The 144,179-nt window shown below is 35.4% G+C and overlaps 1 protein-coding gene and 1 pseudogene across 2 annotated transcripts; one reads left to right on the top strand and one right to left on the bottom strand.

Moving 5' to 3' along the window:
- Positions 1 to 79,752: 79,752 nt before the first annotated feature.
- LOC308654020 (high mobility group protein B3-like) lies at positions 79,753 to 80,331 on the bottom strand (annotated as a pseudogene). Its single transcript has one exon. The product of its transcript is annotated as a high mobility group protein B3-like (transcript).
- A 1,998-nt stretch (positions 80,332 to 82,329) lies between these two features.
- On the top strand, positions 82,330 to 116,958 carry WDR36 (WD repeat domain 36). Its single transcript, XM_081290192.1, has 23 exons — positions 82,330 to 82,610; positions 85,091 to 85,118; positions 86,754 to 86,854; positions 87,643 to 87,760; positions 89,415 to 89,547; positions 91,455 to 91,509; positions 92,636 to 92,768; positions 93,014 to 93,189; positions 93,473 to 93,593; positions 93,791 to 93,856; positions 94,715 to 94,801; positions 95,973 to 96,118; positions 98,265 to 98,379; positions 98,586 to 98,751; positions 98,950 to 99,058; positions 101,138 to 101,217; positions 106,421 to 106,528; positions 107,943 to 108,040; positions 108,448 to 108,593; positions 109,825 to 109,944; positions 110,734 to 110,815; positions 112,293 to 112,480; positions 113,493 to 116,958. The coding sequence occupies exons 1-23, from the start codon at positions 82,449 to 82,451 to the stop codon at positions 113,640 to 113,642; spliced, it is 2,688 nt and encodes an 895-aa protein (XP_081146318.1). The 5' UTR covers positions 82,330 to 82,448; the 3' UTR covers positions 113,643 to 116,958.
- The last annotated feature ends 27,221 nt before the right edge of the window (positions 116,959 to 144,179 follow it).

Raw genomic sequence — 144,179 nt, 5'->3', positions numbered from 1 at the left:
TAAAATATGCCAGCTCTTATTCAATTAGTGATTTGGACAAGAAATATATATTCAATTTACAAGAAGATAGAGTCCTAATTTTTGAGAGAACTTTAAATGGTAACATATCCTTAATATACTTCAAGAGAAACAAGAAAATATAACGGACAAGAGCAACAAAATCTGAGAACAGAAAAATAAATTATAGAAAATTAAGCAAGGGTGACTAGAGGTATTCTTATATAACTAGATTATATAATTTCTTTTATTTTTACCTCTCTAAAGACCTTGCTGATGGGAGACAAGGAACAAAGTATTTAAAAGTGCTTAGGCAAACTCCAGAAAATATTAAAGAGAGTAAATTTCCTGGTGTCAAAGAAGAATGCCATTTCCTCAGAGTTCATTCCAGAAGATGGCCCCATTCATTACCAGCTGGCAAGACTCAGGCCCATCCCAGGCAGAATGAGTAGTTGAGAGAGTTGGATTCAGGTTCCTTCCTTGAGCTTCTTCCATTGTACTGTCTCATCATGGCCCTTACTTTTCTGACTCCAGAACCTAGTGACCATATGTTGTATATTTAGAAACAAGGATCTCTCTCTCTCTCCGCACTACGTTTTCTTAAACTGTCTGCACAGGAAGATTCCCCAAGTTGGGATCTTAACATTCCAATTCTTCATTCTTCTAATATCTGACGAGGATTAGCTGTCATATGAGTCAGTTCCTTCAGGGTCTTTTTCTTTCCTCAGTGAAGGGGTAAGAATAAACTCACAACAGTGATGAGTGAGGGGAATTCTTAAACTTGCAACTCATTTCTCTACATAGTCAGCCAACATTCAAATCCCAACTATTCCAATGTTTAGGGATGAGGATAGCATGTTGAAAGAGCCTAGCAGGCAAATAAAATTTGTTCAATTAAAGTACTGCAAAAGATAATTACTCATAAAAATTAGAAAATACAGGGAATAGTGGTCATGCCTATTTGCAGTGACTTTAAAAGTTTTATGCATGATTCTAAAAATTTATTGCATCTATTCTATTTTCAGGATTTTTGACATTCTGATGGATGGATAAAATAGTCAAGTGGGAGAAGTCACTTTAGGAAGGGGAACTAGTACAGAACATGAAAGAACATGGCAGGATCATCCAAGAACAAGTGTTCTTGCACGGTCTGAAGATGAAATGGGAATCCTGGGATAGGGGTATGGTAAAGTAGGCTAAAGCTAATGGAATGCAGTGGGAAACCACAGGAGGTTATTAGCCTAAGTGTTCTAGGAAATTATGAATTTTTATTTATTTAGTAAGAAAATGAACTTGGATACCAGACACACTGTGGAGGATAAATTGGAGGTGGCAGCGACTATGGAAAAGAAAGTAGATGAGAAGATGATTTGAAATGTTGAATTATAGATGATGAAAGCCTGAAACAAGGGAGGCCACAAAAGCATGGAAAAAAATTGAATTTTTAGTGTTGAATTCAGAAAGACCAGTGACTAATTATATATCATGGGTAAGTTTAACATAGGCATGGAACATCTTCAATCTATCTTGAGCAATTGAGTAAAAGTAGCATTTACCCTGTAAAGAATGAATAAAGAACAGATTCAGAAAGAGATAGAGTTTGGTTTGGACCATGCTGAATCTGAGATGCTTAAGAAACGTTCATGTGGAGAGAGCCAGCATGAAACTGGAACTATAGGTCTCAGGAGAAAAGTACAAATGGAGATATCCCCATGGGAATTGATGACTAGGCAGTAGGTAGAACCATGAAACTGGATGATATCACTACAGGAAACAAATCCAGAAGCCCAAGGAAGAATTATGGGGAATACCAATATGTAACAAGAATGGGAGGAGAAGGGTGAATTAATCAAGCATATAAAGGATAAACCAGACAAACAGGAGTGCTCTGGAAGAGTGCATGTTATGGAGTACTAAGGAGAAAAGAATACCAATAAATGGCTATCAAGGTAGTTTTGATATGCTCACAGGCAGATCAAACATGCTATGAAACAAAGTCTTTGAATTTGGCAATTTAAATTTGAAATCTAAAAAAAATCAGTGATAATTATTTATAAGAGATGTTAATAGAAGCCAAGAAATATGGTTCAGAGGCAAGAGTTTAAAAAGTTTTTAAAAATGTGCATTTGCTGTTCAAGTAATTAATGTAGTGGATCAAGAGGAAATTTTTGATGATTCTGAGAATCTAGTTGTGGTCTGAAAAATAAAGGCAAGTTGGAAAGGGAGAGGTTGAAAGAACATACATTTGATGGATTCAGATCTTAAAAGACCCAGAAGAAGATAGCCTTAAGAATTTGTGGGAAAGAAAAGGCATGAGGAGAGAGGCAAAGAAATAATAAGGTTGGAACTGCAAAGCAAGAAAGATATTTACTCAATTCCTATGGAATCTATTTTCTCAATGAAGAAAAAGAAAAGGTTATTTCCTAAGAATGACATGCACAAATGAATGAGACTTCCAAGGTAATTTGGAATATCCATTGAATGAAACAAGGGAGGTGAGCAGGAATAGATCCAGGATTTCCCAAGGCAAGAGAGTTGAAATTCATGAACATGACATGTTGCTCATACAGAGACTACGGGAATTTTTTTTTCCTTCAAGAGCCCTGGGGTTTTGAGCAATAACAGAAAAGTAAATGGCTCTTAGAAGCTAACATGGGTATGACCAAATACTAGGGAGGGAGGAAATGAAGTGTTGCTGAATTCTGTTGAAGTTGTTCATCACAGAATAGATGTCTAGTCTTTTTAAGCTGCTATAACAAAAATGTCATAAACTGGGTGGCTTATAATCAGCACATATGCAAAGTCCAAGATCAAGGTAGATTTGATATCTGGTGAGTGCCTGCTTTCTCACAGATGGTGTCTTCTTGCTGGTCTTCACATAGTGGAAGGGACAAACTAGCCTTGTGTACTCTCTAAGGGCACTGATCCCAGTCATGAGGACTCTATTATGATTTGATTATCTCCCAAAGGCCTCCCCTCTGAATACCATCACTTTGGCAATTCATGAGTTTTGGGGGGATATAAAGCAGTCACATGGGAGGGGCATTGCAAAGAGTAGCCAGGAGGCAATGACTAGCGAAGCCTTGCGGGTAGAACCAGCCTGCTAAACCCAGAAGGTAGAATTGTTGAGGCATGCAACTCCATTTGGGTGAACTACAGGCAGATGGACTCCATCCAAGGAGAACTGGGTTGTGGGATACACCCAGAATGTCATAGGGTGAGGTCTCTGGGAGCCTTAGGGTCCCATCTTCCTCCCCATGTGTCCAGAAGTAGAGATATTCAGTCAAAGCATATTATTCTCAGGCTTTAAGATCTAATGTTTTTTTTGCTCTGTTTGGCTTTGAACTTACTTGGGAACTACTACCCCTTTCTTCTTTCCTCTCTCTCCCTATCTGAATGGGAATGTCTCCCCTGCGCCTGTCTGGCTGTTGCATTTTAGAAGCACATGCATGTTTGATTTCCCAGGTTCACAATGGGAGAGAAATTTGCCTCAAGATGAATTGCACTTCGAATCTCACCCATAAATGACTTAAACAATATTTCATGAGATTCTAGATTTTAGAATGTTAAGATGACCCTGGCTCTAGGGGCCATTCAGATGGAATGAGTGTATTTTCATATGAAAATGACACATGATTTTAGGGGGGGGGGGGGTGTCAGAGGCAAAAGCTATGGTCAAATGTTTAGGCCCCACCAAATTTCACATTAGAAAACTTATTCCTAACATTATTATATTAAGATGCAGGGCTTTGGGGAGGTGGGTAGGTCAGGAGGGCAGAGTCCCCACAACTGGAATCAGTGCCCTTATAAGAGACTAGAGAGAGCTAGCTAGTCCCTTCCACCATATAAGAACACAGCAAGGTGCTACTATGAGAAAGCAGATTCTCATCAGACACTGAATATGACAGAGCCTTGATCTTGGACTTCTTAGTCTACAGAACTGTGAGAAATACACCTGTTTTTTGATGTTTTTTTTTTTTTTTATTATAGCAGCCTGAACAGATTAAAACAACAGGTATTAGCTTGAGTTGAAAATGACCTAAAGTCAAGAAGAGAATGGGTTAGGAAGCTTGACAATTGTAAAATCTCAAGAGTTCAGCCGGTTTTATTCACCCCTTATTACTATTCCTCTTCTACATGCTGAGATCTGTGCCAAGCTCTAGAGAAAGATACAGTCAGTCCTTTTTGAGAGCTAATAGCCCCACAGGAGAAATACATAAAGCTTAGTAACAAGAAAAAATATGTTTGAAATATAATTTGGTACCACAGAATAGAACTCATATGTTTCCAGAGGAAGAGTAAGCAGGAAAGTAGGTTTAGACAAAAAAAAGAGAAGAAATTTAAGAATAGCAGTTATAAAGTACGGTCTCCATAAGGTCCTTAAGGTACATAGCTAGAGACAGAACTTCTAGCAGCCTAGTGGGAGGATTATATGAGGTAGGGATCTTTAATATTGTAAGACTAAGATCTAGCTTAAAGGATCATTTTACTAGCTCATTCATTTTAGTATCTCTCTAACATACCAATAGAAAAGAATGATGGTTAATAACTATTGAGTATTTACTACATAATAGGAAAAATTCAGAGTGCTATAAGTATGTTAACTTGTTTAATATTTATGATAACTCTAGATTATCTTCATTAAAATTCCTATATTATGAATCATAAAACTGAGGGACAGAGAAGTTAAGTAATTTGTCCAAGTTCACAAAGCTGGCACAGCAAATATTCCAACCCAGATAGTTTGGTTCTGAGCCTACCATAAAGCAACTATCTATCAACTCATCATCAGAAAAACTAAAACCAACAACAAAAATATTTCCAGAACAAAAGAAAAAATTCCTTGAACTACAATTTTGGTGGGACTGAATTTAAATTATTCACTGGTAAACTATGATATCTCTCTGTGAAAGCAGGGAGAAAATTCTTTATCACAATCTTCAGTAAGAAGTTGGACTAAGAAATAAAGCTAATTTCCCATTTTCTCTCCAAAAAGGGTGATTTTTGTTCACTTCAATTAATTTCATTTTGTTGAGTGAGGTTTGCAAGTTTAGAATGAATTACAGGAGACTGTGGAATTCTGGGAGAAACTGAGAGCTACCATCTTTAAACTTATTTCTCCCCCCTTTCTCTAGCCATCTCTTAGCCTTTTCTCTAACTAAATACTGGAGGAATGGCTTAACATTATCTGTTTGAGGGGGCATCAAAAAATCAGCCTATCTGGAAGGCATATTGATACGTAAGTATAGTCCCCATAAGTGACCACAGATCATTACTGCATATTGGCCAGCATGGGAACTGAGTGCTTGGCTAACAGAATGAGTTACCGAAAATGTACTTACCATGTTGATCATCTACCCATGCATCAAAACTCTGGGGCTAGGTTCCAGAATAAAGGACAGCACCATCTGGCTAAAGCTGACTGAATGCAGAACTCTGAATCAAAGAATCAAGAACCTGATTGCTATACCAACCTTCTCAACCTTCACCCCTTACTCCACTCCTAGCAGGAGCAAATAACCCTTATCTTCAGCTCTCCATAATCCTGATGAAAATGCCTGCTGTCTAGAAGCAACAAAATTCATAATTATCTGCAGTGTACTTTTCCCCACTCACCTGAAACTTCAAACCAGCTGCATCCACAGAAGAACCAGCAGGATAAAAGACAGCCATTTGTATATTTCTGGCTGTAGAGGAGAGAAAAGAAATCCTCAGAGCCTTAAATTTTCTTGGAGTCTAACCCTTGTTCTCTTTTGTTCATACAGGAGAGAGGACTTGGCATGCACGTATTTGCTCACCCGACCCTCCTGCAGCCTAAGGGTGACAGTTTTCCTCCCCACCCCCCAGGTTTCCTCTGCCAATCATACTGCAGTTGAAAGCAGTACTTTATTAATAGTTTATTTTCTACAGAAGTGGCAGACTCCATAGGCATTATTAATCAACATGTTTTTAAATATTTCCATATGGAGAGCGGTGACTTGAACCCTGGTCTCTGATTTCCCTGTGGCTACATTTGCATTGGGAGCAGACTACGCAAAAGTGCATGTCATGATGCCCCAGACGCCATGTAGCCCAGGGGTGGCTACATGCAAAGGCATGCGGCTCTGTCAGTCCCTTGGACTCAGATGCCAACTACTGGAGGTAGAGAGTTCTGGGTATAACAAGATGACTTCAATGTCTCACAACTTTTGCTGTATCCTTCAGATTATCTGCTTTGCTAAAACTTTCTCACAAATAACCTTCTACTGACAAAACCTGTATAATAAACTTGCTGAGCTAGCTCTGATGTCACTGTTCCGACTTAGGGGACAGTGCCCACCTGGCCCCAGCTTTTTCTCTATGTGTGTTTGTCTGTCTTTATTCCCTCATCGCCCCTCTGGTTCATGAATTAATGGCCAAGCAGGTCACAGCATTTCCCAGTCAATGAAAACTGAAAAATAGGAAAGGGAGGTTGGAAGTAATTCTGAATTACAGGGATTTTATGAAGATCCATAAATGGAACAAATTTATACCCAAAGTTATAACTATTGGCAAAGCTAGCATTATTTGCTCTAGAGTAATTTAGTTTTTAAATTATCATTCCACTTATGATGGTAATTATTTTTATAATTCTCTATAGTCTTCTATAAACCCTCAACTTAAGAGCAATATGTTTGAGCCACACTACAGAAATAGAAATACTACAGGAATTGTAAGACTATCATTTTTATTTGACTTTTAGTTGGAAATTTTAAGGAGTGTATTAGTCTTCAAGGTTTCTTAATTGGTCTAAGAGACTTGGGGAGTTATTGTGGTTATTGTGTTAACAAGTACTTTTTTACTGCTGTGGACTCATGGAAATAACTGAGATGCCTTTCTTTTTTATGAGAAAAAAAAACTGAGAAAAATGTTCAAATTGGCAGACTACTGGCTGTGCACTGTTCAGTGTGCCATGGCAAGAGGCCATGTCTCCTAGCAATGAAACCTGAATAATAATTTAATGACATGTGTGAAAAGGCATTTTTGGTTGCAGTACAACATGGACACTCCCAAACAGCCTAAGAGCATCATTCTGATAAATTATATTGTTTATTTTTATTAGGCTCTGTGAGAGACCACTTGATTTTCTTTGTGCTAAATATAGAGTATAGCCTTTAATTCAGATTTCGGAGACAATATTCTCCCATCCGTTAGACATAGGCCCATGAAATTCTGAAAACTTTTGGAAGAATCCAAAGGAAAAATCATTCTCTTAAATTCACTTTTTTTAACTGAGTTATTTTCAAAATGAGTAATGCCTTTTTGAAATTCTCAAGTTTAAGGACACATACTCTGGAGAAAGGAAAGGACAAAGATCATGATATTAGGAATTTCCCCTGAGTCAGAAAACTTAAAGTATTTTACACAGTTTAAGAGTACCTCAATAGAGAATAACAAATAAAAGTGTATCCTGTTTTAGAACAATTTATTGCAATCTTAGATAGAAAAAAAACTGCATATAAATTTAGCCCTAAGCCATATAAATAGAGAAACTCCCATATAAATAGTAGCCTTGTCCACAGTTCAAGGGTCATATAAGAGCCTAATGAAATTAACCTATCTCTACTCTAAACATTTATTGGGCACATTTACTCTCCTTTTAAGTTGTACACTGAACTAAACTTCCATAAGTTCCACTGAACTAATTTCCATAAGTTGAAGTTCTTAAAGGTCAGGGGATGTGATTTCTTTAATTGTCACAGTATGTAATACTATATATATATATATATATATATATATATATATATATATATATATATATATATATATATAAAATAAGTATTTTATTAAATATATTTATGAGTCTGTGATTCATTAATCTATTCTTACTTCTTTTTAATAAATTCCATATCCAAAATGTTATTATGTGAAGTTAGGATAAATATATGGCAAGACCCACATTCCCATTCTTAATGATGAAATAGTTCTTGATCATCACTGTACTAAATTTAGCAAGTATAAACAACTATGTATCTCCTCATTCATTAAGTCCTGGAGCATCTGGTTTGCTGTCCTTCTCTCACCCCAAGACTTCCCAGCAACCCAGCCAAATCTCAGCATCTGTTTTTTAACTTCCCAATTCCATTATATTAGTAAACTACTTCCATAGGCCAATACTATCCACTCTTGAAACTTGAAAATGAACCTTCCGATTCTCTGAACCAAGACTTCAGACCACTTCAGTGCCATCCCATATATTTTAGCAATAAACCTTTTTAAATCCTATTTTCTACCAGTTCTCCTTTCTCTCTTCATCTTCTTTGTATCCACTTTTGATCGTAATATTCACTCATCTCTCCATCTTCTATCTGGCCAATAGGATCACCTTTCCTGGCCCATTTTTTTTCCTTCTGTCATGTCTGTATCATCCTTAAAGTGAAGGGGAGAGTAAGACATCATCTCCCTGAATGCCCAAAAAACCTAGTCAAGGTAAGGGAACAATGAAAATTCAGATTACATATTATTTTGAAGAACAATGGCTTTATCTTTTGCACCCTGGGAACTAGGGCAAGTTAGTGTTATCTAAGACAAGTACTCTTTGGCATGTTGGTCAAACAAGCAAACTAAGCAGGCTAATAATGCTGATATTACTGCTTCTGGGGCCTAACACACAAAACTCCTCTCTCAGTAGTGGCTGGAGCAAAGCTGAAGGCACTGTGGAAAGGATACGTGTTTCTCAAGTCACCACTAGACAAAACACAGTGAGGGAGAAGAGGAATGCGTGGCAAAGGACCCTGAGGAATGTAGTTATCTGTTCAGCCTGTCACCACTGAACTCTCCTTGGAGCAGTCACTGATCTCTTATAAGTTTTCCCCAATATCATTCGTCATGTATGCTGTCTCCAGGTACTTTCTTTGGTCTTTCAGTGAGCCACCCCACTCCCCTGGCACAACTGGGCTGTGGATGGGACAAGATATCTCTGAAGAAAACAAGTTCATCTGCATCAGAGTTGTAGAGTATTTGTGGTGATGATCATCCAGCATTACATTATGAATTATTGCAACCAAAAGTCATGCTTGTTTGCTTCATCTAGGAATCTCTATAATGGCCAGAAACTTTTTCTCTAGTTTTACCTCTCAATTTTCACAGCATCAGTAACAACAGTAAATTGGGCTTTGTGGCACACACCTGTAATTTCAGCTACTCGGGAGGCTGAGTCAGTAGGACTGAAAGTTAGAGTCCTTTCTTGGTGACTTAGCAAAACCCTTTCCCAAAATAAAAATTAAAAAGGACAAGGGATGAAGTTCAGAGGTAGAGCATCCCTGGGTTCAATTCCTAATACTGCCTCCAAATTATGTTAATATGGTGAGTTTCTTTATTTTGTTTGCCCAAAGTAATATTCTATCTTTTTAATAGGTTCATCTTTGGATAGGAGATGCCACTTTTTTTTCAGATACTACCCAGAGTGAAAAGTCCAGGGTGGGCACCTGTGCCAAACTTCATTGTTGCTGGATTCCTATTCACCCAGGCAGACTTGACCGACATCAGAATGGGAATGTGACTAGAGCCAGGTTAAATATAGTCCTTCCATATAACTTTCAAAAAACTGGAGTTTGAGAAGAAAGAGAAAAGGAAAGAAGAGAAAAAGGAGCAGAAATGCAGCCACAGTAGAAATGTATAAACATAAAACCCACACTAACTTCTGAGGACCAGGAGTCAAAACTAAATTTATCTAGTGCAGAGCCAAGTGGCTGATCACTATGGTAAGAATTTCCACAACTCTTCCTGTATTTCCTACCTACCACCTTCTCCTCTCACTCAGAAGAACACAGAAGTCATAAAATGGGAATTCCTACAAATTCTGGCCACCAAGCCTGCACAGCTTTCTACATCCACACACACCTCTCTTCATCTGTCTTTTGATAGGATGAGAGGAGCCCCCTAGAAAGCTCATCTCCCTCAGTGCTCTGGTTATAGCCCTTCTGATTATTTTTTTCTATCCTATGTCTCAGTCTTGTTCTCATTACTGCTTCTTCCCTATATGCATAAAATCACCCTCAAGTCTTGAAATTCTTAAAACACACCACACACACACACACACACACACACACACACCCCAAAACAATTTTTTTCCAGCACATTTTCTTCCAAGTACTCTCTGTTTTCTTCTCCACATCATAGAGAAATATTGTTTTTTTCCCTTGACCTCAGATGCACGAAACTAGATTAATTATAATTAATGGTTCATGATGATATGTGGTAATCACACCAAGTTTGGTTCAGTTTATTTATTTGATAGATTCCCTGCTTTTAATCCTGTGATAAGCTGCTATGGAAGCACCATCCCAAAGAAAAGTCAGTTCCCTCATATAACCATCCAACATCCCCATTCTAGGCCCCATCCTTTCTCCCTTTCAAGGTGCCCTTCTCTTTGACATGAATCCCATGTCAATCATTCATTGACTTTCTTTTTTAATATAGTTTTATTGCATTTACATTCAGATTTTTTTCAGCTTATGATGAGTTATATCCCAGTGAACTCTGGGTTAAGTTGAAAATATCATAATTCAAAAATACATTTACTACACCCAAACTATCAACCATCATAGTTTAATAACACAGTACACTGTAGACAGTCATGGTCATTTACCTTTATGTTTGCATGGCTGACTAGGGGGCAGCCACTTGCTGCATCTGCCCAGCATGCTAGGAGAATATCATATATAGAGATAGTGTGGGAAATGATCAAGATTCAAAATTTGTTGTGTAAGTTCTACTGACTGTATCAGTTTTGCACCATGGTAAAGTTGAAAATCATTATATTGAACCATTGTTAAGTTGAGGAGCTTCTGTATTCTTAAAAATATGTTATTTCACATTAGTTGTTTTAACTTTATAAAAAAGGATATTATTTAATGTGATAATTTCAAGATGTATCTACCCTTTTAAATGCCCCTATGATTCACTTTTTTGAGTACTATATAGTATGTCATTGCATTACTGTTTATCAGGTTCTTTAACCTGATAATCTTTTAATTTTCAAAGATATTTAAATAATAAATGGGGATTATATAGTATTAGATGTTTTCTCTTTTTTCTTTTACTCTATTAAGGGGTTAACTATATTTTTGGATTTTTTTAATATTGTATTTTGAGATAAACTCAAATTGTCTGTAGATTATACACATTTGCATTTTATTCACATTTTTGCTATTTACTTATACAATAAGTGGAACAGTTTTGTAATTTTCCTTTTTCATGCTTTTTAAATCTTATTTTGATATCTGGGTTATTCAAACTAAACAGAATCATTTTGAAAGTAGTTCCTCTTTGCTGTTGTCTGGAAGAATTTATATAAAATTGGTATCATTGTTCTTTGTTTACTCATTTTGAAAATTAAGACTACGATTTAGAAATGATTTCTTCAGCATGATGTCAAAAGCAGAAGCAATAAAAGTAAAAATAGATAAACCGGATTTCATCAAAGCAAAATTTCTTTGCACCAAAGGATACAAGTAAAAAACAACAACAAAGAGTAGGAGAAAATTTTTGCAAATCATTTGTCTGGTTGTGGAGTCAATGTTCAGAATTCATGAAATTCTCCTATAGCTCTATAGCTTGGCAACAACAACATAAAAGCCCTTCATCCCTAACTTAAAAATAGGACAATGACCTGAATAGACATTTCTCTGAAGAAGATATTCAAATGATAAATAAGTACAGGAAAATATGCTCAACCTCACTAATTTTTAGGGAAATGCAAATCAAGACTGCCATGAGATAACACCAGCATTAGGATGGTTACTATTTTAAGAAAATGTGTTGTCAAGAATATAGAGAAAGTAGAAGACTTGTACTCTGTTGTTAAAAATGTAATCTGGTACAGCAGTTGTGGAAAACAGTATGAAAGTTCCTTTAAAAAAATAAAATAAAACTTAGAATAACAATAATAATTAGGAATTATATTTCTGGGTGTATGTCCAAAATATCGAAAGTAGGGTTCTTGTCAAACAGACATTTTCGTACCATATTCATCACATCATTACCAATAGCATAAAAGGAGAAAGCAACGCATGTATCCATTGATGGATAAACACATAAATAAAATGTGGCATACCCACACAAATGGAATATTATCCAGCCCTTTAAAGGAAAGAAATTCTTACACCTGTCACTACATGGATGAATCTTCAGGACAGTGTACTAAATGAAGTAAAGCATACAAAAATATACACACTACCTGGTTCCACTTACACAAGGTAACTAGAGCACTTCAATTCATAGATACAGAAATTAGATTGGTGCTAGGGACTGAGGGGAGAGGAGAAAGGGAAAATATTGTTTAATGAGCACAAAGTTTCAGATGTACAAAATGAAAAACATTCTAGATATGAATAGTGGTAATGATTGCACAACTGTGTGAATATACCTAGTACAATTGAATTATGCAGTTAAAAAATGATTTAAATGGGAAAATTTAGAATGTGTGTCTTACCACAATTAAAATCATTTATTAAATGAAGAATATCAACATTTCTCTGATGTGGTTTTCCTATTTTCATAAAGAAACTTGGAATTAATTATCTTAGCTTCTGCTGTACTTCCCACCACCATTTATCATGCTTGTGAACTCCCAATATGAACCCTCTGTGACTTCCACTAGTATGACAAGCTCCTCCCTCCCCAAGACAACTTCCAGAACATACTGTGTACTGAAGAACTCTTTTTTTTTTGGTTTATTTTTTTTATTGGTTGTTCACAACATTACAAAGCTCTTGACATATCATATTTCATACATTAGATTGAAGTGGGTTATGAACCCCCAATTTTACCCCAAATGCAGATTGCAGAATCACGTCGGTTACACATCCACAATTTTACATAATGCCCTATTAGTAATTGTTGTATTCTGCTACCAAGAACTCTTTGCTATGCTTAGTCCATCGACTTATCTCCAAACACTCTCTTTCAAAATTGTTAATATTTCTTGTCTATTGATATCTTCTGCTCTCTGATTTATCACTATACAGTTTATTGGAACAGAAAATAGTAAACAGTTTTTCTGCTGCATACTATTAGAGAGTTTCAACCATGAGACTGAGCCTTGTTCTGGTTTGTGCAATTAGCTTAGCTTTAGATAGACAAATAAATGCAGGTTTCACATCCAATTAATTATATATCCCATGTAGTTACAAATGTTCTAGAAATATAGAGCAACTTCTTTAGTTGACAAAATAAATAATCAAGGTGACTAGTTGACGAAGTTGAACTTTTGTGAATAGGTTTTATAAATGAAAAGTCATACTTTTGCTGCCAGCCCACATATATTTCATAAGATCAGTAATTCATGCCCAATTTTGTTGTTTTGGGAGATGGGACAGAATTCCAAATTTTTCCTAGAATCATTATAATGCTTTTCTTTTTTTCCAATTTGTATTTCTTATAATTGTTAAAAGGGCCTAGGGTATAGGGAGAGAAATGCCTGTGCTGGATCAAATATTTTATACCTGTGTCATCTTTATCTTTAATTAGTAACTAACTGAATTGAAGTTACTTATTGGCAATGTGTCTATATTAACTCCCTACCATCTGCTTTAGAGAAAAAAATGGTGTCCAACAAGCTAATGATATGGATTTATTGTATAAACTCTATAGCTGATTTTAAGACCTTTCATTTCTCTCTCTCTCTCTCTCTCTCTCTCTCTCTCTCTCTCTCTCTCTCTCTCTCTCTCTCATCAATTCAGTGATAGGACCAGCTGCATGCCTCTTCTGAAAGCCTAAAGCTAAAATTCTTCTAAGTATGGTAAAACACATGGTGACCATTGGCAGCTCCTCTCCACTGTACCGGAGTAAGCCCAGAATCTAGGTTAAACCTTGGCCAAGCTCCGTGTGATAATGGGATGACCATGTACTTATATATATTTGAACAAATTGAATAAGTATGTGCCTTATTTTGTACAAAAGCATATCAGCTTCTTATTGTTTTCCATGGATAATATAATCTAAATCAACTCTTAATGAACAGTGTTTACTATCTGCAGGCCAAGATTAATCCAGAAATAAAATCTTTGCTTGGTTTTGAGACATGATATTCTTGAGTGAGTGCCTAAAGTAATATGTTTAGACATCCTTTCAAGTATTCTAGATTATCTCTTGCATCAAGCCATAATATCACAGAAAAATAATTATAACATATTGCTTTTGCTTTTGAAGATTTATTTTTTCATAAGTGCAAAACAAAAAATATATAAATTTATCTTTATATATTTTTTATTATAAATTGGCATGGTATTTTGAGAAATATGAAAAGCAACTAGAGGATTATACTTGTTATAGTTTTAGTGGAGAATTTGCCCACCATATCACTTATTAAGAAAGACACATGGTAGAAACATCTTTCAGGTATGACATTGTCTAAAAGCCTAATTAAGGATCAAAGAAAAATTGGCTTCCTTCTCAGTGCATAGATTGTGTTTAGTACATCAAAACTGCAGGTTTCGCTGCTATACTTTTTTCCCTGTGTTTTGTTAAGAACCACTTTTTTTGTTTGTTTCTCAGAACCACTTTTATATCTCCCTTCTTATCAAATACATAGCATCTTTGTGTTATGAACTTTTTGTATCAGCTGTTTGCCTAGAATATCTTAATTTCCTATCCTGAATTTACTTTTACTCATATTTATTCACCTCTGTAGTTTTTAATTCTACTTTATATGTATGTTTGAGCAACTTTCATTCTTTAGGGAAAAATGGATAAAAATAGTATAAGACAAAATGCAAGCAAACTTGTCTCACTGCCCCCTCCAACTGTGTACCTAAAATAGAATGACTTATAAAAATATAAATCTCAAAAAGCATCCTACATTTGTTGAGTCATTTATTCAGGAACTTTCATGATAAGCATACTATGTGCCAGGCTCCATGACAATTGTTAAGCTTACAAAGTGATGGTCCAGGCCCCAAACTTAAAGCATATATATATATATATATATATATATATATATATATATGCAACAGTGTGATAAGTATAATAACTATAATAGAATAAAAGGACCCAGACATTCCTGAAGATATGGAAAGCTGAATGTGCAAGCTAGCTGACCACCCTGTGTTATGTTAGTAGTCTGCCCCTAGAATAGAGGTTGAAATTAACTGGTATACACACAAAATCACACAGTTTATGCTGAAAGAGTTTAAAGTAAGTCACAGACAATATCATACATCTCTGTTACATGACTCAGCAGACAATACTTATTTCTCCATCAAGAAATTCACTTACACAAAGCATTTCTTGCACTTGGTCAGCTTTTGACTGCTTTCCCCTCTTTCCACCTATTCTTTCTATCAGGAAAGAAACACATTCCTCTCCTTTCTCTACTTTGTTGTTTTGGGACATACTCTTTGGGTCTTGTATTTTACTTCCTACCACTTCTTATAGTATAGTAAGTATTATACATTCTTTCCACACAAATCCACTGCTCCTCCTAAGAATCCTCTTGATTCATGTGAACATTTCAATCTAGGTCTATACAACTTTGGATTCTGAGCTTTCAACCATAACATTATACTAGATGACCTGTATTATATCATTTGACACCTAACACAGTATGACTATAAAGCAAGTACAGCAAAACAAGCAACTGCTGATAAGACTTGGATTATTTAGTAAAATGTTGAGTAACAGCTAATAACTCAAGAGCAGCTATCCTACTGGATTTCTGAGGGGAAATGAAATATAAATGAAATAATCTTAGAAAAACCTTTACTTTTTAATTTACATGGGTTGGTTCTAAACATGTATATTTGTAATAGCTTTAGAATAGTTTCAAGCAGCAGGTCAATGAATGAAATTTAAGGAAAGTCCAAGTATTGTTCTTCACTGAGCAAATGAATAATTTGGGATAAGCCTTACTTGCTTCCTCTGGTTAGTCAATGGCCTTTCCTCCTTAATTATTATGAGCACAGAGATTCTATATATCCAGCAAAGGAGCATCATTCATGGTTACTTCAAAACTATATCACATATAAATCAGGGGTTTTCTTTGGAAAGGTAAGATGACTTTAAATTTCATCTGCTTTAATCCTCTCTTTTACCTTTGAAGACTCTTAGAAGCAAATGTCTGCCAAAGAGTAAAGAGAATCAGTGAAAGAACTGGGTTAGAACTCCTCAATTTGCCATGAGGACCCCAATTCAATGTCTGCGTATTTCAGCCTCCTCTTCTTATATTTTAGATACAGAAATGCAGTTTAGATAATATGACCTCATGTTCTGACTTACCTTTTAGCATACATTTGAAAACTAAAACACCCAAAAATGAGGGTCTGTTGACTTCAGAGTTTTAAACATATCTTTACAATGCCCTTGACTTGCCCCTGAATTTTTCTAGCTCCCAATTATCATTCGCATGTCGGCCTAACTATAATCAGAAAGAATAAATGCAAATAGGCCATGCTAGGCTTGCAAAACTAAACCTAAAGGTGGTGACTAATGTCACAGGGTTATTGACTAACTCATTCAACTGAACTTTACTCAACACTATTACAAACTCTTTTCGTTGTTGTTGTTTTGGTTTCCTAATGTCCTTTTTCCTTTTCTAACAGTAATATAATTTCTTTTGGAGGAATTGTTCCTATTCTGTCCATACAACCTGGAGAGACTTTAGTGTCCTTCTGCACCGCCTCCCCACCCCTCCACCCTGAGCATTGAAGAGGCAGGCGTGGGATCTCAGATAAACCATTCAGATACTCTTTTTTTTTTTGTATGATTTCCAGTGAAAAGCCTAGGAGATTGTTCTAAACAGTAAGTTTTCAGAATCTAGAGAAGAAAGTGGAGATCAGTAAAGGATAAGCCTTAAAAGAAGGATGCAAGATGAAATAGCAGAAGGAAAGGGAAATGACTTTTTTTTTTAATTTTGGTACTAGGGATTGATTGAACTCAGGGGCCCTTGACCACTGAGTCACATCCCTAGCCCTAATTTGTATTTTATTTAGAGACGGGGTCTCACTGAGTTGCTTAGCGCCTCACATTTGCTGAGGCTGGCTTTGAACTCATGATTCTCCCGTCTCAACCTCCCCAGACGCTGGGATTACAGGTTTGTGCCACAGCTCCTGGTGGGAAATGACTTTTTAAGGTGAGTGTCAGATAAACCAGGTCTTTGAATTCAAAATAAGATTTCTTGAAGGAGTAGTGAAAAGCAATCTCCAAAAGGATGATAATCTTATTAATAAGACAGAACTAAATTTAATGAATACAAAGAAATATAGAAAGAAAATGATGATCTGCCTTGAGGAGTAGGGTTCTTACAGGATGGCAGGGTGGGGAAAGCCAGCCAAGGAGCCTAAGTTAGAGAGTAGAGAGCAAGGCCATTTGAACATGACTCCAGATAAGTATTTAACTTCCCCATCAGTTTGCTTATCTGTAGAATGAGGGTGCTCATGGTACCACCTCATCAGGCGCTGTGAGGACTCTGCAAGTTATTACATTAGAACACTTCAAAATTGGGGCTGGATTACTGAGCAATAAAGATCTACAGTTTCAAGGCAAGTGTGACCTCAAGTGCTCAAAATTCCAAAAACTTTAAGCCAAATTCAGTACCTGAATTTACTTACTATCTCATCACTAACTCTCAAGAAAGCAGTTGAGACAGAAGTTATAACAACTTAAGGAGGAAGTTTGAGGTGAAAACATGAAATGCCTGGGCCATTTACAAGTTTAACTGTGAAATGAAGCGAGAGAAAATGTGAAGGGCAGGGAGATACAATCACATTTTGAAAGCCTAAGAGAAGGGTGAATAAAGAAGAGGAGGTGAGGGTGGGAATCAGATGAGTCTCAGCCTAAGATTGTGATGGAAGTAAAAAAAAAAAAAAAAAAAAAGTTCCAGAACACAGTGTAGTTTATCTCAGAAAAGGGAATTATTCTTCTGAATCTGGAGGGGAAGAATAAAGTATATTAATAGAGGGAAAAAAGGACGCATTGGAGAATAGAGCAAAGTCCCTCATGAAATTGGAACCAATGGACATGAACTTATCAGAAAAGTTGGAGAAACCAAATGAAGATGATGATGGTGGCACACTGCCAAATGCTAGAAAATGACAAATCTTTGTGTCCCTTATATTTTCTACTACGTTAAGAAATTTTAATATGGAAATTCTAGGAAAATTGGTCTTATATATCAAAAGAGCAAGATAAAATGTATTTTAAATGACCTCACTCAAAGCTGATTCATGGAAAGGACATAATGAGCTCCCCAGTGTTAGCATGGGAGAGGAAAAGAATCCGTAGAGGGTCACAGTGACACAAACTTTTTCTTACAGACTACTCTTTCTCTAAGATTCCAGAGTTTAACACATGCTTCAAGTCTCTTATCACCTAAGATTTAACTTCTGTTTGAATAAACAGTTCTTGTTTTGGATGTTGGAGAAAAAGGCAAAAAATATCCCTTAATTTTATTTGGAGCCTGGCCCCCAATAAACATATGATGAAAGTATTAGAATGTCCTCAAGAAATATGTGTACAAAACATGCGTTCAGTTTCACTGAGTCCTGATGTTCCCTAAACATGCCAGCGATTCAGTCAATAAATGATTGCTACACAGTTGGGAATCTCATAAAATAGGATATCTCCTCCACCCCAAAATGTAGATCCTAAAATTGCTTAACTCAGAAAGGATTTCAAGTGTTGTTCATGCAATGGAGTTCCAAAATTTATATAAATCAGACCATTAAATCTTTTATGATGATAATAATTACAATGATGATTTAAATAATGCAGGTGGCTATTCCACCTATCATTTCATTCTATGAGCTTGCACTAGAAGACGTATACGAGCATAAGATGAGAATTATGAACATATTCTTTCAGCTGGTTCCAGAGTTTTTCTTATAGCATAGAGTTCTTATTTTTCTATGTGGAGCTTGATTTTTCTTTACAAGATTGACAATATTTATTGTTTCTTGGCTTCCTAGTAGTTATCCATCTCCTCTGCCACCCCTCACTAGTATTCTGTTTCCTCTTTTGGTGGAATTTCCCCATGATTAAGTTTCTCATGGGAGAAAAAATTCCTAACTCCTACCTCTCAAGGCTTGTCACATCAAAAAGCCAAGAAAACCAGATTCTTTGTGCCTGGTATAACTGGTTACAGTATCACCATCAAAACTTCTAATCACAAGAAAATGATGCAGAGATGGAATGACTCTTTGAAGTCCTAACCCACTCCCATGCAGCCTTAGGTTTTGCCCATTTTTCAAATCCAGTTGCCTGTCAATTCCCAATAACAGATAATCCCTTGATAATATTCTAGTAAAAAACAATTTGCTTAAAAATGCCAGCAGCAGTTTTTATAACCTAAAACAAAACCAAACAAATCTTATTGGTCCCTGGAGGAAAAACTGACCATGTTGAGCCTTCTGAGAGGCAGAACTTCAGTGTCACAGGGGGAAGCTGCCCGAGAAAATCTCAAATATAGTCTTGATTGTGATATTTTTGCCTTGCAAACTGACTTTAGAACCCACTCTTCACATAATAAGTGATTTTATATTGAAAGCAGCCAAATGCTCTACAATTACAAGAAGTAAAAAGAACAGACTACAGAGAGTATTATGCAATCACTAAAATGATATTACAGGAAGATATAAAATAACACTTAAAATATCCCCAATAGATTATTACCAGAGTTTTGTTAGTATGATTCATATTCTCTCATTATTACCAGTAGAACAATGACTTGAAATGTCATATGCAGTGAGGGTTGATGAGTGTTTTTTTTTTCTCTTTATGCTTTCATCTATGTTTAAATTTCTTACAATTAATATAGACTGTCTTTGAAATTAAACTTTTAATACTCTAGCAATGTTATTGTAAATAAGGGGAAAAATGTCTCTTCTAGTACTTCAGTGCCCAAAGCCTTTTCTCTTTTATGTTTTCCAGATAAATCTTTATTTTTCCATTCTATCCAAAAAGAGTAAAACCCCACACCTTTAAAATTTATAATTCAAGCTATAGAAGATTATAAAATGTCTCTTACAATTTGTCTTATTATTTGATGTAAACAGCTTTCATCAACCTATGGGCTAAATCATTATTATTATTAATTAATTATTATTGCTTTCAGTTTTAGGTTTCAGAAATTAAGACTTGGAAAAAAGTCACATTTGAATAGAAATTCCCCTATTTGATCATTCACTTTTCCCCAGACAGCAACCCAAATGATACATGTCTTAGTAATCAAATACCCACATGTAGAACTCATGTAAAAACTCAATTTGTTATAAAAAATGACACTTAGCCATGACTAGAAATAATTTTGATGGGTCATGTCCTCTGTAGATCTCTCAGACTCTTACTAATTTGTTTTCTTTATTATTGGTGTTTGGGGTATGAGCACTCAACCCAGAAGAATATTCACCTGTAGTTCTTCCATACTAAAATTTGTTATAAAGCAATATTGATACAGGAATCAGGAAAGTTAAGTAAAACAAAATATAGAATCATATAGTATAAACTAGAAAGTATCATTTAAGTCCAAGAATATATAATGGGTTATTTAACATATATATAGATTAACATATATGTCATGATATAGTAAGGTTTTAAAAAATGTCATATTACTATTTTATATTTAAATATAATTTAGGAAAATTAAACATATAAACATTTTAAAATATAAAGAACCACAAAAATGCTAGATCAATATTTAATATTTAATATAGATTAATATTTCCCAAGTACAATACTAAGAAAAAAATCATAAGTTTAAAACATTTGTAATAAAAAACACAATATATAATAATTTTTTAAAAAGGTAAACTGAGTAAAATATAGCAGATTGTTGGTAAAATGTTGCTATTCTTATATATGAAAAATCTATTAAATTATTAAGAAGTAGGAAGGTGAAGCAAATTGATGGCTGAGTAAGATGTCCCCACAGAAACACCCAGCTGAACATCCACCTGTAATCCCAGTGGCTTGGGAGGCTGAGACTGGAGGATCAAAGCCAGCCTCAGCAAATGTGAGACACTAAGCAATTCAGTGAGACCCTGTCTCTAAATAACATATAAAATTGGGCTGGGGATGTGGCTCAGTGGTTGAGTGCCCCTAAATTCAAGCCCCGGTACCCCACCCCCTACAAAAAATCCATCTGTTATGCACCAAATTGCCAGCACAAGGGCTAAGGAATGCAGGTGAGAGAAGCGTAGTGCTTGCTGTTAGTATAATAAAAGGAAAAGAAGCATCCATAAAGGCAGGAGAGAAGGATTTTCCTGTGTTTCCCCTCCCCAACTCCAAGCAACCTGATCCTCCAGCCTGGGAGAGGGAAAGAGAATTTTATACAGGTCTTAGACTTGAACCCCAATACCAGATCTGCCACAGTAAAACCCAGTGTTTAGCAAAACCCTATAACCCCTACTGCCAAGCCTACACCTCCGGAAATCTTTAGGGCAGGCAGTAAATATATCCCTCAACCACCCCTCCCTGCAACCTGTGTGGCACAGTGAGTAGCAGTACTCCATCCCCTGGGGAGCAGGGCATAGTTCAGAGTTTTGTCTCAGAGCTCAGTGACGAGCACCCAGTAGAAAATGAGGACCCTATACACAGATCACAGATCTAAGCCCTGAGCCAGCTCCAGCCTCAGGAGGAGACCTGTGTGCCTGCCTGCAGGACAGACCTGAGTTTCAGTCTTATCAGCTCCTGCTTTAGACGGATCCTAGGAACACCTGCCCTTTGCCAAAGACTGTGCATGGCCTTGTGACTCTGAGACTCTGGTGTGATCCATTTTTGCACCAGCTTTGATGACCAAGGGATTGTCTCCTCTACCCATCTTCCAACCTTGGTTTCCAGGCTGTCTATTTTTTATTTTGATACAGGGTCTTACTCAGTTGCTTGGAGTCTTACTAATTTGCTGAGGCTGGTCTTGTACTTGCAATCCTCCTGCTTCAGCTTGCGGAATCTGGGCTTACTAATGTCCGTCACCACACCTGGTCCTATTACAGAACTTGGGCCATCTAGGAAACTGAGGCATTCCCCCACTTCAAACCCTAATTCTTGCAATCAAGTCAAAAAGATTTTTGAATGTCACTTATAGTAATAGATATTGTTTATGAAGGAAAGGGAAAAAAAAAGTGGGAGGGAGAGAGTGGGTCCTCTCAGAGAGGAGAGGGACAATGTGCCTCTCGTGCATTCCAGTTTATTGGGGAATCCCAGAGAAGTTTCTAGAGAGTCCCACCCAAGTCCACCTCTTGACTTTTGACTGATGACTGCAGAATGACATCAGACTTTCAATTCTTCACTGCCATGACAACTCTGGGTCACTTTGGCCCATGCTGACTGGTTCTAATTAGATTCTCAACCATAAATTTTTAGATTTTAAAATTAGGAGAAATTATCCTCATTTCCCTGTAATAGAAAAGCCAAAAATAATAAGTAAGGAATCTAAACATACCACTAAGTTAATTCATTTAATAATCAAGGAAGACTGTAAGAGACAGATAAAGGGAGGAAGAAACTACAATAAAACCAGATAGTAAGAACTTATCTATCAATAACTACTGTGAATATAAGAAGATTGAATTCTCCAGTTAAAAGACATTAAGTGGGGGGCTGATGTTGTGGTTCAGTGGTAGAGCACTTGCCTTGCATGAAGCACTGGGTTCAATCTTCAGGACCACATAAAAATAAACAAATAAAATAAAGATGTTGTGTCCATCTACAACTAAAAAAATATTTTTTAAAAAAGACATCAAGTGGCTTAGTACAGTGGCAAATACCTGTAATCCCAGCAGCTCAGGAGGCTGAGACAGGAGGTCCCAAATTCAAAGCCAGTATTACCAACTTAGTGAGGCTTTAATCAACTCAGTGAGACCTTGTCTCTAAATAAAATACAAAAAAGGGATGGGGATGTGGCTCAGTGGTCGAGTGCCCCTGAGTTCAATCCCTGGTACCAAAAAAGAAAAAAAGACATGCAGTAAATGAATGGACAAAAAATAAATTAATTAAATTTTAAAACCAAGACATGTTGCATACAAGAAACTCACTTCACATCCAAGGATACACATAGACTGAAAATGAAAGGAGGAAGTAAAATATTTCATGCACATGGAAACTAAGAGAAAGCAGGAATAGACAAATCAATATCAGTTAAAATAGACTTTAAGTCAAAAACAGTTAAAAGAGACGAGTCACTATAAAATAATAAAAGGGTGAATTCAGAAAGATGAAATAACAGTTCTAAATATATATGCACTCAATATCAGAAAATCCAAATATATAAAGCAAGTATTAATAGAAATAAAGGTAAAGTTAAATTCCAATACAATAGTAGTTGGCAACTTTCAGCAATGAACATATATTACAGACAAAAATCCAGAAAGAAACAGCAGTGTTAAATTTCACTCTAGACCAAATGAACCTAAAAGATTTCAACAGAGGAACATTCTACCTAACAACAACCAAATATATATTTTTCTCATTATCACATGAAACATTCTCCAGGATAGAGCACATAATAGCCCACAAAATAATATTCAACAAATTTTTAAAAATTGGAATCATATCAAGTATCTTTTCTGAATTCAACACTGTAAAGCTAGAAATTAATAACAAGAAAAACCCTGGAAACCAAACATCTTACTTTTGAACAACTTTGACCAATGGATCAAGGAAGAAATCAAAGAAGGAAATTTGGAAATTTCTTGAAATAAATGAACAGGAGATACAACATGTCAAAATCTAAGGGAACAGTAGAAGCTAAGTAATAAGATAAACAACTTATTCCTGTATCTCAAAGAACTAGAGAAACAAGAATAAATGAAGTCCAACATTAATAAAAGGAAAGAAAGAATAAAGATCAGAGGAAGAAATAAAGGAGTTTAAGAGTAAACATACAAAAATAAATGAAACAAAAAGATGGTTTTTCAAAAAGGTACACAAAATAGACATATCCAAAATAGTCTAATAAAAGGAGAAAGAAGGTTCAAATAAATATGATGAGATTAAATTGCAACCAAAATCACAGAAATATAAAAGATCATTAGAGATTATTATGAATAATTAATTGTATGTAATTAAATTTGATTATCTAGAAGAAATAGACAAGTTCCTGGAAACAAACACCTCACCAAGAATAAAATTTAAAAAAAAAAAAAAAAAAAACACTTTGGGCTGGGGTTGTGGCTCAGAGGTAGAGCGCTCGCGTAGCATGTGCGAGGCCCTGGGTTCAATCTTCAGCACCATAAAAAAAATAAATAAGTAAATAAGGGTATTGTGTCAACCACAACTAAAAAATATATATTTAAAAAAACCCACCTGAACAGACTAGTAGTAAATAACAAGATTAAATTAGTAATAATATCTCCTCTCAAAGAAAAGCCTAGAGCCAGATGATTTCACTGATGAGTTCTATCAAGCCTTAAAGAAGAACCAATACTAATTACTCTTCTTAAGTTATTCCAAAAAATAGAATAGGAAAGAATTCTTCCAAACAAATTCAATATGACAGTGCATAGGCAAACATTATATGCATTTTGGTATTTTTCCTTAATACAAAAAACAGATTAGAACATAACAACAACAACAAAAGAAAACAATAGGCTACTCTCCTTGATGAACACAGACGCAAAAATTCTCAACAAAATACTAGTACATTTAAAAAATTATTATCCATGATCAAGTGGAATTCATCCCAGGAATGCAAGGATGGTTCAAGATATGCAAATCAATAAATCAAAAGAGTGAAGGACAAAAACCATGTTGTCATCTCAAATGATGCAGGAAGGTTTTTGATAAAATTCAACATTCCTTCATGATAAAAACTGAACAAATTAAAAATATAAGGAATATACTTCAACATAATAAAGAACATTAATAAAAATTTAATAGGTAATATTACATTGATTAGGAAAAAGCTGGAAGTTTTCTCTCTCAGATCTAAAATAAGACATGGATGTCCATTTTCAGCAATTTTTTTCAACACAGTGCTGGAAATTCTAGACAGCAGAATTAGGCAAAAGGAAGAAATAAAATGCATCCAAATTGTCACATTTTCCAAAAGATGCTATCTTATATACAGAAAACACCATAGACTCTACAAAAATTGCTATTAGAACTAATAAATGAATTCAGCAAAATTGAAGAATATAAAATCAACATATAAGAATCAGTAGTGAGGGGCTGGGGGTGTCACTCAAGCAGTAGTGTGCTCGCCTGGCATGCGTGAGGCCCGGGTTCGACCCTCAGCACCACATACAAAGATATTGTGTCTGCCGAAAACTGAAAAATAAATATTAAAATTCTCTCTGTCTCTCTAAAAATAAAAATCAGTAGTGATTATGTCCATGTGTGAATATACCATACAGAATCCCACATATAATTATATCATACTAATTAAAATAACAATTATAGAGCCCCTCATGGTGGTACACACCTGTAATCCCAGTGGCTCAGGAGGCTGAGACAAGATTAGAAATTCAAAGCTAGCCTCAGCAAAAGCAAGGCACTAAGCAACTCAGTGAAACTCTGTCTCTAAATAAAATACAAAATAGGGCTGGGGATGTGGCTCTGTGCCCTGAGTACCAAAAAAGGAAAAGAAAAAACAATTATAAAAGGAAGATCAGCAAAGCAGATCAAGTGGCTCAGGGGAGCAAAGACAAAGGGAAGATATTGAAGAATAAAATTTATCAAATTATGTCATGTTTATGCACAAATATGTCATAATTAATCCCATTATTACACATAATCATACTGCACCAGTAATAAAAGAAGCAACAAAAAAGTCAGCATCATTGTTATATGATAATAATGAAGTGTTTAAAATAGAAATCAAGAAAGTCCTCTCATTTGCAATAGCTACAAAAAACATATACCTATGAACAAATTTAGCCAAAAAGAAAGATCTTTATAATAAAAATTATAAAATATTGATAAGAAGAAATTGAAGAAGACATGAAAAAAATGGAATGGCATCTCATGTTTGTGGATTGGAAGAATTAATATTGTTTAAAATGTTCATATTATCCAAAACAATTTACAGACACAATGCAATTCCTATCAAAATACCAAAAACATTCTTTGCAGAATTAAAAAAAGAAAATTCTAAATTTTATATGCAACCACAAAAAAAATAACTGAATAGTAAAGCCATTTTGAGCAAAAGCAACAAAGCAGGAAAAATTGCACTATCTGACTTCAAAACATACTACAAAAACTATAATAATCAAGACAGCATGGTACTGTCATACAAAATAGACACATAGACTAATGAAACAGAATAGAGATACTAGAATTAACCCACACATCTACATCCAACAGGTCTTTGACAAAAGTGCTAAGACTATATAATGAAGAAAGGACAGTCTTTTAAATAAATGGTGCTGGGAAAATTACATACCCACACAGAGAGAGATGAAATGAGACCCTTAACTCTCATCAGTTACAAAAATCAACTCAAAATAGATTAGAGACTAAAATGCAATACTTGAAACTAAAATTACTAGAAAAATAATAAAATTATTCAGGACATTGGAATGTTTAAGTAGTTTTTGGTTAAAATCCCCAAAGCACAGGAAATAAAACCAAAATTAGACAAATGAGATTATATTAAACTGAAAAATTTCTATGCAGTGAAAGAAATACTCAACAGCGTTATTAGCTGTTGAGTTATTAGGTGTATCCTCATACAGACTGTATTAGGATATACTTGTAAATAGAAATCAAAGAAAGAATCATCAAAATGAAATACAGTAGTAATGGATTCACCAAGAAAACATCATAGAAGAATAATGAGATTAGAAGTTATAAAAAATCAACCTACTTTTAATAAGTATTCCAAAACAAGAGAATGCAGAAAATGACAAAGTAGCAATATTAAAAAATGTAAGTGCTGATGTTACATAAGGATGTAAATATTAACATTAAAATGCATACTAAAAAATCTATCAATAAAAATTGAGCTTCTTCACAAAGCAATAATGTAGAGCAAACATGTCACCAGCAACAAAATATAGAAGGAAATTAGTTATAGATTCAAAGTGGTGAGTTAAAATAGCTCTGAACCTAAAGATTTTTATATGAATATCTATCATTTTCAAGCCAAAGAAAAATAAATACACTTTCATAATCCCATCAGGAGGCTATATCACCCCAAAAACTTTGCTGATTAAATGAATATAAATACTATAATCTCCATTGTAATATTGTCTATGGAGTTGAAAATTAAAGTGAGCTCAAAAGTTTATCAATAGAAAAATAGATTAAGGGGCTGGGGCTGTAGCTCAGTGCCAGAGAGCTTGCCCAGCATGTGTGAAACAGTGGATTCGACCCTTAGCACCACACAAAAAAAGAAATAAATAAAATAAAATAATTTTTAAAAAAGAAAAATAGATTAAGAAATTTTGTTATATTCAATTACAAACATATTGAATATTACATAGTCATGAAATGAATGAACAATGACTATATACAATCATGCTTTTCTTATTGAGTTTTTGGAATGACTACTATAAACTTAGAGAAGAGTTCCTTCAGACCTTAGCAAGGTTATATCCTAAAAAAGCTGTCAATGAAGCAGGCTTTGCTCTGGTCCTGCTATATAGTCTTTGCTTTATCATGTTTGAAGCTCTTCTCCTCTTTTGGGAACTGATTTCTCAACTGGTCTACAAGCTGCAAAACTTTAAGTCGTGTAATTAATTAAAATATACATCAGGCAAAAGAATAAAAAAAAATTGTCCACATTGATCAGTCACATGATTGATTATTAATTTCAAACAACAAGTTGTCTATTTACCAAAATCAAACATACCAGAATCAGAAGCTTAAGCATTACTACCACAGGAGTTATAGATAATAAGTACTGTAGACTCTGAAAGCAAATCTAAGGATAAGTTGGGAAAGTGGAGGGAAGGGCAACATTTGTCTAGCTATGCCTTATGTCTTGGTGGGCAGAAAGATCTAGGAAATAAGAGTCCTGAAAAATGAGGCACAACTCTGAGCTGGGCTAGTGCTTAAGGTCAGATACAGCTGTGAATAACAAAGTCTTAAAAAAAAATGGGCAGGTTTCACCAGACAGCAGCAGAGCTCCCAGGAAGGTCCTGCTCTTCAAGGGAAAGAGCCAAGGGTAGTGAACAGGAGAGGTACCCAGAAGTAAAATGTGCAGTAAAACACATTTTACTGTTCTTCTTGGAGGCTTTTCAATCCATATGCAGCAGTCCTGAAGTACCTAAGTAGGTCTCAGCCTTGGTCTTTCCCTCATCTTCTTAGGTTCTGCCATTCCACTTCTCATATACTACCTTTCCACCTCCCTCAGCCCTTGGTTTCTGAAGTCAGAAAATCAGATTTGCCACTTCTGGTCAAAGTAGACACACTCTACACTGTGGAGTCTCATATTCTTTGCAGTGAAATACTTGTAGAACAAACACATCTTTTTTCCTGACACCACTCTCTTTTTGTGACATAGATTCAGGGATAAGCCCCATCAGCCCAAAAGCAAAGGTAGTGAGAGGAACAGAAAACTCCACCCTGAAGCGCTGAGAAAGGACAGGACTTGAGTGGCCAAGAAGACAGACACTTGGATGTTGAAACGGCCATAAGGAAGCCAGGGAATCTCATCAACACCATAGACTAACAAGAAATCAGAGCAGCGCTAAGCAGCAACATAGACTTAAAGGAACTGGGGCAGTTTTGATTAGCTCTTTCCAGGTAAGTGATCTGGAGGATGATATGTTCTTGAAAAGTATGGTTCAGAATACTTGAGATTAACAAAAAAATAAAACATTTGAATTTATCTATAAAAATATTCATTGAGCAAGCATAGTATGCATTATACTTATAATTTCATTCAAAATAAACCAAAATATATACAGATACATATAATTTATTATCTTTCTCCTTTGTTTTTAGATCTTCTTAATTCCTAGTTTATCTTGGACTCAAAAAAAATCATTCCAATCTATCCTTAAATCTGATATTCCAGTAAAAATTGTGTTAATTCATGTACATAACTCTGTAGTAGCAAAACTTCAAGGCTTTAGAGCAATTGTATTACTTTCTCTTATTCATTTTAGAACATTCTGAACTCTTTTTTCAAAAATAAGTTAACACCCACTAGTATGGTTACAATAAAAAGATAATGACAAGTGATGATAAGGATGTGGAGAAACTGGACCCCTCATACACTACCGGTGGGAATATAAAATGGTGCAGCCACTATGGAAGAGACTGGCAATTTCTGCAATAATTAAACCTAAATTACCATACAGCCCAGAAGTTACACTCTTTAGGTACATACACAAAAGAAATGAAAATATATAGAGAGTTAAAAACATCTATATAAATATTTATAGCAGCATTATTCATAATAACCAAAAAAATGGAAACAACTTAACTGTATCAGCTGAGGCATGGATAAATAAAATGTGGTGTATCTGTTTAGTGGAATATATTCAGTCTTAAAAGGAATGAAGTACTGATATATGCTGTAACATGGACGGACTTTGAAAACATTATACTAAGTGCAGGAATCCAGCTCCCCAAGAACCCACATAGAATATAATTCCATTAATAAGAAATGTCTGAAATAAGAAAATCTATAGGGAATCTAAAGGGACAGAAAGCACATCAAGGTTGCTTATGGAAGAAAGAGATGGAGGAGATGGGGAAAGATAATAGCTAAAGGGTATAGGGTTTTGTTTGTTTTTTGAGATGATGAAAATGTTCTAAAATTGATTACAATGATGGTTTCACATGCCTCTGCATACATTAAACATGAATTATGCAATTTAAGTGGATGAACTGTATATTGTATGATTTAATTTCAATAAATCTGTCTAAAAACATAACTAAGTTGCCTTCTTAAAACATAGAATTTTTACTCTTTGAACACACTGATCTTTGCTTTGTTCTTCCTCCTTAAGAAAAAAAATGGATAAAATACTGCATTGACCACTGGAGCATAACTCTGGGATTATGTAAAACCTTAATATGATTTTCCAATCAGAACAAAATATTTCTCTTCTCAAAGGGAGAGATTTCTTGCCTATGCTCTCCCTCCTTGCAAATTCATTTACAAATAGGATTGGGTATTTCTCTACCATTGTTTAACTCATTAAAAATTGACTAATAAATTTTTAATTTATATTCATACTTTGATCTTCCCTTACAATTTATTTAATTAACAGTACCATATAGAATAGGGAGGCCCATAAGTGTGTCTCCAGCCGCTGCCAACATACGGCTATGCTCCCTGACCCCCAAAGAGAATGCCAGCCCACCTCACCTCACATGGAAGACAAAAGAATAAGACTTGCAGAAGCTGCGTAAGGAGCACTGGCTGTGCCTTGGGGGCATTTTGGATCCTCATTTATAGAAGAAAAGAGAAAAGGAAAAAATAGCTCCACCTAAGCCTGCCCCAGAGAGGGAATTATTTACATCAACTTGAGGAATCATCTTTTACTAGTAACTGCAGTCATGTATGCTTTCCCAACTTAATTTATTCTTTGTATATGAAAAGCAAGTCCTTAATTTTAGTGTTTTTAAGTGTACTATACATTGAAGACATGTTCAACTTTAAACTCATGGAAAGTAGTCCTCAATGCCATTAAACACACAAAACACAGCTATGCTTCTGGCAATGGTTGATTTGCTGGTTTTATAACAGCTCAAATACTAAATAATCATTTTCATATTAAGTATTTTTTTTCCATCTCTAACAAAAGGACAAAATCCAAAATAGAACAAAAAGAAAAAGCGTTCCACAGAATGCCTGACTTGTGAGATTGATAATTTTTAAAATATTTTTGGAATTGTTGATAGACCTTTATTTTACTTATTTATTTCTATGTGGTGCTGAGAATCAAACCCAGTGCCTCACACATGCTAGGCAAGTGCTCTACCACTGAGCCACAGCTCCAGCCTTGATATTTTTTTAATTAAGATTGCTGTAATGTAACAGTTTGTCCTTTGCTCCTGGTTCCCTAGATAATAATTTCGCTCTTTTTTTTTTCTAAATCAGATTCAAATTAAGACAATATTTTGTGTATCTCCATTTAAGGAAATACTTGAAAAACAATAGCAAACCCCAAGAGGATTTGCCATCCAGATTTTCAAGCCATGTTCCACAAAGTTGGTCAAATGTCCCATCATGTTTCCCTCTGCTCTATGTCCCTCTTGTCTCCCCATCTCCATTTCCAATTTCCAGGGATAATTCAAAAGTATGGTTACCTAAAATCTCCACAAAGAGTGGTTTGAAATCCAAACAACAATATATTTACTGAGATCTCATTTTATTTTCCACACAATTTTGAAAAATCCTTTAAAGATCAAAAACCCAAATTCACTGGGGTGAAGTTTTAGCACCACTTTGATAAAGAAGACCTTATTTTTGTTTACATTAAAGATCTGTTAAATTGAACAAGATATCTATCATCTTAGGTTTATAGATGTTCCCCATAATAAAAAAAAATCTAATTTTTGCCCTACATATTATTCAAGATTTTTAAATTGCATCGTAGAGAGTTTATGGTTCATATGGTTCACAATTGTATGAGGAAACTGCTCCAGAAAATTATTACCTCAGGAAACCAAGTCACAGGGAATGAAGAACTATGTCACAAGTAATAATAAACACAGTCATTATAGAGTGCTCACCAAATATGTGCCTATTATTTTCTCATTTATCTATTATATGATAGAGATACTACTGTTGCCACATATACACAAGGAAATGAGCTTGTAGAGATAAAACAAGTCTCAACATTGCACAGCCAATAAGCAACAGAGCCAGCATTCAAACCCCAGTTTGTGAACTTCAGTGCCTACATCCTTAACCCAGTGTGATCCTACTGTTCCATGCTGCATCCTCTAATTATCCTCTAAATAATTCCTTTGGAATCAGTCCAACTCACCACTATCACTTAATAATATTTTATGTTAAAATCTTGTGATTTTTGAAATTAGAGATCTTACAGAACCACTGGTTTAAATTCAAATGGTCCAGAGCAGCCTCAATGTCATGATCTGAAATGGACCCAAATTTGTCTATTGTCCTTTGTGCCCTTGGTGGTGAGTGGGTAAATTCTCAAAAGACATCATTTAGATCCTCCCATTAGTGGCTCGTCCTTACAACACATGAAAATCATCAGGGGTGCTTTAAAGAAATACCCATTTCTACAGCCCAGTGTCAGAGCTTTCAATTTAATTGCTGTAGGTTTATGGTAAAGTTCCCTGAGTGATTCTAATTTCTCACCTTATTTCAGAACCATATCTTAGAGCATTTCTCTAGATGGATACGGAGGTGGGGTTGTGAAGATTCTCTCCATCTCTCAGAATCCTGGAGGTTGAATAAACACATTGCCTCTCCCAAGACTCGAAAGTAGCCTGAGACTTGAGAACATTGAGCCCTACCCATTAGGTGATATTTAAAGGATAATCAGTGTCAGTCCCCATTGCTTGTTTGTGTGCACACAAGATTCATGCAGTGAAATCATCACCTCTAAGGTAATGGTGATAGGATACAGGATTTGGGGGGAAATGATAAGATAATCATGGTGGATCTTTGATGAAGGCATCCAGTGTCCTTATAACACAGTGACAAGGGAGCTCATTTACCCCTTCCTTCATGTGAGGAACCAGCAACAAGGTGCCATCTATGAGAAAGTGGGCCCTCATCAGATACCAACCAGACAGCTTCCTAACCCTCCCTCATGGACTTCCAAGACTATCAGAAATAAATTCATACTGTTAATAAGCTACCTAGTCTAAGATATTTTGTTATAGCAGCCAAATGGACTAATACAGGAATAATAGGCACCTGTTTTTCCTTTTTTCATTTTCTATTTCCTGACCATGCTCTCACCCCTTCTTTCTTCATCTTGCTTGTCACACTCTCCCAGCCTACCCCTTAGGTCTACCATTGTCAATCATGGCTTTAGACATTCTAAAGGGAAAACCCAGAAAGCAGAGATTGTTACCCAGGTCTAGAGCTCATGCCCTGGATCAATTGTCACTGACTTAAACTCCTCAAATCTGAACTTGTGCTCAATCAGAAAGAGCAGTACTTAAGAATCACTTTAGCTATAATAGGGTTTGCTAAACATGTGAGGAGTTAAAACATAATGATGGATGGTTTCCGGGTTGCATAAGCTTTAGGAGAACTCACTTTTTGGCAAGATTTTTGTTTTCTGAATTATTTGTCATCTGGCCCTATTTATTATATCAAAATATCAAAAACAGTCCTCTAAAATCTAACATAACAAAAAATTCAGCTATTCTTCCCCTTCCCCTTCCCCACATCTCCCTGCTGTTCACCATTTATTCTGCTCACTTTGCACCATCACAGTAGATCATGACCAGTATTGGAGAGATGGGTGGGTAAAAATGATCCTGTAGTTACATAGGTTTGGAAAATTCTAGTTCAAACAAATAAAAGAGGCATTTTATTGCAAAATTTATCAGACATAAAGTTAGTATGCATCATAATTCTCCAAAAATGAAATATTTTCTAATAAGGAGATATTTTTGCAAATTTCATTGGCTATACAGGGTAAAAAAAAAATTAAAGATTTCCTTGTTAGGCTGATATTCCCCAAAAGGCACTTGAGAAGTGCTGCATATGGTTTTATCATTTGTGATAATAATCATTATGAGTTCCAAAATGTCTCCCAGGAGATCTCACTAGAGAACACAGGGAATGTGTGCAAATTGCCCTTGACTTAAAAAAAATTATTTGTTATTTTCAGTTATACATGACAGTAGAATGCTCTTCACTTGTATTGTCCTACCCTCTTTGTAGCTCTAGGCTTCTTCTAGGGTAAATTGTTTACTTTTTTATCATCAAGAGTCTGGAAGGTAATAGAGACCTTATGTGATCCTGCAGTTTTTGTCTTAAGGAGCTGAATGTTGTTTTAGGTTCCAAGAACCAAGACAGGAAGAAAATTCCAGGAAATAACAGAGATAGGGCTAAGAGAGGATACTTGCAAGGAGGCAGGGGTAAAAAGAGGATAAGTGAAGTGATGCTTTTCTATATACCATTTAAATTTATTCATTTATTTTTGAACAGGTTCATTCTTGCAAGTAGTACCAGATTCAAAATATACAAAGACTATACAGTTAAAAGTAAACTCTTAATTCCCCCTATTTTCTTATTTCCTATTTAGTTTGTAAGCTTTACCTACAGTTACTAGTTTGTTGTGTACCATTCCAGAGAAACTCTGTAATTTAGAAAGTGAATATAAAATTAGATAGTGATAGATGGATTGATAGATCTGGATAGATAATTATTCTGGTTCGTTCAGGATAGTTCCAAGTGATGCCCGTTGTCACAGAGTAACTATTAACAATGCCTTTTTTGATTTTGAAAAAATGTCCTGTTTGTACTGATTTACATATAAATATGCATATTGTTTATTTACACAAGTTACTCACAATATCTAAGATATGAAAATTGTGCAAGTGTCAATGGACACGTGAATGTATAGAAAACATGGTGTAGAAATACAAAAGAAACTTTGAAATATTCTACAACGTGAATGAACTTTGAGGATATTATGCTAAGAAAATAAGCAACTCACAAAATGATAAATACTACAAGATTCCACTTACATAGGGCACTTAGAATGGTCAGATTTATAGAAACAGAAAATAGAGTGGTTGCCAGCAGCTGAGGTGAGAGGGAAATGCAGAGTTGTTGTTTAATGGGTGTGGAGTTTTCTTTTTACATGATAAAAAAGCTCTGAAGATTGCTTTCACAACGTTGTAAATATACAAAAAAAAAATGGTTAAAGTGGTAAATTTTATGTTGTATGCATTTTACTCTAATTAAAAATAAAAATGAAACAATTCTATCAGGTATATATTAAGTTGACAAAAATAAAGACTTGAAGAATGCCCCTTGACATTCTAAATTGTTAGATTACTTCACCTAGATGAAACTGTTTTTTTTTACATAGATAAAGGTGGTGAAGGAAAATACACACTCTCTGTTGACATGAGTATAAATTTCTGCATTCATTTAAGTAGGATAATTTTATAATATCAATCAAAATTATAAATGCATACACCCTTTGCCTTGAAATTCTGCATTTTAGATATTTTGCCTAGAGAAACATAGTAATTCCAATTCCCAATGATATATATGTAAATATATAAATATATATATATGTTTTATTCATTCAGTATTGTTTGTTAGAATCAATTTCTAATCAAAGACTAAGAACAAATTACAAACAAACCAACATATCTATAGTCATCTGATCCTTGACAAAGTTGTCAAAAAAATACATTGGAGAAAAGACAAGCTTTTCAACAAATGATACTGGGAAAACTGGTTATCCAAGTGTAGAAGAATGAGACTAGACCCTTATCTCTCACCTTGCACAAAAAAAAAAAAAAAAAAACTCAAAATGGATCAAAGACCTCAGAAATTATGCAACTCCTAGAAGAAAACACAAAGTCAACACTCCAGCATATAGGTACAGGCAACGACTTTTTCAATAGGACCCCTAAAGCTCAGGAAATAATGCCAAGAGTTAATAAATGAGATCAAGTTAAATGGTTTCTGCACAGCAAAGAAAACAATTAGGAATGTGAAGAGAGAACCTGCACAATAGAAGAAAACCTGTCCTGGCTACTCTTCTGACAGAGGGTTAATATCTAGAATATATAAAGAATTCAAAAAACTTAACACCAAAATTTAAATAACCAATTAACAAATGGGCAAAATAATTAAACTAACCATTCTTGAAAGAAGAAATACAAATGGCTAACATATATATGAAACAATGTTCAACATCATTAATGATTATGGAAAAGCAAATTAAAATTGGGCTGAAGTTTTACCTTACTCCAGTCAGAATAGCAGTCATCAAGAATATAGGCAATAATAAATGCTGGAAATGATGTGGGGAAAAAGGCACACTTTTACACTGTTGGACTATAAATTAGTACAACTACTATGGAAATTCCTCAAAAGATTAGGCATGGAACCATCATATGACCCAGATATACCATTCCTCGGTATTTATCCCAAAGAATTGCAATCATTGTATTACAGCGATACAGGCATATCCATGTTTATAGTACACCATTCACTATAGCCAAACTATGAAACCAGTCTGTGTATCCATCAATGGATGAACAGATTAAGAAAATGCATATTTACACACACACACACACACACACACACACACACACACACACACACAGTTTTATTCAGCCATAAAGAGAATTGAAAGTTTTTTCTTGCAAATTATGTCTATTGCAGGAAAATGAATGGAACTAGAGACCATTATGTTAAGCAAAATAAGCCAGATTCAGAAGAGCAAGGGTCAAATGTTTTCTTTCATATGTGGAAGCTAGAGAGAAAAAAGGTAAAGAAAGATTGGAGAAAGGCAAGGAATCTCATGAAAATCAAAGCAAGATCAGTAGAAGAAAGGGGGATAGACGAGGTGGAGAGTGGAGGTGGGGAGGGAAGGGGAAATTGCTGGTGAGAGTTATTGGTCAAATAATGTTATATTTTGTGCATATGTGAATATTCAACAATAAATCCCATTGTTATGTATAACTATAAAACATCAATAAAATGTGGAAATAAAAAATTAAGTGTAAATATATATATATATATATATATATATATATGAAAAAGAAATACAAATTCACCTAAAAAATGTTGTGTATATATGAGATACATAATATGATGCTATGGGATCCATAGAAGCAATAAAATATCTATTACAATGAAGTAAATGAATATATATATATATATATATATATATATATATATATATATATATATATATCTCCACCATCCCACGCAGTTACCCATGGTTTTGTGGAAAGAGCAGCTAAAGTTTACTTATTTGGTAGAAATCTCTAATATATTTTAAAAATTGTAACTTCCTAACTCTATGTTAGGAAAATAGGGAATAACTCCTAGTACAAAAATGGGTCTGCAGAGACAGAACAATCTTTTTATTCTATGTTAATTTTAACCTAAATACATATTATTAGGCACGTTTGCATTATGAATATTATGTTAGATAATACCATATTAAAATTCCCAGCATAAGGCTGGGGCTGGGGCTCAGTGGCAGAACACTTGCTTGACATTTGTGAGGCACTGGACTCAACTCTCAGCACCGCATATAAATAAATTAAATAAAGGTCTATTAACAACTAAAAAAATAATTCTTTTAAATGCCTAGCATAGCTCTGACACAGGATAGGCGCCCAATAATACATTTTGGACTTTATCAAATGCTGCCTGTTTTATGTACATATAAGCCGGCCTTTGGCAAACATTACAAAAAAAACTTGGTTACTTGATTTTGTTTTGCAAAACTTGGTATTTCTTGTTGTGTCCCCTACTGAATTTAACATCTCAGACTTCCCAATGGGAGCAGGGGAAGGATCATGTATACATTCTAAAATTATTCTAAAATCAAGGCACTGATAAAATAAACTTAGTGCATCTATGCAATGACTCACTATGCAGTCACTAAAAATATTTATATAGACCTATGTACTGAAGTCAAGAAAAAGGTTCAAGATATATTTCTAAGGGAAAAAGTAAAGTTGTTGGAGAGTGTTTAGTAGAGTTCCACGTGTTTTCAATTTAGATCCTATCCCTGAACACTCATTTATGTAGACATTTTTCTGAAAAGTATACACAAAAACGTTTATGGGGAATAGGAGAAGAGACATGAATTAGACTAAGTAAAAGAAGAGACACTGGTTTTTTGTATCTTTGTGTCCTGTTTCAATTTTTTACCATAAGATGAATGATTTTATAACTTTTAAAAAAGTTAATTTAAAGTAAAACTTAATCTTTTAAAGTAGATAGCTATACTATAGCTCACAAATTAGAAGACAATATGATAATTAGCAAATCCTAGAGCAAGCAGAAGACAACACAGGGTGTTTCAAAGGCTAGGCCTGGAGATGAAAACAGAATTTTTACTTACTTTATGCTAGTTACATGAACTAGTTTCATGGCTTCTCTTAATGCAAGGGAGTTGGGAAATATAGTCTAGTCCTCTGCAAGAAAGGAGAGGACAGAAATAGGAGAGAAAACACGAACCAGCATTTGCCACATATGACAGGATTCTGAAGCTTCACCGGAGTCTCAGATTGATGAAAATGTAATCATATTTAACCTCTTCTGCAATGATATAATACAGCCTAGAAGAAAAGGGTATCAATTTATTTGAGTCCTTTTCTTTACCTGTATGTTCTTCTTGGGTCCTGTCCAAGCTTTACTGGTGCTTAGCCTTTAACTAGTGAAAAGATGAAGAAAAATAAACAAGTGTTCATTTCCCATCATACTTAAGGAGATTGTAGTGGAAGAACCACAGTAATACTTTGTGTAAGTTGTAGATATCTGTGAAGGCAACATGACAATATGTATAAAAATTGTGAATGCGGAACTGGGGTTGTGGCTCAGGGGTAGAGTGCTTGCCTAGCATGTGTGAGGCACTGGGTTCGATTCTCAGCACCACATAAAAACAAATAAAGGGGGGCTGGGGATGTGGCTCAGGTGGTAGCGCACTCGCCTGGCATGCGTGCGGCCCGGGTTCGATCCTCAGCACCACATACAAACAGAGATGTTGTGTCCGCCGAGAGCTAAAAGATAAATATTGAAAATTCTCTCTCTCTCTCTCTCCTCTCTCACTCTCTCTTATTAAAAAAAAAATATAAAATAAAGGTTCACCAACAACTAATAAAAAACAATTTGAAAAACAAAAGAATTGTGAATGCATATACTTACTGACCAGAGATTCCACTTGTAGACATCTCTTCTAACAGTACTTCAAGTAAAAGCACCCTTATGTATTGCTTACCATGTGTCAGGAGGAACAAAGGTGCGTTTGTTTTCCACAGAGTAATGATTTGCAGAGATGGGATTTAAGCCCATGTAATTCATCTCCAGAGCCTCTGCTCTTAACCATATGTTGTCTTTTTTGTACACATAGGCATGTTCAGCAAAGGACTGAAAACAATCTAAATGTCCATCAGTAGAAGAATGACTAAGTAAGTATCTTAATATCTAAACATCCAACAGAACAATACAAAGCTACCAAAAATAATAAAGCAAGATATATATATGAAACACTCCCCAAGGTATATGGTTTATCAAAGACTTGAATGCAAAACAATGTTTACTGTAAGCTATCATTGTATAAATAATTTTGAAGTAGAAAAGAGCACATAAAGTTGTAAGATTGATTATGAATTTCTCCTTAAGGGAGAAACTAAGAATTTGGTGAGAAAGTTTCTCCAAATGCCATTTAGTACTATTTGAAATTTTAAACAGGTGCTGATAATGCCCATTTGAAGTAAAAATAATTAGTTCACTAATGTAAAAACATAAAGAGGAGATTGGAATGATGAAAATTCAATATGTATTGGTTTAATCTTTTCTATCCCATAAGCTTTATTTGCCTAATCCAGCTAGAATCGGAATTGATGAACTGATCGTCTTTACCTTTGCCTTCCTCTCATAGCTGTGAAGAAGCAATTCACAGCTAAATTCAATTACAATTATTATATCAGCACGTTACACAGATCTGATCTATTGCTTCAATATATTTATTTTATTTTTACACTGGCCATTTTTGTTATTCTGGTACTATACTGGACCACAGTCCTAGCTGGTTCATTTCAAAGCTCTTCATTCTAGCTTCTGGGATTTCCCTGGGCCTGATTCATATTCTACTTAATTTAAAAAAATATATTTTCTTCCTGTGAGTTCATTATCAGTATAGGTGCAGGCTTTTCCCTGGAGTTAATAGGATATGAATCAGAACTGGGTAAATCCCTCTAGATTAACAGAGTAAGCTTTTTATTTACATGCTTTTGAGTATGTTGTTTTTTAAATTACACAAAATTAGAAAAATAATTTTTACCAGCATTTTCAGGACTGAAGCTTGGTTTTAGTGGGAATAGAGCAAACAGAAGGTCAATGTGAGGGAGAGAAGATTAGGAAGTCTCATAGGATTGACCTATTGAACAAAACCTCATGGCCTCATTTCTCTCATTCAGCAAGTATTCCAGCCTTTGAACTTTCTGAACAACTCTTCAGACTCTTCTCATCACTTCCAACTATCTGATTGCAGAAGCATCATTTATATGTGATAGGATGCATTTCTTTCCCATTTTTTCATATAGTATTATACTGACTTTCCTCACAAGATGAAAATCTCCAGTACTTTATGCTCTAGTCTTTTGAATGCTGTAGCAACACTCATGAATCTTTTTGTGTAATTTTATGTACATTTTGTTGAAATGCAGGTTCTGATTCAATAGACATGGGAATGGGAATGGGTAGGCCTGAGATCCTGCATTTCTAACAAGCAGTGCCAATACTGCTGATCCACAGACTAGACGTTAATTAGAAAGGCCCTAGGCTGATCTCAACGTTAAGGAGCCACAGCAAGCAGTACCATTATGAGTATGTGCAAAGGTGCACATGACCTAGGGAATAAAGGTGTACAGCAATATAATAAAAAGTTGTTTGGAACATCACATACAGAAGTAGAATAGCATTTTGGTTGAAAAGATGAGATCTGGAGACTGAAAACTTTATTTCAAGCTACCGGCACCATCACTCACAATCTCCATAACCTTAAAAAAGTAATCTAACCACACTAAGCTTCTGGTCTTTCAGCAGGTAAGAGTAACAATAATAGGTGATATTGACATTTTTGTGAGTTTAAAGGGGTTAACTATGGGCAATTTTATACAGTTTGACCTAATAATAGCATTTCTAGAATGGTAGTATACATTAAAATGCAAACACGTGTGATAATCATAGCACAGTCCTAGGCACAAAATGAATTCTTGTATTTATTACTTTATTCTAAATCATGTTTGTGTGCACACAAGATACTAATTTTAAGAAAAAACTGTAAGTAAATAGCAGAAAGATCAGTATAGTAGAAGAAGGAAACAGGGGGAAGGAAGTGGAGAGAGAAAGGGGAATACTAGGGCTGAATTAGAGCAAATTATATGCCATGCTTTTATAATAATGTCAAATAAATTTGAATGTTATGTATAACTAAAAAGAACCAATTTTAAAAAAGAGAATGAAAGGTGGGAAGCAAGTTGATATTCTTGTCCTTTACCATCTGGGAAATTTCTTGTATTATTTTCTTTCTTCTTTAATTTCCCCTATCACACAAAAAATGTACCTAAAATCCCTAACCCTAGTGTCAGATTGCTTGAATTCCATCAGTCAGTATGACTTTTGAAAAGCTATTTAGCTTCCCAGTGCCTCTGCTTTGTCATCTTTAAAATGGGGACATAATAGTTTGCCTCATAGGATTGTTGTAATAGTATATGAGCCAGTATTTGTAAAGTAAATGCAGCAGAATCTGGCACAAAATAAATTTTATATGAACAGATAGAGATAAAGGTAGATACATACACACATATTCTAACTGACCACTCTTGCTTGAATAACCTTTTGAAAATAGGCTAGTTCCAATGAAATAATTTTTACTCACTCATGAAACAGTTGGTTGATAATCAATAAAAACAATGAAGGTTTCATGTATTCTCTCTTTTCTCTTGTCCATTTTAACACTGGTGAAAGCAAAAAAAAAAAAAAAAAAAAAAAAAAAAAAAAAAAAAGCTTACAGAAATAAAGAAACTAAAATCTGGGAGAGACCTTAGAGACAATCACTTTGTATCTTTCATTTTATAGCTAAGAAATTTAATACGTGGGAAAATAAAGCTTTTTCAACTACTTGACTTCAAATACATTACATGGGTATGGGAACAGACCAGGAAACTACCCTGACATCCTGAAGCCTATCATTTCTACCTATCACTCTCAGTTTCCTTTCCTAGGAAATCTTCCACTAGGTGTTATCAAGTAATAGAAATTACTAGTCTCAATTTTACTTTTTTCTCTACTTATCACCTTTGGGAAACACAGATTAAACTAGTTGCAGCCTGCAAGATGTATCTACTGTAGTTGTATTTCAGTTGCTCATATGACTTATATCCATGAACCTAAAAGTAGTTCTGAGACTCCAAAAGACCAGCGGAGAACATTAGAACCAATGTGTGTAAGCTTAGGGATAGTCTGGACTGGACCCAGTGTTGAAATTACAAGAGGTGATCCTAGCCATTCAACACAAGCGCCACTTGAGAAATGGGTCAGAACTGTTATCTCTCCCTAAATGTTTTGCAATAGACAATTGGCTTAGAGAAAAGTAATAGAAAACACAATTATAGGAAGGAAAAGTTAAAAGTAAGGAGGTAAGCTATTCAGTATTTGGTTTCCTTGGAGATCTTGAATTGACTGAAATCAAGATAGTAGCATACATGATTCAAATCCATAAAACTTGAGAGAAACAGAGCTTGGATCAATGGTTCTCCAAATAAAACACATCTCATGAAATTGTAACAAAACCTTTCAGTCTTACTCAATACAGAGCTAAAGGGTTTAACCTTTACTTTTACACTGCTTTTGGTAGAATGTTGTTATGTTAATTAAAGTAAACACAGCTGAGGAATCCTCTTCTGGTAATAATTCTACTAATGCTAAGAGAAAAGGTACAGGTTTTGGAAGATAGCTAGCAGTCTCCACTACATCCACAAATAACATTTAATTAAATAATACTCCAGTGAACCATGCTGAGAGCTTAAACATCATCTGAAAGATAAGTTTATTTTAAGATTTATATCTTCTAAGTTTTTTGGAAATTGATTTATGTCAGATTTCATATAATTACTTTGCATCCAGTGAAACTAATTCCTATAATCCTACCATTCTTCAACCATCAAATGTGGTTTTGTTGTTGTTGTTGTTGATGGTGGTAGTAGTACTGGGGATTGAACCCAGAGCACTCTACCACTGAATTATAATCCCAGTCTTTTTGTTTGTTTGTTTTTGAGACAAGGTTTGGCTAAATTTCTGAGGCTACCTGGAACTTGAAATCACCCTACTTCAGTCTCCAGAACCACAGGGATTAATTATAGTCAAGCACTACCACACGCAGCTTTGAAAATGGGTTTCTTAATGAGTAGTTCCAGACCACATTGTTCATTTTTTTCTGTGTCTTATAATATTTATTCATACCAGTATCTCTAGCATGTCACACTATATTTATATCCTGTGCATAATCTGAAATACCATAATCCTCTGAAAGATGCTTTAATGTCAGTAGTACTCAGCACAAAACTTAGAAGGTACTTAATAAGTACGTGCTTTGGAGCAAATGCATCTGAGTCAGAAGCTGTCCGCTATGAAACAGATGGAATAGCTGCTAGCATTCTATTAGATGGAAGGTTAACAATTTACTGCTAATACTGCACATTCCTATGTCACAAAACAGGAGTGGAAGTAAAATGAAGATCAATACTATGTTAGACCACAAAGCAGGAGTTGGTCCAAGAAAGAAGCTAAGTCAAAACAGAAAAGGTAGCAAAAACCAAGAAAAGAAGAAAACAGACACAGAACTGAAATAGCAAATGATAAAGCAGAATGGTTCAACTCGATGTGAATTTTGTGTAACCTGAAACTAATAGTAGCTGAGTCAATCTTAAAGTTAATAAAACTGCAAGAAAACAAATCATATTTCAAGGAGTAGTAGGTTTTGGCTAGATTATTAGTTTGGGTAGTAATTTTCCATGACTGTTCCCTGTCTTTTTGGCAGGAACTAACCCTCAGAATAATCCAGAGAGCAAGAGGGAGATGGAGGGAAGGATGAGTGTAATTTGATCTCCATGGAGACAGTACAGTAAGGCAGATAGACAAAAGGGTGGAGGAAAATGGTTGGGTCACACACATTAAAGCAGTTTGAATCCAAAGTGACAAAGGGCCCAACAATCAAATGCAGCCTGTTCCATTTTTGTCTACATAGTACTAAAGCAATGTCTGCCTATAGCAGAAATGTAGCCAACATTTGAAATGAAATGAAACGGGGGGGGGGGGGGGGGGGACAGCAGAAACTCAATAGTCAGCATTAGGATGAAAACCAAACTGAAGAAAAGAAACTTTTACAACCAAGTAAAGTAAGATAATAACACACAATGAGATAGAATTTGTGATTCCAAATATGGCAAAATAACCAAAGAAAACTTCAATGACAAGCATAATACAATACCTCACCAATGCTTTTGTGAAATAATATTAATGATTACAGAAAAATGTATTCTGTTATCTTCAAGAAAAATATATTTCCATTTTATCTAGTCAGGCTGCCTGGAGATGAGGAAGGATACCTAAATTCTAATTCTAGCTTAGTTATTGAGAATTTTTGGTCAACAATAAGTTGTTTAGTCTTCCATATACATGTATATGTGTGTACGTGTGTGTGTATATACATATATATGTTTTTGAGAAATATGAAATTGAAAAAATCATATTTATTCAAAGTAAAATGTGACACTAAAATTCAACAAATATTGTTTTTTAAAAATTTAGTTGTAGATGGACGCAATATCTTTACTTTAGTTATTTATTTTTGTGTGGTGCTGAGGATCTAACCCAGTGCCTCACACGTGCTAGGCAAGCACTCTACCACTGAACTATAAACCCAGCCCTCAACAAATATTCTAAGTGAAAGAATGATTTTCTATTTGGCTCATCTTAGCAGAAAGCTGAATTGGAAGGAGAAATCATGTTTGTATGATCAAATACATATGATGTATTTCTGAAAATCTTTGTTTAAAAATTTTGAACAGTGTTCTTCCCTTTTTAAATTATATTCTATGAACAGTATCCAATAGCTTCACTTAGTTTGACAGTGACATTTAAAACTTACCACGTTCCAGGAACTGTGCTATGCCCAAGCAACAGCTACCATCTCAGACATCCTGCACAATCATTGTTATTATTTCCATTTCACACAAATTATTATTATTCTCATTTAACAATGAGAACTCTGAGGTTAACAAATTTTAAGTAAATTGACCAAAATCACATAGCTAGGGCAGAGGTGGAATTGGAAAGAAGGTTGTGTTAACTCCAAAGCCTGTTGTCTTTATTGATATTATTCTGGCCCTCAAGAACTTTTATCTGAGTACTGATCAGAGCATGTACATAAGGGTGCTACCAGGAAGATAATCACTCCAAAAGAACAGTGGGAACAAACACCAGTGCTCCCATAAGGCCAGGATTAATATGTGACCAAGGTGGAAAAAAACTCATAATTGGTGGATCATCAGATAGAGTACACGTAAAAATTAACCCTAGACTACTCTGAATCTAACAAAACTTAAATACAAACCTCAACACATGAAAACTTTCCTATTAACTGTCTCCTAGAAAAATATTGATGTGAAATATTTGATTTTGTATCAATCACAAGAATATTGATGCAAAAATACCCAAATCATGACAAGATAAAATCCACAGTCTAACATCCAATCAAAAAGTATCAGGAATGCAAGAAAGAAGAAAAATACCACCCATAATGAGGAGGAAATCAAAGAAATAATCCAGAAATGAAAGAGATGATAAAATTAGTGGAAAGGACATTAGTTGATGTAACTCTATTCCAGATGTTTAATAAGATTAGAGAAAAGAGTAATTCAGGCATGGTGGTGCACACCTGTAATTCCAGTGACTCAAGAGGCTGAGGCAGGAGGATCTCAAGTTCAAGGCCAAATTAGTGAGACCCCCCTTTCAAAATAAAAATTAAGAAAGGCTAGGCTGAGATATAACTCAGCAGTGGAGCATGCCTGTGTTCAATACCCATTATCCCCTGCCCCTGCTTAACAGATACATACAAAAGATAGAGGGGGGGAAAAAAAGATGGATCTTGTTAAATGGAAACAATGGAAGATATAAAAACAGTTGCAAATCAGACTTATAAAAACTAAAACTAAAATATCTGAAATTATAGATACCCTATACAGTATAACTAGAAGGATAAAAATTGAAGATATTCTATATGCTATTAGTAGTGGGAAAAAATGGTACACTTGAGGATATAGCAATAAAAGAAATGCAAAATGAAATATATAAAGAGAAATTTTGAAAAAACACTGCATAAGAAATCAATGAGGGGCTGGGGATGTGGCTCAAGCGGTAGCACGCTCGCCTGGCATGCGTGCGGCCCGGGTTCGATCCTCAGCACCACATACCAACAAAGATGTTGTGTCCGCCGAGAACTAAAAAATAAATATTAAAAATTCTCTCTCTCTCTCTCTCTCTCTCTCTCTCTCTCTCTCTCACTCTCTCTTTAAAAAATAAATAAATTAATTAATTAATTAAATTAAATAAATTTCTATTAAAAAAAAAGAAAAAAAGAAATCAATGAGCTGTGGGAAAACTTCAAGATGCCAAATATGCATTAATTGGCATTCTCAAAGAACGAGGAATAGAAAAAATAGTTGAAGAAATAATGACCAAACATTTTCAAAATCTGATGACAGTTACAAACCCACAGATTAACAAACCATAACACACACACACACACACACACACACACTCACACACTCAAAACATAATAAAAACTGCACTATGGCCCATCATAACAAAATTTTTTAGAAAAGTTTGAAGAAATATATGAAGTGATTTTTAAAATATTAAGAGCAGGAACAAGAAGACACCTTTATACTCTGGTTTGGATAAGTGACACTGAAAGACCCACGTGTTAAAGGTTTGGTTGCCAGGCTGTGACCCCAGAAGAAAGAAGGTAGATCATTTGGGACATCTTGGTGCTTCATATCTGCCATGAGGTGAGCAGCTTCCTTCACCACGTGCTCCTGCTGTGAGGTGCTGCCTCACCTTAGACCCAAAAGCAGCAGGCCAATTGACATGGACTGAAACCCCCCCAAACTGTGAGTCAAAATAAACCTTTTCTCTTTTTAAGTTGGTTATCTCAGTATTTTGTTAGTGATTTAAAACTGACTGACACACCTTATGTACACTCACTCATGCCACTGGACAACAGCAAATTTCTTTTTGGAATAATAGAAGCCACTGAATAGTAGAACAAGATCATTAAAGCACCAAAATAAACTATACCTGGTAAAGGATTTTGAAAATTGAAGGGGGAAAAAATTTTAAAAAAACTTTTTTTCAGACATGCAAAAGTAAAAACAATTGACTACCACCAGACCTGTTCTAATATATATATATATATATATATATATATATATATATATATATATATATTACATATATATGCATATATATGTATATACACACACATATATATGTGTGTATTAAAGAAAACATTAGAAAAATGATTGCTAGATGGGAATATTAATTTATACACAAAACAATGCAGAACACAGAAAATAATGACCACATAGGTAAATATATAATGTAATTTTAATCTTTAAAAAATCTATTTAGAAAATAATTTACTATTTAAACAAAATAATGTATTGTGGAGTTTATAAAATACATAGAAATAAAATATATGACAACAATTGCAGAGAAGCCAGGTAGGAGGAAATAGATGAATATACTTATGCTGCACATTAAGGGGCATAACATTACTTGATCAGAGCCTATGATACCTCAAAGGTAAATATGTACTATCAACTCTAAAGCAGACACACACACACACACACACACACACACACACACACACACACACTTATAGCTAATAAGAAAATAAAGAAATAAAATGGAGTCTTAAAAATACTGAAATAGTTAAAAATAAAAAAGGAAATAAAAGGTGGGAAGAAAAAGAAAAGATGTGAAAATAGAAATAGCAAATGGTAGATTTAAAATCCATTCTTAACAATCACATTAAACAGAAATAATCTAAATACCTCAAAGTTGGGGCTGGAGTTGTGGCTCAGTGGTAGAGCATTCACCTAGCACACATACGGCACTAGGTTTGATCCTCAGCACTACATAAAAATAAAATAAAGGTATTATGTCCACCTACAGCTAAAAATACATGTTTAAAAAAGGGCAAAGGCTGCCAGATTATATAAAAAAGCTAACCTATGAGAAATTAACCTTAAATATAAGGTATACATAAGTGAAAAATAAAAGTATTATTAATTTCAATGTATGATAAGTACCATTTCAAAATGGATTATCAAAAAATTAAGAGGTAACATCTGTTTTAATAAAGAAAGGTAGATGCCTGTCTTATACCTTATCTTAAATTCAAGAAAGATCAAGGATTTAAATATAAAAAGTGAAATATCAATAGTAATAAAGTGAACAAAAATTGCTCTCTTTTTTTGTAAACTTAATGCCTTTTTAACTACAGTACAAAAGAAGCCAGAAGAAAAATACTGATGAATTTTATTAGATTTATTTTTAAATCTTCATAGCAGGAACTATTGTACATAGGCAGGGTCAAAGACAAATCACAAATAAAATATTTGTAATTCATATGAAAAATAAAGTGATATTTCCCTAATTTGCAAAGTCCCTTTCAAATTAGTAAGTAAATCATCAACAACGCTTTGCAACATACATCCAGCAAAGTATTTAAGCAGAAGCTCACTTATAAGTAAATACCAACCATCCTTATGAATAAACATAGTTATTATAGATTTCAAAGCAACTGCAAATGTCAACTCATAATTTTAAAAGTCAAATTAAAATGACACTGAAATATAATTTTCACCTTTTATTTGGCAAAATTTAACTTGTTAGCTTATTTTGTTGACAGGAAACCCAAGCTTTCATACATTACCTGTGTTAGACTATTTTACTGGTATCTCTATAGGTAATGAAGATAGATACATAGACGATAGGTAGGTAGGTAGATAGATAGATAGATAGATAGATAGATAGATAGATAGATAGATAATATCTCACCAAATTGCAAATGAACATACCATTTAACCTAGGCATTTTACTTTTAGAAATTTATCTTACAAATAATTCACATATGGATAAGATGTGCTAAAATTTGAATGCACAAAGTTATTTACTAAAGCATTACTTTGAAGAGCAAAGATTAAAAATAGCTTTATAAAAGTAGAAAACTTTAAATTTTGACTTCATACAAATGGATACTATGAAGCAAATAAAATTCTGAAAAATCTCTTATGAAATAAAATGAAGCAATATCTAAGATATATTGTTATTTGAAGAAAGAGAACTCAGAATAGTATATAGCAATTAACTATTTGTGTGAAAATAGTATATAAATAGATATATGTATATATATATAAAATTTGCTTGTATATATAACATTTATGAGTATGCATACATATATGTACGTAATATATCTGGAAGAGTACATAATGGAAAGAATTTTAAGGTACATTTTCTAAACACATTCGTATAAAAATCACAGAGACATGTGTGGGAATGATAAACATTAAATTTATATCAATAATAACATTTGGAAAGGAATAGGCCATGGAATGATACACAGATGCTTCAACTATATCTATAATTAATTTGTATATAGTTCTTTTTCCTCTTCATACATATAACTTCAAACTTAAAAATAGTTATGGCTTAAACAAAGAACTCCTATATTCCCTTTGCCTATTTTTTGTATCCCCCACACATCCCCCTTTCTCACACACCCCCCTCTTTCTCACACACATATTTTACCCCTAAATAATGATGATGGTATAATGACTAAATCAGAAAAGTTAACATGAATATGATTATCTAATCCATAGTCCATTACATCTTTTTAAAAAATCTGAAGAAAATATGGCCAAATATTTAAAGTATTAGAGTTGGTTAGTAGGGATATAGAAATTTTACTATTCTTTAAAATTTTGGTATCGTTAAAATAGTTCCCATTTCTTAGAAGATCATAAACATAATTTAGGGTAATATAATTATTTAGCATCTAGCCCATGTTTTTTATCAGTTACCAATATATATATCATTGTTTATCTAACATGAAGAAAAATTTTATGATCTCTAGAATCTGGACTCTAGTTTCTACGTAAGGAAATGCTTCTCTCTCTTTTTTCTTTCCTTTCATTTTTTTTAAAGTCATATAACATTAGGATTCATTTTGACATAATTATAAAAGAATGGAGTATAATGTGGTCTGATTCAGTTCCAGTATTGGTGAGATTCACTGTGGTGTATTCATGTACATACACAGGACAGTTAGGCAAGATTCATTCCACTGTTCTTCCCTTACCCATTCCCTTCTCCCTCCCCATCAATCTCCTTCATATAGTCCACCTATTTTTCTCCTATTCTGATGGAATTCCCCCATCTACCCCCCCCAATATTTTGAGAAAATGCTTCTTTTTTTACAGCACATCAGATACATTCAAATGCTATGAATTGAGTACCTGTTTTCCTTTCCTCAAAATGTGTATATTGAAACCTGATTTCCAGTGTGATAATATTTGGGAGTGGGGTCATTGACATGTAGGTTCTTGGGGTGGAGGCTTCCTGATAAGATTAGTACCCCTAAAGGAAGAAATACCAGAGCTAGATGAACTCTCCTTTTTCCATCATTTGAAAATATGGCAAAAATAAGGACATTTTAGTGGAGTTGTGCAGCACCTTGATCTTGAATTTCCCAGCCTTCTGAACTATGAGAAATAAATATCTTCTGCTTAAGGGACCCAGTTTATGGTTTTCCATCATGGCAGCCTGAACTAAACAAGACACTTAGTCTCACTCTGCAACTGAAAAATGATGATCCATAAAATCTGTTACTTCAAGTCCTTTGCAAAAGAAAGTTAAAATGTCCAAGTTTCTGCATAATTACTTAGGACAACTGTTTCTCAGGGGCATTTGTACCACATACTCCTTGAGACATCTTGTGGTGAGCAGTTTCCTCTATCTGCACATGAAGGAAAACTACATACTCAGCTTTTTATGTTTTAATTCATAAAGTGCACAATCAGTCCTCTCCTAAACACTGAAGAGCTTTTCTGTATGCTAACTCTTCTAAATCTTCTCAGTAGGGAAAACAGATGGTCAAAAGTCAGGATAAAAATCTTCTTATCCTATACTAACTACTATTGTTTCATTCACCACTTTGTTTTAATTGTTAGCTCTCATGGTTCTTTTTGTAAAAATCAAGTATTTATAAAACAAAATGACATAGGCTACTGTCTGATTTTTTTATTTCACTATAACTAATAGTTGCTCAAAAAGTATTAAATAGTTTTAGGTTACATAATATGAAGTGTAAACAATGTGCTATGCCCTAAGCAGAATGCAGATATAAATATCAAAATATGATTTCAAATTCCTAAGTCTGAAATTATCATGAAAATTTAAAAACTGTTGTCCTCTATAAGAAAGTCTTTAAAGAAAAGTAACCAATAAGAATGTTCTCAATTCAACACAAGAATACATGAGAAACATAAATGTAATTCATTGTATCAGAGAAATTTAGGGGTTTAAAGAAAAAGTAATTATTCTTTATTAAAATCATAAATTGGTACATAATAGGAATAACACCCACACTGCAACAAATCCTTTCTTTCATACAAGTTAAGCATAGCTCATATTTTCTGAAATTCCTGGTTTTGCAAAATAAAGCATAACATATTTATTTTATAACTGTTTTTAAATGACATATCATGTTTTCAAATGCAGTTTTACAATGAGATTTAAGCCTCTGAAACTTCTAGAAGCACATGAGGAAAGACTTGGGAAAATGAGTATAATTAATGTCATTAGTGGCATTTGATGTGAATTAGGAGTTTATACTACATATGTTGATGTACAATGGCTAATAAAAAGGAGTTAATTCATTTGATTGAATAACTATAGGAATGAAAAATTTAGAGGTTTGGGGTCACAGAACGCTTACATGATGTTAACCTTTTTAAATAAATGATTGTAAACAGTATAGGTGTCAACAGCCAAACTAGACCAGAGTTCTGTAAACTTTTTCCATAAAAGGCCCAATAGTGAGTACTTTAGGCTTTGCTGTCCAGGTGGTTTCTGTCACAACTACACAATTCTGTCTTTGCACTGTGAAAGCAGCCAAAAATTATTTTTAAGAAATAATTCTTAAAAAGGACATAGATGCATGCCAGTAAGTCATTATTTATTAAGACACACAGGTGGGCAGCATTTAGCTTATAGGCCATGGTTTGATAAGCCCCTTCTCCATACTCTCAGCATCTTTTCTGAGGGTGAGACTCCTACCTAGGATAGGCCTCAGGTCAAACTCTTAGACCCCCAGATTCTTTTCTGTCCATTTTTCCTCTTCCCAACTTTCCACATATTCCCCCTTCTTCTGTTTCTTCCTCCCTCTAACTGCATCATCAGTTGGATTTCTTGGCAGCCCTTTCTCAGAAGCATTCATTGACTCCATGGGAAGAGAGCAGACCTTAACGAGGCACATGAAAATGGTCTTTAGGGGAATGTTGCACTTGAGAGAGGAAATTGCTTAACCCAAAGATTATTAGTGATAGTGGGATCTGCATATGGGAGATACTTAGCCTGACACACACCAGAGAAATGAGAAATAAGCCAGTGGCAATCACCTGACTCACGTATTAGTCACTTTTCTTAATATCCTTTTATAAACAAACAAGGAGGACTAAACTATGAAACAAATAACACAGTGTCCCATAGGTATGTAAATTTCTTGTAAATCCTGGCAAATGTTTTTACTAGGAAGAGATGTCATTTGGATAAAAGAGAAAAAAAAAGTGCAGAATTTCTTTATTTAAATGTTTTTATTAGTTCACTCTAGTTATACACAATATTGAGTTTATTTTAACATAATTATACATTTATGGAATATAATTTGCTTCACTTCAGTCCCCAGTACTTCCTCTCTTCCCTGTTCCCTTTTCTCTACTCAACTGGTTTTCCTTCTATTTATTTATAGCTTTTAAATTTGTGCTTTATAGATAAACATAAAGGTAGAATGCACTATGGGATAGTCATATATATACATAGCATAATTTGGTCAATTGCTTTCCACCATTCCTCCCTTATAACTCTCACTTCACAGTTATGATAAAAAAAGCTTTCCTAAAAATTAAAATTTAATTATGTATCCAGAGCCTCTGTTTCCTATGCAAAAGTTACAGATTTATTAAAAGCTACAAGGTAGACATAAGAGATGAGGAAAAGAATGTTAGATGACAACTTCCTGTGATGAAACACTGATTAACTATTATAAGTAGCACTATCAGTCAGGAGAACAAAGAAAAGAATACAGTCTAACTGGATAATTGTAGTGGAATTTAATAAATGGACTATTTTTTACAATGGATATATGAAGTGAAATAAACAATAATCATATAATTTACCATAGAAGTTGTACAACTTTTGAAGGTAAAGGGAAACTTTATTAACAAATTATTTTAGGCCAATGTTCTGACCCAGTGAATATAATTCTTGGAATAATACAGGAGCTGTTATCACCCCCAGACCTAAAATGATAAAGAGAGGGAATTGTTACCAGAATCTGGCATATAGCAAGATGAAAAGGGCAACTAATTGTAACTGTGGTTCTTCATGGAAGAATGCATCCAGTCTACAGTGAGCCACCAGGAGCAAGAGAGTGAACTAAAATCTCGATTTTATTGTCCTCCTTCCCTCTGATCTTTTTCCAGTGTCCCCTGTTAGCTGATCCCAACCAGATAATGGAGGTGAAGACAGCCTGCCCATGCAATCCTTGGGTCAATAAGAGAGTATAAAACAGGACGGGAAAAGAGAGTATAATACAAAGGGGAAAATAGGAGATATCCAGTATAATAAATATCTTCCCAAAATATCCAAAACTGGAACTACCTTTATCTCTGACCTTTTCTACAGCTCCTTTAGGGCATTCTAAATAAGCTCTACTCTTATATTCTTCTTGAACAAACTTCTCACTATTCATGCTATTATATTGTAGGAAAAAGTAAAGTAGGCAAGATCTTCTTTTAACCCCTACTAGCTAAAGAGAAGACTCTTTCTTTTCAGAGAAATTAATGCAAGCTCTGGATTTGCATGAAGAATTATTTAGCCTCCTTCACTCCCTAATTCAAAAAGATCTGCCAACATTTCTCAGCAATAGGTTGATTATGAAGTCATCATCAGTCTTAGAATAAAACAAAATGAAAGAGATGTTTTTCACATTTGTCATAGGAGATTCTCTGACTTTACTTTCTGGTCCACCAATGTCCCTGAAGAATCTAGAAGGAAATATGGGGTTTGTTGAACCAAATCAATAATTCATGTCAACATCAAAGCTTCTTAGATCTAAATGTATAATGCAAAAAAATGAGAAAAATCAACATGCACTGTAGTCATCAAAAACTACACACAGGCCCCTTATCCCTGCACGTTACATAAATACCATGACAAACTATGAACATTTATGGTACACTATTAAGAAGGAAACGATGTTCTCTTTTGTAAAGTGTGGCCAAGTGGTAGAGTGACATATTACTAGTATCCTGGAGTATCTATAACAATACACTTTATTTCCAAGCCCAGAAGACAGATCTGCTGAGAAAAATCCGTTGTTACATTGCCTAAAACATAACCAAACCAAGACTGGTGTCATTGACTTTTCTTACTACGTAGGAGATCTCTCCCATCTCATAGACAACCTGTCTGCTATCCCTTCCATTTCTAAATCCATTAATTCTATGATTTATTAGGGTTCTTTAAAAAGTTCCAAGTTGCTTGGAAACTTGGAGCTACTTCTTTTAACCTAAAATGAGTTTTGCATGAGGAATATACTACTCTAAATATGCAGGAGAATTCAAAAAAGTAAATTTTGTTTTAAAAAGGGGACGGAAAGAATGGAGGAATAATATAAATATGGAAACAATTATTAAAATAAGAAACAAAAATGATAAGAAAGTAAATGAATGATAGATCTTCCTAGGAAAGGTAGGAAAAAGGAGAGTTACATCATGGATCATTTTCATAGGTAAGAGTATTGCCTAAGCTCCCTGAGAAATCAGAGTGCTACAAATATGTCACTTTTATTTCCCAACGTATGAAAGAGAAACCATTCTTAATCAAACCTAGGATTTCCCAAGCTACACATATAGATACTGTTCACACCTTTAGCATTTGAGAAAATAAAATAAATAAAAAACTCTGGGCTGGGGATGTGGCTCAAGCGGTAGCGCGCTCGCCTGGCATGCGTGGGGCGCTGGGTTCATTCCTCAGCACCACATAAAAATAAAATAAAGATGTTGTGTCCACCGAAAACTAAAAAATAAATGTTAAAAAATTCTCTCTCTCTCTCTCTCTCTCTCTCTCTCTCTCTCTCTCTCTCTCTCTCTCTCTCTGTCTCTCAAGAAAAAAAAAAAAAAAAAAAAACTCTTTAGCTCACCAGTAATTTTCACAAAGGTACCTTGGCCTGAAAGTTTGCTCCAAGTGAGGCATAAATGGACTCCAGGAAGATGGTAATAAAGAGATTTAAAAAAAGAAATCTTGGGGCTGGGGATGTGGCTCAAGTGGTAGCTCGCTTGCCTGGCCTGCATGCGGCTCGGGTTGGATCCTCAGCACCACATACAAACAAAGACGTTGCGTCCGCCGAAAACTAAAAAATAAATATTAAAATTCTCTCTCTCTCTCTCTCTTTAAAAAAAATTCTCTCTCTCTCTCTCTTTAAAAAAAATTCTCTCTCTCTCTCTCTCTCTCTCTCTCTCTCTCTCTCTCTTTAAAAAAAAATCAGTCCTAATATGGGCTGAGAAAAAAACTATTAAAAAAAAAAAAGAAATCTTTATAGAGAAGTCCTTTCAATAGGAAAAACTTTTTTGCTTCCTGACAGTAATCTCCATAGGAGATTAATATGCTTTGACCTATCAAGTATATATTACATAGAGCACAAAAGACTGAACCTTGTGGTTATGATGACAACCACAAGCTTACAAAAAATTAGTTTCTCCTAGTGAATTTGTATGCTGTAGACTGTCATAGTCTTCCCTTTGTCATGACTGTGTGAAAGCTCAGAACTCACTTTTGAGCTCAATTGTCTCAACTTTCCAGTTCTTCATACTTTTCTATGGTCTTCCCTGTACCGGATCTTCATCTCCTTCATTCCTTGATTCCATTCTTCTTCTTGTTATCTGTTTTGTTGTGGTTGGTTTGGTTTGGTTTGTTTGCTTTTACCTTATAGCACCTACACATTTATTGCAGGTCACTTCGAATATTTTTGGAAAAAGTAAGTCAATACTGATCAATGATTATAAAATATTTCCTGATTTTAAAGAGCTCACAATCTAATAAAAATAGAAGGTTGGGAAACATTATTGAAATATTACTATGCAGTCTATAGACACTGTAAAGGGAAGCCCAAAATAAATATAGTTTTATGAAGAGTGAAGTCACATTCAGATAAGTGACCACTTTGAGAGAAAATATTAAATGAGATGAGCTTTGAATGACATGAGTCAACATCTGAGGATGTGAAGTTAGGAAGAAGAAAGCTCAAGACATGTTTAGAACACATTACCTCCAGATAACATTTGGCAGAAATGTAAGAAAACGTAGGAGATAATGCTACAAAGACATTGGAACCAGCAGGTGAAGGATGATTGAAAATTTTAAAGCAACTGTGAGTCTGCAAAATGTTTCTGAGCAGAAAATTATAAAATTGACATGATTAAAAGGTCAGAAAACTACATATAAGCAATGCCTTCCAGGGTACCTGAAGAGGAGGCACCTGACTACCATATCTCTACAAAGACCTATATAGATCATGGACACAATTTCTTAAAGGAGAGACAAAATAAGGGAGGCAGCCCAATTATACCTCCAGAAAAATGCAAGTCCAACCTCAGCATGAGCTGCTTTCTGTCTACCCTGCCCCATCAGCAATCAAGAGATGCAGCTGGAGATTCTAGTGGGGACTGACACTCTCTGGTCCTGAGATGAGGGTGGCACAAGCCGTCTCCAGGCCCTTTCCTTTGTTCCTTGGAATATCCCAAATTAGTGAAAAAAATCTGGGTCTCTCACTCTTGTCTGTCTCTTCAGTATCCGGCTGCCACTGCAGGGCAGAATCATCTCTGATGTCACAACAGATGAATCAGGCTTTGGCATCATCTCACAACACTCTGAGAAGTTGGTGATGATGGATAGGGATGGACGATGCATTCCATGCTACCGTGATGTAAGATTAATAACTTGTAGGGTTCCAGTCAGTCTTTGAAACCATCAACGAATCAAAGGCTTTCCAACACTCCTGTCATTGTTACAATCTGTATTACCCAGTTCTAATACCAGTGACTGTGGCCAGGTGTATCTGTATAGCACTTGAACGCCGCCTTCTATTTAAAAAGAAAGGAGTGGGGAGGAGGGAGGGAAGGAGGAAGGGAAAGAAAGAAAGCATTCACCTCCCGCTAGCATTTTCCCGGATTCTGTACTTTTCCTGCATCGTTTGCCATTCCGGGCTCTTGGCTGTTCCCTATGGTCTGTGACATTTGCAGAGACTCACGTGGAGTGGCCAACCTCAGCTGCTCAGGGCGATGACGCCTAGGAACTTCCCATGGACCAGGACGTTGCAAGCTCTGACACGCAAGGGAAGGGGGAGCGAGCTGGCTATCAGGAGGGCCCGGGGCAGCTCAGGCTGAGTGGGGTTCATCTCAAGGGCTGGATCGGTGTCAGCCTTTTCCTCCCTTCAACCCTGTACTGGCGCCTCTCCAACCCAGAGGCTGGCTGATAGATATCTTCTTGGGCGCGCTCTGAGTCACTTGGCTGCGTTTAGGCTCTTTCCTGGATGTCTTTGCGAGTACAAATCCAAGCCCGCCGTCCCGCTGCTTCTCCTGTTCCTAAAACCAGTGCCGAACTCCCGCCGGAGGTGACCAAAATTGTGCTGCTTTGCTAGAGCAAAGTGCCTAAAACGCAGGGAATACGAAAGCTTGCGCCGCCTCTGGGAGAGCTGCGCACTGGACAGCATCTTGGCGATCTTAGGGCTTAGAACCCTGCTGTGTGGTCTGACCTCGCTACTTGTGTGGTATCCACACTCTGGCCGGCCCAGGAATGGAGCTGTGAAGGTGGCTGGGCGTGGAACTTGGTTTCAAAATTTTCTGACGAAGAATATGATCGAAGAGACCCGAGCCCATAAAGCATTCCCAGTCGCCAACTATAAGCGCTTTTTCCCGAAATTGATAAAGAGTTTTTGAAGAGGAGACCCATTATACCTTTCTCCCCATTATTTCAGCCTCCCTCCCGTCGTTCCTGCCCCTAAGATTCTGGTCAGGATTCCACATTTAATGCCTTCAGGTAGAAGCACTATCCGAGCCTGAGGCTGCACCCACTCTCCAAAGCATTCCCCCAAGAAAGCACTTGAGTTTCCCAGTAGCCAAGAAAGAGGAAAACCAGTAATTGAAACTGGCCAAAGGAAATGCTCAGAGGTGTACAGGATTTGTGGACATTGGTATCAAGTCCTTAGAGTGGCTGCTGGTTTCAGAAAGTCTTTTTTCCAAAGAGAAAATGTCAGTCATAAAAACCATCCTGTAAGACAAAGATGAGTATATCAATTTCTTAAAGAACATTCAAGCAAACATCAAGTTAAAAGGAGTAAGGTGAGGGAAATTCCTGATGATTTTACTAATGTTAAAATTCCATAGATTTGGCTAGTACTTTTATTTCACATCATCAATTCAGAATTCTATAAAGGAACAGAATGACATCAAAGAAAATCATTGGCCTAGGAGAAAAGAGCCCGTAGGCGTTTAGGTGTTATATATGTGGAGCCAGAAAGCTCTGGAGCATCAGGGAGACTCCAACTTAAGGCAACAGCATGGGTGAATATGGGCTTCACATGGACGGGGAAAGAGAGGGGAAGACTAGTGACTGAGCACTGGCCCCTAAGTCAGGCCTTGCAGATCTAAGGCAGTTCAGTCTTGATTGGGAGAGTTCAGTGTGACACTGGGGTGGAATTGGGTCTTCAAGTACATTTCCTGATGTATTATTGTTTGTTCTACCAGCTCTTTTTAGGAAAATCTTCATCTTGCATTTGGTAGGGCTGGTGCTAACTTACAACTTCACTAACTGTGACTACAAGAAGATCAGACAGGCATATACGCATATCATTTTCAGTGACCTGAAGGAATATATGAATGGGGTAAGTGAAGAAATAATTTTTAAACAAATATATTCTTATCAGAAGGGTAAGTATACATACATGAAAACTACAACTTAACTTTCAAAGAAAGAAAAATGCTTTAAAAATTATTTCATCAGAATTTTTTGTGAGTGATTTTCAAATATATTGGCATCTAAAATGACTATCTATAAATTGGTGTTTTCTAAGTGTGCAGAGGCTGATGAAGAACAGATACTGATAGATAGGTAACATTATACATCACAAATGCCTTCTGCAGAAGTGCTGCTCTGATTTGCAGTAAAAAAAAAAAAAAAAAAAAAAAAAAGACAATGGATTAGGGCTTGAGAAAGAAGAGTAAAAGAGAGGAAATTCTTGAGATAAGCCTAAGGAGTGAGAATACCAAGGCATTAAGCTGTGCATCAGGGCTTTCTAGTGTTCTAGATGTTTCAGGATCTTATTATGGGACATGATGCACTTTGGGTTTTTTAAGTGTCTGGTAGGAATCATTTTCTTGATAACCCAAGTTTCTGGATAGAGTGCATGTATAAAATACAGGAATGACTACAGGGCAGATGTGGACATCCTAAGAATGATGTTATCATTCAAGCAGATAGTGCTGAGTGCAGATGTGTCTGCATTGGTGTGTGTTTGGTGGGGGAGGTATCTCGGAACCTCTGATTCCAGGACCCTTTGATGTCCCTTTTCAAACACTGACAAGTAGCATCTGAAGACTCAATGTTTGATTGTTTTGTCAATGATATGACAAGCAAGTACCAGATAGAAACTTCTTCCAGAGTACCTTTAAAACCTGGGAACAAGGGACTGGAAAATGATTTTTCCTTTGGGCTTAAAGTTTTGCCCTTTTCTTATTTTTTCTTCTCTTTCTTCCAGATCAAAAGTACCAGCTTCAACCAAATTGAATCCTGTCATAACCAAGTGAGTAGAACCATCAGTGCTTCTGGCTTTCTCCCAGAAAGACTCCAGGCGTTCCAGGGTGGGAGTATCTTGCCGAGTGCAGATCCTCGGGCAGTGGAGGAGCTCCACAGTTAGTCCGCCGGCCAGTAGGGGACAATTTGGGCTATCAAAGGGAGGCTGCGCCCAGCATGGGAATCCACTTCGGTGCCAATTTAGGAGAGGAAGTTTCTTTCCGAGGGAACGGGATTCCGGGAGAGAGTGCTCCTTTTCTCACTGGGAGAAAAAGCACATTGGAAACTGGGACCGGGAAGGAAGTTAGCGACACCTCTGCCTGAGGTCCAGGCGCTTCTGCTCTCAAGTGCTCTTGACAGCGGACTCTAGGGGAAATGGGCGGAGTGAACGTGGGTGACCTTTCCTTCTACTCCAGCGCCTTTTGCTGCGCTCTCAACGTCCCTCCTTCCTGTCGGGTGGTCCCCTTTCCCTCTCCTCAACCATGATCTCTTCCTTCTTATTCAAGACATCTTTGTTGTGTCTTCCGTTCCTCCCCCACCTTCTTCGCAGCCCCTTTCATTCAATTTATACTAACTCTCCCCCCTCCTTTTTTTTTTTTTTCCTTCTTCTTTCTTTCTGGTGTTTTCTCCCTTGTTCCTAACGTCGCGGCCGGCGAGCAGTCAGATTGTCTCATTAAAATCGAGCACCATACCTTCAATCCCACCAGTGACTGCCTGTCACTCTCTGAGTCCCCCTTCGCCTTGAAAACGAATACTACCCTCGTTCTCCATTGCTCAGGCTACTCAGGAATTCAGGTAAGCGTTAGGCGTGGGGCACTAGCCTTTTTAATACCTGGGGACTAACTTTAATTCAACCGGGGCGTTAGTGATTTTCATTCAGGTTTTATCTTTTGAAGAGCAAAGAAGTCAGGTAAAAGTTGTGGGTTGTCAATTAATTTCACACTGACTGGGTTGAATTATGGTTCTAAGCTGTTCCTGGGTGGTTTCAAGGTGTGAGCCTCCTACATCAGAATGTCCTGGCTGCTGTTCAAAATGTCAATTCTCAGCGACACAATCCAGACCTTTAAAAATCAAAATTTCAGCCTTATACCAGGCTCCTTAAGGAGATTCTTGTCCCTTTCAAAGTTTAGCAACCCTGCTTGGGTTTATAACTTGGCAATTGCATGCTTCTTTCTTAAAATGTTACATTATATATTAAATCTCTACCCTATGTTTTGCTTGATTGCTTGCTTGAGTGGGACTGCAGTCTCTTTAACATAATAAATTTTTGCAATACAGTTACATGCATTTGAATGAATGTGTAATTTTAAAGATGGAGACATTATAGTGGAGAGTTAGGAGTAGGAACTCTGGAGTCAGCCTGCCTGACTTTGAATCCTAGCCCTTTAACTTAGCTTTTAACTGTGAAGATCTGGACAAGTTTTTAGCATCTATGTGCCTCAGCAAAATAAGTAATCTGTTCTTAAGTCTTACATAGGCTGTCTGTAAGAACTAAATGAGTCACCATATATAAAAGCACTTGGAAAGATGCCTGGTACATAACAGGTACTCAAAAAATATTTCAGTTGGTGAATAAAGTAGAAAATTTATGTTCTTGAGATAATTTTAAGAAAGACAAAGATAGACAATGTAGATATGCATGATTGATGTTGATTAACCCAGTAGACTTAACAAATCTGCTATCCAAATGTCTAAGTAGCCAAGACTGTCATTTTTTACGTCTCAAGGATTGACTCATAGGTTTCAACCAAGCTAGGAGTTGAAACCACCTGTATTGAGCTTAAGTGAAAAACTCAAGACCAAGCAGTCATATGAGAAATCTGTTTGGCTCTATGTCTTCCTTCAAAGGGAACTCTGACAAGCCTACAAGTCTACAGATGGTCACAATAAAATTCACTCATATAAGAAGAGCACAAAGGACAGACTTGATCAAGTTCTTGAACAGAATATTTTTGAAAAAGGGAGAGTCTGGAGAAAATTATTTCACCCCCACCCTAGCTCAAACAGAAAGTCTGAGACCAATAATAATTAATTAGGATTTAGCAGAATTAGACTGTAAGATTCTTGCTTGGTAACCCAGGATTCTCTATCAATCTGTGTGTGCCTAGGAAGGAGGCTCAGCCTGTCATTACTCAAGGGTTAAGAAATGCACCAAAATCTTGTGCAGAATAAGTCTTCAGGGTGTCTCTGGCACATGTAACGAGTGGTAGGGATGGGGAGCAGGAATAATTTGGTTTCAAATAATAGACTAGTTTTACTGAATTCTAGTAAGACACAGAAGATAAGTCCTATCCTTTGAGAATTTGTGCTCTTGTCAGAGAGATCATGACATCATCAATTTATTTATTCACTTAATCATGCAAAAAGTATCCAGTGTTTCCTATGTATAAGTCACTGTACTCAGTGCTGTGGGGAAATACCAATGATGCAACCATAAGAAGAGTAGGTGAAAGCCAAGTGAAATGACACAGACTCTTAAGTATTAGAAGTTTCAAAAAGAAAGATCTGAGCAATTTGCAGAGGTTTTATGGAGGAGGTGCTGCTTGGCCTTTTAGCAAGAGTATGTGGGTGGAGAGAGAGAGAAGGGCTTTCCTCTGCAGAAAGCGCTCACACTCAAGCAGTTGAGAGGCGGATTTTCTGGGAGAAGATGACATAATCTGCCACTCAAAAGTTGTTAAAGATAGTGAAAATTATTATTTTTTTACTATTGATTCTCCTATTCAACAGAAAAACAATACCCAGGAAATGAAACAAGAAGAAGTCAACAGTAACTGCCTCAACCAAACCTCACAAATACTAGGATGGTGGCGTCGTTTCTCTCGACTTTTAGAAAAATAAAACTATTTTAATTCCTGTCGTATTTTATAGCACCAAAAGAAATAATTTTTATTAAATATATAAAATGTTAACTCTGTGACATTTAAAAGAGCACTAATAGTTATTCTTTAACTACAGAAAGGTTTCTTAACTTATTTTGGGGTCAGTCTGTATTGTTTAATGTGGGTTATTTAATATGGGAAGTATTGATCCTCTAATGTCAGGGGACACTTCTGTAACATTGGTGACTGGCTTCATGACACTAATTCTCATCGGAAACTGTACAAACCCTACTCTAGGGGGAAAAATTTAAGTATAGTAGAAAGAAACTTAAAAAAGAAAAGTGTTGGATTCAATGACAGCATCTAACCCTCTGTTTTAAAAACAGGCATTTATTTTACATGTTATGATTCTTTTCCTATTCTCATACTAAAACTCTATAGAAGAAGAAAAGCAAAGCAAATGAGAATGTACAAATCATGGAAAGTATAACGAAGCAATTTGAAAGAAGTTTCAAGTGAAGTGTTATGAAAGTATTCTAAGCCAAGTTTTAAAAATTATCTAACAGACCAGAGTAGGATATGCAAGTAGATTCTGAAGAAGTACCTTTGTTACAGCTATTATATATATAATAAATCTTAAATTTTATATAATGTATTTTTAATTTATTTTGTGAGCACTTTTGAAAATGTACATGTTGCTTTATAACTGACATTACATATTTCTTAATAAAATAATTTTTGAATTAGTTTTGTATGAATATTCTTTTAAATTTAGTTACAGGCCAATTTTCACACAGTTTTCTAAGAGACACCACTTTTCTTCAGGTCTTTACCTCCCCTCATGCTGAGACCCTATTGATCACACACCCCTTTGTGCTATGCCTGTTGGTCCTGCTTATAAGAGAAAATATCTATAGAGAGGTACCTAAAAGTATTTAGAGACAGATGATTGCAGCACCTCACTTTCCTCAGTTGTGTCATTAATCCTTCCTTCTTTCTCCCATTGAGCTTTTCTCACACCTGGAAGAGACAAAACAAGCAAAAGTTAACTGAAGATGATAAGTTCATTCTTGAATACCTGATGCAAGCTGGGCCATAGACACCCCTTCATTCATCCTCAACTCAGAATCTTCCAACACTGATTGGAGAGATAACCGTAGCCATAGAGTCTAGGCATAATAGAGCACATGGGAATACACTGACTTTTTTCTTTTGAGTAGAAATGTTCCCCTGACCACTGCCCTAGTGTTGGGGCTAAGCCACAATAGAAGAGGGGAAGTTCAATGTCCCTAAATACATCTTTCCCACCAACAAGTTAAGAGGAAGCTCATATTATGTATCCAATCAGCATTTAAGGACACTTGCTGAGGGTCAAGGTTTCAGCTGAATACTCAGAATACGGAAGGAAATAAAACACAGTCCTTGCTAGAGAAGCTCGAAGTGTAGATGAATAGGCAGTTTTCTTCTCTCAGAGGAAAATCGGGACATGCTCATTTCCCAAAAATCTTCCTCCAAATTAGCCTTGGACCAGGACCTTAACTGCTATCAGAAAAGAAACTCCTTAGAGTAATCTTTAATTTTCTGGGCAAAAGGTTGAGAGAGGGATGGCACTTTAAATCTATGAACTCCATCTTAGTAGGGATTCATTGACTCCAATTTTTTTTTAAATGTGAAAAACATTACTGTCACAAATTTTCTCCAATTTTGGGCCTAATTCCTCTAAAAGAAGAGAAGAAAGAAGGATTGAGGAGAAAGAAGATTATTCAAAGTCATTCCATTAAATGCAATTTCTTTGTGTCTTCTGCTTTCTCTTTAAAACTTTTGGTAATTTATGTATTTTATTCTGTTATGTATTCCATAGGTGTTTTAAAATAAAAACAATCATTTGAATTGCTTATATTATTATGTAAATATCATGTAAAATACCATATACCATATTAATCTAGTAAGAACTTTCACAAATGTTGCAAAAAATCTGGATAATACATTCCTATTTTTTGAAATATATTAAGGTCTTCAAGGTAGAAGAGTATATAGTCAATGTTATCAATGTTCTATGGTCATGAAAAGAAAACTGCACATTCTGGAATAACTATAAGTTACACACAGTTGAATATATACCTATTGGGACTGACTTATTAAATATGCTGTTTACATAATTTATGTTTGTACTTTTTTGTCTACTCCACTCAGAGGCTGAGAGAGCTGTGTTAAAGTCTCCTCCTGCCATTATTGTTTCTTATTTACTCATGTCCCTAAAGTTTTGCTTTTTAATTGAGATCACTTTTTATTTCATTCCTGAAAATCCACAAGAGCTGTTTATTGAAAATTGTACTCTCTACCACATAATATTTCCACATTTTGGTGTTTCTGGATCCCTTTGTTGTAGATGTCTCTTGTATTAAAAAAAAATTAGTATGTCTGTGGTGGAGGAAGAGGTTGGGAGGAGAAGGAAGGAGGAAATCCAAATTGAGACATATTTACTTTAGCACTGTCATTGTATTGATATGCCTTCTGTTTTCATATATCTGTACTATTGGCATAATTTTGACCTACAAACAAGTCTTGACACTGAACATTTCTTATGAATTTTGTGCTATCATTTCTACATATTGGGATTCTGAGAATTGAACGTTGAGTCTATTATTTATCATGTAACTCTCTCCTAGTTGTCTATAGCTTAATTTAAGTTATTGAAAAAAAAATTGATCAAGACCCAACTCTGATCACTTCAAAGGAGGTAACTTCATGCGTTGTTAAAGCATTTGTCCTTGCTCTTTGTTTTAAAGTTTTTCTTGAACTTTGCAGAACTCAATTTCCATTTCTTCATTATATCCATATAAAAATAAAGGTCAAGAAAAATTTGTCAAATTATTTCCTGATGTCAAAACATACTAAGCCCATGTTATCCCCCAAATCTATAAATCAAGTGAACTTACCCTCAAAACAAATGTTTATATATCAGTTGTATTCCTCTCTAAATCTTACAAACCAACTCTGAGAATTATACCAGAGAATGACATCGAGTTGATCTGGGTCTTTTTGTGTTTCTTCCTTTCCATTATTCAAAAGTACTAACTTTTCTCACGTTTTATTTCTAGCTATAGTTTTAAGAATATTTTCTGGCTAGTGTTGCAATTTCTAAATGCAGCTGTGCTTTTTGACATCCAGTATTTATAGTATATCAATTAAAATGTTTCATTTATTATTATGTCTAACACAATAGTTTATATATGAAGATAATAAATGCTAATTAGCTTCCTTGAATATCAGGTTCTTCGTGGGTTGTTAAAGAATTTGTCCTTGCTGTTTGTTTTAAAAATTTCCTTGAACTTTGCAGAACCAAATTTCCATTTCCACCTCTAAAATAAAGATGAGGCTTATGGCATTGTAAGTGTTATTATGAGAATAAAATACATAATAAATATAAAACCTCTGGAAAACGGGCAAGAAAAATATTTTAAATTTACCTACTTGAATGTTCATTTCATTATAAAGTTGAAAGATAGGAACTGCACATTATTCAGCTTTCTGTCACTGAGATAACCTACTTAAAGAGGAAAGACTAATTTTTGTCTCATAGTTTCAGATGTTTCAGTCCATAGTGATTGGCATGTTGCTTTTGGGCTGTGGTGAGGCAGAGCATCATGGTGGGAGCATGTGGCCGAGCAAAGCTGTTCATCTCATGGTGGGTGAGAAAGTGAAGAGAGAAGAAGGGCGGGGATCCCACTATTTCCTTAAAGAACACCCTATGACCTAACTTCCTTCTATTAGGCTCTTCCTTCTAAAAGTTCCAACACCTCCCAATAGCCCCACACTCCGGACCTTGGGTAACACTTATCCAAACTATAACAGACTGTTACAGAGCCTCGAAAAAATCTTCTTACTTTTTGGTTTAGGATTGCTTTGCAGCAATGGAAAAAAAGGTTGAAATATTTAAGCACAAAATTGTTGACAGTTTGACAATTTTGAACTCTACCAAATTGGACAGAGTAGCAAAAGAGAGAGGTGCACAGAGAAAGAAAACTGGGACTCTGTAGAGGGCATCTCATGAGGGTTTATTCAGCTGAGTACTTCTCAGAACACACACAGGAGAAAAATACCCAAGAAAGAGGAAACACACACACACACACACACACACACACACACACACACACACACATCAAAACTATTAGAGGGAATGCTGCCCATTGCTCACTCAAGGGCAGGAAGATTGTCTATTCCCTTTTTTTCCTCATTAGGCATCAGGTAGGGCACTCTTAGAAGAGTCTTACCTCAGTAATGGAGAATAATTAATCCAAGACTAATTGCTGCAATGATCCCACCCAACAAATCTTAAAGGCAAGACTTGAAAGGATCAGTTTCCAAGTCACTTAGCTGCATTCCACAACAAATCTCAAGAATATTTGTAGAAATAAAAAATAATTAGGACACAACAAGGAAAAATGCACAATGTGATGTACAATGAAAAGTTATCAGATATGAAACCAGTAGGAAAATATATCCCATGATGGGGGAGAAAATGACACTGACTTATAGCTAACACATGTCAGAATTAACAGGTGAGGACATTAAAATGATTAACAACCGTATTCAAGAGGTTAGAGACATACAAGATATTAAGAAGATTCAAATCTAACTTCTAGAAATGAAATATACAGTGGATGATATTAATGGGAGATTAGATATTTTTAAATATTAGTAAAATAGAAGATATGCCAGGAAAAACTGTCCGAAATAAAACAGAGGGGGAAATAAATCACACAGGACTGTGAAACAAGCAAGTGCCTGATATATGTAAAATAAAAGTACCTTAGGGAATGAAGTAGAGAGGTGCAAGAAAAATGTAGAAACAAACAATAACTTCAGGTTTCCAAATTTGATGAAAGCTCCAAACTCACAGTTCCAAGAAGCTCAATAGAACAAAAGAAATAAAGGAAACTTCAGTAATGCTTATTATATTCTAATTGCTCATAATGAGAAACCTTAAATGCAGCCAATGGGTTATGAATGCCTTCGTGATATCCTTTTCAGGATATCCTCTCCAAAGCACTTTGGTGTTTTTTCTTTGACTCTTTCCCCTATACCATTTATACATTCTTTCATGATAATAGCATTATATCATATATTAAACAATTGAATTTAACATCCGACAGCTTTGCTAATTTCTACCTGTGACCTTGCAAGTAGTATGGTTGCAAGAATCTTTGTTTATATTTTCTGCCATTACTGAAATAAAGGTAAAAGGTTGTCATTAATAAAACTCACATTTGTTGTGTAGCATTGCCATTTAATTTTTTTTTTGTGCTATTTTATTGAATCTTTGCAATGATCCTGTGAGTTAGTTCTGTTCCCATTTTAGGGATACAAGAGAAAGCTCTGTGAGTAGAACATCCAGTTGTACTTAACCAGTAAGTGCAATATCTGACCATTTCAAAATCTGTGCAGTTTTCATTACCCGGGGTTAAAACTTAAGCTGCCAAGTGGCATTTGGGCCCATTGTATAATAGACAATAGTCATAATCTCAATACACTTCACCCCAACTCTCAATTATTCATCCATTTTCCCTCCCCCATAAGGAAGAGGAAAACTTCAGTAATGCTTATTATATTCTAATCACTCATAATGAGAAATCTTAAATGCAGCCAAGAATTGATCCCAGATCCTGCAATGGACCCTGATTAGTTGAAGTTAGTCTGGGCCATCCTAATTTCCTTGCTGGGCAGAATGGAATTCTTGAGCAGGGTAAGCACATAACCACTTTTATTTAAGTGTAAAAAAATTTTTTGAAACTCTGCATTTTTTTTTCACTTCTAAGAAGAGCCCAACAATGACAGGTTTCCCCTCTCGCAGGGTGTGAAAAAAATTTACACAATACCATTTTCCTTAAGTATTGAGATGAAGTTATGAATGTCAGAGAAATAAGAACCTGAGGCTTTAATTTATAATAGAGGGATTAATCTATGTTGAGTCACCCTATCTCTTGATTTTCCATTCTGTAAGCTAGTTAAGCAAAGGGTTGGCTTGCTTGTTGTCTTTCTGTGTATAGTTATTGTTACTTACTGTTGAAAGTTGCAAATCAAGAAAAGGTAAATTAAACTTGATTTAAGGAATAATATAAGGCCAGGCTCTGATTTCATGGAAAACAAGCTTGAAATCATGAACTGGAATGGTGGGGGTGCAAGGGAAGAGAGCATGTGAAGAAGATGTCATTCTGGCCTATTTTTCATTGTTTCCTGTATGGTTTGAATGTGTGCACCCTCCAAAATTCATGTTGGAACCTAATCCATATGGTGGGGTATTAAGAGGTAGGATATTTAGGGGTATTCAGAGTAGGATGTTTGGGGAAAGTTATTAAATTAATGAGGCTCACTTTCATAAATGAAACTGTGCCTTAGAAATAAGGACTGGAAAGAACTAGCCTAGGCTTTTTTGCTCGTTTTCTTGTGCCATGTGAAGACATAACATTTATTCCCTTTTATTTTTTGTCCCTTCTCCCATGGGAGGACACGTACTATCATCTATGAGGAAGAGGGCTTCACCAGACACGGGCACTGCAGGGACCTTGCTCTGGTCTTCTCAGCCTCCAGAACTGTGAGAAATAAAGTTCTGTTGTTTATAAATAAAGCAGTCTCAGGTATTTTGCTTTAACAGTGCAAACAAACTAAGAGTCAGCCTATAAGCAATTCTCATGTCCATAGATTATTGCCTGGGCAATTAGAGCTGAAGCACTCCTTTCAATGATATGCTTATGGATGAACTGCTATTTCCCTTTTACTAGCCAGTCTTATTATGAGGAAGAGATGGCAAAGGATATCTCATTATGTTGATTATGAACTTAGAATCGGTTTGGAGCAGATACTCAGATACAAGGATATATGAAATAATTTGGGGTAAATAGATCAAATGGATATGGAGTTTGAGGATGCTCTGGTGATATCTTGTTTTGCTTATGTGGCACTGGAGATTGAAACCCAAGCTTTGTGCACAGGACAAGTGCTCTACTGCTGAACTACATCCACACCTCTGCTAATATCTTTTGAGTACAGCCCATATTTCATTCTGGTACAATATCTTACACAGAATTAATTCTGGATAAATATGCTGAGAAAATGAATAGATGAATTAAAATCAAATCAAAAGTTAAATACATTTTTCTCTCAAATAAAACTTTTCCTTAAAGGCCTTCTGAGTAAAAAACCAAGTTGGCAGAAGCCACAAACAGATAAACTATCTGATGTTACCTGATTCCCTCTCTCATTATTTCTGTAGATATGCAAAAGGAAAGGAAAATGATTGGGTCCCCAAATAACAAATCAGTGTCATTGCAGTCTGTCACCAGCTTCTTTTCCAACAACCTGCCAACTCCTCCCCTCAAAAAAATTAAATGTATATAGAAAGAATCAAACATACACTGAGACTTTATTTTGTGTTATCTCTGGGCACCCAGATGAGAACGTGAATAATTTGAAAAATCTTAAAATCCTGTGATAGGATATTTATCATTTGTGAACCTTGTAGCCCAGTCCTTACTTTTAGTAATGCAACCCCTACATTTTGTAAGAAAAATTTATTTTTATAATCTTTCACATGGTCCTCCAGAATTCACATATGTTTTAGCTAGATTAGGATGAAATGGCAAGCAACTAGTCAGTCCCATTGGCTTGCGACCACAGGAGTTAATTCTCACTTACATTACAAATTGGCAGCTGCAAGCCAGACCTAGGTCTTTCCTACATACCCTCTTATTCCAGGATCCAGACTAAAGAAGCAGTCATTATCTGGGGTATGCCTTTCTCATGTAACAGAGGCAAAGAATGATGAAGAAGATTGTCAGTAACATGCAATGACTCTGAAAGTTTCTGTTAAGACATGCTACATGTTCGTTCATGTACACTGACCAAGTCAAAGGCATGTCAAAGCCTCCCTATCCCCACCTCACCACAAATTTACTGATAGTATCAGGACAAAGGATAGAAACATGAAATCTTACATGGGAGAGCATAAATAGCGGGGACTCTAAAGTACACAACTCCTCACCCTGGAAGGGAATATGATTAATATAGAAACAGCCCACATTTTTAGCATTTTGTTACTTAAATGTAGCTTTCTTGTTGAATATTTACCAAGTACCTCTTTTGTTCCAGACAGTGTTCTGGTTGCTTGTTGTATGTATCAATGAACAAATAGAAACAACAACAACAACAATAACAAAAACCTCCCCTCATGGAGCTAACCCATATTGAAATAAAATAAACATTGAAATAAAATAAATCTAATAAACAAGTTAATAATGCAGTAAGACATTATTCTCTTTTTAAGTTTGAATAAATGTTTGGAGATACTCAGCATTTTGTTTACTTCTGAAGTACATCCCAAACATGGGTAGAAATGTGCACTGCTATTGAGAAACTCAGGGTAAAAATGAAAGTACAAATGAGTACAACATATCATGGACCCAAACAACAAGCTATCATTCTGTTAGTATCTGCTCTTTAATTATCTTAACATCCCAAGTGTTCAAGACTTTTATGTGCCAAGTGTTATAAAATACATCAAGATTTTCTTGTTCAAGAATGTACGGGTCAGATGTTCAAATTAGCTGACCAGTTACTCTCATTTTGTAATAAAATAATAACATTTTAGAACTGGAAGGAACATAAGAGATTATTTACTTCTGCCTGTGTTTATTAGATGTTGTTGATAACACCCTCTTTTCATCATGGTCAAGTACAAATATGATCACAAACATTAGTCACTTAATCCAAACCTTATTAAGGTACCAGAAAGAATTTTTCATAAATGAAAGGCATATGAAAATAAAATAATAAGAGGTTATTTTATATGTTGAATTTTGCTCCTGGGTTCTAAGGTCACCATACTTTTAGTTCATGTTCAAATGCTCAGAATCTGTAAATCTTCCTTTCATTCGGGCAGCTGGTGGCTAAAGGGTGGAGTCTGATATTCACCACAGCAGAATCAGGCTTCTTCAGTGTTCCAAGGCCCTTAGCACAATCATCTGCCTAGACAACCATTTCCAAGATGACGAGATTTGTCTGCTTTTGATAGCAGACCTCAGGGTATTAACCCAATCCTAGTAAAACTTACCTTAATCATTTTTTCCGGGCATCTGTACTTACTCAAATTACCCAGATAATCACAATCCTAGTAAAACTTACCTTAAGTAAGGCACCTGCACTTATTCAAATTACCCAGATAATCAGTTCTACTTCCCAATGAGTCTAAGAGTATTCTTCTTTGTCACCTGTAAATTCCCATTGAAGTTGTCACCCAAGGAAATCAAACATATGGGCCTCCCCACTATATTATTGAGCTACCTCTATTCAGGTTTTCAAAATCATGATAATAAAATCTGCTCCAAACACATCTGTTGTCTCTGCAGAGAAGCAAGTCATAAGCACCAGTGCCAGAAGAAAACCAGGCCCAGACAGATATAGTGATATCCTGCATCAGATGGTCAACACCTAACTTCAGTATTCTTTCTATTACTCTGTTCTTTCTTTTACTCTCTCTTTCTCATTTGATTAGGATGCTGTCTTATAACCACATCTGTTTGAGGAGGATACCCCATATGACTTGGAATAAGACAAAGTTAGTATGTAGGGTTCTCCTTGGCTGCTGTCATGGAGAATCACCACCTTTCCCACACCTGTGGCACCCAGCTGGGCCACACTGATGTGCTGGTGCAACACACCATATAGGTACAGTCTGCTGTTCTGCCCACTATCAATTTACCTACTTTACTCTAAGGCTGGCATGCTACTTGCAAGAAAGATCATTCTCTGCTTAGTCCTCTGCTCCCTGAGATGTCTGGATCCTGGTATGAGAATCTTTATTCAACATAGGCTATTCCCTAAAAATATTCTATCTCTGTAAGATGGCTAGTAAGAATAACAACTTGACATACTTGTCCACTTTCCTACTAATGCTTCCATTAATTTATGTCAACAAATGCAAGCATAATGCAGACTATTTTACTTCTCACATACTCTCTTTATTACTGAATATGGATAAAACTTCTGGGATTTTTTAAAGTTTGCTTCCACTTGTTTCCTACCTTTGCATACTAATTCAGAACTAGAATCCTCAGTTATATACTCTAGGCCAAGGCAGAATAATATTAAAATGATTATGACACTACATCATCCATTTTCATAATTAGGAAACAAATTCTGATAAAATCAAGACTATTATACTTTATGTAGTAAGTCAAGATAAAAACCATGATAATTTTGTGTTGCACAAAAATAGAAATACATAAAGAGGAACAGCTGAAATTGATAGACTAGAATGGAGTTGACTTAGAGTTTTTTAATATATGCCAAAGAATATATGTAAATATATTAACCTTTCATCTAGGTTTTGAAATTGCCAAGCATTCCATAGCTCATAGTTACATTGTTGGGACATTGGGGTGATTTTCTCTCCTGTTTTTTTTTTCCCCAAGATATCTATTGAAGATCAGAAAACTGATTTCTAGACAGGATCAAACATGTAGATTTAACTCCATATTCAAGCTGACTTTTTGTAAAGATAGTCAATTTAGATAAAATACATCATATGAATGAAAGCCTGCTTCCAAAATTAAATGTGCAATTATGTTTTATTTATTTGTCCTCAGTAAGAAGGAATTCTACATTCATTTACTCTCAACCCTGTCATTTTTCCCTAACATCTTGTTTTTTTTTCTTTTTCTACTCTAACTGCACCTTAATTTTTGCTATAATTTCATATTGTGTGCATCTTCATAAATTTCCTTTAAAATGCTCTGTAATAAATTAGAGTAACGATGTGAATATTCTATGTGGTAAATAAAACAGTAATATACTTATTCCTTTCCTTTTAGGATTAGGAATACTTCCAAGCAGAAGTCACCAACAGAGTTTCCTCGCCATGTGCCTCTCCCACCACTGCCCCCATCAACACCAGTATGTATAAAATAGCATATTAAGCCAACTACAATTTCTAAGATGCAATGTGGTTGCTCATTTGGAAGATGAACCACACAGATGCTGCAGTGATAACATGCTTCTTAGTATTCAAGAGATTTAACGAAATACATAAATACACATGGAACAAGAAAAACTATGACAATTATAGGCCTGAGTGCTCATCTGTAAGATACCTCTATTAATAATATCCTTATTTGTATTTATTATGAACATAAAATATGCTTGAAGTGTTTTGACAACAAAGCATGACAGCACCTGCCCTCTTCTATTAGGAAGATCGAATACAAGGTAAAGAAATATGTAAATTCTCAGGCAAATTTTTCATAAATTCCTTGCTTTTGTCTCACATGCTTAGTCTCTAAGTAGCAGAAAGGCCTGGTAGTGAATGGAGAAGAAAATTCTCTACTGTCATCCATATAACATAGCATAATTTTTTGAATGAAGGTGAAAGAAAGACAGTGAACTTATTGGTACTAATTTCATACCAGATATTCTTCTCAGGGAAAATACCTTGTGGAATATTTACATTAACACATGAGAGACCATGTCCTCCAGAGAACCAACCTTTTACAAATCATTGGGAGCCTAAAGTTTTGGTATCCAAGTCAGAGAAGTTCTCAAGAGCATAGAATGTTAAGGAATATTTCTACTATATTGTCTTCTGACACTATTAGCTCATATGTCCTATTACCCCAGCTTATTTCTGTGGAATGCTCAGCTATGAGTTCCCAGTATGATTAAGAAAAATGTAATTTTTTTAGAACAAATACAATTGTTCAAGCCTTACTACAGAATAGGATAATGTTACATGGGTAGGTGCTATTGAAAAACTATTTCATTTGTTGTTGTCTAATAAGATAAAATTTCTAAAATGGATTTTTTGAAAGGCATCACCATCTATTTCCATGGCAAACTTCCATAAAGGCAGCAACATTGATAATTTTTTTGCACTGTGTCTGCAGCTAGTGTAAAATAGGCAATTAGAGAAGAAGCCAATCTCCCATTGGCCAAAGGCAAAACTGTGAAGTAGTCTGAGTATTTTTTTTAATTAAAACAGATAGTAGTGTTTGGTATATTAAAAAGAGGATTTCTATAAAAAGTTGAAATAAATAGTTTGTTGCTTAAAAAGTTTCTCTATCCTGTGATATTTAAGTAACAATTCTCAAAGAGTTTGGCTAGCACAAGCATTTTCTATAGTTTCCAGATTTGAGATTGAAGTTGCTATTAAGTAAATCTCTCATTTATGCCCTAGATAACAATATTATTGCAAAATGTTTAAGTGGTATTATTGAATCAGTGACAGCCAGATGTTCTCATACATTTTCCACAACCAGAGGGGAAATGGACAGTCAGGAAGAATTGCTTCCAGAAAAATTTAAGACTTAGTCTTGGACCGTCAGTAGGAGAATTTATACGTAGCACCTTCTCTTCCACTAACCAGTTACCGAATTATAGTCCATAGTAGTTTATTCATCAATGAAATGAGGGGGTGGGCTAAAAAATCTTGAAACATCTTTGGATTTCTAATGTAGTCAATCAATACAATGAGAATGAAGTACAAATTTCAAATTTTGTTAGAAAGATAAGCAAAAGAATACTGGGCACATATTAATGTGTAACAAATTACTCTAAAACTTGGTAACTTAAAACAGTGATAAACATTGTCATACAGTTGGACTCAGGTATTCAGGAGTGGTTTAATGGGGTGGTACTGGCTCACATTTCTTTGTGAGGTTACAGTAGATATGAAGCCAAGTCTATAGTCATCTGAAGGCTTGAGCAGGGTTGGAGAATTTGCTTCCAATCACTTTAGGATCACTCACTTGTCTGCAGGGTAGTGTTGGTGGTTGGTGGGAGGCCCTCAGTTTCTTGTTGTGTAAGCCACAACATAGCAGTCGACTTCCTTCAGAGTTAGTAACCCAAGAAGCACCAATAGGCCAGAAGTTTTGATGTGTTTTATGATTCAACCTGGTTACATAGGGACAACCCTTTTCAGTGTGAGAGGAACTTCACAAAGGGATGGAGCTAAGAATTACTAAGGACCAACTTGGTGGTGGCTCATTATCATAATAAACAAAGTGAGTAACAAAAAAGAAATGTTATGCCAGATTCGTGGGACCCCAATAGACCTCCAGGAGCCGAATCCGATGCAGTCACACAAGAGTCTTTATTGTAAGCTCAAGCCTGGACTCACAACCATTCCCGACTAAGCGGTCCCAGGAAGTGAGACCCGGTTCTTTGTTCAGTGAGATTTTATAGGTTTTGGGGGGATACTCTATGCGTCACAACATCATACAGCAAATCATTCCATACTGCAGGAAAATCAAACAATAACTCTTAACGTTGATTAGCTCATTCACTGGTGGGAACAAGTTGGGTAGGGGTGATTGGCTAGTAAAAGAGGGGGGTTCATTTGAACTGATTGGTTTAGGCCACGAGGGGTGTACGTACTAAAATACATGGTTTCCCAACATGATATCAACCACCGTAAACTACTTGGGGGTCATCTGGCATCCCAGGTATTTTTCCTGTCTTATGCTGATTGGAGGTTGCTAGGGGGGATGCTATGGGTCCTCACCTAGCCTAACTGAGTCAGGGACACCTGGCGCCACAGACCTCTCCTGTTATTTACAGACAAATAACTCAGCAGGGTGGGTTTGTACTTAGGAGTGCTCTGTGAGTTTTTCCAAGGACAAGGGTCTGGCCCCCTTCCTTAGGACAGGACTTGAGGTAGAAGCTGCTGTTATTTATTTATTTTTTAAAATGGAGCCACATTAATTTCTCAGAAACTGCCTGTATTATATAAAGGTTTAGAAACAGTCATATATGACTTTTTTAAAAGAAAGTTCAAAATAACATGACATAGCTATTTATTTGCCCGAATATTCTGAAGCACTAATTCATTAAATGGAATTGAAAATGAACATTTGTCAGTTATATAGTACCTCTACCACAGTATCCTAGACCTTTATTCTCACCTTTTCAAATTCTAAATTTGTGATAGTGTCTTTGGGGTTTGTATAAGTAAAAATGATAACAGCTAGTTTCCTTTTTTTTTTTTTTTTATCACACATTCTCATGCCTAGCTGGCAACTTAATAGCAACTAACTAAAGTAACACAAGTGGTGAAATTAACTCTGGCTGAATGCTAAAACTAGAAACCCACAATCAGCCCATAATACCCGTCTTTCAAATTATCATAGTGGAACAGCTAACATGCATATTTACTGCTACCATACTACTAGATTTTCCATTTCAGCTTTGATCCTAAAACTTTTGTTTCACTATCTGTAGGTCAAAAAGCATAGGTGGATCTGTTTGTCAAACCTAAATTCCAACTGTTATACTGAAGCCAGAATTAAATAGGCAGTCAGTATAGACAGGTAAATCAAGTCAGGCCAATTTTGAGTGAGTCCAACAAGTTGGAGACTGTCCAAGGATTGAAATGTTAATTCCTTCAGAGCCCTTCCTCCACCCTTATCAAGAACCTGCTCCTGCTCCATCCTGTTGCCAAGGTAACCTGTCCGAGGAGTTGCCCCTCCCTACAGGGAGCTATAAGGTTGTTAATGTGTCCTTGGCTACTCCATCCTGCCCTTCCCCCTTCAGCCTACAGGTTTCCCACCTTTGGGCTGTCCCACCTAGCATCCCTGGGCCTAGTCCTGAGCCTAGTCAAGTATGCAGGAAGGAGAAAGATGGGGGGGGGGGGGTGTGGGCAGGAGACCAGAGGAAGCCTAGGACATATAAAAAGGGCAGAACATCTGACTTCTTGGGATACCAGGATACCCCCTATGGCCCCCTTCTCCCTCCAGGGAGAAGTCTGTTACTCCTTTTTAAATAAACCCTGCTTTATATTGTTAGACCACGACGAAAGAAAAGACCACTGACTCCAATTAAAATCAAATTAAAGCAAGCTTATTATTTCGACCGGCTGGGCTGCCTCTCCCTCCCAAAACGGTGGGAACAAGACAGCCCCCCACCTTTCCTACAGCCCAGCTTTATAGCCCAGAAAGTTACACAAAAGGGGTGTTACAGATAACAGAACTCTGACAAGCATCACACTAATGGTAGTTTACACATTTTTTTTTTTTTTTTGCTGGCCCCAACATCAGAATTTATGAGGACCATTAGAGCCTCAGAGAGGATGGCCAGGGAAGGCCAATATTTATGAGGTGTCACTAAGTTTCAGAGAGGGCTGCTATCTGGTCAGAGAGCCAGGCATGGGTGAGTTCAAGACACAGGCAGGCATTCCAAGCAGCTTCAGAATTTGCAGTAATTTATAGTAAAGCCGAAATTATCTTTTCATGGCTTTGTGGCAAGATGGCTCCCAATTTTAATAAAAGATCAGGTTGGATCTATCAATATGTTTTCCTGGGCATGCTTCTCTAATGTTCAAATTTAAACATTTGAGGGAGCAGAACTAGTCACTGGTAACTGGCAGTATCAATACTACCATCGTTTAAATGACTTTGGGAAAGTTAGGTAAACTATGGGAACTTCAGGATCTTTATCCAAGGTGAACATACACCCATTACGTGGCCCAGTGTTTGATCTTGAAAATACGTTTGTTGAATGCATATTTCTCCCAAACTCCAACTGCCTTTCAGTGATCTCCCATTCTTCTTTCCTTCTCTAAACCTGTTAGTCAGGCTTTGGACACCATATAATTCTGGAGCTTTGGGGAGTCATCCAATGAACCCATTTCCTCATATACAAAGCAGCAATATAAATTTTGTTCCTTCACAACCTTATTTTGAGCATATGAAAATAATAGACGTCAAGGGCTTTATAAACTCCTGGTTAGGAAACATTTCCAATTCCCCTTCTATCGTGAGGGGGCAAAATTGTGACATATGTAGTCGAGGGGGAGAAATAAAGAATGTCCACGCATTTCTGCCCCTTTTCATGCTTTATTCACTCAAATTACTCAATACAATTTCACATGATAGGTTCTTTTTTTTTTTTAAATGTAATACTGTTTATTTAACTTCAAAAACATTTCAGCATTCTAAACATACAAAAAATAACATAACATTGCAAATTGCATTTAAGTACAGAAGGTTCTTGAACTTTCATTGATGCAGTGGCTCTTTGCTGACAATGAAGAGTTCTACAGTTTGTTTGAAAACAAAGTTTAAAATCTACCGTACTTAACTAAAAAAAATTCAAACACTTCTCATGCCAGCTGACCCCACTTTTTCCACAACTAAGAAAGGCAGCAGAATCCTATATCACTATATACAAAAACAAGACAACCTAAAGCTAAATGGATGCCCACTGCAGTGTCAACAGGTCTAGCCTCACAGTGCAGGCCCTGAGCTACAGCCCCTCCAAAAGGCATCTTCCCCCAACAGCCTCAACGCCAAGCAAGGAGCATCAAGAGTTTGTCTCAGTTGTTTTGTTCTTTTTACAGACTATAGATATGTACAGTTGATAACTGAGGATTTCTAGCCAATAACCATATAGTTAACACCACCTTACAAATTAAAAAAAAAAAAAAAATACCAGTAACATCTTCAAATGCCTTGTCACACCAACAGCAAAGTGCACAGAGTGAGGAGAACACGAGAGTGCCTTTTCATTTTAAAAATGTTTGGAAATCTGTACAACTTTGATACAGTTTTAGAGTGCTCTGGACACCCAGGGCCACTTCATGTAAACCACTGACAATTTCTAGAGCACTTTTTTTTTTTTTAAAGAGAGAGTGAGAGAGAGGGGGACAGAGAGAGAGAATTTTAATATTTATTTATTTTTTCTTAGTTCTTGGCGGACACAACATCTTCATTTTTGTATGTGGTGCTGAGGATCAAACCCGGGCCGCACGCTCGCTAGGCGAGTGCGCTACCACTTGAGCCACATCCCCAGCCCTCTAGAGCACTTTGAAAGACTACAATATGGGGGCTGGGGATGTGGCTCAAGCAGTAGCGCGCTTGCCTGGCATGCGTGCGGCCCAGGTTCGATCCTCAGCACCACATACCAACAAAGATGTTGTGTCCTCCGAGAACTAAAAAATAAATATTAAAAATTCTCTCTCTCTCTCTCTCTCTCCCCCCACTCTCTCTTAAAAAAAAAAAAAAGAAAGACTACAATATGATCGTGATCCAATTCTGAAATTAAACTTAATGAGAGTAACAGACACATCTCAAATAAGATGTGTCAATCATGGCGTTCCCCTACTCTAAGGTATTCACAAGACGGGTAAACAGTTTTTTATTCCTCCTCCTCTTCTTCTTCCTCCTCTTCCTCTTCCACTTTTTTTCCGGGCAACTTTAGCAGGACCCTTTGTGCCATCAAACTTTCCTTTAGTCTTATAGTCAGCAACATCCATCTCGTATTTCTCCTTCAGCTTTGCAGCCTTAGTGATGTATGGCTGCTTTTCACTGTCACTTAAGTTATTCCACATCTCACCCAGCTTTTTTGCCACATCTCCAATGGAGATACCAGGATTTGTGGACTTGATCTTGGGGCGGAATTCTGAACAGAACAAGAAGAATCCAGATGGTGGTCTTTGGGGGCATTCGGGTCCTTTTTCTTCTTGCCTCCCTTAGCTGGTCCATAGTCCTTCATTTTCCGATCATAGCGTACTTCATCTGCCTTTGCCATTTCATCAAATTTAGATTTCTCTTTCTCAGACATTGTCTTCCACCTCTCAGAGCACTTCTTGGAAAATTCTGCAAAATTGACAGGGACTTCTGGATTTTTCTTCTTATGTTCTTCTCTGCAAGTCTGCACAACGAAGGCATAAGCAGACATCTTGCCCCTTGGTTTCCTGGGGTCACATTTAGCCATCCTGACTGTATTGTTCGCTAGTCTGGGCAGCGCAGGGCACAACGCGCGGCTCAGCGCTCCCTAGCCTCCTGCTAGCTGCCTCCACGAGAGCCGACACTATAGGTTCTTTTTTTTTTTTTTTTTAAGAGAGAGAGAGAGAGAGAGAATTTCAATATTTATTTATTAGTTTTCGGCAGACACAACATCTTTGTATGTGGTGCTGAGGATCGAACCCGGGCCGCACGCATGCCAGGCGAGCGCACTACCGCTTGAGCCACATCCCCAGCCCAACACTATAGGTTCTTAATCAAGAAAACGACAATCCTTAAGGCTAGGCACTGCAATGAACATAATTCACAGCAAACAATTCTAGATTAATTAATTCACTGAAAATAATTCTAGATTAATTCTAGGCACTGCAAACACACTTAATCATGACAGGCTAATGACAGACATTCCCTCTGCTTGCTAAGTTCAAAAGTCTTAAGCCTTAGGCTTTATGTCCAGCAGATGCACACTCACTCAGGCCACGGTGATCAGATCTGGAACTAAGGTAGGCTTTTCCTGGTGTGGAGTGGATGACTGGTTGAGGAGAGGGCGGTATGGAGAAGTTATGGCTCTCACCAAGGTCCAGACGAGGCGGTAGAGTTTGAGAGCCATGAGGACCACACAGAGGATCAAGAAATGATGACAAGTGATGAGATGTCAGGTCCTCATTAGGCTCTCCAGCTCCAGTACATCCTTGTTTCAGCTGGTGGAATCCCTTTTCATTAACTCTATTATTTATACTAAATTTTGGGGCTTTTGAACCCCCTTTCAATCCGTATCAGCTTCCACCATATTTCTCCATGACATCATTTACCCTGGGGTCAGAAACATCTGGTCTGGTGGTCTCTACCCTGATCTTTTCCCCTTTCCCTCTTGTCAGGCTAGGACAGCCTGCCAGAGACTTCACTCTGTTTATCAGGGAGAGGGGAAGTAATGTGTTTGTGGCCTTACTGGAGGGATCTGTTGGCTGTGCCTGGTGACACTGCAGGTTTCAAATTGGAGTTTTTTAAATGGAGTTGCTTAGGCTCAGGCCTAAGGCCATCTTCACAGCTTCCCAAGCTCCCAATATATTGAAAAGTATTTATTCTGAGTATAAAAATCAATATTTGGCCCCGCATGGTGGCACATGCTTGTAATCCCAGTGACTTGGGAGGCTGAGGCAGCAGGATCATGAGTTCAAAACCAGCCTCAGCAATTTAGCTAGACCCTGTCTCTAAATAAAATACAAGAAAGGGCTAGGATGTGGCTCCATGATAAGGCACTCCTGGGTTCAATCCCTGGTACTAAAAAAAAAAAAAAAAAAAAAAAAAAAAAAAAAAAAAACATTAAAAAAAGCAATATCTGCCTGCTTTATTCACAACTCAGAAAACTTTAAAAATATACATCTGGTAATGAAAATTATATATATTTCCATGATTAAGTGGTAAAATTAAAAAGCAAAAAATGTTTTCTATTATGGAATAGTTCCATCTTATACCAAAGTATAGCATTATGAAGGCTCCCATTCCCTAGCTTCAACAATTATTAATCTTATTTCATCAAATCCGGCTTCTCATTTACAATTATTTTGGAGTAAATCCTCACACATTTTGTAATCATTTCATCTGTAAATATGTATCTTCAAAACATAGGATCTTTACTACTATCATAGACTTAAAATTTAACTGTAACTTCTGTATATCATCAAATATCCAGTATTCGAATATTCTCGATAGTCTCGGGGGTTTATACTTTTTAAAATTACTATTATCATCATCATCATCATCATCACAAGCTTATCCTTCCAGGGCCGCAGCGATTCCCGCTCCCCAACCGTAAGGTTCCGCCAGCTACAGAGCCAGAGCGCACCGCAGAACAACGTGTGGACACGGAGGCCAGCGGAACCAAAGTCGCCCATCTCCTGCGGGCTGAGGAGGGAGCTCTTTGCATGTTGCACTAAGGGCAGTCCGCACAAACGCCATTGGCAGCAGGTACCGGAAGCGGTCGCAAGTTTCCAGCTCTGGCAAAGGTCCTTCTTGAGACGTGCTGAGGTGCAGCGTGCGTGGTTTCCCTCTGGACCAGAGCCGAAAGGAATTGGGACCGTGGCGGAGATGGAACGCTACGTGGAAGGCCGCACGGCGAGCTCACTGTTCGCTGGATTTCGAGCCCTGGGGCTTTTTAGTAATGATATCCCGCACGTGGTGCGGTTCAGTTCGCTGAAGCGCCGGTTCTACGTTACGACCTGCGTGGGCAAGAGCTTCCACACGTATGACGTGAGTGATTTCTTTGCCGGTTTCCCGAGAACTACCCTCCTCGGCTCCCAGCTCTGTCCTGGGGCATTCCCGTTCTCCCCTCCCACCCAACGAGGATTTCCCTTTCTGCCCTTCTTTTCCGTAACCCCACCCAGTTCTATTTAGCCACCCTCATTGAACCCTTGTGCCGCTGCTTCAGCTCTTGCAGTTCACCTGGGGGCGAGTTTCGGAGGGAACCTGGCTAAGGAATGAATACTTGAGAATGTCTCAGTGTTACAGTATCATATTTGTTTAGTAGATAATTATTGATCCTCCCAGAGGATGCAAACATGAATAAGATAAGCCCTTAGACGACTCGCTAGACACTTATTGTGTAACTGACGACACAAACTGGGTTAGAAATCCAGACTGAAATACATTAGGAGGACTGGGAGGGTGAGTTGATGATTTAAGGGACTCTTCACATTCGATGGCAACTTCCCCTGAGCATCTGTTTTCAACCAACCTTGAATATCTGGCGCCGTTTCACTCTAAGCTTTGCAGCAATTTCTTTGCAAGGTAGTTTTTTTTACTAATTTTGTAGCACCCTTATATAACTTAGGAAAGTAAGTATTAGGAAACTAAAGTTACTTGCCATGACACTCATGCTGCTTATTAATGATGGATTCCCCCCTCCCCAAATTTACCACTAATCGGAATAGTATTTTGTTGTTCTTTCTCTTGTCTTCTCCAAAATAATGTAAGTTGTGTGGAAAGCAGGAATATGATGAAGATGGTAATAGCCAAGGTTATTAAGCACTTTTTCTGGAAAGCATGGTGTAGAGTTGTTTTCCTTGAAGAATTGTGAAAATTGAAGAGGTTATTAACAAGAAGAGTGGGAATCGGGAGCTAGTTGAGTAAATGTAAAAAGAAGGATGGGGTGAGGTGAAGAGAGTTGGGTTTCTGGAAGCCTGGGATGGTGATGGAGAAAGTTGGGTCAGAATGACATAAATCATGTGGGAGTATTTATTGATACCATTCTTTCCACTTCTTTCTTACTTGCCAATTTTTGGTTTTGCTAAAGTTTTCCTCCCTGAAACATAACTTTTGTAATTTTCTAATTTAAAGAAAATTTTTTTCCACCTTTAGAGTAAAAATTTAATGAGCACATTTTTATTTAAATAAATCCTCTAGTAAATAAATGGATAATTTACTGCCTTTATTGTGTAAATGGTTATGTCAAATTTATATTTGTAGCTTGCCAACATTCCTTTTTCCACATCACTGTACCCAGAAAGACTTAAAAGTCTCAAAATTCTATATCTCCTTTTGAAATCATATGTTTGGTACAGTGTCTTTCCTGACATTTTGTTAAGCACAAACACATCCCCCGCCTCTTCCAAAGAAATCCTATCCTTAGGAGAGTAACATCTTTAACATTTTATAAAAAATTTACTATTATTTGCACATTGAAATTTAGTCATAAAAATATGTTTTAAGATGTCCTTTAGATCTTGTGATGCTTTCTTTGGAGGCGGGTGGGGATGATACATTTTTTAAAATTTCTGTAAAATGGCATAAAATGCTTATTACCTGAGGACTCTATGTTTGTTACACCAACCAATTTTCTGGGCTATGATCTCTGAAACTAAAAATAACTTGGGGTAAACACAATGGCACTAATGATCCCAAGTCATTAACTTGTTCCTCAAGGGCTCTCTCCTATGGCCATTGTTGTATTACTGCCCATTGTGAGACATCCTACATATAAGCATTTGTACCTGGACAATAGACAAGGTATAAATAGCTGTTGATGTTGGTAATACCAGCTAACATTGGGCATTTACTACATGACTGCTGTACTCTGTTTTTACATAAATTTATTTGCAATCCCATTGAATTTTCATAATCCCATAAAGTAGGTACATATCTTAATCCATATTTGGAATCCATATAAGGAATTTGAGGCACAGGGAAGAAGAGTAACTTTCCTCAGGTCACACAGATGAATTAGTAACCATATATTGGAATCAGCAAATTAGTCTGTAAGCCAATTCAGTCCACTATTTGTTTCTGCATGAGCCATGAGTTATGAGTAGTTTTGTTATTTTTCTAAAGATTAGAGGGAAAAAATCACATTATTTCAGGATGTGAGAACCAAACAAAAGTACCGACAGATAAAAGTTTATTGAATATACCCACGTATATTTATTATGTCTGCTTTCCTGCAACAGTATAAGAATTGGGTCAGTACAACACAGACTTTATGACTTGCTAATCCTAAAACATTTACTCTTTGGCTCACTACAGAAACCCTTTGCCTACTTCCATCACCACTGTTGGTGAAATAGTTGAAAATATAACTTTCCTGATAATGAAATTTAGGGTCAGTGAGTATCTTTTCTAGGAGGGACAGCATAGCAGATTTACCTATGAGGTTATACCTTAATCTTAAGGTGTTAGGTTATTATAAAATTGTTTTCCTTATGAAAACTTAATCTTTTTTTTTTTTTTTTAAACAGGTTCAGAAACTTAGTCTGGTTGCAGTAAGTAAGTGTGAATTTTATTCTGAATTTATGCTGGCTTAGTATCTTTAAAATTTTTTTGACATAAGTTTAAGGCTTCTGGAATATATAAAGAATCCAGTGTGTGTGTCTAATAAACCTCTATAGGGGGCAAAAAAAAAAAACAAAACTGACACTATCATCACTATCATGTTTTGCTTTCAGTTGTCACATGATTTATTTATTTATTTATTTATTTGGAGTAGTTCTTCAGCATTTCTTTGTATTTTACCACATTGTGATTAATTCTTTTGTAGAATAACCTTCAGTTTGAGTTTTTCTGATACTTCTTTAGAGTTAGATTCAGTATTTTGACAGGAGTAACAAAGAAATGATGCTGAATTCTCAGTGAATTTTATAAGTAGGCACATGCTATTCCTGGCAGTGATAACTTTGATTGTTAAGGTGATATCTGTCAGGATGCTGTGTTTTAAAGTTACTAGTTTGTCCTTTGTAGTTAATAAGTATTTTGTAATATGATGCATTCAGACTCTGTAAATATGCTATTGCTCTTCAAAGTTTTACCTGCTGCATTTAGTCAGCATTTAGTGATGAGACTTGCCTGAATCTCAGTTAGTGATATGATGGTTATTAAATAGTGGTTTTGTTTTTCCATCATTCCTTCTACTGTAAGGAAGAGTCTCATATTTGGATATTTTTTTCAATGGGGGTGGTATATATTTTTCTAAGAACTGTTTAATAGCATAAAAGGCCTGCCAGAGCTAACAGGTACTAGTTTTACCTTAAAATGTGATCCTTGTAAGAGAAATACATTGTGTATGTCTGAAAAACAATTTTTAAAAGATTAGAAGACAGAAGACAGAATAACCTAAATTGAATACAAAAGTGAATGATAAACCTATAGAAATAGTATTATGGAAACTAAATCCCCAAGTGGAATATGCACATAAAAAGTACTTATGATCATCTTCTGTCTACTCATCTCCCTGACCCCAAAAGAGAAAGAAAAAGGAGCACCGTGATTTTATTAGTGAGAAATGAATCAAGAAATCACGTCCCATAAGAAATGGCTAGAGGTAATAAGCATATTTACCTTGGAGACAACTGAGTAGAAACTGTATCGTCTTTAATTATTTTAAGGCTCAACTTAAAGAGTATATATGGAGTTCTTTGGGGTTGGTCCAAAGGGTTGAGTTAGATGTGGATCTAAGTTTTAATTTACTAATAAACTCCATGTTCTTGAAGGTGTTCATAAGTGGGCCAGATACCCATCTGTCAGTTTCATGTATTAAATGATGTTTTTTTTCCCAAATACTTCACAAAGCTTCTTTTTATCTATTTATTTAGCATTATGTTGTTATGTTTGCAGATCTTAATGTTTACAACAGTCAATATTGAGATTAAAATTTTATACTGATTCTCAGCTTTCTTTCTTTCTTTTTTTAAATACCTTTATTTATTTATTTTTATGTGGTCCTGAGGATCGAACCCAGGATCTGGCACATGCTAGGCAAGCACTCTACTACTGAGCCACAACCTCAGCCCTCAGCTTTCTTTTTTATTAAATATATTTTTAATTATTATATCCATTAAAAATATTATATGTATATTGATAGTTTCTATTACAAGATCTTAAAATTGTATTTCTTTTATGTTCTAGGTAACTCTGTTCCACAGGATATCTGCTGTATGGCAGCTGATGGGAGGCTAGTTTTCGCTGCTTATGGGAATATTTTTTCTGCATTTGCCCGTAATAAAGAGGTTTGTATCACTGAACTATTTCAATTTGTACCATTTTTTTTCTTTCTAATGTATGCTCAGTTTTATAGAGGAAGAGAAAATTTGATTTCACCTATATATGTGTATTTATAAATACACATATGTATGTGGTCCATATGGAGACACTTTAATGAAGGAACTCTGCTTACAGGTGTGGGCTGGGTTGGGGGAACAACATAGGGGGAGGAATGCATCAAAGGCTATAAACTTGGGGAAGCTATTACCAATCTTCTGGCCAAAGGGCAGAAGAAGTAGTGTTATCGAAGCCTGGTGAGAGCTGAAACCATGGAGAAGGAAATGTAGTGATGGAGGGATAAGTTACTGTGAGGTCAGTGCCTCTGTGTCAAAGCAGGAAGGTAAAGCAAAGAAGTACTTTATATTCCCCTTTCTCATCTTATCTGGAAGGCAGTTGGTGATGGAATCTTAGAGGTCAGCCTTCTAGAAATACCATTTTTTTTTAGTATAAACGGAATTACAATGGTCGAATCAGCAAGGGATCTACGTATATATGCATACCTTTTTCCTAAACTCAGTAGGGAGGCTAAGCCCTAGAGTTCTCATTTCTGTGTTCTTAGTCCATGCTTTATTTCCTTATTGAACTGGCTAAGCAGGTGAACGTGTCTAACTCCTTAATATTTGTTCATATAATCTTGTATACTAAAAAATTGGACTACATTCTTAACATGAATGTTTTTAGGATTAGAAAGCCTTTTTTGGATAATATTACTTGATGAATGACTACTAATATGAAATTATTTTAAACTTTATAGATAGTACATACCTTTAAGGGTCATAAGGCAGAAATCCATCTTTTGCAACCTTTTGGGGATCACATTATCTCTGTTGATACTGACAGCGTTCTTATTATTTGGCATGTATATTCAGAAGGTAAGAATTAATAATTTATTTGTTTTGTCTTGGGATTGTATGTGTATAGTTAAAAATCTATGTGAACATAACTTCTACACCAGAGGTTTCACATGCAAAACAGTCAAAATAAATAAACAAAATTAAAAAATTAACATGTATAAGAGAAAACATTCTAAATAAGAAGTAAATAAGCAGTTTTTGCCAGTTGGTTAACTACTTACAACTTGTTTAATGTGCTAATTTCAACTAATATATTTTCCATTGCTGTTCTTTAAAATTAGTGACTTGTTTTCTCTGTAGAATGGATTTTGATGTATGTTCATACCTAGTATTTTTATCTTTCAAAAGGAGATGCTAATAGTAAACTTGAAGAATCTGTAAATAAGAAAGAAAATATACATCTTTTTTTAGCTTCTTTACTCTGTTTACATTTTTAACTTATATATGTCTTGATTATCTATTGTTCAATGCAGTATTCTTATTTTTAGTCAACATTTTAGAGGTTGCCTTCTGGGAGTTATTCTGTATTCTCATACAAATTGCTAATGCTTTTCTTTGTTTAATCTTTGCTCAAGTTGGGGTAACAGAATTCCAAAAGTGCTCCCTTCAAGGTTAGATTTTAAAAAGCTTTATAAAGTTATAAGTTCTGGCTCGTAAAGTCTCAGGCACTCTTGATGTTGATGCCTAGATTTTTTGTTGCTTTTAGAACAATACATTGACCTGGAGTTTTCAGGGAGCTATTTGTAGTGAGACAAGGATCTTTTAAAATAGTATTCAAAGTAAAGTCTGTATACTTTTCACCTATATCTGTGCATTCTAACCCGGGGTATACATACTTCTGGGAGTATGTAGTACACCTTCTTCAGCATTCAAATTTATTGGTAAACTTTTGAAAAAAAAATTGTTTCAGTACTGAACAAATCTTGAAGTGAAAAACACAATTTAAACCGTAATCGTAATTTTAATTATAATAAATGTAAGATTTTAAAGAAGTTTCTGATCTTGCAGCAAGTAACTACCTGCTGGGCTACCTTCAAGGGTGGATGTTAAAAAGCTTTATAAAGTTATAAGATCTAGCTCATAAAGTCTCAGGCACTCTTTTGATGCTGATGCCTAGATTTTTTGTTGCTGTTAGAACAACACATTGACCTGGGTTTTTAAGTTCCCAGAGTTTTAAGTTCTTTTCATCTCCTGAGTTAGAGTCTTCTGAGGAAATGTGTGAGAAGCACTGTTTTTGGTTTCACTAAACTTCACCTCTTTTCACATCTTCTAAGTGGCTCGTTGAACTTCCCAGATATTTGGCTCTTCACTTGGAGCATTGACTTCTGCCTCTTGATCAGATTATAAAAATATTAATGTTGATCCCTATGATCATTTTTTAATCCTGTTTTCTTTTCTGTAAACCAATTTAAGTAGTGAAACTTCTAATAGTATTTATGTTAGAACTTGTAGATAATATTGACAGCCTAAATGACATTTACAAGTTGCCCCTATCACATTTATCTTGGTTCTTGGGGGTTATTTATAGGTTAGTTTATGTCTGATTTATATTAGCATATAAGTCTCTGTGGTAAACTTACTTTAAATGATAAATATATGGGTATATGAAATAAGTGTCAAACTATTTTATAAAAAATAATTATATGTTATTTGTAACTTTCACTTTTTGTAGAAGAATACCTACAATTGACTTTCGATAAATCAGTTTTTAAAATTTCTGCGATTTTGCATCCAAGTACCTACTTGAACAAAATACTTCTGGGCAGTGAACAAGGAAGTCTGCAGTTGTGGAATGTAAAATCCAAGTAAGCACTTTACTTAAATAAATAATGTACTTCTCATCTTATCCACATCTACTACTTTCTTCTTCCTATTTATTTATTGGTTCTGGGGATTTAACCCAGGGGTGCTTTACCTTTGAGTCACACCTAGCCCTTTTTACTTTTTATTTTGAGGCAGGGTCTAAGTTGAGGAAGCTGGCTTTAAACTTGGGATTCTCCTGCCTCAGCTTCCCGAGTTGCTGGTATTATACGTGTGTACCACCATGCCCAGCTTCCTAAAGCATTCTGCATCTTTCAGTTCTCTCTGCCCTTATATGTTTATTTGGAGGGCTGACAATAAATATGGCTGTGAGAAGTTATCACTTAATGCCATCACATATTTGAAAAGTGTCATGTGGTCCTGGCACAAAATAAGCAACTTCATAAATTCACATTGAATAGTCTAAACTATTGACTCAGTAACTAGTCAATAGAAAGAATCCATATAGCTATCCAGACAGCTTTATAAAGTAATATTATGAGATTAGCATTAGATAGCTTCTAGATTTTTATAAATGAAAGAAAGAGATGGTAAAACAAATTCATGTTAATTTAGTGCTACCATTTAGAAATGATTTCAAGGGAAAAAAAGTACTTTGATCAACAACCACCAGTATAATGAATATCTATTATAATGTTATTAATATAACTGGAAGGCTACATTAATGATTTTAAATACCTCTTCTTGTTACTTGAACATTTATCTAGAGAGAAAAGGCTAACTCAAGTTTTGTATAATGTTAAAACAAGCAAACAAAAATATTTAACTACCTAAATTATTCTTTCCAAAGCCCTTGTAAATTTGAAAGGGAAGGTTGTTTAGTTTTTTTTTTTTCTTTTTTTATTGTTGGTCATTCAAAACATTACATAGTTCTTGATATATCATATTTCACAGTTTGATTCAAGTGGGTTATGAACTCCCATTTTTACCCCGTATACAGATTGCTGAATCACATCATTTACACTTCCATTGATTTACACATTGCCATTCTAGTGTCTGGTTGTTTAGTTTTGAATCAATATTTCAGTTCAGTGGCAGATACCACTGACTGCCAACTCTGTGCTATGCTCAGGGATGTTGACTGAGACGCTGTCTCTGCTTTTAAGGTTCTTTTCTTAGGCTCTTTGTGATGTTTACATTCTTTGTGTACTTTATCCATTATGTAATTATTGCAGAGACTAATTTGTGCCCATTTGCAGAATTTAATATATAATTTAATATTTTAATGACTAGTATTAAAATGATTTCAGATAGCTCTGCTCCATAGACTGACTTAATCATTCATGGTCTGATTCACAATATGAGAGCAGCATAACTGTTTCCATAAGACAGTTCATATAACATTCAAGTACTATTTTAGTTAAAAATCTAATTATTCCCTTTAGTGATGATATTTCTAGAAATACATTGCAGTAAAAAAAAAAAAATGAGATCTGCCTATATTCCAAGATTTATTGTCTAGATAAAATGGATTTTACTCACATATTTTTTCTTCTACTCAAACATTTAAATTTTTTAATGAGGTGGCCTTGCATAGTAATTTGCAGATTGGGAGTTTAGAACCTGCATACACACACTCTTTTTTTTTTTTTTTTTTTTTTTTTTTTTTTAACTCTTTAACTAAATGACCTTACTTGGCTTAATTATTTAGCACTTTTTTTTTTAAGTTTCTTTTTCTGGAAAAAAAAGGTGATAATATTTACTTCATGTGATTATTTTGAGTATTGGACATGGTAATATGTTCTCAGAATAATGTGGGATGAAGAATTTAATAAATACTACTGTTACCAGTTTACTTTTAAATATATAGTCGATAGTCGATTTTGTTTTTCTCTTCCACCTGCAAAAAACCCTAGCTTTCAACTCTTTTTTTTTTTTTTTTTTTTTGTAGTAAGCTTCTGTATACATTTCCAGGATGGAAGGTTGGAGTGACTGCTCTTCAGCAGGTTAGTAATTTTTGGTCAAACCAAATAGTAGATTCATGTAATTTCAGGGATCAGCCTGTTTTTAGACCTTAAGACAAAATAATATAGTTTATAACTAACTGTTCCACTAAGGAAATAATGTTTTGGAAGTACACTGACAACAAGTAGTAACACGTTTGCCGTTTAGAATTAGGCTCTAAACCTGTGGTTATTGTGGGACCTTGTTTACTAATTATTTTGCAAGCATGTAGTATAGAGCTTTATAGAGAACAGAAATTAGTTGTTCATTGATGCAAAGGAGACTCTAGGTTTTACAGAGAAATTTATCAGGATGTTGAGATTTCCTATTTGAAATAGTTGGGGACAAAAATCCTAAAGATTTTTTCATTGGTAGACTTAGAAAATTGCTTTTCATTTTTATGAGTCAGCAAAACATATGTATATGAATGAATGTATGTCTATAGAAAATCTGGTGAGTCTGTTGGTTACACATGTAGCCATTATTCCTGATCTTTCTAATATTCATTGCCCATTTTATTTGCACTCCCTCATCCCCTCTCACTGTCATCAACCATGCTCTGCCATGCCTATCCATTATAAGACAGAATTATAGTCATAGAATGTTATGGCTGGAGAAGATTATAAAACATTTTTTTGCCTTTTAGTGTATTTTACAGGCTTTTCCTGTTTACTGTGGATAAACAATTCTTTACTTCCTTTCCAGTTACATATGTTGCCATACTTATGACAAGCCTTCATATATTTTCTAGGAGGTCTCTTTTTCTCTTTCACCTAGTCAGTGATTTGTTGTGATTGCACATGTAAACTTTTCTTTCTGTGTGACTTTTTCTTAACAAGACTGTTTTGTTCTAACAGTTGAGAGGGGAATTGACTGGCAAAATTTAAACTGGGAAGTAATTTGGAAAAATTGTTCCTAAATACTTCCATTTGAATAGCAGTTAATATTAACTCTTAGCATTAGTTAATAAAAGCCAGAATGGTAATACTTGTGGATTTCCCCCTGCACACCTTTAAGAAGATACTTCATTTTCTCTCATATTAACACATAAATAATAGTGTTGATCATAAAGATTGTAAGGCTGTGTTGCTTAAGAAAATAGAAACTTATGAGTAATTTAATTTTCAGGCACCAGCTGTGGATGTTGTTGCTGTTGGTCTTATGTCAGGTCAGGTTATCATTCACAACATTAAGTTTGATGAAACATTAATGAAGTTTCGTCAAGACTGGGGACCCATAACTTCGATTTCATTTCGCACAGGTAATCTTTACCATATTTATTCATGAGAGTTAAGAACACCTGAAATGCTTTACTTTAAAATCACAGAAATTGTTTTCTTATAGTTTAATAAGTATTAATGAAACACCGAAGTAGAACAAGGCAAAAAATATGGGAAGACTAATAGTGTATAGTTTAAACTTTATAAACTAAAAGGGAGAGAAATTTGTCAAGTTTACTTGTTTTGGGGCTTGTGTTTTTTAACATATATTTTATTTTAATAACAGATGGTCATCCAATAATGGCAGCTGGAAGCCCATGTGGCCATATCGGACTTTGGGACCTAGAAGACAAAAAATTAATCAATCAAATGAGAAATGCACACTCTACAGCAATTGCTGGGCTGACATTTCTCCATAGAGAACCTCTTCTTGTCACAAATGGCGCTGACAATGCTCTCAGGGTATTATGATTATTTTTGTCATTTTTCTGGTTCATCTGGCCTACCTTTTTGGTTATTACAAGCTTGCTTTTTAATGTATTAGTACCAAAATTAGAAGACGAAAGGAATATGGGATGAAACATTGTTATAGATAAATAAAAAGTATAGCAGATGACATTGCAATGAAGTGGGAAAGAGTTACAGCTTATTTCTTTCCCAATCCCCACTTCAGGGTCAGTGGCCTGCCTGACTGCAGATCAGAGAGCACATGGTGTAAGAACCTTACCATTTAATTTCTTGGCAGATATGGATATTTGATGGCCCCACAGGTGAAGGCCGACTTTTGAGATTCAGAATGGGCCATAGCGCTCCTCTTACCAGGATCAGATACTATGGACAAAATGGACAACAAATTCTAAGTGCAAGTGAGTTTCTATTTTCTACCCATAGTACTTAAGTAGGTATTGAGAGCTGGACGCATTTTTAGATTGTAATTTCTCTTTAAAATGTCCCAAACCATAACACTAAGCTTTTTGTAGAATCTAATTTTATAACCTCTGTGATTCAAATGGCCTATTGTTTTGATGGAGCTTGATGAGGAATTTTCTTTTTATATCAATAGGTCAAGATGGAACTCTTCAGTCATTTTCCACGGTACATGAAAAATTCAATAAGAGTTTGGGACATGGTAGGTCATTTGCAATATAGAATAGAAGTTGTTAGTCACAAAAGAAACTGCAAGATTCTGGGAGAGCTGGAGGAGGTTTCATCAATATATTTCCTCTGTTTTGGATAAAATTAAAACCTTATGGAGGAGAAACTAGTAAGATCCTAAGATCAAAATCACTGTAGAAGTGTTTGGGGTACTGCTTACTATAAATCTGTTAAAAAATGTTAGGCATCTTGGGTGATAAAACATACTCTACTCTTGCCACCCAAAAAATACAGCCTAATGTGATCCATCTGTAGAGTGCAGAATTTAAATTATGGTAACAATTTTAAAGAAAGCATCAAAATAAATAGCATCTCATCTTTTTGCTTTAAAGGGCTCCTTTATTCTCTTCCTGGTTTCCAGCTTTTGAGAGGTTTCTTAAACAAAAATGTTTTTTAGTTTCATTAATGTTTATTTTTTTAAGTATATGTTCTAGCTATTCATAAAAGTATGTACTTCCAGGTAACTTATAGATCCTTTTTTAATTGATAATCTAAAATAGTTCCTTTTGGAATTAAATTGGAGAGATTTGATATCTTTAAGAATCTTCTCATCCAGGAATGTGATATATCATTATTTGTGTTAGTTCTATCATATTATTGCCAAATAATATGATTACCTCATTTTTTTCAGTTATTTATACCTTATAATTTGCTTTTGTATCTTAATTACACAAACTTCAGAAACAAATAATATTGATAATAACAGTACCCTTGTTGTGCTCCTGACTTAAATGAGAACATCTTGAACTTTATAGTTATGTGACAGTGAAGAGCATTTTTTTCCCCCATGAAGAAAGATTCATAACTATGATTCCCTCTTCCCCCACCCCAGGATTAATTAATAAAAAGAGACTCAAGCGTAAAGGACTTCAGAATACCATGTCAGTAAGACTTCCACCTATCACAAAGTTTGCAGCTGGTAAATAACTTCTATTGTTTTGTACTTCATTATTTCCTCCATTTAAAAAAAATATATGTTTGCAAATTTTAATAAATGTTCAGAGGGTAACCTTAAGCATGTACTAATCTTGTGTGAAGATTGAAAATGAGTTAATCTTAACAAGAACTTATTTTTTAAATCTCAGGCTTTGTTCTTCTCTATACCAGCTATTAATAAATAATATTTTATAGCCCTTCTTTTTATCCTATCATCTGGTATAATGAAAGTCACTAATGTAGAAATTTATAACAGAGAACAAATGTGAAAAGATGTGGCCATGACCAATCAAGATCTAAATACAATAGTAGTATACCATATCATAGAGCAGAACTTCTTCAGAAGAAAAGCGTTTAAGAAAAGAATACATATATAATAGGATGATTGAGTGAAAACTATCAGGAAATAACTACATAGGCACCATTTCTATATTATGGTTATTGTTTCAAGGTTATTATAACAACCTGATCATTACTTTGGTTTTTTGATCACCTTTCTATTTGCCTTGAGCCTAAGTGATGTTTCTAAAACATATAGCTGACTCATGTCATGTTCTTAAAATCTTTTCATGCCCCTTATTACCTTTAGGTAGACTTTTGCCTCTTTAACTTTCAATATACTTGTAATGTGGCCCCAGTTGTCTTGTCCTCTCGCCTCTCCCAGGAACACATTTCACTTACTTGCCATCCTTGGTTTTGTTCAACTAGTCTTGGGCCTTTTGTCTATAGGGCTCTGCCCACCTCTGTACTAGAAGTTTTATTTGTTTATTGCTCCTTCCAGGAAGCCAGTTATTACTCTCCCAAAATCTCCCAGTAAAACTCTTCCTGAGTGCTTATATAAAATAGTCATGCAATTATGCTTTCTCATTCTTTCTTCTAATCAAAATCTGTTACTAGATATTGTCAGTTAATTTGATTTAGCCATTCAACAATGTTATAAGGTGTCAAAACACATTGAACACCGTAAGTATGTACAGTTTTTACCAGTTAACCTGTTAGATAGGAAGCTCTTTCCAGAGATAGCCTGTTTATTTTACCATCGTATCCCTAGTACCAGATATTAAGGTAGAATATTAGATACTTAATTAATAATAGATGAGCAAATGAGTGAGATGATAAAAAGCACTTTGATTTATGATTTTAATTATGTTTAGAGGAAGCTCGAGAGAGTGACTGGGATGGTATCATTGCTTGCCATCAAGGCAAGCTATCTTGCTCAACCTGGAATTATCAAAGGTCTACAATAGGTGCTTACTTTCTCAAGCCAAAAGAATTGAAGAAAGATGACATCACTGCAACAGTAAGTGAGCTCTTTTATTAAAATCTTTTCTTCTTTAAAACTTATGTGGTAATTTTATTATACTCAAGTTTACTAGTGATTGTTGGAAAGAACATGTTTTACCATTTTGAAGTTGTTCTCTAATATTGTAAAGTTTTTCAGCTTGCAGAAATTTATTTAGCTACTTGAGGTTGATTGTGAAGTAGTATCTCTGTGTGGTTTTGATTTGCATTCTTCTGAGGAGGTATAGTGTTGCATCTTTTCACGTAGTCATGGGTCATCTCTAGATATGTCTTTATAACGGTGCTTTGTCTGTCTTGATTATGTTAACTTTGTAATTTTGAAATCAGATAGTATGCCTCCTCCAAGTTTGTTCTTTTCCTTTTCAAAGTTGTTGGATATTTTGGTCCCCAAATTAGCATGTCAATATCAGCAAAAAAAAAAAAAGACAGTTGGGATTTTTTTAATCAATACATAAATTTGAGAGTTACCATTTCTGGTTTCCTAACAATTTCTGTCAATGTTTGTACTTGTCAGTGTAGGTCCCACTTCTTAATGCTAAGTAAAATTGTTTTCTTAAGTTTATTTTAGGTTTTTCATTGCTAGTGTATCAAAAGATATAATTGACTTTTGCCTATTGATCTTGTATCTTGCAGTTTGCTAAACTTGTGTACCTGTTCTAATGATTTCTTAATAGATACTTCTGCTTTTGAAAATGCTGACTAAACGTTTAACTCAACATTTGACTCAATTATATACACATTATTATAAGTACATATGTTCTAATCTCCATAGTATGAAAAGCTAGTCTTAAGCTTTTATGTAATTTTCTAAATCATAGAGATTTATCTTAAGCTTCTTTAGGAAACTTACCTACAGAGTTCTGAGTAGTGTTTGTAGTAGTAGTAGAAAGGATAATTACAGCTAAAGTTTACTTTAGTCTCTCTGCCTAGTGTGTACTCACATTATGTTTACATAATCTTATATTATGGTCTATTGTTAGCCTCTTTTTATAGAACATAAGACTAACCCTTAATGTAATGAGTAACATGCCTAAGATCAGTAAAGCTAGAAGTGACACAGCAGGGATTTGAACCTAAGACAACTTATTCTAGAAACTGTGATCTTACAACCTACTGTGATCCTCATTGAGCACTTAATATGCATGTGTACAATGATGCTCAACCAGTGCTGAGTCATTTGTCTAATATCCTCAGCTACTTGGAACAAAGCCAGAAATCATTAAGTAATAAACAGAAGTAATTATTATAGAACCCATGCAATAAAGTGTAATTTATTACTCAAGGGTAACCTTCACAGTTTTTCTAAAATACTTTGTTTTTTGAGTGTATTATTTTTTTTTGTTTTAATTTGTTTTATTAGTGCATTATAGTTATATTTAATAGTGGGGTTCATATTGACACGATCATACATGCATGAATTGTAATTTGCTCCATCCTCAATACTTCTCCTATCACTCTCTCCTTTCTCCCCCTCCCTTCTCTTATTCCCTTTCTTCTACTTTACTGATCTTCCTTCTATTTATTTATTGTTTTCTTTTTAATTGGTGCTTTATAGATTTACAGGAATATGGAATTCACTGTGAAATATTCATATATGTACATAGCATTATTTGGTTAATTTCACTCCATAGTTCCTCACTTTTCCTGCCATACTCCTTCACTCAAAGGAATTCCTCACTTTTCCTGCTATACTCCTTCAATCAAAGGAAATCAGTAGAGTAGCTAAAGGGAACTTTATTTTAATTTAAGTAGTAGGCTTTAATTGTTTAGAAAAATTTATGTGCATGAAACATTTTATGTCATGCTATAGAAATATGTCTTCACTTGCATAGTGGCATTTGTCACTTTTATGTGTAAGAAAAGTAATAAATCAATTTGCTTTTCATGTTTTTTTTTTTAAATAAAATTATTGGTAGATTTGACTTTGGAAGCTATGAAGCACAATACAATATTATTTTCTTTTTTTTTAAATATTTTTTAGTTGTAATTGAACACAATATCTCTATTTTATTTATTTATGTGGTACTGAGGATCGAACCCACGGCCTCTCACGTGCGAGGCGAGCACTCTACCTCTGAGCCACAACCCCAGCCCTAAAATATTATTTTCTTTGTTATTTGCTTTTGTTTTTTTCCCCTGTAAAGGCAGTAGATATTACTTCTTGTGGAAACTTTGCCGTGATTGGTCTTTCATCAGGAAGTGTAGATGTGTATAATATGCAGTCCGGGATACATCGGGGAAGTTTTGGCAAGGATCAAGGTATTGAATTTTCTTTCTTTTTTTTTTTTTTTTTTTTCTTTTAAGTAAGTTTTTGATGAGTTATCCCAACTTCATTTGGCAGATTAATTTCAAGATTTTTCAAGAATATAAGTAGTGGAAATCTAGATTAATTTGGAAAGAATTATTTGTATTGTTCCAGTAGACACTACCAATTCTGATTTCTTTTTTTCTTGTCTACTTAAAAGCTCATAAGGGATCTATTAGAGGTGTTGCAGTGGATGGATTAAATCAGTTGACAGTTACAGCTGGTAGTGAAGGATTACTCAAATTTTGGAACTTTAAAAACAAAAACTTAATCCATTCTATGAGCCTTGATTCATCTCCAAATATGATGCTGCTACATAGGGACAGGTAAACATTTCCTTTTAATGATAATAGACTTGCTTTTTAATGGTTTTGGTAAAAGTTCATAAGTACAGATTTGTCATATGGGGAAAATCAGACTGTTTTAATAAAGAACAACATATGGTTTAATTTAATCAAAGGCATATTTGACTAATACAAGATTCCAGAGTTTTGTTTGCTTAACTGGTGCATTTATCTTGCTAGTGGCATTCTGGGACTTGCCTTGGATGACTTCTCCATTAGTGTTCTGGACATAGAAACTAGGAAGATTATGAGAGAGTTTTCCGGACACCAAGGCCAAATAAATGACATGGTAAAACAAACCATAGCTGTTTAAACAACTTTTTCTTTCTTTCTTTCTTTTTTTTTTTTTTTAACTCCAGGTTAAAAATGTTCACAAAATTAAGTCTGATATCTTTTAATAGCCTTAAGCTTATCATATTAAGAGATTTTATAAATAGATAATTTGCTGGTGAGTTTTCAAGGAGATTTTAAAGGAAAACTTACAATTGAAAGAATTAAAATTTTTCAGGAAATTGATGCTATCAGAGTAATTTATCCTTTTCTCTTTAAATCTGTGTAAGACATTTTATTTTGGAAAATGAATGCTTCATTGATACGTATCATGTTTGACTTAATATAAAAGTAGGCTTAGAGAATGCATTTCTGTTTTTCTTTTTACACAATAAGTTAATAGTAGCCTTGTATATCTGTTTTATTGTAGTTTATTATACTTTCTAGAGTTTATATGAAGAGTCTAATTAATAAAAATGTAGTTAAGTTTGCCATTATATTCTTTAGTGGGATGTTTGATATCATAAGAACTAAACTACTTTTAAAAGCATGTTTCAATTAAAAGATAAACCTTAAAATAAATTTGTCATTGAGGACTATGTTAAGTATATGTTGTTATTTGGAATCAGTTGCAAATGGAGTAATTTACTTGAAAAGAGAAAAAATTAAAATAAAATCCTAACTACTGAGTGACAAACCCATCAGCTTCATTTACTTATGAGTCTAACATCAAAAATCAGAATTACAATGCTTACTCCTTTCCTTAATATTAAAAGAAAGAAATTGGTTAAGAAAAAAATATGTTCTGCAACTAGGAGACTGGCAAAATTACTCATCAACAGAATTTGTTTTGACAGCATCTGTAGAAACAAGGGTGGAAGTGGTGTAATTATGATGAAATGACATTTTTTAAAACGTCTGTCGGTATTAACTTGTTCTTCCTATTTCTTTTCTTAAATTTTACTTTATCCTAATGTGTCTAGAATTTCTCCTTCTCAGTAATAAGTTATTCCTGATCATGTAAATTTGTGAGCATTTATAATATGACCTTCTGAGAGTTATTTTTTACTATGATCTACTATCTGCACCATCTCTCTATAAATTGAGCTATTTATACCCTGAGGTTTGAGTTTCCATGATATTGCTGCAGTCTGATGAACAAAATTAGCATTCAGCTTATTTCAGTATCATTTGCTAATATTAATGATCATAATCCCTTTGTTGTGTTTAGACTCCTTGATGAATTATGTACTACCATTATAAATGTTAAGCTTTTTTTCCTTTGGGGTCCTTCACATCTGATCTAAAACTCAGAACTTCCGTATTGCAGGCAGGAATGGTTATTATTTATTATTTTTATAGCTGGAAAAGATAACTTCTTTAAGGTGGCATAAATAGTCCATTATTTAAATTTATTTTTAAAATCTTTCCAATTGTAGTTTTGAATTATATTTTAGAAATAAAGCATCATGAAGGAAGAAAAAGTGAGTTTTTAGTAGAGCTGCAGATAAAAGCAGAAGGACTTTAGTAATATTTTAAGAGAATTTTTATTCTTTACTTTTAATTTGTGGTGATACGGATTCTTAGCCAGACAGCCTAATATATAGACTCTTCAAGGAAATAAGAGTTTTTGTTGCTTTCAGAAATACTTTGTAACTGAAATTAGAGTAGCAAAATACTTCTTATTGAATATTCTACCAATAGCATTTTTAATATTATTTATCTTCAGAATTTGTTAATTATCTATAAACAAGTAGAAAATTGTGGTATGAAAATTGGGCTGATGCTCTTAATCTTTTAAACTTTTTATAGTTAATTTGAAAACTTAATCCTTATAAATTTCAGATCAATTTATATAGAAGTAATATTTTCTTTTGTGTAAAATAAGGCAGCCTGAATTTTACTTATTTATTTTTTCATAAAACCTGAATTTTTTCAAGTCTTGTATTTTTCAAGGAGTTAAATACATGCTCATATACCCATGCATACAAATATATATTTATATGTATGTGTGTGTGTGTATATATATATATATATATATATATATATATATATATATATATATATATATAAAATATTATTTTTGTTTTATTTCAAGGCTTTCAGTCCTGATGGTCGTTGGTTAATAAGTGCTGCAATGGATTGCACTGTTAGGACTTGGGACCTTCCATCTGGTTGGTGAGTTTGCTTTTAAATTCTTCAGATGATTCCTTGGTCATTGTCTTAACATGTGACTATTACCTGTAGTTAATGGATCATGTGGGTTCTTTTAGCATGAATGCATTTAGGTATTTTTCTAGCATAACTATATTTTACTTTTGGAGTATTTTGAATCTTAAAACAGTAGGAAGTTGAAGCATCATGAAAAATTATTGAAAAAATGCACATCTCTCCTAAAATGTTCTTCTGCAACATAGATCTATAGAAATGAGTTGTATGAATCTTAAGACAACACATTTATTCTTCTTAATACCCCAAAATAGAGCTCAGACTTTAGGACTGCAAACTTTCTGGGTGTGTTTTTGTTTTTTGATTTTTGATTTTTTTCATATTGAATTTAATTAAAAGGTCAAATCCCTAGCTTTCCTCTTTATGCTATATCTTCTCAAAGCATAGCAGTATCAGAAATCTGTTTCATGGAGTGAAACTTAAAATGAATCCAGCATTTTCTCAGGAACTAGATAACTTCATATGTGAAAGTAGTTTGACCTTTAAAAGGGACAAACCCTGATGTTCTCACTTCCCTTCAAGTTTTTTTTGTAGGCATGAAGCATACCTACCTATTCAGCATATACACTATATTTAGAATAAGCACAGCTAAAGTGTCACTAGTGGGTCCAACTCTAATGACTAGGGACTTTTGTCCACAGGTGTGAACCTCTTTTACTTAAAATAGAGTAAAGCATAATCTGATTTCTGCTTCAGCAAAAGTAGGTATTTCCTAAATTTAAAACTTACTTTTTATTGGTCCCTGGGATTGAATCCAGGACTTTCACATTCTAGTCAAGCCCTCTACCACTTCTACCACTGAGCTGTATACCCAACCCTTTTGATTCTTTATTTTGAGACAGAGTGTCACTGAGTTGCTGAGGCTGATTTTAAATTTGCCATCCTCCTGCCTTAGCCTCCCAACATACTGAAATAACAGGTATGTGCCACCACACCTAGCTGTAAAAACCTTGTTTTTGAAGACACTAAAAGAAATATTGGTAGTATGATGCTTCTTGGCCTTTTATTATTTTCTAAAATGAACATTATATAATTTGAATTAAAGTTAGAAAGTTGTACAAATAATAGAGTTGACATAATGTGCTTACTATTTTCCTTTTTAATAATGTTGGTTCACATTAGGTGGGAGAAATAGGTTAATATTCAGTAAGACTAAATTGGCAAAATATTTTTTTAAGTGGCAAGTTTATCTTTGGAATGAAAGAATTAGGATCTGAAAGTAGCATTCAAAGCCTCCAGACTTTGACTCAGCATTAACCTTTTTGCTGAATTTTTATTACAGAAAGGAGTTGAAAAGATTTAAGCTTGAAAAATTACCTCTAGATAGGGAATAGGGGTGGAAGGGAAAGGGAGGGAGAAGAGGATGGTGAAAGGAGGCCTTCATCACTTTACAAAATACACGTATGAAGAAGTGAATTTGGTGTCAACACACCTTATATATAATCAGAGATATGATAAATTATGATATAATGGTGTATTATGAATTGTAATGCAAAAATAAATAAATATTTTTTTAAAAAAGATTTAAGCTTGATAGATTTACAACTCTTATTTTTAGGTGAACACAAGCCATTTTAGATTAATACAGAGGCATGAATACAACTGAGTACAGCACAAGAACAAGAAATGAGCCACTTAGGGTTGTTCAAAGAAAATATAATAAAATCTACTGTTATTGCATATATGTACATTTTTACTAAAGAATAATAAGTAGTTCTTCGGTAAAAATTTGAAGTGCAGTAATGAAACATGTTGACAAACAATATCAAACAACTAATGCTGCTTAACTGCAACTAAACTAAAATTTGTCATATGCTGCTATGCACATTAAATGCCTTTATTTTCTCATATTCTAATAAACACGGATATTATTATTGTTATACTGTTTTCTTCTGTACAAGTGGGAGAATGAAGGTTCAGGAAGAAATTAAGTGATTGGTGAGTAGCGATTTAGTTTGTAAATGGCAGAGCAAAAAAGCAGAGGAGAATTAGTTTAGCCAATAGTTGCTCAGTGGTTTCATATTCTAAGGATGCATTGATTTTCTTGCTGTGGAAGACAAATAATTAAAAAAGCAAGAATTAATATTTTTATCATACAACCCTAGGTAACTATTGAGTGTCTTTGATTCCCCTCTCTTTGGTCTTTCCTATATTAAAAATTTTTTTTTTAGTTATACATGGTCATAATAACTTTATTTTTCGAGGCAAATGCTCTGTCACTGAGCCATAATCCCAGTCCCCTTCCTGGCTCTATAATAAGCAATTTCATCAATTGTATAGCATGCTAAATATTTACAGAATGGTTATATTTGTTATTTAACCTAAAAGGTGAAGCAGTCCATCTAGCGAAACTATCAAGTAAACTTTTGGAGATAGTAACATAGACGTACACACAACTGGAATTGTGATCTAAAATTGCGTAGTTATTGAATGGTTTACCATAAATTATTTTAAGGACTGAAATTTGTTTTTGTTTTTAAAATTCTCTTAAACAAAATTTAATATTTTTTAACCCCTGAAGTTACATTGTCATTTACCTACCTACCTGCCACCACTTTTTATTTCTGCTTGTTTTTGATTTATTGGAAATTCAGGTTGATCTCTTTGGAGGAAGATAAATACATAAAATTAAATACTTTTATAATTAAATTTTGCATTTATTCTCACTTCTCCCCCATCCTTACTTTCTGAGGAGTATAAGCATGAGAAAATTGGAATAAAACATTGTTTTGCAATTGTCACTGAGGCAAAATTACCTCTCTCTGCTGCTCCTTAAGGATTCCTGTGGAAGGTTATTCCATTACTTTGGAGATAGACTATGTGGACACTATCAATTTTTCCAGAATAATAATCAGAAATACCTTACTTAAGGTTATCTGTATATGCAGGGCTCTGATCTTGAAAATCTGATTCCTCAGAATAGGAATGTTATTAATGTTTTTTCAGAAAATAATTATACCTGCAACTTTTCATTTTGTGGGATTCTCAGGAGACCATACAGTAGTTTCAGCTCTGGGATAAAGCTTGCACACCTAGGTTTTATGAACAAAATGACAGTGTAAAATATGGTGCATATATAGAAGCTGCCACCTCAGTTGGGAATTTTACATAATGGAAGATCAGTTTACCTGCAGTCTACAACTATAAAAATGAAGTTACACAAAGAAATTGTCCCCCTAAAATATTATAGTGTCAAGTAAAGTATGTTTGCTCGATATTAATTCTTTTCTTAGCAGACAGATAGATTCTAAACATGTTAGGAAGTTTCACCCCTCACATACTTAAATTTTTGCTGAACAAGAATGTTAAAGACAAGGAAAAATTACAAGATCTGAAACTGCTATATTTTAATTTTCATTTACATACACTGAGATAATATCTTCTGCTCGGGGTTGTTTGGATTAAAAGAATTAACATAAATAACAGTCTCTGGCTTGTAATACAAGTGTTTAGCAAAAATTTCCTTTCCCCACCTTCCCTGATTCCCAAGAAAAGCCATTCAGAGTGGCCTTGAGCAGAAATCAAACAGATTGTTTCTCCCCTGTACCCCATACTTGAGAAATGACAATAGTTTCAGCAATTTGAGAGATTTTACTATATGTAAGTCACTTAATATCTCCACTGGAGAGCCTTTATTTACATTTGAATCTTTCATAGTGTGTTTCTGAATCACCAGTGTAGACATACCTTGTTTGTGTGTATGTATGTTATCCCATTGTTTGATGTACCCTAATTTTCTATAGTTACTTTACTAAAGTTAATGTGGTTGAGAATGTAGACTGGTTGCAAATCCTGACTTAATTTCTTTCTTTTATCCTGTCAAGTTTTGAAATCTTATTGGGCTTAAGTTTTCTTAGGATGGACCTGCTTTATGGGGCTGCAAGGATTAGTCAGTGTAGTCAAGTGCTGAATATACTTCCTAGCCCAGAACAGTAACAAAAAAAAATTAAAAACAAAGTTAACTGCTTTATGTTGTTCTTATAGTTTGTATTTTTTGATGTAGATTCTGAACTTTAGTCATTTGATTTTTATCTTTCCGTGGATAGTGTATTGTGTTTAGTAAATAAAGTGGTTTTAAAACAGCTGTGTTTAAAGCCAGTATACTCTTCCTAAAGGTATTCCTGCTCATGACCATCCTAAGGAGTCTTCCTAGCAGGTTGGGAATGAGTGCAGGTCTTTTTCTTTGCTTCTATTGAGATCTTTTTTGTTAAATGATTACTACCATAATTCACTGATATTCCTGTTCTGTGTTTTGACGGCAAATATTCTTATGAAAGTGAAGATTGTACCATTGTGTGCTCAAAAGTATCAGTGACTTCCTATCAGCTATAATATAAAAACAAATTCAGATGTTTAAGATTCTGTATGTTTCCACCCAACTGTACTACTCACTATACCCAAGTACTTTTTTTTGTTGCCTTCCACATTTCCCTCAGTGAGGAAATGCTTTTTCTACCATCAGCATTCTTTGAAATCCTGGCCATTTGTAAGGCTCAGCTCAAACATTGTGTTCTCTCTGAAGCCTCTTCTAGAAGAGTCTCCTACCTGGGTGTGGTCACTCCCCTTTCCTTTTCAACTTTTGAAACCCCTTTAGCACTTTAAAGCTGCAGGACTAGTTTCTATAAGCTGCTTTATGTTTAATCTCTGAAGACTGAAGGTTCGTACTTTTTCATATATAGCACTGCTACCTATTTGGAAAACAGGTAGAATTGCTCAAAAGTTTTTCTGTCATTATTCTCTTATTATTTACTGCCATTTTGTTGCCTTAACCTTTTATTGTTCGCTGGAGTGAAAAAAAAAAGAAAAAAAAACAGGAGAGTACTGATAATAGATTTATTTTCAATGTGTAATGTCTTTAAAATTGCCCTTAAGTCAATATAACAAAATTTGGTGTTAGAAAAATAGAGCATTTTTTCCTGTATTCTCCCTAAAGTTAATTAGTCTAATAGTAATTTTGAGTCTTTCTCATTAAGAGATTATTTTCACATAGTAACTTAGTTAACAGAACTGTATGTGTGATGACTTTCTGGTGGAAGGTAATTACATTTTTTTTCTGAATCTCATTCCTTATTCTTTGAGCAAAAATAATTTTTGTGCATTATATCTTTTTTAGTAAAGCTTAAGTACTTTAACATCTTAATTCTTCTTGCAGCCTTGTAGACTGTTTTTTGTTGGATGCAGCTCCTCTCAATGTTACTATGTCCCCTACTGGAGACTTTCTAGCCACTTCCCACGTAGATCACCTTGGAATTTATTTATGGTGAGTTTTTTCATACAGTACTGTTTTAGGAGTAGGAGAAGAAAAAGGATAATAGTGATATTGTCAGAATCATGGTTATTAAGTTGCCATTTAGTTGTGTTTTTTTTTAAAATACATGGAAATGTCAATATACTGATAACTCACTGTAAATTTTATGACTGATTCAACATTTGCTTGATAATTTTAACAGCTTTCCTCAAGTGCATATTCTAAATTATATGATCATATTTGGCTTTTTTTTTTTTTTTTTTTTTTGCAGAAAAGGTAAATGGATTTAAAAGGTTAGAAAAGGAATTTAAAAGGTTAGAAAAGTAAAGTTTCCACCCAAGCCCTCACCCTCTTTCTAGTTTCCCACTATGGCTGTATGACTTTAACTAATCCCTTCTGAACATTACCTACTTTATCTATAAAATAAGGCATAATGCTTTCTAACATTGATCCTAGTAGGAAGACTCTACTAACCTTGTAAAGATGATTTATGTTGATCTTCAAATTCTAAGATTGAACTTTAGGCTGTGATTATTCTAGATCCCCTGGGTCTAGAAAAGTGTAATCTTTGTCTTGAGTTCATATATCTAATTCTTTTAACTCTTATTCTTGGGGAAGAGGAAAAAATTGATTCCTTTTCTAATTCTAGTTACATGGTGTTATTACATTTTTAAGATAAAAAGGTAAATTTGATATGTAATGGAAATAGATTTTGGCCATCTTAATAAACAAAATTATTATTTCCCAGAATCAATGAAGCTTCAACCATTAAAATAAAAGGATAATAGTAGCTATGATACCTGCCATAGGAGAATGAACTTCTTTATATAGAACTGATATTAATTAATGTTAATTCAGGACCTGAGAATCTAAATTTTTTACTTCTCATTTGAAATTCATAATATGTGAGTAGAAGAATCTGTTCCTGCTTTGGGATAGATGTCAATATCTTGGTTACAGATCTATGGCTTACCTGCCAGGTCAAGTAGCAGAAACATGGCCACTTAAGTGCACCACTCTAGAAAAGGGAAATCTATGACTTTAGCAGCACCGAGAATTTGGTCAGCATATTCCATCTCTGAGTCCATCTTTCCTTTTATAATTTCCTTAAATGAAGTTGATATTTATTAAAATAATATTATGGAGGTTATTTTACCTTATGAAAGTATTATCTACTTCTGATCTCTTTTAAATGTGTTTCTGTACTACTTTAAAAATAGAGATTCTGTTAATTTCTTATACAGTATTTTTTTGTGATGGCATCTTTGACCTAAATGAATGCATTTTTAATCTTTAAGGTCTTTTCTTAACTACTTGGTGATTGTAGTCTGTGGCCCAATTCAAGATGTAAAGATTATTAGGAGATATTGACATTTCTGTGAAGAAACATAACTTTTAAAATATTGTTTCTGTTTTGATTTCTCAGGTCTAATATTTCCCTGTATTCAGTTGTCTCATTACGGCCACTTCCTACAGATTATGTTCCTTCAGTAGTGATGCTTCCTGGGACTTGTCAAACCCAAGGTAACCACAAAATAGCAAAGTAATTTTGATATTATTTTAAATCTAGTTTAAGGGCTGTTGCTATAGAAGGCAGAGCGCAATACATTTAATAAAAGTTTTTAAACTGTGATATGAAATATTTTAAATGACTAAAATTTATGCAAAAATATAATACACATAATATCTATACGATACTAAATAAAATGCTAGTTGAAAGCATTTTAGTTCTTATGATGTGAGTTGTAGTTAATATGAGAAATAAGGAAATGGGATAAGCAAAGGAAATAAATGAAAAGAGTTTACAAGGCTATATTAACTGAACGTGTTACAGAATATAAATGGATTTGGAATGATTAAATTTGGTTTTTATGATAAAATTCTCATTTCACATTAATTTATTTTACCTTAAAAATATGTATTTTTTAAAGATATAGATATAACAGAAGAAAATGTAGAACCAAGTGATGAAATGATAGAGTATGATTCACCAGAACAGTTGAATGAACAATTGGTGACTCTCTCACTTCTCCCTGAATCACGGTGGAAGAACCTTCTTAATCTTGATGTTATTAAGGTAATGTTATAATACATTTAATATTGAGCTTCAAGCACACATTCCACAGGCAGGGCTTTTGTTTGTTTGCTTGTTTGCAGAATTAACTTCCCCTACATTGAAGGCAATAGGAAGAGATCAGTTAACATAGCAAAAGTAATGCCACTTAATTTAATGCCATTTTATCTATTCTGATTATCCCAAAGTAATCAACATTGATAGTCCTCTGTAGATGTTTGGATGCGGCCTAAATATAATCTATAATCTACAGAGCTATTGGAAGTTGAATTCTTTTTTAAATCCAGTCTAATAAATTACTTTCTAAGCTTCTAAAATGAGAAGGGAAAAAAATTGCTACTATAATTTGTGTATCTACTGATACGTGTTTGGAGGCAAGAAAATTTCACTAATTTTTTAAGCTTTTTAATTAAGCATCTATCATCCTATAACCTACTTTGTTAACTATAAAAAATTTTTTAGAGCTTTTGTGTCAGGGTCACAAACATAAATTAACATGACATAGGTACTAGATAATGTACTGAGACTACAGCAGTTACAGTAAACTGAGGCTCTGTGTCCTTGAGGAATTTAAAATTTCACATGAAAAATGATTATCTGTGGTATATGTTAGTGAAGTGTATTTTTATGGCCCCTAATTGTAAGTCGAAAAAGCAATTGAAAAAAACAGAATAGAGTAGAAAATTCCAAGTTATCTTCTGATGGTACAAATATTGTTTTGTGAAACTTGATTCAATTATGTATGTGTACACACATATACACCATCACTAAGCTTATGTGTGTAGTAAGGCACAACATGAGCTGTGATAAAAAGTTTTAGGAATACTGATTCAGATACCTATAACAAAATGTAGTAATTATTCTAATAATTTAATATCAAGGAACACTGCTACAGGTATCTATAACTTAGAAAAGCCCAGGTTAAGAGTAGCTGTGGTTACGTGACCAATGTAATTCCATATCATATACCACAAAAATGGGAAATTATACTCCATGTACATACGATACTTGTCAAAATACATTCTACTGTCATGTATAACTAAAAAGAACAAATGAAAAAAAAAGAATAGCTGAGGTATTGATCAAATGGATTTTAGCATTCTAATCTGAAAAAGTTCATCTTTTTTACTTTTTGATATTTATGTTTAAATTGATTTGGAATTAAATATTAAATATTAGAATCTGTTGGCAGGATAACAACTTACTAGTCTTTTTTCATTTTTCTCTTAATCAGAAAAAGAATAAACCAAAGGAACCACCCAGAGTACCCAAATCAGCACCATTTTTTATTCCAACGGTCCCTGGCCTTGTACCCAGATATGCTACACCTGAACAAAATAATGATCCCCAGCAGGTAAACACCAAATTGAAACATTATAAGTATATGGGAGACTTCATCTCACCCCAGTCAGAGTGGCAAGAACATAAACAACAGTAAATGTTGGCAAGGATGTGGGGGGAAAAGGTACACTCATACATTGCTGGTGGGAATGCAAATTGGTGCAACCATTAAGAAAGGAGGTATGGAGATTCTTCAGAAAATTTGGAATGGAATCATCATTTGACCCAGCTTCCCACTCCTTGGGGGGGGGGGAATATTACTCACCCTTAAAGAAGAATGAAATTATGGCATTTGCCAGTAAATGTGTGGAGCTGGAGAATATCCTGCTAAGCAAAATAAGCTGATCCCCCAAATCCAAAGGCCAAATGTTTTCTCTGATATGTAGATGCTAATTCACAATAAAGGGTGGGGGGCTAAGGAAGAATAGAGTTACTTTAGGTAGAGGGGAGTGAAGGAAGTAGGGAGGGAATAGGGGTAAAAATGTTAGTGGTATGAATCAGACATTATTACCCTATGTACATATATAACTATAGGACCGATGGGATTCTACATCATGTACAACCAGAAGAGTGAGAAATTATACTCCATCTGTAGATGATGTATCAAAGTGCATTATTCCATTATCATGTATAACTAATTAGAACAAATTTTTTAAAATATGGGGAGTATATGTTTGCATATATTTTGTATCATTCTTTATCAAGATTCAGTTTTGTAAATTATTGATAGTTTGTAATTATCAACATTAATTTTTGGTGATACCTATGTTCTTTGAATAATGTGTGTTTGTTTTTGTTTAAGTCTAAAGTTGTAAATCTTGGGATCTTGGCTCAAAAGTCAGATTTCTGCTTGAGACTTGAAGAAGGACTGGTAAATAATACGTGTAAGTTAAACTATAAAATATTTTAGCAAGTATCTGCAGCTTATTTTATGTGACAAAAAATTGAAGGAAATATTAAATTCCTAAAAGAAAGTAGCTAAAAGGATATAGTAAAAACTAAAAGGATTGAAATTTTAATTCTAATCTGAACTGATTTACCTTTTAAATTATATTAAATGAGTCACACTAAACTCAGGTGATATTGATATTGCAAAAATCCATGGAAAACCCCACATACTTTCTTCATGAAAAATTAGATTTTCTGGACTGAGGTTGTGGCTCAGTGATGGAGTGCTTAAAGGTACACTGACAACTAAAAGAAAATAATTTAAAAAAAAACAACAGATTTTCTGGTTTTTTTTTTTCTTCAATTTGGATAAGGATAAATTTTGACAACTTTTATAATGAGGATCTTGGTGTGTATCAAATATACCGATTTTGTTGTAGGTAATTTTCAAGCTTTTTGTTTTTATTTATATATTTGATTTGGAATGCCATTTTCAGTACAACAGAGACTTGTCTTAAGTAATTTTATATTTCCGTATTATCTTATAGAAATTTTATAATGTATAGAGTTAAATGTGCTAATATATTTAAAATTTGAAGGTGATAGTCTATAGCTAATACTAATGAAACTATTAACTCTAAGCAGTTGTAAAGATCATAAGTAGTCTCCTGAAACATTTGATCTATCCTGTTGGTTTATGATCCTAATGCTTTTGTTTTTATGAAATCCATATGGGCAAAAGTGAAAAGATGCCCTTGAAAGACTTGTGTTTTGGGGTGACAAACAACAAAAACACTATTATTCAAAATATACTGAGTGACATAAAAATAATATTTTTTATAGCCTTTTGTCATCGGTGGTGTTTCAAAAAGCTAAAAGAAGTCATTGCCATTACAGTATCAAATCTCATATAAAATGGTTTGTTGAGTATATTTTTGTAGAGTGCACATGAAACATTTATGAAGTAGGTTTGAAGGATCAGAAGAAGGCCTGGCGCCTTTCCCTTATATATTTTTCTATTGTTACTATTTCTTAGTTATCATGTACTTTTACAATTTTATAATAATAAAATGGAGAAAGCAAAAAAATCTCTACCTTATACCCAGTGGTAATTATTGTTAATAGTTTGTTATGTACCTTGATAGTCTTCATGTGTTAGAATTTGTTCTAATTGATTTGTGAGCACCTTGAAGTGTGTGTCATGAAGCATTAGATTTTATTTAAGAGCAGGAAAGAAAGTTTAAATTACTATAAATTCAGAAAATTTAGTGCTTTCAATATTTTTATTGTATTGATTTTGTTATTTTTGCTGATTTTCACTTATTGGGAGTTTATTCTACTGCTTAACATAAAAAAATTAACATCAAAATTTCTGATGCCATTTAAATATATCTTGTGTGGGGTATGAAAGAAAAACTGTGGCTTCTTAGTGAATGTAGGTAATAATCGGATTCCTTTTAAAATTTAATGTAGATGAAGCCGCTCTCAGCCTTCTGAAAGAAATGGGCCCATCAGGAATTGAAACAGAGCTAAGGAACTTGTCTCCTGACTGTGGTGGATCTATAGAAGTCATGCAGAGTTTCTTGAAAATGATCGAGATGATGTTGGACAGAAAGCGTGATTTTGAGTTAGCCCAGGCATACCTTGCATTGTTTCTAAAAGTAAGTCTAATATTTTCCACCTTCCTTCCTTAGCAGCATTATCTAGTAGAACTTTCTGCAAAGCTGGGAATGCTATACATTCACACTGTCCTATCTGATAGCCATTTGCCTTCTGTGGTTGTTCAATATAGAAAATATGACCAGTGTGACTTAGAAGACTGAATTTTTAATTTTTTAGAGTTTAAATAGTCACATGTGGCTAGGGACTACTGCACTGAAGTAGTTGGATCACATAGTTTGGTAATCTTTACTTTTTATTATAATTTTATTACAATTTTGACTGTACCTTTTAATTTTCCTATGTCGTCATTTGATCCAATATACTAAACCATTAACTTTTTCTAAGTAGTTATATTTTATGTTTTTCTTGATCATAAAGAAAAAGTCAGATTTTATATGTTTTTTCTACTGCTGAAATCAAAATATTCACCTCTATTATAGTTGAAGGAGTTTCAAGTGATTTGACACAACAGTTGCTTTTATGATTAACAGAATAGAGAGAATAGAGAGCTTGTGTTTTGAAGGTCTTCTTTAATAGTCAAATGCATTGAAGGATAGATGATGCTCATTTTTAGTAATACATGATTTTTTATCTGTCTCATTAATTATCTAAAACTTATTTTCACTTGATCTAATTATTTTAAAATTATTAAAAAGCTAGACAGTAACATACAGGGTTGAACAATAGAAGTGCCACAGATTATATTTGTATATTTTTCCACATTTACCAAGTTTAGTTAGAGTTAGTGTTAGAAATAGGACTTTGGTTCAGGACTTTTGTTTGAACAACGATGACCACTTCAGTTCTGCTGAGGGAGTGACAGTCCATCAAGGAAGTCATGATTTAGAAAAAAATAATGAACAAGTGGGAAATCAGAGAGAATAATAAACCAGCATTTAAAGGAAAAAATTAGATAGTATTTCCTTGGGCTCCTTGGTAGGGAAAAAAAAAATCCAAATCAGGTAAAATTTTAATTTTCTTAAATAAAGTATCTATCATTTTTCTTTTCAGTTACACCTTAAAATGCTTCCTACAGAACCAGTACTCCTAGAAGAGATGACAAAGTTGTCATCACAAGTGGAAGAAAGCTGGATTCATTTACAATCACTCTTCAATCAAAGCATGTGTGTTTTAAATTATATCAAAAGTGCTTTGTTATAAAAAAAAAAAAACCTTAAGTGATTAAAGAAAGCAAAGATTTTTATTAGATGGGTTCAGTGTGAAAAAAGTGCAGCACTACATGAATAGTAAATAATTCAATACTTTAAATGCTAAATACTTTCTTGAAATAAAATTTCCCCTACTTTTGTTTGGAAAGCCTTAAGAATCAGATAACTTACTTTGAGTTCCTTCATTTTAGGTACTTATATGGTTTTTTGAATTGTTGTTATCAGCATGTGTTTTTTAATATGTTACATATAAGAGATACTACATATTTAGTGTGAAGTACTGAATTAAGTTAAAGATGTCAGTTGTAAGGGATCTGTAATATAGTCATAAAAATGCCCTTATGAAGAAAAAAGGAGTGTTTCTTTCCTTGATAGTTTTCGATGAAATCATGGCTCTTATTGCTGGAAGGCATTTTGGACATCATCTAGTACTGCCTTCATATGTAGTTGAAGAAGAATCAGTATAAGGTCGCTGGGATCTCAGTGATGAATCTGAATTTCTAATACAGGCCTAGTGCTTTTTCCACTGTTAATCATGAAGGAACTTATTCTTGAATCAGAAGTATGATGGGTACTTGCCCAAGGCAAATTGTTATAGAAAAAGATTGAATGGATACCCATAATAGGAAAGGGGAATTCCAATTTCTATTGAAGGTTATCCTTAAAAGAGATTTTCCTTCTTTACGGATGACTTGCTTTATTTGGGAAGAAACTACTGACTCTTCTTTTCTGTCTCAACTATTGCAAAACCTGGAAGATCTGGCAGTTTTCTCTTTCCTCATCATTTTCCTTTTTATGTTTCAGTACTTGAGCAATACATAAGTTAAAAATAAGCAGTTCTTAAAATTAAAAGCACAGTGTTCTAAAAAACTGCTTTTATTTAGTACACTCAAAAGTAGTGTCATTCCTAAAATGCAGCTGGTTAGATTTAGACACCAATAACATTCTTGTTAAATATTAGAGTTTGTATTACAGACTAATCTCCTCCCAAAAAAGCAGTCCTTAAAAGGAATTGATTAAGAAGGAATTTAATGTTAAAGTGTTTTTATTTAATAATGTAGAATTAGTAAACTAGGGAAGTAAGTTTGTGTTCAGTTTTGGTTATCTTTTAAAAAAATATATATATATCAATTTGTTAAAGCCACTAACTGAAATGTTAATAATGATTTAAGTTCTGCCTTTAAAAACTGACCTGAGGGGCTGGGACTATAGCTCAGTGGTAAAGCACTTGCCTGCCTAGCCTGACGCACTGGGTTCAATTCTCTGCATCACATTAAAAATAAATAAAGTTATTGTCTATCTACAACTAAAAATATATTTTAAAAAAATTTAAAAACTTTCTTGAATATGATTTCCCCTGTTCTCAACATAATTATTGTAGAAATATGGCAAAAATACAGTATATAGTTGTATACCTTATAAAGATTGTAAATAGCTAAAACAAATGATAATAACTATCAACAGAAAACATTTTTTTAACAGATCATGAACTGAATTTTTTTATATTTTCAAATGAGAGTATTGAGTTGAATATGTTATTTTTATTGGAGATATCTTTAGGTAGTATTACCCACATTAGTTTGGCAGGTTATCTTCCAGAAGCTTTTCTATGCATTTACCATCAAAGAGGGAGGGGAAAAGAATATAAAGTATAATTTTGTATATATTTTTTAAAAATCAGTCTGTGTATATTGCTGTATCTTTAAATTTTAAATTAAACATAATAAGTGACTGTATTGTATTTTTAAAAATGTCAGACACATCTTTTTTGACAAATATTCAATCTCTGTATATAACCACAGGAAATAAAATGTATAGTTTTGGTTTTTTACATAAAGATCTTTGCATCATTCTGCAACTTGCTTTTACCACTTGTTTTTTATTTTAGTACATTCTCATTGAACTGATCTTTATTTTGCATCATGTCCCATAATCAGTTTGGCTTAAAATGGACACTTAAGTAGTCCTCCCTTCTAATTCTAAACAGAGCTGGAGTGAACATCATCTTATATGAGTCTTTATGTGCATGTAATAATTTCTCTGTAGTAATTGCTTAGAATTCAAATTGCTGGGCCAGAGGATAAGCATTTTTAATTTAAAGAGATACTTCCATCCAGTTGGCTTCCAAAATGACTATCATGTTTACAGCTCCCCTCAGCTAAGAATGAGCAGCTACTTCCTCTTCTCATGGAACTCTTTAAATCTTTATAATTTTTATTAACCTAATGAGTGAAAAAATTATTTTAATTCAGATGAGCATCTTTTCATGTTTGTTTTAGACCATATTTTTTGGTGAGTAATCTTTTTCTTCTCATTTTTTTATTGAATGATTTGTCTTTTTATCTCATGGATTTGGTTAAGTTTTTATAAAACTTAGATATTGATCTATGTCTGTTTCCAATGTTTTTTCCCAGTTGACTGCTTGTCTTTAACTTTACTTAGCATTTCTTTTTTTTTTTTTTTTTTTAAGATAGGAGAGAGAGAGAGAGAGAGAGAGATTTAATATTTATTTTTCAGTTTTCGGTGGACACATCTTTATTTTTATGTGGTGCTGAGGATGGAACCCAGCGTCCCTCGAATGCCGGGTGAGCGCGTTACTGTTTGAGCCACATCCCCAGCCCAGCATTTCTTTTTTTAATAGAGATTTTATATTTTTATATAGCCAAATTGATCAATTTTGTCTTATTCTAAGATATTAATCATATTTTTTATCTTTTTTATATTTGTTCATTTTGCAGTTGTATTTTTTCCTGCAATGTGCATCTGTGTGAGTTGTTAAATGTCTAGATCTTTATCTGTAATTGGTTTGTGTGATTAAAGTAAAGGTATAGACATGCCTTAATTCAAATGTCTTCAAAAATAATTTATTGAAAAATTAATTCTTTTGTCTCTGATTTGAAATTCTGCTTCATTAAATGTACTAAAATCTTTTATTGAGCTCTTTTATATTTCTAATAAATGTATTACTTTGATGATAGCTGTGGTATGGTTTCAGATTTAGTGGGGTAGAGCCCTAATGTTTTTCAAAAATTTTTTGGCTACTGGTGAGCGTATTTTCTTGAGGTTCTGATTTGGATTGTATTATATTAGTAGGATTGATTTATAGAAAACCATAATACGAGTGTTTTTAGTTAAGCACACTGTTTTTCTTCATTAAATCAAATTACTTGTGGGCAAGCATTTCTTGGTTTCATAGATTTTTAAAATATAGATTTTTTTGACAAATTTATTTCTGGGGTTTTTATTTTTGTTATATTGAAATCTCTTTTTCTAATATATTTTATAAATTGTTATTGCTATTATAAAAGCATTTTGATTTTTATATGGCTCTATTGTGACACTGCCAAATTCTTTTAAGAGTCTGTGGATGTATTCTTAACTTAGAAAATCGAAGAGAATCCCATTCTATGATTGCTGAGATTTTATTTTATTTTATTTTATTTTATTTTATTATTTTTTTTAAGAATATAATTAAGGTCTTTTTTTTTTTTTTAAAGAGAGAGAGAATTTTTTTAATATTTTATTTTAGTTTTCGTCGGACACAACATCTTTGTTTGTACGTGGTGCTGAGGATCGAACCCGGGCCGCACGCATGCCAGGCAAGCGTGCTACCGCTTGAGCCACATCCCCAGCCCTAAGATTTTATTTTTTATCAATTATTCATAGTTCATATAGTTGTTTAGAATCAGGATTGCTTTAGCTGGATCTGGCACAAAATGTCAAATACTGACAAACAGCAGAAGTTTTTGTTTTGTTACTGACTTCAGGGGAAATGCTTGTAAATGTTCTTTCATGAAGGATGACGTGTGCTCTGAGTTTCTGGTAGATATTCTTTGTTAAATTCTAATTCTGTTTCTAACTTGCTGCTCTAAAAATTTAAACTACAGGTATGTATAGAGTTTTGTCAAGTGATTTTTTTCAGCTTATCTTGAAGGATCAAGATCTTTAATTGGTATAATATAATGAATTTTAATCACATATTTCCTATATTGAATCATGTTTAATTCCTGGGATAGTACTATTTCTAATAAAGATATAACTGTCCATTTTTCCATTTCTTAGAATTTTATCTATCTTTGATTTTTTTAAAAATTTTCTACTCAAAGTGGGAAAAGCCCTGCCTAGAGTCTTTATTACATCATGATTTTTTCTATTTGATTTTTTCTGTTTACTTACTATTGAGTTTTTTATCTTTTCTCAAGATAATATTGATTTATGTTTTCCTTACCAATCACAAGATTTACTGGACTTTCCAATATATAGTGTAAATTTATATATAGGTTTATGCCTTTTTTTATTAATTGCTGCTTACAAGTGAAGGAAGCCCAACTCATACATAATAGTGTTTGCAAAATCTAGCAATAAAATTGGCTTCACCTGTTGCTAGATTTACAGGTTCCTTGGAAATCAGTTTCTCCAGTTCCTCTTTTTGCTGTCCTCATTATTAACTAACTGCTCAGTCAAGATTTATTGAGAACCTACTATGTTCCAGAATTTCTTATTAGTACTGGGAATGTATCCTTGATCAGAACTTGAGGCAAGGTAGCTCCCAACAGTTCTGAATTTACATATTCTTCCGAAACTAACTAGAAAAGAGTTATCTTTAAACAAGTCCTAAACAGATTTCAATGTGCCTACTTAAACTTTGAACCTATCACTGTGGCCAGAGAGATTCGGTGCTTTATTAGCTGGGTTTGGTCACATGTGGAACTCTGAAAAGGAGATGGAAACAACCAAGCAGAGCCACCTGAGTTGAGAAGGTAGAATAACTACCCACGGAAATGGGTTCTGTGAGTAGATGAAGGGGAGAGGCAGGCAGAATTGCAAAAATTGCATCTGTCTAAAAATACATTTCTTCCTGGAGAAAGTTTTATACGAGGATCTGGGGAAGCATTTTTAAAACTGTGTGTGTACTTATAAGTTCTATATATTCATTAAATAAAAGCATTGAGTAGAATATTTGAAATACATGCTTTTTTGTTTCGAGGAACTAAATTAGCATTGTCAAATCAGAGAGTACACCAAAATCCAAGGCACTGAGAGAATTTTACTGGTGTGACTGGATTTTTAAATTACATTTTATATCATCTTATTTAGGACTCTTGATTGTAAATTATAGAAAGTTTTAGTGTTTAAGCAGAAAGGAAAATTTATTTTAAGAATTTAAAGGCACCTTCATAAGGGTTAAGTTATTTCATTTTCTGGACCTTTTTGTGACCAGGATTGAAACACTGAGAAACAAAAGAAATATTCTTTCTTCAGCCTTTCTTTGCATGCTTCTTCATTCCTTTCATTTCAACTCACTGATACACACCCACTTCCTAGAGGCCAGGATTAGGTGCTGGGGATTAAGATTCCTCCTTCCCACATACTCAGTATCTCACTTCCCTCTCCAAATACAGGACTGAGAAGGGAAATGGATCCCTTTTCTTTTTCCTTTCCTTTCCCCTTCCCCATCCACTCCCTCCCTTCTCCTTCATGACCTCCCCCCCAAACTTCTCTCCCTATATCTCCTCTCCCTCTCTTCTTCCTTCTTTCCTCTCCCCTCCCCTTCCCTTTCTTTCCTCTTCTCCTCCTTCCCCTCCTCTTCCCCCTCCCACCATCCTCCAAGGATAATGAGAACAAAATAGGGAAGGCTTTTTCCCTCCCACTTTCTATATTCACCTCTCTTGTAGTCCTATTATGCTAAAATGGGGATTACACTTTCAAAGAATAGAAAGGTATCATCTCACTTAAAAATCCTGTTTTGAATGTTTGAAGATGAGTGTTAGCATAGTATTTTACTTTTAAACCCTGAAAACAAAACAAAAATACTGGTCTCCTTTCAAGAAGACAGTTGCTTCACGTTTTCTGGTGACAATTTTAATTGGTGATTTTGTTTTCCCCAAAAATCTAGTGGTGTGGGGACTTAATGATGAAATTTAGTTATAAAAGAACTATAGAGATGTTTTTAGTATCTATGCACTGTATGATGAATCCCAGTTTTAATTATACTAATTTCCAATTTGAACAGAATCTAAATATCTCCAAAAGGGCATGCAAAATATATATTATTTAGTTTTCATCTGTGTTTTATAAGTTATTTGTTGACTTCTACATGTAGAAGATGATTTAATGTTCACTAAAAAAAATAATGGTATAAATCCTAGCATGTAGTTGTTTTTAATTTTTTAGTTCTAGACTGACACAATACCTTTATTTTATTTATTTTTATGTGGTGCTGAGGATCAAACTCAGTACCTCACAGGTCTGAACCATGACCCAAGCCTGTAGCTTTTAGCAATACCATTTATTTGCTAACTATGGCCAAGAATGGATATTTCAGTGCAGGTTTTGCTATCATTTTTATTTTTGTCTGCTATCTCTAACTAAGTTCTATTCTTTTTAGCTCATTTATTTTAGTTCTTTTTCTCATCTGAAATTTCCATGTGGAGCCACTGTCCCATAACTTTGGCTCATTTCCCCCCATTAGAGTAAATATTATGCAAGCCTAGTGGTGAATTAATGGCAAACAAATGGGATGTGGAAGTCTGGACCCACCTTCCTGCATGGATTGAGTCTCTAAGAAGTGTTCACTGTCCCAAGGGCTCAACATCCAGCACATAATGTCATGCTTCTACCCACCTGTCTGACTGCCTGCCTGCCTGCCATCATTGATTTATTCTGTCTTTTGTCAAATACTTAGCACTTGCTCTGTCTTACATGCAGTGGTATGTATTTCAGAAAACAAAACATAAAGACCCTAACCATTCATACATTCATACCCTGGTCTCCATGCCTCTGACCTTCATACATACTCACATCCTATATTATATAGATATATGTAGCTGGCCAGATTTCATTTCTTTCTGGAAGGTGGTCGCTGGAAGCTACCTGAGTCATTGGACCTTTCCTAAAACTCCAGACCATCATTTGATCTGACTACACACTCATTTGGATATAAGCCTGTGACTCTGGTTCTCTGAGAGGAGCGATGGTCTCCAGGTGAGCACTGGGCCCTGTTTTCCTCTCTATGCACCCACTGATATGAATTGGGAGAGCAGATGCAGGGAAATGCCATGAGTCACCAGGAACTCCTCCAGAAAGTGATGGGAAGGGCAGGCTTGGCAGAAGAGATCTTCTCCTAAGCTGTGTGGTACGTGCCTGAGATTTCCCAGAAGTCATGAGGAATGTTGGGTGGAAAGTTTCACTCTCTTTCAGCAATGAACAGAAATAATCCACTTGATTCCATGTGAACTGAATGAAGAAGAGAATATCACATTGGCTTATCTCTAAGCCTTACCAGAGCTCAAAGAAGGAAACTACCACTTCCTTTCCTCCTGGGAAATGGCAGTTACTCTGCAAATATACTACATCTTACATCACTTGAAACCAATCTTATCTCTAAAAACTGCTGATTTTTTAAAGCTCTTAAAATGTTTTATGTAACAAAACTTAAGAACAAATAGCATTGCTCAGAGGCACTTAAGTAAAACTGAGATCACAGGGGAAAATGGCTTCTGCTTCCCTCTCTGGTCACTGCCCCACTGGTCGGGTCCACTGCTTGAGTGTACCTGGATGCTTCTTCTGTTCCCACTGCTCTGCCTCTGCTCATTCTGCCACCCTCAGCTGAATTTCCACATTTTCAATAGAGCTCAATTCAACATATGCACATGACAGGTGTTCCATAAATCCCTAATTAAGCAGTTTTTGAAGAGTAGTCCTGGTCAGCAAATTATTATGAAAAAGTATTTTTGTATGAAGAATAGATTACTTGACTCTTTTTACTCTCAGTGTTTCAAGTACAGGAAATATCAGTAGATATAATCATTTACATGGATTGATGGGTACCTTAATTCATAAGGTCTTGGGGAGTCCTGAATTAAAGGATATTAAGGATCACTTCCCTTTTTGGTTAAAGAAACAGCCTTGCTGGGAGGTGGTGGCATGTGCTATGTGGTACCCAATTCTCATCTTTGAAAATGACTTAAATTTAATGACTTAAAATACTTAAGATATGGAACGTGCATCAGAACTACTCTTAGATCCTGTAAGTGGACCAGTGGTATTAGGGTGGCTTTCATGTATGAAGAACATCAGATTTAGTTGGGATCTGTGGGTTTTGAGTTTAGTTAGGACTAGGTGGTAAACTTTAGGATAACTGATAAATCAAAAATGGTAAATTGTTAATATAATGAAATGTGTCAGTCTGGATGCTAAGAATCAATGTCAGCTATTTTGAGCAAAAAATAAACTTATTAAACAATGATTAGGGATCAGTCTACATCCCTCATAGCCCACATGGCTGTGAAAAAGGTACTTTCATGGCTGATACTGAGTGGGTGTTGGGACCTCTGTCCCTGAGCTCTTGGAAAGCTGAGAGGTACAGCCCCTGCCCTCCCTGGAACAAATGCTACAAAGACCTTCAGAGGACTCAGCTCATGCCTGTATCCAGGGCTGAGAGAGTGAGGTTCTGGGTTCCATAATGAGAATACTAAGACAAAATAGAATTCCCCCAGCATAGGATGAGTATTTGCAGGATATTGGGGGCCAAAAGTAAGTCTTCCTCTTAGCTGCCCAACACAAAACTTTCTTTCACACTGAAACTTCCTGGCAACAGTAACAGCATCAGTAATAAATATTGTCCTACATACAAATAAAAAACACACTTTCCTGTAAAAGGAGAACAATTTTGTATCAGTTAAGTGTATTTTCTAAGACTAAGTAACAAGTAATATTGATTTTTCACAAGAAATTTATTCTTATACATCAAAATATGGAAGTAGGCAGTTGTTCACCATTGGTTCAATTAGTGATACTGCACAAGACAGGCTTTTCCCCCCTTTTTTTCTACTTTCTCTCTTCACTTTTAAGACAAGGTCTTCCGTTCCTCACGTCAGCCATTTTGTAGACTCAAGATGGCTGCCAAAGCTCCAGACCTGAGACCTCATAAAGCTGTCCCAAGCAAGAAATCCAGAGTGATAGGGAAGACATAAAATCAGGGCTCTATGAGAAGCAAAGACAAGGCAGAGCTTACTTCTGTATTACCTATGGACACTGCCTTTTGGTTCATAATGCCCCAGACTCAGTGCTCATTATCTACTAGAGATTGTTTCTGTGTGAGTTTATGGATATACTACAATTTAAACCAAAGAAATTTGGTGTATATTCTATCAATGGTAAAACATTTTAGTATGAAATGAACTAAATGAATAATAAGGGGTGAAAATGGTCAAGATAATCCCAACATTCTTGATTGTAGACCATACCTGAGCAGCATTGATGGATGAGTTCTAGAATTGTCAGCAGTTTGTATCTTAGAAGAGTCTAGGGGGTGACATTTATGACAAAGCCTGACCAGCCCTGTTCTCTTGTAGACTTGATTTCTAACAGTAGCCCAGACTCCAGGCTTCCTCCAATACCAGGTGGTCCCACTGCTCTCCTTGCCCCAACTGCACAGATTGTCAGTAATAAGCATAGCAGCTGCAGAAATGAGTATTAAAGCAATGTAAAGAGAAGTGAGGTTCTGAATTGCTTTGATGCTCTGGTGATTTAGGGTTCAAGCAAGTCCATGCTCTTTCAGCAAGAAGTATTAAAGGCAATCTCAGACCTAGTCCAGGATGTCTGAGGAAAGAACTGGTGAGTCAGCCTCCTCTCTCTCAGTAGCTCAGACTATGGAGATAGAAGATAAAAGAAGGGTTTAACCGAGTGATGACAGACAGCAGGCCCCATCTCTTTCAATTGAATGTGTCAAAGGACCTAATGTTAGAAAGATGGGAAGGTTTTAGAACACTTTTAGAGGGGGTATATTGAATTAAAAATCACCCCAATGTTATCTTCATGAAAAATATGCTACATTCAGATAAAAAGGTTTACTTTTGAAAATAAAAATAGATGTCTAAATGCCACTTTCCATTAAGAAGAAGTGTCAAAAAGGGAAATGACATAGTTTAAAGAAAGAAAAATGCCACATCACTTTCTAGGGACAATTGCTGCTGTGTTTTTAAATGAATTCTGAAGAAAGCAAATATAGACTACAGACTGTAGATTGTTTCATGTATTTCTCATTAAACTTAACACAGCAACTTAAAATGTGTTTCTTTCTTCTTTTCCTTCCTCAAACTGAGTGACCTCTAAAAATGCCTCTTCAAAATCCCACAACATTTGGCACTTTTTCAGCCACCAAAATGTTGTTGGCTTTAGAAAACTGAACTGCCAATCAGAATCAGAATCCCATTGAAAGTAGTTTGTGTTCCACAATTTTTCCAATTTTAAGGGTTGATCCTTGACTTGGATCAATACAAGAAACCTCCTACATGAATGAGGCTAGAAAGCATGTTAAGGATTATGATCTTTATCATATTTATACACATTTCCCTTGGTATCCATGGAGGACTGGCTCCAGGCCCTCCCATGGATATCAAAATCTTTGGATACAAGATCTTTATATAAAATGGATATAACCTACCTTTGCATATAACCGATACACCTTTCCATATACTTTAAATAATCTCTAGTTAGTTATGCCTCATAATACAGTACAGATACAATGTAAATAGTTGTTATACTGTATTAAGTAATAATAACAAGAAAAACATCTGCACAGGTTCAGTACAGATGCAATATTTTTTCAAATATTTCTGATCAACAGTTGGTTAAATTCATGGATGAGTAACCCATAAATATAGAGAGCTGATGTGTGTGTGTGTATGCATGAAAGTTGAGAGGCACAGCCCCTGCTGTGTGTGTGTGTGTGTGTGTGTGTTTCTACACACACATATATGTATATGCAGTTTTGAGTTCACAGCAAGACTGAGAGGAAGGTAATGAGATTTCCCATATACCTCCTCCCCACAAAATGCACACTGCCTCCCTATTATCAGTATTTCCTACCAGGGTGGTCCATTTGTTACAACTGATGAATCTGTACATCATTATTACCCAAATATCCCATGTTAAGGATTTCGATCTTTATCCTTTCAGTATGGAGAAACCATCGATGATCATTGCTCAGCAAGAGGGTGTTATCTTCTGATCTGCTTTTTGAAGAGTTCGATGACTACAAAATGGAGAAGAGATTAGAGGATAGCAGAGTGAGAGAGGGAGCAGGGAGATGGATGAGGAACTAAGGTGAGACAATGGGAGCCTGGATCAGGAGGTAGAACAGTGATGGAGAAGACTGGATACGCTAAGGGGATATTTATGGATTAGACTACAAAAATCCACAACAGACCATTTCCTGTTACAATAAGAATACCTTGCAGTTTTAGTGGAAATAACTAAAAAGATAAAGACAAAATATAATATCATATGTACTTTTCAAGCCATTAAAACATTGTGGATACATAGAAAGTCTAAAGGAACTCTTCCAGAGAACGACAGGTGCCTTGTAGATGAGTGAAGATCAGAGGCCATTACCTTTCCCCAGGGTGGTTGCTAACAGGCCTGGGCAGGTCAGGACTGAGCCTGAGTTAGGCAGAGACTCTTCTGGGGTAAGATGAAATCAGTGAAGTTTTAAATATCTGTGTGTGGGCTGATGAGACCAATTAAAATCTGGAGGAGTTTCAAGGTAAAGTTCATTCTCACTGCCTACAGATTCTCCCTGCCTACCGATTCTCCATGGAGAGATGTGTACTGAGCATGTAGTGGCCCAGGAATCTGGAGCTAGGTGGTAAATCAGAGTAGGAGATCCTGGAAATAAATGGTATTGAGATCCCAAGGTCCTGCCAAAGATGGAAACCGGCAATACACAGCACCTAACCTGCCCTGAAGACTCTGGAAATCAGAAATAACTTGAAACTATTAGAAAGATGTTGAAGAAAATATGAATAAATTGGATGAAGAGATGGACAATTTTAACAGAAAATTGAAATTCCTGAAAATGAGCAAAATGATACCCTGAAAGAGATAGTAAAATATCTGTAGTTAAGAGTCCTTGGATGGGTTTGACAGAAGATATAATATAGAAAATCAGGAAATATGGTGAACTAAATAGTCATGAAAACATGACACACCACATGGTGTGGGGGGCAGCCAAGAAGATATTGAGGAGTTAGAAAGAACAGGCTTGGTAATGGCTGAGAAGACATGGGCAAAGTCAACTCCTGTGTTCCTTTTAGTAACACTGGATGGATGATTCTAGTGAGGATTTCAGGGAGAGAGACAGAAAGACAGAGAGACAGAGACCCCAGAGAGAGGGGGAAGAGGGTGCATATGTAAAACTCACGTGCATGCTTCAAGGTAGTGGAGCATGAGGTGGAGATGAGTTTGAAATGCCCTTGAGGTATCCAGATGGATGTTCTGATTCCTCGGATTTCAGTCTCTCCCTCTCTGCCCCAAGCTAGTCTACTTCTCATCAAGACTGATTTTCTCTTATAGGCAATATTTCCTGACTACCACCCTCACCCCAAGTTGGATTAAATCTTCCTGCTCTGTGTATTCATTAAGCCCCCAAGAATCTGGGTACAGATGTGGTAGCCACTGAGCAATTGCTTCAGCTGTTTCATTCACCCAGGGTGACACATATGTGCTGTTCATGGATTTTATGGATTGATATACAAGTGAAGAGAGCTAGGATAATCATATTTACCAGAGACCTCAAACTATCACATGTATATACGTTATCAAAAAATTAAGGAGGGATATTTTAAGAAATGTTTTGGGGATTACAGGCATGCACCACTGTGCCCAGGTAGGAGTCTATCATTTTAACAGTATTGCAAATCTGCCAACATGTCCATACTTAACAAGGACCCACTATGTAAACATTCATTCCTCATCCTGACACCACCCTTCTTCTGAACAGTAGGAATTTGACTTGACCTGACTCCACCATGCAGGTCATAACTGCTGTTTTGCCCACCAAGCGATGGTGACATGTTTTCCAGACCCTATAGGATAAATGAAGTCATCAAGATAGCCAAGTGCTTCAGCCCCACCAGCATGTTTCTTAATTACATTTAACAACAGGTTTGTTCTGGTTGGCTATGGCCCTTCTTCTGCATTGGGGAGTGGGGAATCTTCCTGTCTTGCTGCCACCCAAGGCCCTCCTCCTCCTCCTCCTCCTCCTCCTTCTTCTTCTTATATTTTTATAGCTATACATAGTAACTGGGTTCCTCTCAACAAAATCATACATGCATAGAATTTGATTTCAGTTCACTATCCTCCCTTTTCCTTCTTGTCCTCCCATTCCCTCCCCTGCTCTCCTTCCTCTACTCTGCAAGACTCCCTTTAGCTTGTCTATTTATTTATTTTTGATTGATTCTTTTTACTTATGCATAAAAAGTGAAATTCCATAAGGTATATATATACCTCCCCCGTTCTTGGATAGAGAGAATCAATATTGTCAAAATGAACGTACTGGCAAAAGCAACACACAGATTCAATGCAACCCCCATCCAAATACCAATGACATTCTTTACAGAATTAGAAAAATCGATTCTTAAATTCATTTGGAAAAATAAGAGGCCCAGAATAGCCAAATCAGTACTGAGCAAGAAAAGTGATTCAGGAGGCATCACAACACCTGATCTGAAGTTATATTATACAGAACTGTAGTAACCAAAACAGCATGGTGTTGGCATCAGTATAGACATGAAGAACAATGGAACAGAGTAGAAGACACAAGAGACAAATCCACATATCTAAGGCCATCTGATACTTGACAAAGGTGCCAAAAAGTAGATTTTGTAGGAATGATAGTTTTTTTTAAACAAATGGTGCTGAGAAAATCGAATGGCTGTAGTAGAAAAATGAGACTAGATCCCTATCTTTCACCGGCACAATAGTCAAATTGAAATGAATCAAAGATCTAGGAATTAGACCAGAAACCTTGCAACTGCTAGAAGAAAACATCTACTCAACACTCCATCATATAGGTGCAAGCATCAACTTCCTCAACAAGACCCCTAAAGCTCAAGAAATAAAACCAAGCATCAATAAATGGGATCCCATCAAATTAAAAAGCTCCTTCACAGCAAATAAAACAAGAGTGTGAAGAGAAAGGCTACAGAATGGGAGAAAAATCTTTGCCCAGTGCTCCTCCAAGACAAATTTCTGTTTCTCTGTATTCATCCACCTCTTTATTCAGTCTCTTGGCACCTTCTGCTCTAGTGGCTCATTTTTGTACACTGAATTTTCCAGAATATGCCATGCCTCAATGGACCATATACCAACACTGTCCTTCACTTCTAAAAAGGAACAGTCCTTCACTTCTAAAAAGGAACAGTCATTAAGGATCATTCAAATGACTAGCTTTTATATTCTTTCCCTAATGCTTACAAGGATTTTTGATCCTTTCTATCATAACTATGATCCCACAGAAGTAAGGAGCCTGATAGGAATGTGGATGACTTACTAAAGGCTCAGTTATGTTTGTTTTTTTTTTGGGGGGGGGTGTACTGGGGATTGAACTCAGGGGCACTCAACCACTGAGCCACATCCCCAGGCCTATTTTGTATTTTATTTAGAGACAAGGTCTCACTGAGTTGCTTAGCACCTTGCCATTGCTGAGGCTGGCTTTGAGCTCACGATCCTCCTGACTCAGTCCCCAAGCCACTGTGATTATAGCCGTGTATTACCACACCTGGCTCAGTTATGTTTCTGAGGAAGTATTTTAGTCAAAAAGAAAATAAAAGTTGTCTTTCCACACATGTGTTGGACATTTAGAGCTCTAAGGGAAAGTTGCAAAAAAAAAATCTTATCTAAGAATTTATATTTATTGACTTCACTCAGTAACTTTAAATAAATTGTCTCATTTAATCCTCCGGTTACTTCCGAGAAGTGAAGTAGTTTGACCAATTAGTAGTAGACAGTCTTTCTGTCCTTCTCTCTCCACAGGCCATCAGGTAGTATAATTAACAATAAACAAGATAATATTTTAACATCCCATCAATGCTGGGGTGTCCTGGGCTGGGGTTATTTAGTAGTACCAAGACCCTCTACCTTGGAGGAAAGGTCTGTACTTGTGCAAATAAACAAAAGAACCTATTAATTTGCTCATCAACTGGAGAACCCTTTCACTGACCTGGTGCCTAGAAGAAGATGACTACAATACTTCACATGTGATTGCCCTCTGGACCTGTTTGGGAACTGCCTCAGAGAAACAACCTGGCTAATGGAGCACAGCACTCATTCATTACTGGGTTTGATCCCCTTCGCTGCCCACCATTGCAGTCCATGCAGAAATATAGAATTTTCTGGAAACTGATTCCTGACTCACCCATTCCTCTGGTGAACCTCATCATGTCCAGTAGGAAAAAAAATGCAGCCAGACAGAAACTGATTATTTGGCCGTAGTTTTCTCTTTCAAGGAGGCAACTGAAACGTCAGAATCCTTGACATAGGGAAGGTACTGGCAAGGCTGTTGGAAAAGTCTGTGATGGCCCTTTCTTTTCCAAGTTTTCTTTTTGAAGTTTATTTTACTTAATTTTTACTCATAGATATCAAATGTTCAGGTCAATAGATTTTGACAATAAACTTACTCATATACGATCCAACAAAGGTATAGAATACGCCCATCATCCAGCATGCCTACTCTTGCCCCTTTGCAGTTAGTTCCCCACCCTTCTACTCACTCTGCAGAAGCAAGTACTGCTTTGGTTTTGATAGTCATATTTCAGTGTTGTAGTTTTTGAATTCCATATCCACACAGTTATGCAATGTATGGTCCCAGGTATAACTTTTTTCATTCAACATAATGCTTTGAGATTCTTCCATGTTTGCTGAGTGCATCAGTATTTTTTTGTTTTTCTTTTTATCACTAAGCTATATGCCTTTCTATAAACCTAGTATGCTTTTAACATTTATTTTTCAATTTATAGATATTTTGGTTGTCTCTAGTCTAGGGTTAACTGATTTTTTTTTTAAGAATTCAGATTATGTAACTGGAGAGATTGAGAAAGAATGTTTGAACAAGAGGAGGGTTTTTCTAACAAAGGTTTTTCTGAAAACAGGATTGAGCTTGTCCTAGAACACAGTGAATTTCAAATGAACTTTCTCAAGCTCTCAACAATAAGATTTGATGGGCGTGGGAATCTTTTCCTAAGGAACATGTGGAATCTCCTTTATTGAACAACCTTGATGATACTCTTTCTGATTGATTTGGGGGTGAGCAGCCACTTCCCCCCCACCCCGCAAGAAACCAGTTCAGTAGCTGCTGTGTCAGGTTGTGCTGTGCTGTCTGAACAGACTGTGCTCATTGGAGAAACGTCAGCTTCCTATAATATACTGAAATCTCAGCCTATGCTTGGTTCATATGTTCATTCACACACTTGTTCATTAACACACCCTGAGCTCCACTGAAGGTTAAAGTTGAAGAAAAAAAAAAAAACACTTCTTTTGAGAATATTTAAGCATGCAGAGACCTCCCATAAGGGCTCAACATAAAAGTATTCTGTGTTATTGTATAGTATAAATTGAGATGCTTGCTTACAGGTAGAAACGTTAACATTGATTATGGCAAAAACCTGGCCTGTTCTTTTCTTGCTTGGAAGGTCACTGGATTTCCTCATAGGGGTTGGATAATCAGACCTGCCCAACTGTGGCAGCAATGTCCTGACATTTAGTCTTCATTTCTGGCCTTTTCTTCCTTCTCACTAACTCTGCTCCAGAAAAGAAGGAATGATGAATCTGGGGGAGAAGTCAGCCTAGCTCCTGCCTATTCTGAGAGTGCTATTGACCACAGCCGTCATAAGTACAAAGTTGCCTGCCCATAGAGTGGAGCCAGCAGGAGGGCTAAAGCTGTTCAGTTAATTACACCAGAGACTGGGAGAGCAAGTGAGTTTAACTCAAGAGTGAAATACCAGCCAAACCACTGGCTTAGCTCTAATGTTCTCTGGACAATTTTCAAGGGAAGTCAGTATATCCTCTCCAAGTATATCATCTTTTTAAAGTTCTGTCATGTCTTACCTTGATTTATTACTAGAATAGGAAAGAGGGATTGTGATAAAATATAGACTCAAAAAAAAAAAAAAAGAAAAAAGAAAGAAAACTCTCATACAAATATTTGAAGAGTCCAAGTGAAAGAGAAAAGGACTGTCAAACAGATTCCAAGAGAATCCAAGAGACTGAAAGAATGTAAAAGACAGCTACAATCAGTTGCTAAGTTAGATATAAACCTGGCTGATATTTTGCCACTAAGAATAATATAATTAATATTTGAGTGAGAGAAAAAGGGCTGTATTGTTAATAAAAAAGCTATTTAATAAAGTTGTAAAGACAAATTTTAATAACAAGTGGAAAGTCTTTTAGCATATTTACACTATAAAAACTTCTCTTCCTTTTTGATTTTTTACATTCCGTGGGGTTTTTCCTTTAAAATTATAATTATTAACACATTTTAATTGTACAGGTTGATTGAATTCACTGAGATATTTTTGTACATGCATACATCATGCATTGGTCACATCCCTTCTAACCCACATTCTTGCCCCAGCACCCTTCCCAGTACCTAAAATCTCCCCTTCCCCCTTTCCCTTCCCTGTCTCTAGAGACCATAATTCCATTATTTACTTCAACAAGTTTCACTTTTGGGTTTCCTTGAATGAGTGAGAACATGTAGCATTTGTGTTTCAGGGTCTGGCTTGTTTCACTCAAAATAATGTTCAGTTGCACACATGTTACTGTAAACAACAGGATTTACTCTTTTTTTTTATGGCTGAGTAGTGTTCCATTGAGTAAATACACATGTCCTTCATCCATTTATCTGCTGAAGGGCATCAGGATTGATTCCATATTTTAATTATTGTGAGCAGTGCTATAATAAACATCGAGGGGCATGCATCTTCTTGGTATAACAATTTCAAATCCTTTGGGTATATGTCCAGTAGTGGAAATTCTGGGCCATTTGGTAGTTCTATTTTTAGTTTTTTTGAGTAATCTCCATATTGATTTTCCTATATTGTATTTACATTTCCATCATTAGTGTGTAAGAGTCCCCCTTTCTACACAACCACACTAGCATTTGTTATTTCTTGTCTTTTTGATAATGACCATTCTCACTGGGATGAAATGAAGATAAATTATTTTTAAAAAGACAAAAAGATAATTCCTGAAGAGCAATACATTTCAAACTTTGGGATATCTTTTCTTCTAGAACGAAAATATGTGCCTTTTTCCTGGGCAAAAAGTTTTGACAACTTATCATTCTTCTATAAAATAACAAACAACTTTGTTGAATTTACTAATCAAAAGTAAATACTCAAAATCATTTTTTCTTACATCATCTGAGGACCCTGTTACACATGAAGTTTCTTAGACATTGCTCTAATGGGCTGGGATGTGCTCGCTGGTAGTCTTTCCTAGCACCCATGAAGCCCTGGGTTTGATGCTCCAGCTTAACTTTGGAAAGGCATGCAGGAATGTTTTCCCCTTATTTTCAGCTTTGGATACTTTTCCCTAACAAATGTTCTTTATCAGGACACCAAAAATTCTTAATGATAGTACTCATTCCATAAAGAATAGAAAAGTAATGCTGGACTAGAATATGATCAACTGAAAGCAACTGTCCCTAACGGGACACCTTCAACACAAACTACATTTGTAAAACTAATCCATATGCTGCAGCATCTCTGTAGTGATTGGATGTGAATAGAAATATTAACTATTCAGATGAATAAGTTGCAAAATATGCCTTCAGAAAGATAAGTAAACTGACTTATATAATGAGGTTATTTACTACCTGAGCTATAGCAACTGTTCATGTAGGTGTTAGTCCCTACTTTTATTGCCCACATGAATACGAGGGGTATCTGAAGTAAACCATGGTTTTATTGGATATCATTAATATTTGGCTCTGATGGCAACAATTGGACCAAAGCTTTCTATTGCTTCTTGAAATCACACTTGGACTGTGATGGTAATTCAAAGCCGCAGAGTCTTCTTGTAAATTTTATAGAATATGTAGTTTAAAAAATTGACTATAGTCTGTTGAATATAAAATTGGTATGAATTTATGAGAAAATGCCAGAAGAAATGCAATGTCCTTTTGAAAATAAGAGAATTATTACATAATGAATTATGCCTGAGAAGACAAATTAAACTCTAGTTAACTCTAATCTATACCTGTGTGGTAAGTTTTTATTTAAATTGATTTTTATATAAAATAAACCAAATCCAAAGCTTGACATTTTCTTCTTCTTATGAATAAGTGTAGAAAGGAAAATTATTACAGTTAAAGCTGACAGAGGGAAGATAAAAAACAAACAAATGGAAAAATTCATGTTGTTAAGCAGCAAAAAAAAAAAAAAAAATGGGGTTGTAGACCATTTTGTGTTGCGATAACAGAATACCAGAGACTGGGAAATTTACAACGAACAGAAATCTATTGGCAGCAAGATGGAGGGAACAGCTCTGGGAGGGCTTTGGCTTTCACGATGCATCATTCCATGGTTGAAGGGCAGAGAGGGCAAAGAAGACACAAAGAGGTCAAACTCACCCTTTTATAAGGAACATACTTCAGAGATACTAAACTCTTGTGGGAAGGACGTTATGACATTCACAAACGCAACCCACTTTTGACCTAATTACCTCTTCAAGATCCCACCTCTGAACACCGTTATGAGGACAATCAACCCTTAACATTAGGTTGGGAGGAGACAAACCTTCGAACCAGAGAAGCTGGTGGCCATTAGGTATGTTATAAAGCACAGAATATTGTGCAAACACAGTGACCAAAGGACCAACCCTAAATATTTATAACATGCTTGAGATACTCAATATTTGTGAGATCTTCAATCAAATGCTGACACCCATTCTAGCCCCACCCATTTTCTGCCAGATTAAAAACGTAGCTGCTCTGCAGGCTGAAGGGTGTGCACCTGGGACCTGCCCCTGGAACTGCATGCCTAAGTGCGTGCTCACTGGTCACCACGCATCCGGGTATTTCCTACACCACACAGGCATTGACAGCATATTTCAAAAGCGTGGAACTCTATCAGGCCTCGGGCAATTCATTTTATTTTTGTATCCCTTTGTAGTTTCTTCATTCTTTTATCAGTCTTGCTCTCCAAATCATTTTGCATAATTCTTCTAATGAGTCATCAATACTTGTGGCATTTATTTTCCCTTCATAGGTTTGGACCTGCAAGATTCTTCTTCACCTATCTATTGTTTTATGAGATTTCCTCCCCCCCCCTTTCCTTCCTCTGCTTTCTCTTTTCCTTTCTCTTTCCTTCTTGCCTCATTTCCTTTCTCTTTTAATTTTCATCCCTCCTCTTTCCCTCTCCATTTATTCTGGCTCTCTTTTATTGCTCCTCCTATATGGCTTCTTTTAAGTGGCTTAATGGGATAAGTGCAGCAAAATATTATTTATGAAAATAAGTGAAAAGTAAAAATGAAACCCTTGGGTGGAGTGATAAGGTAGACCGAAGAATGAGGTTGTTAGGGTAACCATGGAGCCCTTGTTGAAGAGGAGCCACAAACTCCGCCCTAAGCCTCTCATCAAAAAATGTCAAAAAGGGTAACCGGTAAGCCACGTATCCCCAGGTCTTGGGCAGTGCTCATTTGGACAAAACTGGGATTCTGTTAAGAAAGGATAAAAGTTTCTACCACATTTCACCATCCATGCTTGCGCCTCCTCCTGTTGATAGAACACCTTCCCTGACTCCCTCCCAAAGTCACACCATTATCTCAGTCAGCTATTTGAGTCACTCAAAGGCCAGGGTCTTTGTGTGACCTTCTGTCTTTGTCATCGAGTCTTGAGGCACCACCTCATCCTTGGTAATTAATAAGCTGAAGTCTTGAAGAAGTTATATAGGTCTCCATTTGGGAAAAGGGAGAATAGGAACCCAGGTGCCACTGTCCACACATCATATCAGCTCTTGGTTGGGCAGGAACAAGGACTCCTGCTCCAAGGGGGAGTTCAGCAGCTCCTTGGTTGGCTGCACTGAGGAAGGTCCTCTTACTTATTGCTCTCCAAACAAACATCCAAGGGAGCGCTGTAAAGACATCCATCTGTGGAGGCTGCACAGCTTTCCCACATTCACAACTCATTCCCTGTGGGTGAAATGGTGTGTGGGGGGGGGCTCTGTTTCTTCAATGAATTGGTAATTCCATGGTGTTTGACATTTCCTTAGAAGCTCTTTTCCCTCTGAAATTTAATAAGCTTTCAGTGTTTTCAGGTCAATTCCATCTGTGAATAGTCACAGCCAAAGGTCTTATTTGACCATTGAATTAAGGTCTGAGAAATATGGGTTCTTAGTTAACACGCTCATTTCTCATGCCTCTCTCCATTCAGCTTGGTTGTCATGGGCAATGTGAAAGTGTGAATTTGGAGGAAAAGAAAGACCCGTTTCTTCCCTCTTTACCATCAGGTATGCTCTCTAACAGAAACCTGAAGAAAGGTTCCTGTTCCAGCTCCAGGTGAAAGGCTTCAATTTAGGATAGGAAAGCAGTGTGCTTTCTTCTCAAAGCTGGAAGACTAGACCATAGGTGTCTCAGGCAACTTGGTTTGCAGACCAGTTGCTAGAGTGACTGGTTCTAGTGTGAGTTCATCTCTTTCAAGGAGTACTTTGCAAAACACAGCAGTCAGTAACCTACACATTTTAAAATTTTCTTATCAATTCCCCTAATACCACAGCTGCCGTAAACACAGTCTGAACATGAAATCAAATGTTTAGTCAACACATAAGCATTCCCAGCTTGGAGTAGATGAGACCTAACTCTCTACCTTTCAACTCTCTTTACCAGAAAATTCACACCTTAAAATCTTTTGGGTACAACTTTTCATTTCTAGATGACACATCATGCATGAGTGAATAATGCATATGCAAGTAGCAGAAAGTCTGTACTACTGTCTTATCCAGTGGAGTTGTATTACTCTGCTTAGACTACTACCTCTATAGACTGGGTGGTTTAAAAAACAAATTTATTTCTCACAGTTCTGGAGGCTGCAAAGCCCAAGATCAAGGTGTTGGTCAATTTGGTCTTCTAAGATCACTTGCTCTTCTTGTAAGATCACCAATCCCACCAGATTAGAGTGTCACCCTTATTACCTTAATTATTTCCTAATAGCCCTATCTTCAAATATACTCACATTGGAGGGTAGGTCTTGGACATATGAATTCTACAGGTACAAAAACTCAGAACGATGACATGATTTTCTTCATATAAAGATCCAGAAGAAAGGCACCCAGGCCGGGCATAGCAGCTCCATGAAGACAGCACTGTCCCATGTTCCACCTGCCCCTCTGTCTTGCTGTATAAAACATGTGGCTTCTGTTCTAAAGACCACAAAACACCTAGTTTACATCTGCTTGCCTTGATAGAAGAAAGGATGAAAAGAGCTACATGTTTATCAAAAACAAAAATTTCCCCTAGAACTTTCTCCCATACTTACTTACATCCGATTTTAAATATGGAAAATTTTTAAATATGGAAAATGTTGTCATTTCTAATTGAAGAGATGGGATCCAGACATTCAGATTTGCAGCTCAGGATAATGTTGTTTGGTACAGAACTGTGATTCTGTTAGTTAGGATAAAGGACTGAGTGGATTCTGAAGTGGTACTTCAAACAGATCTCAGGGGTTGTTACAGTGTCCCTCCAAATGGGCTGACAATAACACCCAAAGCATAATTCAGTAAATACAAAAAGTGAATGAAGAGGGCTTCTAGTATTGTGGGTTTATAACTCTTTCAAATTTTAGCTTAATCCATGAAAATATTTTTAAAAATATTTATTTTTTAGTTGTAGTTGGACATAAAGGTATTGCACCTTTATTTTTATTTATTTATTTATTTTTATGTGGTGCTGAGGATGAAACCCAGGGCCTCACACGTACTAGGCTAGCACTCTACCATTGAGCCACAACACCAGCCCCTGTCCATGAAAATCTTTTAAAGTTTTCTTCATAAATATTATTTCTGTATTCTTATTCTTCATTTAGTTTTGTATTAAAGCAGTTTGATCTAATACTAACTTCCATATTCAGGCCTGTCATTAGATCTGGGTACCAGTGCTAATATTTACTTACAAGAGCCAAGACTCTTTGGAGGATGGTTGAATCCATGTGTTAGGATTTGAAAAACTATGCCTTTTCTTAAATAAATCACAAGTCCCTTGGGCCCAGATGTTACTGTTCTCAGCGTCTGAGGAGTAAATTGCAATATCACATATGGCCAGTAGATGGCAACATCATCTAACACTTGAAGACTCCTGATCAGCAAACCTTTATTATTTGAGTCCTTGAGTAAGGAGTCATTATTTTCTATTCCCAGTTAATTTGAGTTTCTACTAGTTGATCTTAGAATAAGAAACACATGTTCAAATGGTTACATCAAATACCAGAACTCAGTCACATATTCATCATTTAATAAATGGTAATTAATTCCATTAGAAAGTCATATTCAAGGCAATGGCAATGACTTGTTATACACAATTTTCCAGATGAAAAGACTACCTTATAAAGGAGCCAGAAGAAAACAAATTAGATGAGTTTAACTGTCGTGGCCTCAAAGCCTTAGGGCCTATTTTCAATCTTGTCGGTACATTGGAATCATCTCAGCAGCTAATAAAAAATACTGAGGCCTGCTTCTCATCCCCAAAGGTTCTGACTTAATCAGTCTGGGGTGTGGCCCGACAATCAAACCTTTCAGTAGCTTTTCAACCATGGCTTGAGGCTCCCATTACTGTGTAATATAATCATTTTCTTAAAATGGCCAACATCACCCAAATCCAGAGCAGCTGGTCACATACGGTTTGAAAGAAGACTTTCTCATCCCACAGATTTTTTTCATATAAAGATCCCCCACAGATAAGAAAGTCTTCTTTCCTCCTTAGAGAAAAGCCAGGATATCTGCCCATCTACCATCATGGGTGCATTTCCTCTTTGCAGAGAGAGAATAAAACAAACCACAAACAAGTTATGACATCACACTCCTGGTTTGGTCAACATTGCTGTTGATTTGTTTTACTCCTTGCTTTTCAATTGAGTCTTTGTGGAAAGGGACAGAAGGGAAGAAAGCGTTAGAATTTGATCATCTTGAGAGAGTGAGCAAAGGTTAGGGTTAGGGTTAGGGTTAGGTGTTGAAATCGGGTGAGACAAGTATTTGACATCTTCATTTCACTTGCACTGATTACTCCATTTCTACACTAGGGACGTTACAAAATGGCATGAGACTCCCCTTAGTGCTGCAACATCAGCACTTGAGCAAATGTGTTAGTTACACCCTGAGTTATAACTGATCATGATCACAAATATGACACTTTATGAATGACACAGACATTAGGTACCTCAATGGAGAGTGTGTGGTTGATACTAAATCCAGTCTGATCACTGAACTGAGGTCCAAGAAGTAGGTATGGTGATGGGCTTGGTGACTCACTTTGTGGTGCTGTATGTGCAGAACAGGTCTTTGTGCTAAACTTTAGGAGAATGGTTTTCAGCTGTGACATGAAGACATACTTTTCAACATCAAAAGTAACCTTTCATTGACACCCAAAGGTAGTTATAGGAGTTTCATACTGGGTGCTGGATTTGAGTGACAATCCCACATACCTTGATAGTACCATCCAGTTACTCAAGCTTGGAAAGTCACTGTTAGTACTCTTGTTGGTTCACAGGATGAGACCTATTAAAATGTGAACATCCTTCCCAAGGGGAAAAGTTCACTTTTTGAAATGTTGTCAGTTATTGACTTGGTATGGAGGCCCCTTCCTAGTCAGGTGACCAAGTAGGTATCAAACAAAAAGAAGACTCAAAAGTCCCAGAACATTAACAAAGGGAGGGAAGGATTCTAGGGTCCCAAAGCACAATTCTTCCCTGAGTGCCAGAAAGTCCAATGTCATGGGACTAAGTTCCATTAAGATAGAGTCTCTTCAGGAAGTGACTAAATAGGAATCACCAGATGTCTTCCTATCGGCCTTTCCCAATTGCTATGGTTTGGATAGAAAGTGTCTCCCCAAAGCTCCGGTGTTAATGCAGGAATATTCAGAAATGACATGATGAGCTTGTGAGACTACAACCTCATCAGTCTGTTCTAATCAGAATGGGTTGACTGGGTGGTAATTGTGGGGCATGACTGGAGGGGGTGGGTCACTTGGGGTCTGCCCTGGAACGGTTCTTCTGCACTGTGGGCCCTTTCTCTCTGCTTCTTCCTGATCCCAACATGGAAAGAGAAGTTTTCCTCTGTTATGCCCTTTAGCCACCTTGAACTCAGAGCAATGTAGTTGCCCACCATGGATTAAATCTCTGAAACTGTGAGTCAAATAAACTTTCCCTCCTCTAAGTTGTTCTCATCAGGCCTTTTGGTCACAGCAATGCAAAGTTGACTAACACACCAATCTATTTGTCATCTAGCAGGAAGAGTAGTTTTGATAAAGTGAAAATAGGATCATGCCACTCCTCTGAAATCTTTCAATAGCTCCCAGCTGTCCTTATTATAATTGATTATAACAGTTCTCATTCCTACAAGGCCTACTTAATTTTCTGCCTGTTTTTCAAACCTCTCTTTGTCACTGTGATCTCTAGAGCAAGGGTTCCAGAAGTATTTTTTAGTATTCAATTTTTTGGGGGGGAAAAAAGTGCCTGCATACTTCTGTCTCCTTGGTTGTCTCTCTTCTGTTCTCCTTTTGCAGGACCCATCACTCTGCCTGGCCTCCTGCCGTGACATCTAAACTAGCTTGTTCTAGAAGCTAATCGCTCCTGATCTTGCCTTGTCTTTCATTCCAAAAAAGCACAAATGCAGACAGAGCCTGAAGACCCCAATTCAAAACCCCCCTCCTTCCCTAAACCTGGCCTTTATTTTCTTGTTAAGAATGAAGAAAAGAGATTTACAGGGTTGCTGTGAGAGTTACATGACACAAAATAGAAAGTACCGTGATATCATTGTCACAGTCTTCTTTAAATTTGTTTCTTTCCTTTGTTACCCCAAACCAACCTACCCTGAGTTCCACTCCAGTGTTCATATGATTGTTGAGCATCCAGTCTTCTTTCTGAGAGCAACCTGATTTTCTTTAGGGGGAATTGTCTCTTCTGACAGTCTTGGTGCAGCTGCAAATCAGAAGCTTTATTCTCTGAGTACTTGACCTGAACTAATCCAGTTTTTTTTTCTTCCTAGGCTTACAAAGAGAGATACATAGGAAAATACATGCTGTCTATGTAGCCAGAGCTGCTCCTGCATCTGTTCCGATTCTGCTTTGCACCTAATAAACTTGGTTCTCCAAGTTGGTCTGACCCATAAGCTACTTGCTGTCCTTTTAATACATTCTTTTTTAGCTTAAGTGGCCAGAGTTTTTTTTCTGTTACTTGAAAACCAATAATCTATGTTTTTTAGTTGTAGATGAACACAATACCTTTATTTTATTTTTATTTGTTTGTTTTTTATATGGTGCTAAGGATAGAATACAGTGCCTCACACATGCAAGGCAAGTGCTGTACCATTGAGCCATGACTCCAGCCCCTAAAACCGATAATCTTAACTCATAAGCATTCCTCTGTGAATTTCTAAAGTCTTCCTGCATTTAACTTGCTTTGTTATTTGTGCATTTGCAGAATTAGATGCTGTCTTTGAAGACTTTGCTCACATATTTTTGTTCTTCTGTGAAACTTTCCTTTTTACCTTCAGTTGTAATTAATATTTCCATTATCTGAATTCTATGACTGATGACACTAGTCAGTCATTATTCAAATATAGTTCTCTCATTTTCCCTTCAAGACTTCAGTAGAATTGAATCAGCTTGCTGAATGAGACGACAGATGGCTGATCCAATGAACTAAACTAAATAAATGGACAAGTGCAAAACCCCTACCAGGTAAAAACATCTTAACAAGTAAAAAGTCTTTCATCATGATATGATTTATATCCCCCTAAGTAATGAAATGAGGGAAGTAGAAGATGTGAGGTGGGGAGTGCTTAATGGTATATTTTGGGGAGAAGGGAGGCCAAAGAACACTCTAGATATGTGATAGCTACCCACCTGCATAAATCTTAGCATAAATAATTATATCTGTATCAGAAAAATTATCATAGACATACTTGGTAAGTTTTTTCAGAAGAAGGGACATATTGTATGTGTGTGTGTGTGTGTGTGTGTGTGTGTGTGTGTTTTCAAATTAGGAGGGGGGAGTAAAAGGAAAAGTTGGAATTTTTGAAATTTCTTACCTGTTAATTTGAAAATATTTGATTAAAATTGGTTTTTATATTGTTGGCAGAGTAGACAAGCTTTCTGATTTTGGTAATAAGAATCTGTACTTATCCAGCTGAATGAACTGGATGCTTTATACACAGACTCTTTAGCACTCTGGTTTTATTGTTCCCATCTTGTAGATAAGGTACAGTGGCTCTTGAAGCTTAAATGACTTGGAGTACCATATTCTAAACATATCAAAGGCCCCAATTCCTGTGCTCTTTCCACCTAACCTCATTGAACTATTGATTAATGGTAAGAGGAAACAGAATCTAAGAGGACTCATCATACAGACTGGCATGGTCCAGTTAGTTGTGTTACCTTGGGGAAGTCACTCAATTTATTATAGACCTCAGTTTCCTATTTATATTGGGTTAAAGCCTATAAAGTTGTTGCTTTTGTGGTGTAAAAAGATCAGAGTTCAATACTATGAGCAAAATGAGCCTGTTGAATCACTATAATGACATGACACGTTGTCCATTATTTTCCATGATTATTATTTGCACTACGGTCTTAATGTCCCCCCCAAATTCATATATCGAAACTGAATCACCAATGTGGTAGTATTGAGTGGAGCCTTTAGGAGATGATAAAGTCATGAGGGATGAGTGACCTTACAGAAGGGCTAGGGGAAAGCAGCAAGGTCCTTTATTGCCTTTCTTCTGGAGTCAGCACTAGCCTGGGAATTAGACTTCAGTGCTAGGGTAGGAATGTTTGTCGCTTTTGCCCTTTTCAGCCCTTCTGCACTGTGAGGATGTCACCTTGATTGTGACTTCCCAGCTTCCAGAACAGTAAGAAGTAAATTTGTGTTTTTAGTAATTACCCAATCTTAGGCATTTTGTTATAACAGGACAGGCAGAAAACATATGGATAATCACCATGGTCACCATGAAAATGCTCTGCCATGAACCATGGTAAGGACCTTGCAAGGTCAGAGACACCCTTCTTTTCCCCGGGGAGCTGCATTGCTTAGCATTGGCACAGGATGATGATTCCACCCAAACAGAGGCACAGCGTGGGGATCTTCTGCTGTTCCGTGCCAGGTCAGGGTCTTCACTCTGACATACCAAAGGTGGGGAGGCAGTGAATCCTAGAATAGCACGCTGAAGTCTTACTTCATCTGATCACGTGGCAATTTTAGATTAAGGGCAAACAGGAAGAACCCGAGGGAATTGATCTGAATTTCATTTTCCTCTGGCCTTTTATCCCAATTACAGGATCATTTCCGGGAGAGGCTGTTTCATGGAAAGGCCATGAGTCTCTTTGCTGTAATCAGGACAGGAAGCCTAATGTTTTAGGATTCTGTAATTATCTTTTCCATCAGTGTTTTCTCTGGGGACTGGCTTCCATATGCAGAAAATTCTCCTCAAGGAAATGACACAATGTGAACAGTGTGAACCTCCCCTGGACCCAAACCCTGGCAGTATGGTTAGAATTCTAAGATTAAATCAGGACAGTTCCAGTGAGAGGGAGCTTGCTCCTTGCTGTTTTGGAAAATGCGAAGATTTCAAACTGCCTTGTAGATAATTGCTTCATAGTGGCTAGGGAAGAGATTTAGGCAAAGAAACAGGCAGAGACTCTCTGAGTCTGCTTCTGTTTTCATGTACATAAAAGGCATCTGGATTTCTTGCTAACTGGCATAGAGAGCTCAAAGGGAGGCCAGCAACAAGGCTGTTGTAGAAATTAAAGATGCACTGTTTTCTGTATGCATCAGAATGGTGGGTGTAGTCATTCTAACAGCACATATGTTCCCTGCCTCAGGGTGTTTAAAGTTGACATAGTCGCTCATGTTTATAGGTAATATCATTGTTTTAGGGTAAGGTAAGTGCTAAACTAGACAAAGCCACTGAGTGTTAGTGGATTACAGAAAGAGGCCACTCTTAGAAGCTGCTGGCTAAGTTGAGTCCTGAAAGTTTGAGACTGAGAAAAAAATAGCTAGATAAAAAGAAGGAGCTAAGACACTCAATGCAGAAGGGACAGCAAAGACAATGAGCCCACATTAGGAGAGAGAAACCGAGAGCTCAAACTGAGGTGGTGGTTTTGATTTCAGAGATAGATTAATTTAATCTATCTATTAATTGTATCTTTTAAAGTACAGAAGATACAATTCAATAATTTGTTTGATTTGGAGATTAGGGGAGAAAGAGGAGTCAAGGTGAACCCCAAGGTTTTTCTAACAATACCTCTAAACAGATATTTGTTTAATTGAGTTGGAAAATTTGTGAGTAGCATGTGGGTGTTAGCATAAGGTGAAACACCTGTAAAAATACAATCAATATTACTTTAATGGCTTGCCAAGGATGGAACAATTTTTTCTTTTAAAAACTTTACTTTGATATAACTATGCTTACAGAAATATACTCATATTGATTAATAAAACATAATCTAAGTTTAATTTATCTTATATAATTTCCACCAAAAACTTAGTACATGGTTTAAGATTTTAAAAAGGATTCAAATCTGACATAACTTTCCTATGTACATAAATGAATACACTACAGTGAATCTCAACATCATGTACATCCACAAGACTGGGATCTCCATATTTGTATAAATATGTCAAAATAGATGCTACTGTCAAGAATAACTAAAAAAAAACAAATAAAAAAGAAAATGACTTGCAGTCCGTTTTTTTTTTAAATCTGTTACAAATGTGTAAAAGATCATCCCTCAAAATGCTAGTAAAAAAGGCAACAAGAACCTTGAAAAGGGTTGCCTCAGAAAAATAACACATACTACACTGTAAAAGCTTATCAGACAGGTATAGCAAGACATTGTTACAATGTTACAACGAAGTTGGGAAGCCCCTGGGAGGGAGCCTGTGTACACCTGTACATGGAACTATGGAAGCTATCTGATTCGAAGATGGAACTTTAAATAGGGTCTATCCAGGTCTGTTAAACATCCATACAAGGTCAGCACTCCAGGTTGGCGAGTCTGCTTCTCATTCAGTGACCCAGGTTGCTGATTTGCTCCTCCCTTTCCTAAAGCCTCATCATCATCTGTATGTTTGAGTCTGGGTTTCACAGGCTTCAGATATTGCAAAGAGGAAAAAATAATGGAATATGGAGGAAACAGGTCTAGACATCTTAAGTATCAGCTGGAAGTGATAATTTCTCTTTGGAGGAGAAATTATCAATGTGACCCTAACTAACTTCAAGGATGACTGAGAAATTTTACATGCCAAGGAAGCTTCATACCAGACTGAAATCCTATTTCTGTAGAAGAGGATAATGGATTTTGTTGAACAGTGACCAATCTCTGCAAAAGAAAATGGCTACAGATGTATGTCTAGGAGCTGTTGAACTATGAGAGTAAATGAGGCCAGAAGAGAGTGAGCACAGATCAGAAAAGAACGCAAAGAAAGAAGCACTAACATTTTTAAGAGGAGCCCAGGAAGGAGATCAAGACCTGTACGCAGAGA

The sequence above is a fragment of the Spermophilus citellus genome (genome assembly GCF_964194105.1).
Source record: "Spermophilus citellus genome assembly, chromosome: 1".
NCBI classification, from domain to species: Eukaryota; Metazoa; Chordata; class Mammalia; order Rodentia; family Sciuridae; genus Spermophilus; species Spermophilus citellus.
Note: the sequence above shows the minus strand (reverse complement) of the source record. Positions and strands in the feature narration are given on the sequence as shown.

What these genes read in the sequence shown, in the direction of transcription:
- WDR36 (XM_081290192.1), top strand. Translation starts at nt 82,449, where the DNA reads ATGGAACGCTACGTGGAAGGCCGCACGGCGAGCTCACTGTTCGCTGGA. An exon ending in AGAGCTTCCACACGTATGAC is followed by an intron (nt 82,611 to 85,090) that starts GTGAGTGATTTC and finishes TTTTTTAAACAG; the next exon opens with GTTCAGAAACTTAGTCTGGT. An exon ending in TTAATCTTGATGTTATTAAG is followed by an intron (nt 108,594 to 109,824) that starts GTAATGTTATAA and finishes TCTCTTAATCAG; the next exon opens with AAAAAGAATAAACCAAAGGA.